Here is a 144,179-nt window from a genome sequence, read left to right as displayed (position 1 = left end):
ACTGTCTTTAGAATCAGAAATTGAAAATTTTTTTTCATTTTTTTGCCATTTTTACGTTAATCAATTTCGACGAAACTTTGCGCATGTATTGTAATTTAGACTGACAAAAGGTGTGTTCTAGATTTTCATTATAGGGTCGGACGAAATAGTTAAAAGTCGTGACCTTTTCATTTTCATTCGCAATCTTGAGCAACAGGAATTTTTCATTAATTTTGTACACTTGATTTAGTAATCTGATTCTTCCAACGTCACGCACAGACTGAAGTCGTTCGGTCCACTTTGAAAACAATTGTTCCTGTTTAAGGGGAGTGTGAATATTTTCGTTGCAGCTGTATTATTTCTTGATTGCAGTTGTGTCGGTGTCCGTAGTAGTCTGGACTCTCGTCGCAATTTCATTGGAACGGTACTTCGCTATTTGCAAAACGCTGGAATCAAGGCGCTGGCAAACCAAGTTCCACGCTTACAAAATGATCGCTATAGTGTGGATAGTTAGTCTTATATGGGGCACGCCTATGCTGATTGTCTCAAATCTGCAAAGTTTACGTGGAGGTATGAATTTGTTTCATCGCGGAAGTTTTAATATGTATATCCATGAAAATATATTTAGTTACGTAAAATTCAGATAAATATGAATCGTTATATCTTCAAACAATATCAGCTTCCGTGTTTTTTTAATTTTGTTTGTTTACTATAAATCTCCTGGTAATCTTTTGTCAGGGGAATTGATACTTGAGGAGAATACAGTTACCCCCTCTCCGTCATTACCAGGCTAGTCACGACGCAGTCGCAGACGCAACGCGAATTGGGTGCGCGCGTCGCGTTACGTGACCGATCCGTGGCGGAAGCGTCGGGATGCTTGCCACCAGAAAGTAGGGGAATAACGTCGTAGAAGGGGAAGGGTGGGGGACAAATCTTTTTTCCACGACAAATCCACGACAACAGTGTTCATATCAACTAATGCATTCACAGTTTGGTTAGCCATTTTCATCATGGACGCGTAAAACCCACGTTCAGTTTCTTTGACTGTGGACACTGGGTCCACGAATAACAATTAAAAAACGTAAGCGTTCGGTATTTCTCTCTTGTTTTTCAGGAAGACACAGATGTCGAGAAGAATGGCCGACTGTGGGCACCGAGCTCGCCGTCAATTTGTTTTTGGATGGAACCTTGCTGCTGATCCCTTTAATCATAATGAGCGTCGCCTACTGGTTAATCGGCGCAGAACTTTGGCGCGGATTACGAGAGGAAATACGACAAACATCCACCTGTCAACGGCGTCGTAAGTATATCGAAAATGTTTACGATCGTTTCCCACGACTCGGCACGAGCGTTACTGCCAAAGTTAGCTACCGAGCTCGTAACAGTGCCATAAGTCGTAAACCGTGAACATTAGAATCGGGTACTTGTACACTTTTGTTTCGTCATAGTGGGACAATATGCTTGAAAGTTGTCGCGGACATGTTTGGAATTTCTACTCGAGTTCAGGTGAAATATGTTTTCGATTTAAAAAATGCAATTTTCACTGTTGTTACTAGACTAGATGCCCGTGGGCACCAGTGTCGCCCACTCGGATGAGAGAAGGGAGCATGAATTGAGGGGAAAAAGTTACCCTCTCTCTGTCAGTACCAGAGGCGGAACGCGTCACGTGACCGGACCGCGGCGGAAGCGTGGGGAATAGTACGGTGGAAGGGGAAGTTAGAGTGGGGACTCAAGTCTTGATCTGGCAATACTGGTGGGCACAGCTACGGGCAAGTAACTTAGCGAAGTGGGGGTAGGCCGTGGCCATGGCTAGCCACGTAGCTGTGACAAGGCTTCGAGTAAGCCAGCCATTCTGTGTATGCCCAGGGCGAGAAAATCGCTGCCCGTACGGGCAGACAGCTCTGCACTAGACTGTTAATTAGTATACTTAAATTCAAATGTATTATATTAATCGCAAAATATACTTAACTTCAAATTATAAATTCAAAAATTAAATATAAATTATATCAATATACCTAAATTCAAATTCTTGCTCGCCAAACACTTTAACACGGTAATTCTCAAAATGATATTAACATTGAAGTAACGAGCAGTTACTGTCTCACATTGTCATGCAACTTGACGCAATTATGAGACGGAAACTGCGTTAAACTGTTAGAAACTCGGTGCTATAGGCAATGCTACTACCCGCCGCAGCATAACTTGTAGTCCGTTATAAACTATGATTTTTAGATAAATACACACTATGTTCGATCAACTCCCGTCGTTACAACGGACAATCCGAGAACGGAGACTAGAAACGCCAGATAATAAACTATTTCAATTTTTCATTGTTTGAGCGTCAATATTTTATCGACAATAACATTCAATCACTCTGAATTTAATCGTCGATGGTCGTGGATATTGCAACAACACCAACAAATACTACCGTATTATCGATCACGCCAAAATTAGTTTTCATTAAATCGATGCAGACGTGTTGTGCTTGACGCATACGACGATGTTCCTCGTCATTTCCGAATGAGATTTTTCCATTAAAAACTATTGCTCAATTCTCATTCAGTAAACGACTTCGCGACAAGTTCCGGCATGCGACTTGTAAAATTAAATTGCGGACTCGACCGGCGCATTTGGACCCAGCATTATTCTCGGTAGCCTGATCGAAGCAAATCCGTGTTACAGTCGAGAGTACTGAATCCAGTGGAACAGTCCGGAATTCATCGTACGGCAGGGGTGATGGACGACTCAGCACGATAGTTATCTTGAATGATCGCATCGCATCCTCGAAATTAAGGCGAGGATTTAAGGTGAGTAACTGCAGCCAAATATCGCCAGGCGATACGATTAAGTACTGTACAAATAAAACATAAAAATTTAGCTGTTACGCGTATACAAAATTGGCTCATTATATCAGTTAAGTAAACGAGAAGGCCATTTCAACCAATGCCGCAACAATTACACGAGCCATCAACGTCGTGAAATCTATACAGAGTTTAATTGCATGCTTACTAAATTTTCTACACTAAGATAGTAAAAAATTCTTCCCTCATTTGCTCTGAATTTCCACCATTTGCATGTTTCTCACGTAGTTCCTTATCTCATATCTTCTCGTGTGAGTTCGAAACTTACTTAATTCTGGTACATAACGTGACCTGAAAACATAATAACTTTATATAAAGAACGTATACTACCACAATTTATAAACATTTTCAAATTATCTGCTATTAGAACATTTCATGCTTAATCATTTTCAATGGGACTTTAAACCCCCGGATATTAAAACGACATCTGCTCTAATTTAATGGTCGCATCGAACGGTGATCCAGTGATTCACGTGCATTGACAACTTTGTGAAAACAAGCTACAAATTCCACGTTTAAGGGGTTATAGTGGTAATTTGAAAGAATCGACTTTAAAAGCCTCGTTGTTCGTGAACACTTTTATAAAAATTTCACGTAAATATTTGCGAAATTGCGGAAGTTATAGGACCGAATGTATACCTAAATCACAAGCTATAGGACCATCGTTGAAAACTTTAAAGCCGTTTATCTTGAAATTACATTTCTAAGAACTGTACGGTTTTTAGGGTACTTTTAAGAACACCGTGACTCTCGAACACATGAATATTTTTACTTCGAGTTATACCTGAAGGCATTAAATCTCATTTTTTATAGAAAGAATGTCAATAAGAATGAATATAAAATGATATAAAAATTTTCCTTTCATTTCAAATTTTCAAACACACGAGACAAAATTTTCCAGTTTGCAACTTTCACAATTTTTGTTTAAATTCGCCGATCGAGTTCCACTACCTAGCTTTTGATATATGTAAAAGGATTCATTCCAATTGCTTTCAAATAATTAGTATCTCTGAATTTCTGAGAATTATTTGTTACTCATAAATGTGTTCGCAAGTAACCAATTTTTTTGAAACTTTGTTTAATTGCTCGTGATTATCCCGAAGGATGTTCGAGCTTGTGATGTATATTTACACGCGATTTGTCGACAATAGGGATGTGCGGGCCGCCCGATTGTCGGGCGCCTGAATCGTCGGGTCGGGTCGCAGACAGTCGGGCGGGCTCGATTCGGGCCCGCGATACTTCATGACACATCGGGCTACCCGAGAGTTTCGGGCGGCCCGAGCGTTTCGGGCGGCCCGTGCATTTCGGGCTACCCGATAGTTTCGGGCTACCCGAGAGTTTCGGGCTGCCTGCTCGACTTCGTCGGGCGGGTTCGGAAAGAATCGGACAAGTTCGTGCGAGCGAGTTATTGCAATACCTGTGATTAAACTCTGCGTTCTTATGAAATACATAATGGTAATAATGATACTTCTTTCATAACTTAATTAACGTAATTTTTAATATACTTGGTTTTTTTATAATTACCGTAGGTATAATTGGCAAACATATGCATAATCTTTATTTGTATTAAATTTTGAAGTAATGCAAGTTACACGTGCAAAATTTAAGAGACAATATTTCTGGCATTCTGACGAATTTGTTCCTCCGAATGAATTTGCATATGTATCGATAATATCATCAAAATATCCTTACGAAGTTACATACACCTAGAATGTATGAGAATATGAAAATTATGACCATTTTTAAGGAGTAGTTTTCATTAACTGTTATTTAACTTACTTCATATCTTGTTATAAATATAACTTATTAATTAACTATCATTAACCTGACAGAAATTGTGCAACGCCTACTGACTGCGGCATATTCTTATGTAAGTCTCGTAGGACACTGCACAAAGATCCTTTGTTCAAGGATCTTTCCCCGAATCTGGTGTCGCCTTTCCGCTGAGTGTTGGCCTGCGATGCGTCAATTCCAATTGTCATTAAGTGGAGTACGGCTGGTCTCTTTCCCCGTTGGAAAATCCGTAACGAATTCTTAGGTCCAAACATGCCAATAAATAACCAAAAAATTACGGTGTCCCACTCGATCGTAGCACAGACCCTGACACGATGTCTAGAATTGTAGACAAATATAATATGATACATAATATATATTGAATGATGGGTGATATGTTTAATATAATATATACACGAATATAAATGTAAATATAGATATTATAATTTTAATATTAATACATTTACTTTAATTGTGATTTAACTTACTTTAAAAATTAACTTATCTTATTTAACTGAAAATGTGGGAAACTTAATTGTTCAACATTTTCTGTTATTAACCGCGACCGTGTTTGAGTTACTATATTTCCTGAAGGAGAGCATAAACGCTAACTCGTAACTTGCGTCGCGGGTACAGCTACATAACGTTGGGCGGCTAATGATAAAATTGGAGATCTTGTACAATGACGGCCCCACCACTCTACAATGTTAGTGTCTCTCAAGACAACGTTTTCATTAAAATAAACGTTAATTTCGCTACTTTTCTTGTTCACGAATGTTTCTGCGCCTTCCTCTCTGTTATTTAATGTTTTGTTGAAGAAATCTATTATTTTAAATTTTTTCTTACCTAATACAAAAATTAAAAGGTGAATAAAGGTGAATTTTGGAATTTATGGAATTAAAAATAAAAAATTATTCTTTTAGAATCTTACCGCTGATATTATTGTTGCTATTAATATTTTCTTGATTTCTTGAATTTGATCCGTTATATGTAGTGCAGAAATTTGTAAACTAGACTTTTCATGTATTGTATATTTTTTTTCTAGTGTTAAAATATTCCTATAAGTCGAGTATTGTATTCGATGTAACGCTTTTTTTAAATTGTTCCATTTTAATATTCAAATAAATATTTTAAATAACCTTTAATGCGTTGCAAACTTTGCTGCAAATATCTGTAGTGTAGATAGATTAGCCTTTTTGAACATTGCATATGATGTCGATGCATGCATATTGTATGGCCAGCACAAATTTCAGTTTAGGAGTTTAGGTTTACACTGCGGTCCACTCTAGACGATGACATTTTTAAGAATCTTTCTAATGGCTCTTTGACGAATTTATTGGTTTACATGTTTAGTATTCCCAGAATGTATCAGCTGACTTGTTTGGGAATGTTAGCCTGGCTGTAGCGCTCTCAATCTCAATGGCACTTGATTTGACGTAGCATAGGCCCACACATAGCGCTAGAGGCCCGATAATTTATAGATCCCTCAAAAAAAAAAAAAAAATACAAGGGAGTCAGTGTCATCCCCAGATTTTACGTATTTCGTTTGTGGGCGTTGCGTCATTTTAGAAACCGCCCTAAAATGTAATTATTGGCTAAAACCTCACCATTCTACATTTTGGTGGAGGAAATGTTCACCCCCGCGAGGTTTCGTTTTTCTTGTGACTTCGTTGGAAGATCAGTTGGAAATCAAAGTTCGAGCAATCAGTATTACTTCAGAATATCGTAGTGATGTGTGAAAGCCGTGCAAGCGAAGATATGGAAGTCGTGGTCGCAGGATGTAGTGACATGAATGATAGTGAAGCCGTGGAGACATATCGATCTAGTCGATCCAAAAGTGATGTCTGGCAGCATTTTTTAAAAATTGGTCGTGGAGAAGCACAATGTAATATTTGTGATAAGAAATTTAAATTAAAATACGGCAATACCAGCTCACTACTGCGCCATTTGAAAGCTGTGCATGGTAGTGTAATTCATTTGCCCACGACCACGCAAATCGAAACTGAATCTGTTAAAGATAAAAATATTGCATACTTCGACAAAAATTCAAGTAGATCGAAGCAACTTACAGAAGGAATTGCACAAATTATTGCATTGGATTTGCAACCGTACTCCATAGTGGACGACATTGGATTTCGGTCTTTTATTAATATCGTAGAACCGAGGTATGAAATTCCTTCACGGACCACGTTTTCACGGAGGATCATACCCAAAATGTATGAAGATTTACAATCAAAAATAAAAAACGAAATATCTACAGGTATATATTACATTTAATTTTTTAATATTTTTTCGTGATTGTCGTTCAAATTTGAATATGTTGTAGTCTTCAGTAAATGAATGAACGAATCTCATAAGATTTTTCGATATTTTAAAAATTGTTGACTTCACAGACGAGAAAAAATTGAGTTTTGAGAAGCTTATAGAGAACACATAAGAGTATCTACTAAAAATGTTGTCATTTGAAAAAATGTTTTGTAATTGACGAAATTAAAATTATTTGAAGTGAACACTGCACCGCAATATATAGCCTCGGCCGGCCGCACACAATGGGATGGACCGAGAAAGGTTGATAGGTCACTAAAGACTACAATATATTCAAATTTGAACAATATCCGAAACAGTACTTCAGAAAGTGTCCGATTTTTCGTGGTTGGACCCACGTTTTTATTTTCCAATACTATATTTTGTTAAATTTATATTAGCAATGACAGGCAACACGGTGTTTGCATTCACTACGGACGGCTGGACATCGCGGGGAGTGCAAAGTTTTTTATCATTAACAATACACTATATAACTCCAGATTTTCAATTTAAACATTATATGTTGAACCTGCATCATGTGCCTGAAAAGCATACGTACAAATACATACAAAACAGCATTTTAAAATGTATGCAAACATGGAGTATAGATATAGACAAACCGGCTTTTTTTACCACCGATAATGGGCGAAATATAGCAAAAGCAATAAATAGTTATAAGAATTGGACCAGGATACCATGCTTTGGACACTGTCTTCAGTTAGTCATAAAATCTGGAATGAAACACTTTCAAGAATACGAAGAAGTTAGAAAAAAATGTAAAGCAATTGTAACTTATTTTTCAAAATCGACAACAGCAAGAGAAAAATTTACGCAAATCCAAAAATCACTAGATCCCACCTCAACACCGCTCCAATTAATACAGGAAATAGACATAAGATGGAACTCTACGTATGGAATGTTTAAGAGGTTAATCTTATTACGTACACCGCTGAACATGATACTCTCCGAGGAACATATGCCCGATAATTTAAGCAGCCAGGAGTGGACATTTATAGAAGCATTAACCAACATCCTGGAACCAATGCATGATGCCACAGTGATTATGAGTGGAGAATTATATCCCACGATATCTCAATATTACCCAATGTACATTGCATTGATGCATGTATTGCAAGAAGCAGATCCCCCCGAAAATATCGTATGTATAGATATTAGCAACAAAGTGCGAAACGCATTAAAGGTAATTTAAATTATTTATTCGAATATCGGAATGAAACAATTTACGAAAAGAATTGAATCAAATACAATATTTGACTTACAGGAACGTATGGAACCCATTATAGAAAATGATTCTATATATACTTTCGCTATGTTATTGGATCCCCGCTTTAAGGATCAGCTTCTAACACCCAACAAAAGACATGAAACTCATGAAAAATTTTGTTTCCAAATTTCTGCAATACATAATAAACCAAATTCACAGAATCAAGAGAATATTAATATCAATAATAATACCAGCGGTAAGATTCTAAAATTATAATTTTTCATTTTTAATTAAATAAATTTCAAAATTCACAGTTATATTTTAATTTTTGAATTAGGTAAGACAAAATCTAAAATAATAGATTTCTTTAACAAAACATTGAACAACCAAGAGGAAAGAGTAGAATCATTTGCCAACAAAAAAAACAGCGAAATTAAAATTTATTTTAACGAAAACGTTGTCTCGAGAGACACCAACATTATAGAGTGTTGGGGCTGCCATCGCAAGAGATTCCCAATTTTATCATTAGCAGCCCAACATTACCTAGCTGTACCCGCGACGCAGGTTACGAGTGAGCGTTTATTTTCAACTTCTGGAAATATAGTAACTCAAACGTTGTCGCGGTTAGTGACAGAAAATGTTGAAAAGTTAAGTTTTCTACATTTTAATTTAAATAAAATAAGTTAATTTATAAAGTAAGTTAAATCACAATTAAAGTAAATGTATTAATATTAAAATTGTAATACTTATTTATATTCATGAATATATTATATTAAAGATATCGCACATGATTTAATATATATTATGTATTTTATATTATATTTAAAACCACATTATTTATTACTTATTTATTTTTACCACATTTGATTATTATGTATTATTTTTTAAGAACTTCTGATAGGTTAATGATAGTTAATTAATAAGTTATATTATTAATAAGTTTATATATTATATTATATGACAGTTAATTAATAAATTATATTATTAATAAGTTTATATATTACAACAAGATATTAAGTCAGTTATATTACAGTTAATAAAAACAGCACAAAATGTCAAAAATTGCCATAATTTACCTTATTTTCATACCTTCTAGGTGTATGTAACTTCGTAAGGATATTTTAATGATATTATCGATGCATATGCAAGTTTATTCGGAGGAACAAATTCGTCAGAATGCCAGAAATATTGTCTGTTAAATTTTTCACGTGTAACGTGCATTATTTCAAAATTTGATACAAATAAAGATTACGCATATGTTTGCCAATTATACCTACGGTAATTATAAAAAAGCCAAGTATATTAAAAATTACGAATTATTATGATTATGTATTTCATAAGAACGCAGAGTTGAATCTCAGGTATTGTGATAACTCGCTCGCTCGAACTTGTCCGATTCATCCCGAACCCGCCCGACGAAGTCGAGCGGGCAGCCCGAAACTCTCGGGTAGCCCGATGTGTCATGAAGTGTCGCGCGCCCGAATCGAGCCCGCCCGACTTTCTGCGACCCGACCCGAACCCGAATATCGGGCGGCCCGCACATGCCTAGTCGACAAAGGATGGGAGTTTTCCTCTTGTAAGAAAGGAGACCAAGTGTAACGAAACTAAAGCAGTGGACTGTATTTACAAGATTGATTTGAGCCGTAACCGAATACAAATGAATAGCGTACAGGAGAGCAGCTAGAAAACGTCGTTTTCCCTAGCGTGCTTGGAAGCCAATTGATTGGGAGGATCGAGCCAAGAACCCACGAAAGGGTAGATCCTCCCTCTGCTTCGGGATTTTCCTCCCTTCCCTGGATGACGAGAGATATCCCGGATTGGCCAAGACGAGGACCAATTGGGGGGTGGACGGTTGGAAAGTGGAAGATGGGACCGAGGAACATCCTGATGGCCCCAAGGCCATCCTGATGAACCAAGGACCATCAACCACTCACCACGGGTGAAGAGTTGTCAGAGCCTGGGAAAGACCCAGGGCGTCTGGCAATCGTCAAGTGCGAAACTAGAGAAGGGCAGGATGGGACTCCGGGCAGATTTATGGCATGGGCCTAGAAAACTATATACAAGTGCTACGTCCTGGGAACGGACACGAATGGGACATCAGCTAAAACGGTGACAAGGCCACTCCGTACCTAATTTCTAAAAATCCCCAAAGTCACGTTCCAAGAGCGTAAAGCAGTAACCATGCCATAACCAGATGTCCCAGGCTGGCCGCTACAAACTTAGTGAAGCAAAGTATTTCCATGCCTTTGGACCATAACTTTGCTGTCTCCATAGCAATCTGATAAACCCCGTCGGGGGCCGGAAATTATTCGGAACGGTACTTTGAGTAAAATTCATTATTTGTCAAACATAAACATAATAATTGATATGTATATTATGCCACAGGCCATATCGCTCATGGTTACTATGCTAGATCCTTTATATTTGCTCGCGATCGCTGCAGGCATAGCCTATAGGCTCACCGTTTGACCGTTTGCTCGCTTTTGTCGTGGACTTGCCTCATGATGTATGATCGATTAGTGTTTTCATCAGGTGTTAGTCTCACGTTAAACATAAATAACCTTTTGTTTCTGCACTGTCCATTTAACGAAAACCACCATTTTTCAGTCATTTTTATTTTTCATTGGCCCAAATTTTTCGGGAAATACTATTCACATGATTAAAAAGATTCTCTAATTTTCTAATCCCTCATTTTCTACTTCTCTAACCCCAAAAAATAATATTGAACAAAACACACACAAGGATTGTGGATCATTCAATAACAAATTTAACTACTCGAGCAGTTTCTCAAAATATTGATTCGTCAAAAAAATATGGATAATATTAATTATGCAGAATGATTGTTAAATTTCTTTTAAATTATTATTCGATGCTCGCGAAGATTTGTAAAATATCTTACTTTTTGTCCTTGCTAATGATTGTGCCGAGTACTACAGCAATAGTTAATTCTTTTTCTATACAGCTTTGCATTCCGAGATCGAGGATTTCTAAAATTCCGAACAGCAACTGTGAAGGGCCAGAGTTTCCTCTTGAAACAAGGACACAAATCAGGATCAACGGAAACAGCCATTTGACGAGAGGTGCAACCGGCACTATTAACGAGGAACAGCAGAGGTTGAGTTCTCCTTTTAGCAAACAACATGCAATACGTAGCAATTACACGGGCAAGAACATCCAGGCCAAGAAAAAGGTGCGTAATACCCAGATTAGGATGTTGTACATAGGTATACGCTCCGTGATAATGGAAATCAAGTTTTTCACAAATATCATGCTCGTCTCTTTCTCATTATACCGAGACACACTGTACACCTCCGACAAATAAACCGAATTCGTCTTCTTGATTTTGGGGGTGCCAATTACTGTGCTTGTATGAATTATGCTTATTTTTAAAGCATAATGAATATTAAAAATGAGATATATACCATTATTAACTGATTTTCATGGAAAAAATTTAATATCTCTTTTTTGATATTGATTATGTTTAAAAAAAATAATTAATATAGGCACAGTAGTTCGGTCCCTTACCCTATGCGAAAGTAACCCCACAAGTTCGAAAATGCAAGTCAACCGTAAAAGTCAAGGATTGAAATCAACCGTTACTGACGTATATTAATTTTTAAAGAAATTCTCTGCGAACTGTTCCCGTGGAATTTGCACGGAAGGAAAAGTTGTCTATCGAAACTGTTTTAAAAAGCGTTCCCGTGGAGCAGGTATTTTAGAGTCTGTATAATAAAAGTTCCGTGGAAACGAGTTATGCAGGAACTAACGAGTTAAGCTTTGAACCCGTGAATTATCTCCGTAAATACTGCAAATAAAGAACATTTAGCGTATAAACTTAACGGTAAAAATTGTTTAATATTATTCTTCTTGGCATTTCACTGTCGAAGAGCTTGATCAATAACATGTTACAATTAGAATAAATTACCCGAATAACTAGGCTTACCACCACCGAGTGGTAAAGGTTCGATATTAGTATGATGTTAATTTCAATATCTTAAGATCACTTTAAAATTACGGTTACAACGTCGGCATAAAACACAAACAAGAATACAAAGGGGAGTTGTGAGTTTTCGAAACTTTTGAAGTCGGGAGAACTTCTCGGGGCGTCGGAGTAGTAAATGGATTAAAAAGGTAGCTTTTAGCGGTTCAATTGATCGAAAGGAATGCACTTTCCCGATAACTCGAGAACGTCTGGATAACGGAGAACCCGCGAGTCGGGGGTTGCTGTTTCGTGGAGGGCTCGGCGGAACGTAACAGTCGATTGGCGAGTGTTCTAACGGCGTACATGAATTACAGGTGATCAGAATGCTGTTCGTAATTGTGCTGGAGTTCTTCATCTGTTGGACACCGCTGTACGTGATCAATACCTGGCACTTTTTCACCCCGTGTTGGTTTTGGGAAGCAAGGTATTTACTTATTTAGAAAGAATAAAAAAAAACACAGATATGATCATGAACGATATTTGATCGATGTTTCCTCTACTAAGGCTAGGCTTTTACTGAACGACTTCGGCAGCTCGTCGATACGTTGGAGAAAAATAAAACATCTGAATGGGACACGTCGGCGGACCAAAAAGAAGCGCGGCTCTGTCTTTGATTCGATACCTAAAGACACCGCGAGATACAATGTAACGAGATACATATACAACAGTTAATGGAACCGTATTATAGATATAATTTCTGTACAAATATCTATACTCCCACTCAGAAATTAATCTTTAAATACTTATAGAGAGAACATCGTTCATTTCCCTTTTATTATTATTATTCTTGGGCAATATACAAATGGTTCAACATTCGTTGCAATGGATTGAGGAAAACCCAAAAAAAACTCAATCAAACCATTATTATCGTTTAACAATTTCTTATCACTCGGGCTCCTCCAGTCCGATCTGCTTGCGCATATAATTGAACTTCACTGTTGGTATTGGTTTTGTGAAAATATCCCCTAGTTGTTCACCTGTAGGTATATATTTTAGTATTATTTCCTTTTGTTCAATCTTTTCTCGTGAAAAATGATACTTAACGTCGATGTGTTTCGATCGCTTATGATCTGTTGGATTATTTCCTATTGCTATACAACCGTTATTGTCCTCGAAAATAGTAATTGGTTCCTTTATGTCTATTTTTATACTCGACAACAAAGATTTTATCCAACTAGCTTCTTTAATCCCTTCATATAACGCCATATACTCAGCTTCAGTTGAGGAAGTTGCAACTGAGTTTTGTTTCCTTGTATTCCAACAGATCGTATTCGTTTCAAACATTTTAAAAATATATCCAGTCGTACTCTTCCTGTCGATTTCATTACCTGCCCAATCAGAGTCTACATAACCAGTCAATATAGTTTTGAAATCATTTCTTTTATAAATTAAACGGTATCTTAACGATCCTTTCACATATCTTAAGACCCTTTTTAGATTCTGCCAGAGTTCCTTATTATTTTTATTTTGATATCTGCTGAGCAAGTTCACAGCGAAACATAAATCAGGTCGCGTGCATAGCATAGCATACATTAAGCAGCCAATAAGGTTCCTACATGGTACATCAAAATATTCATCCGAATCTAAGGCTGTGTAGTCTAATTTTGCAGGCAATGGAGTACTTACACTATTACACTCACTCATTTTGTACTTTTGCAAAACATTCTGTAAATAGACGCTTTGATCTAGAGTGATTATATCGTCTTTTCTTTCAACGTTTATTCCTAGGAATAATCTCATTTCGTTCATATCTGTCATTGAAAACTTTCTTTTTAAATAATCTTTAAAGTTTTTTAATGTGCTTCTATCGTATGTAACTATTAAGAGATCGTCAACGTACAAAATGACATATATATTTTTACAAATATGATTCCTATCGAGGAAATATAAACAGCGATCTACAGAAGAGTTTTGAAAGCCATGGTTTTTGAGAGTGACTTCAAAAAGTTGAAACCAGCATCTGGCCGATTGTTTTAAGCCATATAATGCTTTATTCAACCTGCATACTTGATTTTCTTGCGCTTGAATACCTTCTGGTACACGCATATAAATCTCCTCTTTCAGTAGACCATTCAAAAAGGCTGTCTTAACGTCCATTTGGTGAATTAATAAATTATACTGATTTGCAAAGGCCAAAAGCATTCGAAAAGTTGCAATGCGAGCTACAGGCGCAAAGGTCTCATTATAGTCTAATAAATATTGTTGACTAAAACCTCTTGCAACCAATCTCGCTTTAAATTTGCATGGATTTCCGTTTTCATCCATTTTAATGCTAAAAACCCATTTGCAATCAACTATATTTTTATTATTTGGACGGGGAACTAGGTTCCACGTATTGTTATATATTAGGGAGTCGATTTCATCTTTTATCGCTTTCTCCCACTGAATCTTATCATCACGGTCTTTTATCTCACTATACGCTTTGGGAACTTCACAATTTGTTGCGAGTGCATAAGCATGATAATCATGCTCCTCATTATAATTTATATGAGGTTTGACTTTAATTCTTGCACTTCTTCGCGAACCACTTTCATTAGAGTCAATTTGAGCATTAGTGTTTTCGATATTCCTTTTATCAGACACTATTGTTTCGCTCCTTTGACTTTTGCTGATTTCTTTTTCTTCATCAGCTTCTTGTGATTTTATTGCTACGATACTTTCTTCTTTAAAGTTATTTGTGTTTACAAAAGGTCTTGAATTTTTAAAATTAATCTCATCAAAAATGACATCACGGGCTATCATGAATTTTCCTGTATTCGCGTTTAATATTTTATACCCGTTTTTCTCATAGCCTATAAATATCCCTTTAAACGATTTCTTATCAAATTTACTTTCTCTATTTTTGTCGTGCACGTAGACGGTGCTACCAAAAATTCTTAAACGATTTAATTTTGGTTTCCTATTATGCCATAGTTCAAAAGGAGTTTTATTCTCCGCGATGGCTTTACTTGGAGAAATATTAATTAAGTGGGCTGCTGTTAATATTGCCTCTCCCCATAGCTCTTTGTATAAAACAGCACCATGAATCATGGCGCGAGCTTTTTCTAATAGAGTTCTGTTCATTCGTTCTGCTATGGGATTTTGCTGAGGCGTATACGGAACTGTCAATTGATATTGAATACCCTTTTGCACACAAAAAGCTTTGGATTCATTTGATAAGTATTCTGTCCCATTATCGCAATTCAAATTTGCGATTTGTAAACTGAAGTGTGATTCAGATTTGGCTACAAAGTCTTGAAAAACTTTGAACACTTCAGATTTAAACGCGATGAGATAAACGACCGTGTAATGTGTAAATTCGTCAATGAATGTAACAAAATAACTTTTTTCGTCGATTGTTTTTGGTTTAATTGGTCCACATACATCAGAGTGGACAGTAAACAGAGGTCTAGTTATGTGACTCCTGTCCCTTCCTTTTGAGAAAGGCAGACGCGCTTGTTTTCCGTACACACAAGCTTCACATAAATCCTGTGTAGGATTAATTCTGTCTATTAATTTCTTACCAATGATTAAATCATTCTGTTTCATTTTAACGAATTTAGAACTCTCAATATGACCCAAACGTTCATGCCACAATTTGTATGTGTTTGGTACTACGATATTATTTGCATATGTTTTATCACACATAGTTTTATCAATAGTAAATGTTACACATATTAAATTTTGTGCTGACTTACCAGTGAGTATGGTCTTACCACCTTTCGTTACTGTAACTTTGCCAGTTTCGCTAAAAATGACTCTCATTCCGGCTTCCTGGATTCGGCGAACGGAAAGTAGGTTGTTTGGGACATCGGGTACGTATAATACATTCTCCAGAACTCCGGTAACTCTTAGATTTGTCGTTATTTTAATCGAACCAATCTTCGTTGCCGTGATAACTTCTCCTTTCTTTGCAATTGACACATGAATGGGCTTCTTCAATGTTGATAAAGTCACGAAAAAATCCATTTCATTAACCAAGTGATCTGTAGCACCTGAGTCCAATATAAAATCTATTTCAGCAGAATCATTTGATCTTTTATTATTTTTTATTTGAACTCCTGTCATAAACGCGAAGCTTTCACGCTCTCCTTGCACTTGAACGGTTTGAATTGTTCGCGGCCGCTCTTCAGCCGTAGAATTCCTTTTGTAATAGTAGCAGTCTTTCTTTTCGTGGTTTCTTCTGCCACAATAATCACATTTTTTATAATAGTTTTTGTTAAATCCTTTATTTTTAAAAGAACGACGTTGATGATTATTTTCATTTCTTTTAAAACTTGTCTTAAATTTTTTTATCTCTCTTTATCCTCTCATTATCCCTTTTTGTTTCTATATGCAATACTTTTGCACTTGTTTCACTTTTCTCGTTTCGTAGTTTCACTTCATAATCTAGCAATTTAATTTTCACAAATGCGAGGCTTAGATTTTCGTCTGATTGGGTTTGGATTGCGGTGACGAGTGGATCGTATGAATTTGGTAACGTTAATAACAATCTGGCTACTTTACTCATCTCGGACAGTGTTTCTCCCGCAGAGTGTAGTTCCACTATCATTTCGTCGAAAAGTATGAAATGTTTTGAAAGTGGTATATCTTCCTTAAATTTAAAACACAATAACTTCTTCTCGACAGCAAGTTGAGTTGCGAGGCTTTTTCTTTGGTATATCGCATCCAATTTGTTAATTATATCCCTAGCCGTATCTGTCTCCGTTGCGAAACATAACATTGAATCTGTTAAGTATTCAATAATTATTCCCGTAGCAATTCTCTCGCATCGCATCCAATCTTTTCCCGGGGTTTCTGGGCGATCCAAGTCCAAAACTTTCAGTGCATCCTCTTCTGCTATTAATGCCCGAATTCTGTGTTTCCAGACGCTATACTTTTCCCCATCGAAGGGGTTGATGTTTCGCTTTGTCTTCTTCGTGTCTGCACTCATTTTCACAGTATCACACGTCTCTTTCCCGTTCACTTTAAAACTTAAAATAACTTTAAAATTAGTTCAAATTAGTTTAAAGTAACTTTAAAATTACTTTAACTATGTGCCTGGGCCCATAACCTGTTGGTTTTGGGAAGCAAGGTATTTACTTATTTAGAAAGAATAAAAAAAAACACAGATATGATCATGAACGATATTTGATCGATGTTTCCTCTACTAAGGCTAGGCTTTTACTGAACGACTTCGGCAGCTCGTCGATACGTTGGAGAAAAATAAAACATCTGAATGGGACACGTCGGCGGACCAAAAAGAAGCGCGGCTCTGTCTTTGATTCGATACCTAAAGACACCGCGAGATACAATGTAACGAGATACATATACAACAGTTAATGGAACCGTATTATAGATATAATTTCTGTACAAATATCTATACCCCGCAATTGGTAGATTCTGTGGTCGGAAGCACGGGCATTAGCCTGGTCCAGTTACTCGCCTATGTTTCCAGCTGCTGCCATCTCATCACATACTATTTCATGCACAGAAAGTTCCGGCAAGCGTTCCTGGGCCTTTTTTTTTTTTTTTTTTTTTTTATCGTGAGGAAATGTTTTATACATACCCCGACTCCCTGGGGGAAGCCGGGGTTATGTGGGATTCTCCCCGGGGGGCGAGCCCCCGGAGACTACCCACTAAAACCTCACGCCCACCTAAGCTTCACGGGAGGTGCCTGGATCACGCGAGTACTCAACGGGACACCCCCCAGCTATCATCATACCCCGGGGGAGGGGTTAACCTCCCCCACTGCCTACGCTATAAGACCCCGGGCGGAGGGACCCGCCCGGTGTCCCCATCCCTGGAGCCTTCGGATTGAGCTTCCCGAGCCCCAGCTCGGTCCACCCACAGCTCCCGGAGTCTTCATGCCCCGCTCGGGGCCGGTATCCCGAAGGAACCAGCCCCGGCCGAGGCAGGAAGACGCCGCCACCGGAAGGAAGGGCCGTCGGAGGCGTGATCCGGCACGCCCCGACCCTTCCTCACCCAATACCCCCCACGGATCCCCCTCCCCAATCGGGGAGGGACGGACCGACACCCCCCCACACCGGGAAACTAACCCGGGGGGTGTCGGCCTATCACGGGGGGAGCTATGCCCCCCCCGGGGGCCCGGGTCAGCTCACACCCCGGGCCCCCGAGTTATCCGCCCCCAGTTGTGGGGGCATAACAGGGCGCGGGGAGACTCCCCGCGCCAGACCCCCTCCACCCCCCACCACCGGGGGCACACGTTGGCGCGGGGGAGAACCCCGCGCCCTCCCACCCCTCTCCGCCCCCCTCCTGGGGGGAAGCGTTCCTGGGCCTCTTCAACTGTCATCGTTGTTAGAGGTAATCGATAGGCGACTTCTAGCTTGTCTCTCAAGCTTTCGCTTCTGTCCTTGTCAAATAGAAATTTTCTTCTTTTTCCAATGATTTTAAGCTGTCAGAAATTACACGTACTCCAATTCTGCTAAACTTTCGACGGTTTTCTTCTACTCAGTTTTCTCATAAATGCGCAAAATCCGCCGGCGGACCGGAACAATTCGATAACTTCCTAACGAACAAGTTCAGGGCATAAGTATGTCGGTACTTTTATGTAGAGCACAAAAAACTGCGTCAAACGATCCAGTCGAAAACGTAGATATCCATTTTAAAAAATGGGGACTGTTGAATTTTTTAGACGCGTCGATGCACCGAAGTGCGTGAAGTTGTTTGCATGTTATACGACTTTCGATACCGTGTAACTTTGATATATAACAGTTCCTTCTATTTCCAATCGTTTAGGAGATACAGCCTGGTCCAGTTGCGTGAGACACCCTGTGTACGTTTCTAGTGTGTAGGAACTATTTAAACGGGATATTGTGAAACCGGTTTGGAAAGTGTTTCTTTAACATTCGATGGTATTTCGTACATGAGTTGTAACGGGAGCGTTTCTAACGCAAGCGTTTACTCGCGAAGGAAGGTTGGGTAGTACTGTCCTCTCCTGGATTTGCTCAGTCGCCAGGGTCGGCGAAAAGGACAGCGGTTGAAATAAACGGAAACGATTTATGAAAGAAAATAATGTAGACTTTATTTACGACGGTTGGCCCCCGGTGCTTTGGAGCAGGACGGAGTGTCCTGCTGGAGGATTCCGGTGAGACGACGGGCTGTAAGCAGCGCGAGGGGACGACACGTTAATGCACAAAACTTAACCCTACTCTTAACCCAGCTTAAACCTATCGTACGCGGGTAATAGAAATCGCGGGAGCGGAGCGCGAAGCGAGCAGGACTCGCTCTGGAATACGGACGGCGCGGCGGTACGTCCCGAACGGCGGATCGCAAAGTGAACAGGTCTCGCTTTCACGGCGGGAACGCGGAGCGGTGAATCGCGGAAACGGCGGAGCGCGAAGCGAACGGACTCGCTTTAAAACGGAGCGATCGGACTCGCTTATATGGCGGGAACGCGGAGCGACGAGAGTCGCGAAACGGCGGAGAATCATGAAAACGGCGGTTGGAAACGGCGGAGGGGCCCGGGATTCCGGATCTCCGGCTGGGCGGCAGGAACCACCGCGGCTCAGCGAGATCTTAGTGAATTCGTTTCCTGCGCTGGGTTGAGCTCGCGAATTGGCCTCGTATCCGGACCGGCGGGACGCCTAGCCCGTCGTCCTCTGTCAGACCGCGGTGTGGCTTGCTCGCACCCGGACGAACCCAGAGAACGGGCTCCCCGACACCGGCGTCGTTGCTCGTTCGCGGACGAACCCACAGGACGAGCTCCGAACGCGGCTGCGGCCGGACAAGGACTAAGCGGGCGATGCGCGAGGTTTGATCGCGGACCGGTGAGCGGATTTCGCAGGATTTCGGGAATCAGGAATCGGGCAGGGGGGAGAGGGCCGGAGGCGCGGCGCGTAGTAATGCTCGGAAGCACTAATCTCGCCCGACTGCTCACTCGAGACTCGCTCGCGGTATCGCTTTCGCTTGCACACGGACGATTCCTTGTACGCGTTCCACCGATACCAACGTGCTCACGCACACGCACGGACGAGACCGTAGGGTGCACGTTTACACGCGGCTGCGAGTGGTCTGGAGCTCGGAGATGATCCTCCACGAGCAGCTCCAAACCAACTCCGCTTCTGTCGTTTTTTTTTTTTTTAGACAGGATTAACCTGGAAATCTAATCTGAGGGTTTGGGTGTTGAAGGTGCAACGAGACACATACGTCTCGTTGCGAGCGAGTTTGCGACCAGGCCCGCACCAATCACCGACTAGGACCAGCCGCGCGCCAATCCGCGAAACCGGCCCGGGCGCGGACCAATTGACGTGCGCCGAAGGCTCGCGAACGAGCACACGAGGTCCGCGCTCGGGCTATAAAGATCGCGACGAAATCACCCGAGAGCCGAGTTGGTCTGGAGCAGCTCTCGGGCGAACACCCGAGCCCAGATCCTCTCGCAGCCGCGCGGAATCGTGCTAGCCTCGATCTACTATCGGGCGAACACGCCGAAGCGCTGGGACCGGTCGAGGCGTACGTGGGTTTACGTCCCATACGCCGAAACCGAGACCGCGAATAGGTTCTGGGAGGCAGTCGATCGACGGCCTGCTCTTTTCAGAGCACCGCAGCAGCGTGTGGAGCTCGTCTCACGGTACACTACCGGGGACGAGCGACCTCGCCGGTTTCGAGTCGTAGACCCTAGGTTTACGTCTGCGTCTACGTACTCGAGCCGCGGCCGCGCGGGGACGACAAACGGAGCGTTCCGCGAATCCCGCACCTCCTCTCCGCGCCCCGCGAGCCCAGCCGACGCAGGAAACGTCACCAATTCACGATCTCTTGCTGAGCCGCGGCCGTTACGACCATCTCGCCGAGGCGACCGCGCGACGAGAATCGTGGGGGTTCGGGACCGCGCCGAGAGCGCCCGATCGCCGTGCCGACGCCAAAGCAAGCCCGGCTCGCCCCGCGCTCCGCGCACCGCCGTACCGTACCGAGCCCGACTCCGGTTTTCTGTCGTCGTCCACCGACGGACGGCGCCCACCGCGATACTCCGGACCACCGAGACCAGTACCAGTACCGGAGACACCGACGCTCCGCGTGTAAAGTATTGTGGATGGTGAGTACCGTCGGGATAGGTTACGGGTATTAAAGGTGTACCGCTCGTGGTTCGACTAGAATTTTTATTCCGAGAGGGACGATACACCCGCGTAGCCCGCGTGTCCGCTCTCGACGAATTCTCTTACAGAACTAAACTTACGAACTAACCATTCGCTCGCTAACGCATCCTCACAACAATCCCTCTTTCTTCATTCTCACGGTCTGCATTCGCTCTTGACTAAACTAAACACACTCACCCTACGCGACACTCGACCCAGTCATCTAAACATCCACTCGACGCTCTCGCGCAGCATGCAACCCGATATTCATTCTTACAAACATACTTTCTTAAAACTAAACGCACGCAAACATCTCTTCGTTCAGAATTGCTGTGACACAAAGGCAACTTTCGTAACTCGGCTCTCTAATTCGCTGAACGCTAGTTCCGGTATTGTGTCCACATACTTTCATCGTCCGTCATAGCTCCATATTATGAAGTTTCCGCATTTTCGATATGTTAGTAATCAGAACTTCCCTGAAAGTTTGTTTGTAATTGATGTCTATCCACTCCTTGCCAAGAGAGTAATTCCGTCCATTTTACATCGGCACGAAATCTGAATATCAGGAGTAATAGTCCGGGGCTTGGAAAATAATTTTATACTGCGAATCGGCATGCAAATTCATTTCAAAAATTTCGTACGAGAACAAGAATGCAATTTTACTCTCAAGCAATTTTCATTACACAATCTCTAATCATTTTCTTTTTTATTAAACAGAAAAGAAAATGTGAAATTTCTACTAAGTACCATAAAGTTTTTCCGCCATTTCACATTTACAGTGTTGGACAATGAAATGAAATTGACGGAGTTTAAATGACTAGATCGTGTAATTCAAAATACCAGATTTTTGCGGAAAAAATGAAAATAATTTTCTTGGTTCAAGTAACTTTTTCTCATTCACATTTCTATGGTCGTTTTTGTTCGACTGTCATGATCTCCGATTGATAGAAATTCTACAACTCCGTTCCGTCAGCGCAGCGTGTAACAAATAAATTTTCAATGTCGATACTTCCGAGGAGATTTGTTCAAATCTAAATCCTTCAGGTTATGTACGTGTACATCGGCTGTTATACGACAGCTGGTATAGCGTTATTTTATTTTGACAACCGTTTTGGCAACAGTATATTTACTAGTATAAAATTTCAATACAAAGAGACGTACTGATGTTTTTATTTACATCTTTGTCAAACATTAACGGTACATTAATCATTTTAATCGTAAATTATTTTCTCCGTTTACAAATTTCCATTGACTTTAATTTAAATGTTTAGTTTAGTAGTATACTTTTCAATAACATAAATGATGCGATATACTACTGAACTACATTGTAACAACGGTAGGTATATTGATTACAATAATATTTCGATGAACAAAATTCGATTATCATATTAAACAAATTTATTAATTTTATTATTTACGTCTTCCCGTCAATTTCCGGTTGCACCATGATTTTTTATACATCCCAATGATTTTTTCATTGCAAAATATTTACTCAATTACGGCATATGCAACAACGTTCTGTTAAAAATCAGAATTTTCTAGATACTGGTCTAACATTAAATCAATTAAATGAAAATTGAAGAGATAACAATTTTCTTTAACATCCTAGATTTCCACTTTTATTTTCATTGATTTTACAGGAGAGAGCTTGGCTCGTGTCTTCTGTCGGCACGTGCCGATTTGATTTAAAAGCTGAGGAGACGTCACATGCACGATGTGTAGGAGCATTTTACGATGGTTGACCTCGATCTTTATCGTTGAGAGATTTATTGCCGGAAAATGTGCCATTCATTGACGGATTAATATATTCTCGCTTAAAACAAAGTTCACTGCTTCAAATGACAAACTTGCATTGTTCAAGGTCCACTGTTTCAAATAACAAACTTGTATTGTATAATTAGAAGCGCGCTCATGGTAGAAGCTGACCATAGCATCAAAATACCACATGGTGCCCTCCTGTTACGGAGACCTCTCCAGGTGCATTGTATAGTACACTCTACGCTTTATGATCCCAGAATAGTAGATTATTCATAACAACTTGTTGTACGTTCTGAAAGAGTGGAGGAAGTACAGCATACTCGGGAGACATAAAATAAAAATGTAATAACTATTACATCTAACCAACTTGAAGAGAAGCGATATATGCGTTCTGAGATAACAAAAGTCAACAGCTGTCGTAAATGCATCAAGGAAAGTCACTTCCTCTAAAAGATCTGCCTGGCGCAGAACACGTGCTTTATCAGTAGCTACGGATTTTAATTAGGTTTCCTAAAGATTTTACAAATGCTAGTTATCTCAATTTTGATCCACTGTTTGCATTTTCACAGCTGGACAGTTATCTGTGCGCAGTGACGCACGAAGTAATTTACATAACACTATAATACAATCTATGTTAAATATCTTCGGACATGTAACTTGCAATAGCTATTTTTAATAGATGTTTACGTTCGGCGAAAATAAATGATCGCACGGTGCAAAAGAGCATCGTTCAAAATTTCGTGGAAACAAATGCACTCGAGAGTGACAGAATCTATCGTGCGAATTGAGAGGATACGTATTCGATAGCCAAGATTGTTCATATTAAATTCAAACAGGAATATCTCCTGGAATTCAGCAGGCTCCCTTCAATATTTGCTCAAATACGTTGCTCAAATACTTGACTTCTTGATTTCAATCTGGGTTCCATATTTGTAGAGAAATTGGTGCCAATAATAATTGCTTGCTGGTTAAATTCACGACGGAAAAAGAAGATTCCGTAATTAACGGATTATACGATATCGAGTTGATTGCTTGATGGAAGAACGACGTACGGTAATGTTTAATAAAATAGAACGCTGTTCCAAATGACGTTTTTGTACGTCGTTGCAAGAGGGAAGCATCGATCTGGGAAAAAAATGAACGATGGATCGAGAAGATAAAGGATTCGAGCGTTAAAATGACTCCAAGTTTATGGTTGTGCTATTTTTGTTTTTTTTTTTTTTTATTTAACAAATTTATTGCCGTTTAAACGTTAGCAGCGCCCTCCACTCCGAAAGACTTTCCGTCCGGGCCTGGCGATTCCGGCCCTCGAGCTCCAACTCCTCCCCGCGCGTGAGTTCCACCCCCGGCGGGCGGCGGAAGGAGCGGGCGATGTGGTATAGCTTCGCCCGCTCCGCCGCCACCACAGTGAAGGGTGGAATCACGGCGAGGAGTCCCGCCGCCTCGGTGGAGATGGTGCGGTACCCCCATATGACCCGCAAGGCCAGCCGCCGCCGCACTCTTTCTAAGAGTTTGCGGCTGGGCGTGCTGGCCTCGAGCGAGCGGTGCCATACGGGGGTCCCATACAGGGCTATAGACCGCACCACCTCCGTATAGAGGCGGCGTACTTTCAAATCCGGCCCCCCCGACATTCGGCAGCAGCCGCGCCAATGCGGCTGCCGTCCTCTCTAGTCGGGGGGCGGGGCCTTGGCGAACCCTGGGCCTGTCTCAAGCACCCAGCCCCTAGATCCTCCCACCAAACCCCCGAAGTAGGGTTGAGACTTTAGCGTAGTGGGGAGAACCGAGCTTAGATTCTTTGTAACTCGTGTTCTCCCAGGCAGATCGCTCTAAGAAGTCAAACATTAGCAAAGTCACTTAGTGCTCTTCGACCCATACTTCGGACCGTGACTTGACTTCCTCTAGACGCTGTCTCACCTCATAGTCGAAATATAGTTTGTTTAAACCCATAGTTGCACCCCTAATTCATTTCCTTCCGATCAAGGAAGGTGGTCCTTCGTGCCTAGTAATCGTTAAATAGCGGACACCTCGTAGTGCTAACACAACAGACGTCCGACAGATCGAACAAGATCAACCGCGGATATGTAACAATATGATTATTAGTTTTTTCGTGAGTGAACGCGTAAAGGTCTTATGAAGGACAATTTCGTTTTTTTAAATGGAATTGTGTATTATAATTACATAATATAATGATGTATGTAGAAAATACACTAAAAAGGTATTAACCTGCTTATGTCGAGAAGTTATTCATTTAGGATATATTTCAGTTAAAATAATTAGAAGACAAAATAACTGTCATACCAACGTGTTTGCTTTTATTTATTGCAGAAAATTTTCGACATAACAACCATTTACAACACAGCACTTTTGAAATGTGTGTACAGTAAATATACCTCTGAAGATACCAAACCATTGTGATTCATATTTCTCGAAATCTTTGTATTCGAACTAGGTAATATGTTAAAATCTTAAATATTTGGGGAGAAGAAAATATGTAGGTACGCGTATTTTGTTAAATAAATAATTAAATTAGTTTGTATCTTATCGTCGTCAACGCGTTGATACTTTCTTTACTTCAGTACGAGAAATTCATTTCTAATATATTAGTAACAATATCAATTAGCTATACAATTTTATAGAAATCCTTTTCTTAGACTCTAATAAATCGTTTAACAAATCAAGGGGCTCCTGGGGGTGACCGCTGTCCACCGAGCGAGGACTGGGACGTGTGCGGAACAGCCTGTCAATTAACTTGCGAAAATCCTAAACCAAGAATTTGCACGCTGGTTGGTATTCGAAGCCTACAATTTCAGAAACGGGGACGTTGCATTCGTTGTATCATTTGTAATCGTGTATTTGTGTTTCAGGAATGCGTTACAGGCTGCCAATGCAAACCTGGTTTGCTGAGAAACGAATCGGGCCAGTGCGTGCCTAAAGAGTCGTGTCGAACGTAGAAGCTTTTAGATTTTTGTGGTTTTTCTCATTCAATGTTTTAGTACTTTAGGAATAATTTTCTCAGTTTGTAATAAATCGTTTAACAAATTCAACGGCCGATGAGGTTGACCGCTGTCCACCAAATGAAGATTGGAACGAGTGCGGTACAGCCTGTCCACCAAATGAAGATTGGAACGAGTGCGGTACAGCCTGTCCACCAAATGAAGATTGGAACGAGTGCGGTACAGCCTGTCCACCAAATGAAGATTGGAACGAGTGCGGTACAGCCTGTCCACCAAATGAAGATTGGAACGAGTGCGGTACAGCCTGTCCACCAAATGAAGATTGGAACGAGTGCGGTACAGCCTGTCCACCAAATGAAGATTGGAACGAGTGCGGTACAGCCTGTCCACCAAATGAAGATTGGAACGAGTGCGGTACAGCCCGTCCACCAAATGAAGATTGGAACGAGTGCGGTACAGCCTGTCCACCAAATGAAGATTGGAACGAGTGCGGTACAGCCTGTCCACCAAATGAAGATTGGAACGAGTGCGGTACAGCCTGTCCACCAAATGAAGATTGGAACGAGTGCGGTACAGCCTGTCCACCAAATGAAGATTGGAACGAGTGCGGTACAGCCTGTCCACCAAATGAAGATTGGAACGAGTGCGGTACAGCCTGTCCACCAAATGAAGATTGGAACGAGTGCGGTACAGCCTGTCCACCAAATGAAGATTGGAACGAGTGCGGTACAGCCTGTCCACCAAATGAAGATTGGAACGAGTGCGGTACAGCCTGTCCACCAAATGAAGATTGGAACGAGTGCGGTACAGCCTGTCCACCAAATGAAGATTGGAACGAGTGCGGTACAGCCTGTCCACCAAATGAAGATTGGAACGAGTGCGGTACAGCCTGTCCACCAAATGAAGATTGGAACGAGTGCGGTACAGCCTGTCCACCAAATGAAGATTGGAACGAGTGCGGTACAGCCTGTCCACCAAATGAAGATTGGAACGAGTGCGGTACAGCCTGTCCACCAAATGAAGATTGGAACGAGTGCGGTACAGCCCGTCCACCAAATGAAGATTGGAACGAGTGCGGTACAGCCTGTCCACCAAATGAAGATTGGAACGAGTGCGGCACAGCCTGTCCACCAAATGAAGATTGGAACGAGTGCGGTACAGCCTGTCCACCAAATGAAGATTGGAACGAGTGCGGTACAGCCTGTCCACCAACTTGCAAAAACCCTGGGCCAAAAATTTTCACGCTGGTTAGTATTGCAAGCCTACAATTTCAGAAACGAAGAAATTGCATTCGTTGCAGCATTTCTAATCGTCCGCTTCTACTTGTGTTTCAGGAATGCGTTACAGGCTGCCAATGCAAACCTGGTTTGCTGAGAAACGAATCGGGCCAGTGCGTGCCTAAAGAGTCGTGTCGAACGTAGAAGCTTTTAGATTTTTGTGGTTTTTCTCATTCAATGTTTTAGTACTTTAGGAATAATTTTCTCAGTTTGTAATAAATCGTTTAACAAATTCAAAGGCCGATGAGGTTGACCGCTGTCCACCAAATGAAGATTGGAACGAGTGCGGTACAGCTTGTCCACCAAATGAAGATTGGAACGAGTGCGGTACAGCCTGTCCACCAACTTGCAAAAACCCTGGGCCAAAAATTTTCACGCTGGTTAGTATTGCAAGCCTACAATTTCAGAAACGAAGAAATTGCATTCGTTGCAGCATTTCTAATCGTCCGCTTCTACTTGTGTTTCAGGAATGCGTTACAGGCTGCCAATGCAAACCTGGTTTGCTGAGAAACGAATCGGGCCAGTGCGTGCCTAAAGAGTCGTGTCGAACGTAGAAGCTTTTAGATTTTTGTGGTTTTTCTCATTCAATGTTTTAGTACTTTAGGAATAATTTTCTCAGTTTGTAATAAATCGTTTAACAAATTCAACGGCCGATGAGGTTGACCGCTGTCCACCAAATGAAGATTGGAACGAGTGCGGTACAGCCTGTCCACCAAATGAAGATTGGAACGAGTGCGGTACAGCCTGTCCACCAAATGAAGATTGGAACGAGTGCGGTACAGCCTGTCCACCAAATGAAGATTGGAACGAGTGCGGTACAGCCTGTCCACCAAATGAAGATTGGAACGAGTGCGGTACAGCCTGTCCACCAAATGAAGATTGGAACGAGTGCGGTACAGCCTGTCCACCAAATGAAGATTGGAACGAGTGCGGTACAGCCTGTCCACCAAATGAAGATTGGAACGAGTGCGGTACAGCCCGTCCACCAAATGAAGATTGGAACGAGTGCGGTACAGCCTGTCCACCAAATGAAGATTGGAACGAGTGCGGTACAGCCTGTCCACCAAATGAAGATTGGAACGAGTGCGGTACAGCCTGTCCACCAAATGAAGATTGGAACGAGTGCGGTACAGCCTGTCCACCAAATGAAGATTGGAACGAGTGCGGTACAGCCTGTCCACCAAATGAAGATTGGAACGAGTGCGGTACAGCCTGTCCACCAAATGAAGATTGGAACGAGTGCGGTACAGCCTGTCCACCAAATGAAGATTGGAACGAGTGCGGTACAGCCTGTCCACCAAATGAAGATTGGAACGAGTGCGGTACAGCCTGTCCACCAAATGAAGATTGGAACGAGTGCGGTACAGCCTGTCCACCAAATGAAGATTGGAACGAGTGCGGTACAGCCCGTCCACCAAATGAAGATTGGAACGAGTGCGGTACAGCCTGTCCACCAAATGAAGATTGGAACGAGTGCGGCACAGCCTGTCCACCAAATGAAGATTGGAACGAGTGCGGTACAGCCTGTCCACCAAATGAAGATTGGAACGAGTGCGGTACAGCCTGTCCACCAACTTGCAAAAACCCTGAGCCAAAAATTTTCACGCTGGTTAGTATTGCAAGCCTACAATTTCAGAAACGAAGAAATTGCATTCGTTGCAGCATTTCTAATCGTCCGCTTCTACTTGTGTTTCAGGAATGCGTTACAGGCTGCCAATGCAAACCTGGTTTGCTGAGAAACGAATCGGGCCAGTGCGTGCCTAAAGAGTCGTGTCGAACGTAGAAGCTTTTAGATTTTTGTGGTTTTTCTCATTCAATGTTTTAGTACTTTAGGAATAATTTTCTCAGTTTGTAATAAATCGTTTAACAAATTCAAAGGCCGATGAGGTTGACCGCTGTCCACCAAATGAAGATTGGAACGAGTGCGGTACAGCTTGTCCACCAAATGAAGATTGGAACGAGTGCGGTACAGCCTGTCCACCAACTTGCAAAAACCCTGGGCCAAAAATTTTCACGCTGGTTAGTATTGCAAGCCTACAATTTCAGAAACGAAGAAATTGCATTCGTTGCAGCATTTCTAATCGTCCGCTTCTACTTGTGTTTCAGGAATGCGTTACAGGCTGCCAATGCAAACCTGGTTTGCTGAGAAACGAATCGGGCCAGTGCGTGCCTAAAGAGTCGTGTCGAACGTAGAAGCTTTTAGATTTTTGTGGTTTTTCTCATTCAATGTTTTAGTACTTTAGGAATAATTTTCTCAGTTTGTAATAAATCGTTTAACAAATTCAACGGCCGATGAGGTTGACCGCTGTCCACCAAATGAAGATTGGAACGAGTGCGGTACAGCCTGTCCACCAAATGAAGATTGGAACGAGTGCGGTACAGCCTGTCCACCAAATGAAGATTGGAACGAGTGCGGTACAGCCTGTCCACCAAATGAAGATTGGAACGAGTGCGGTACAGCCTGTCCACCAAATGAAGATTGGAACGAGTGCGGTACAGCCTGTCCACCAAATGAAGATTGGAACGAGTGCGGTACAGCCTGTCCACCAAATGAAGATTGGAACGAGTGCGGTACAGCCTGTCCACCAAATGAAGATTGGAACGAGTGCGGTACAGCCTGTCCACCAAATGAAGATTGGAACGAGTGCGGTACAGCCTGTCCACCAAATGAAGATTGGAACGAGTGCGGTACAGCCTGTCCACCAAATGAAGATTGGAACGAGTGCGGTACAGCCTGTCCACCAAATGAAGATTGGAACGAGTGCGGTACAGCCCGTCCACCAAATGAAGATTGGAACGAGTGCGGTACAGCCTGTCCACCAAATGAAGATTGGAACGAGTGCGGTACAGCCTGTCCACCAAATGAAGATTGGAACGAGTGCGGTACAGCCTGTCCACCAAATGAAGATTGGAACGAGTGCGGTACAGCCTGTCCACCAAATGAAGATTGGAACGAGTGCGGTACAGCCTGTCCACCAAATGAAGATTGGAACGAGTGCGGTACAGCCCGTCCACCAAATGAAGATTGGAACGAGTGCGGTACAGCCTGACCACCAAATGAAGATTGGAACGAGTGCGGTACAGCCTGTCCACCAAATGAAGATTGGAACGAGTGCGGTACAGCCTGTCCACCAACTTGCAAAAACCCTGGGCCAAAAATTTTCACGCTGGTTAGTATTGCAAGCCTACAATTTCAGAAACGAAGAAATTGCATTCGTTGCAGCATTTCTAATCGTCCGCTTCTACTTGTGTTTCAGGAATGCGTTACAGGCTGCCAATGCAAACCTGGTTTGCTGAGAAACGAATCGGGCCAGTGCGTGCCTAAAGAGTCGTGTCGAACGTAGAAGCTTTTAGATTTTTGTGGTTTTTCTCATTCAATGTTTTAGTACTTTAGGAATAATTTTCTCAGTTTGTAATAAATCGTTTAACAAATTCAACGGCCGATGAGGTTGACCGCTGTCCACCAAATGAAGATTGGAACGAGTGCGGTACAGCCTGTCCACCAAATGAAGATTGGAACGAGTGCGGTACAGCCTGTCCACCAAATGAAGATTGGAACGAGTGCGGTACAGCCTGTCCACCAAATGAAGATTGGAACGAGTGCGGTACAGCCTGTCCACCAAATGAAGATTGGAACGAGTGCGGTACAGCCTGTCCACCAAATGAAGATTGGAACGAGTGCGGTACAGCCCGTCCACCAAATGAAGATTGGAACGAGTGCGGTACAGCCTGTCCACCAAATGAAGATTGGAACGAGTGCGGTACAGCCTGTCCACCAAATGAAGATTGGAACGAGTGCGGTACAGCCTGTCCACCAAATGAAGATTGGAACGAGTGCGGTACAGCCTGTCCACCAAATGAAGATTGGAACGAGTGCGGTACAGCCTGTCCACCAAATGAAGATTGGAACGAGTGCGGTACAGCCCGTCCACCAAATGAAGATTGGAACGAGTGCGGTACAGCCTGACCACCAAATGAAGATTGGAACGAGTGCGGTACAGCCTGTCCACCAAATGAAGATTGGAACGAGTGCGGTACAGCCTGTCCACCAACTTGCAAAAACCCTGGGCCAAAAATTTTCACGCTGGTTAGTATTGCAAGCCTACAATTTCAGAAACGAAGAAATTGCATTCGTTGCAGCATTTCTAATCGTCCGCTTCTACTTGTGTTTCAGGAATGCGTTACAGGCTGCCAATGCAAACCTGGTTTGCTGAGAAACGAATCGGGCCAGTGCGTGCCTAAAGAGTCGTGTCGAACGTAGAAGCTTTTAGATTTTTGTGGTTTTTCTCATTCAATGTTTTAGTACTTTAGGAATAATTTTCTCAGTTTGTAATAAATCGTTTAACAAATTCAACGGCCGATGAGGTTGACCGCTGTCCACCAAATGAAGATTGGAACGAGTGCGGTACAGCCTGTCCACCAAATGAAGATTGGAACGAGTGCGGTACAGCCTGTCCACCAAATGAAGATTGGAACGAGTGCGGTACAGCCTGTCCACCAAATGAAGATTGGAACGAGTGCGGTACAGCCTGTCCACCAAATGAAGATTGGAACGAGTGCGGTACAGCCTGTCCACCAAATGAAGATTGGAACGAGTGCGGTACAGCCTGTCCACCAAATGAAGATTGGAACGAGTGCGGTACAGCCTGTCCACCAAATGAAGATTGGAACGAGTGCGGTACAGCCTGTCCACCAAATGAAGATTGGAACGAGTGCGGTACAGCCTGTCCACCAAATGAAGATTGGAACGAGTGCGGTACAGCCTGTCCACCAAATGAAGATTGGAACGAGTGCGGTACAGCCTGTCCACCAAATGAAGATTGGAACGAGTGCGGTACAGCCTGTCCACCAAATGAAGATTGGAACGAGTGCGGTACAGCCCGTCCACCAAATGAAGATTGGAACGAGTGCGGTACAGCCTGTCCACCAAATGAAGATTGGAACGAGTGCGGTACAGCCTGTCCACCAAATGAAGATTGGAACGAGTGCGGTACAGCCTGTCCACCAAATGAAGATTGGAACGAGTGCGGTACAGCCTGTCCACCAAATGAAGATTGGAACGAGTGCGGTACAGCCTGTCCACCAAATGAAGATTGGAACGAGTGCGGTACAGCCTGTCCACCAAATGAAGATTGGAACGAGTGCGGTACAGCCTGTCCACCAACTTGCAAAAACCCTGGGCCAAAAATTTTCACGCTGGTTAGTATTGCAAGCCTACAATTTCAGAAACGAAGAAATTGCATTCGTTGCAGCATTTCTAATCGTCCGCTTCTACTTGTGTTTCAGGAATGCGTTACAGGCTGCCAATGCAAACCTGGTTTGCTGAGAAACGAATCGGGCCAGTGCGTGCCTAAAGAGTCGTGTCGAACGTAGAAGCTTTTAGATTTTTGTGGTTTTTCTCATTCAATGTTTTAGTACTTTAGGAATAATTTTCTCAGTTTGTAATAAATCGTTTAACAAATTCAACGGCCGATGAGGTTGACCGCTGTCCACCAAATGAAGATTGGAACGAGTGCGGTACAGCCTGTCCACCAAATGAAGATTGGAACGAGTGCGGTACAGCCTGTCCACCAAATGAAGATTGGAACGAGTGCGGTACAGCCTGTCCACCAAATGAAGATTGGAACGAGTGCGGTACAGCCTGTCCACCAAATGAAGATTGGAACGAGTGCGGTACAGCCTGTCCACCAAATGAAGATTGGAACGAGTGCGGTACAGCCTGTCCACCAAATGAAGATTGGAACGAGTGCGGTACAGCCTGTCCACCAAATGAAGATTGGAACGAGTGCGGTACAGCCTGTCCACCAAATGAAGATTGGAACGAGTGCGGTACAGCCTGTCCACCAAATGAAGATTGGAACGAGTGCGGTACAGCCTGTCCACCAAATGAAGATTGGAACGAGTGCGGTACAGCCTGTCCACCAAATGAAGATTGGAACGAGTGCGGTACAGCCTGTCCACCAAATGAAGATTGGAACGAGTGCGGTACAGCCTGTCCACCAAATGAAGATTGGAACGAGTGCGGTACAGCCTGTCCACCAAATGAAGATTGGAACGAGTGCGGTACAGCCTGTCCACCAAATGAAGATTGGAACGAGTGCGGTACAGCCTGTCCACCAAATGAAGATTGGAACGAGTGCGGTACAGCCTGTCCACCAAATGAAGATTGGAACGAGTGCGGTACAGCCTGTCCACCAAATGAAGATTGGAACGAGTGCGGTACAGCCTGTCCACCAAATGAAGATTGGAACGAGTGCGGTACAGCCTGTCCACCAAATGAAGATTGGAACGAGTGCGGTACAGCCTGTCCACCAAATGAAGATTGGAACGAGTGCGGTACAGCCTGTCCACCAAATGAAGATTGGAACGAGTGCGGTACAGCCTGTCCACCAACTTGCAAAAACCCTGGGCCAAAAATTTTCACGCTGGTTAGTATTGCAAGCCTACAATTTCAGAAACGAAGAAATTGCATTCGTTGCAGCATTTCTAATCGTCCGCTTCTACTTGTGTTTCAGGAATGCGTTACAGGCTGCCAATGCAAACCTGGTTTGCTGAGAAACGAATCGGGCCAGTGCGTGCCTAAAGAGTCGTGTCGAACGTAGAAGCTTTTAGATTTTTGTGGTTTTTCTCATTCAATGTTTTAGTACTTTAGGAATAATTTTCTCAGTTTGTAATAAATCGTTTAACAAATTCAAAGGCCGATGAGGTTGACCGCTGTCCACCAAATGAAGATTGGAACGAGTGCGGTACAGCTTGTCCACCAAATGAAGATTGGAACGAGTGCGGTACAGCCTGTCCACCAACTTGCAAAAACCCTGGGCCAAAAATTTTCACGCTGGTTAGTATTGCAAGCCTACAATTTCAGAAACGAAGAAATTGCATTCGTTGCAGCATTTCTAATCGTCCGCTTCTACTTGTGTTTCAGGAATGCGTTACAGGCTGCCAATGCAAACCTGGTTTGCTGAGAAACGAATCGGGCCAGTGCGTGCCTAAAGAGTCGTGTCGAACGTAGAAGCTTTTAGATTTTTGTGGTTTTTCTCATTCAATGTTTTAGTACTTTAGGAATAATTTTCTCAGTTTGTAATAAATCGTTTAACAAATTCAACGGCCGATGAGGTTGACCGCTGTCCACCAAATGAAGATTGGAACGAGTGCGGTACAGCCTGTCCACCAAATGAAGATTGGAACGAGTGCGGTACAGCCTGTCCACCAAATGAAGATTGGAACGAGTGCGGTACAGCCTGTCCACCAAATGAAGATTGGAACGAGTGCGGTACAGCCTGTCCACCAAATGAAGATTGGAACGAGTGCGGTACAGCCTGTCCACCAAATGAAGATTGGAACGAGTGCGGTACAGCCTGTCCACCAAATGAAGATTGGAACGAGTGCGGTACAGCCTGTCCACCAAATGAAGATTGGAACGAGTGCGGTACAGCCTGTCCACCAAATGAAGATTGGAACGAGTGCGGTACAGCCTGTCCACCAAATGAAGATTGGAACGAGTGCGGTACAGCCTGTCCACCAAATGAAGATTGGAACGAGTGCGGTACAGCCTGTCCACCAAATGAAGATTGGAACGAGTGCGGTACAGCCTGTCCACCAAATGAAGATTGGAACGAGTGCGGTACAGCCTGTCCACCAAATGAAGATTGGAACGAGTGCGGTACAGCCTGTCCACCAAATGAAGATTGGAACGAGTGCGGTACAGCCTGTCCACCAAATGAAGATTGGAACGAGTGCGGTACAGCCTGTCCACCAAATGAAGATTGGAACGAGTGCGGTACAGCCTGTCCACCAAATGAAGATTGGAACGAGTGCGGTACAGCCTGTCCACCAAATGAAGATTGGAACGAGTGCGGTACAGCCTGTCCACCAAATGAAGATTGGAACGAGTGCGGTACAGCCTGTCCACCAAATGAAGATTGGAACGAGTGCGGTACAGCCTGTCCACCAAATGAAGATTGGAACGAGTGCGGTACAGCCTGTCCACCAACTTGCAAAAACCCTGGGCCAAAAATTTTCACGCTGGTTAGTATTGCAAGCCTACAATTTCAGAAACGAAGAAATTGCATTCGTTGCAGCATTTCTAATCGTCCGCTTCTACTTGTGTTTCAGGAATGCGTTACAGGCTGCCAATGCAAACCTGGTTTGCTGAGAAACGAATCGGGCCAGTGCGTGCCTAAAGAGTCGTGTCGAACGTAGAAGCTTTTAGATTTTTGTGGTTTTTCTCATTCAATGTTTTAGTACTTTAGGAATAATTTTCTCAGTTTGTAATAAATCGTTTAACAAATTCAACGGCCGATGAGGTTGACCGCTGTCCACCAAATGAAGATTGGAACGAGTGCGGTACAGCCTGTCCACCAAATGAAGATTGGAACGAGTGCGGTACAGCCTGTCCACCAAATGAAGATTGGAACGAGTGCGGTACAGCCTGTCCACCAAATGAAGATTGGAACGAGTGCGGTACAGCCTGTCCACCAAATGAAGATTGGAACGAGTGCGGTACAGCCTGTCCACCAAATGAAGATTGGAACGAGTGCGGTACTGCCTGTCCACCAAATGAAGATTGGAACGAGTGCGGTACAGCCTGTCCACCAAATGATGATTGGAACGAGTGCGGTACAGCCTGTCCACCAAATGAAGATTGGAACGAGTGCGGTACAGCCTGTCCACCAAATGAAGATTGGAACGAGTGCGGTACAGCCTGTCCACCAAATGAAGATTGGAACGAGTGCGGTACAGCCTGTCCACCAAATGAAGATTGGAACGAGTGCGGTACAGCCTGTCCACCAAATGAAGATTGGAACGAGTGCGGTACAGCCTGTCCACCAAATGAAGATTGGAACGAGTGCGGTACAGCCTGTCCACCAAATGAAGATTGGAACGAGTGCGGTACAGCCTGTCCACCAAATGAAGATTGGAACGAGTGCGGTACAGCCTGTCCACCAAATGAAGATTGGAACGAGTGCGGTACAGCCTGTCCACCAAATGAAGATTGGAACGAGTGCGGTACAGCCTGTCCACCAAATGAAGATTGGAACGAGTGCGGTACAGCCTGTCCACCAAATGAAGATTGGAACGAGTGCGGTACAGCCTGTCCACCAAATGAAGATTGGAACGAGTGCGGTACAGCCTGTCCACCAAATGAAGATTGGAACGAGTGCGGTACAGCCTGTCCACCAACTTGCAAAAACCCTGGGCCAAAAATTTTCACGCTGGTTAGTATTGCAAGCCTACAATTTCAGAAACGAAGAAATTGCATTCGTTGCAGCATTTCTAATCGTCCGCTTCTACTTGTGTTTCAGGAATGCGTTACAGGCTGCCAATGCAAACCTGGTTTGCTGAGAAACGAATCGGGCCAGTGCGTGCCTAAAGAGTCGTGTCGAACGTAGAAGCTTTTAGATTTTTGTGGTTTTTCTCATTCAATGTTTTAGTACTTTAGGAATAATTTTCTCAGTTTGTAATAAATCGTTTAACAAATTCAAAGGCCGATGAGGTTGACCGCTGTCCACCAAATGAAGATTGGAACGAGTGCGGTACAGCTTGTCCACCAAATGAAGATTGGAACGAGTGCGGTACAGCCTGTCCACCAACTTGCAAAAACCCTGGGCCAAAAATTTTCACGCTGGTTAGTATTGCAAGCCTACAATTTCAGAAACGAAGAAATTGCATTCGTTGCAGCATTTCTAATCGTCCGCTTCTACTTGTGTTTCAGGAATGCGTTACAGGCTGCCAATGCAAACCTGGTTTGCTGAGAAACGAATCGGGCCAGTGCGTGCCTAAAGAGTCGTGTCGAACGTAGAAGCTTTTAGATTTTTGTGGTTTTTCTCATTCAATGTTTTAGTACTTTAGGAATAATTTTCTCAGTTTGTAATAAATCGTTTAACAAATTCAACGGCCGATGAGGTTGACCGCTGTCCACCAAATGAAGATTGGAACGAGTGCGGTACAGCCTGTCCACCAAATGAAGATTGGAACGAGTGCGGTACAGCCTGTCCACCAAATGAAGATTGGAACGAGTGCGGTACAGCCTGTCCACCAAATGAAGATTGGAACGAGTGCGGTACAGCCTGTCCACCAAATGAAGATTGGAACGAGTGCGGTACAGCCTGTCCACCAAATGAAGATTGGAACGAGTGCGGTACAGCCTGTCCACCAAATGAAGATTGGAACGAGTGCGGTACAGCCTGTCCACCAAATGAAGATTGGAACGAGTGCGGTACAGCCTGTCCACCAAATGAAGATTGGAACGAGTGCGGTACAGCCTGTCCACCAAATGAAGATTGGAACGAGTGCGGTACAGCCTGTCCACCAAATGAAGATTGGAACGAGTGCGGTACAGCCTGTCCACCAAATGAAGATTGGAACGAGTGCGGTACAGCCTGTCCACCAAATGAAGATTGGAACGAGTGCGGTACAGCCTGTCCACCAAATGAAGATTGGAACGAGTGCGGTACAGCCTGTCCACCAAATGAAGATTGGAACGAGTGCGGTACAGCCTGTCCACCAACTTGCAAAAACCCTGGGCCAAAAATTTTCACGCTGGTTAGTATTGCAAGCCTACAATTTCAGAAACGAAGAAATTGCATTCGTTGCAGCATTTCTAATCGTCCGCTTCTATTTGTTTTTCAGGAATGCGTTACAGGCTGCCAATGCAAACCTGGTTTGCTGAGAAACGAATCGGGCCAGTGCGTGCCTAAAGAGTCGTGTCGAACGTAGATGCTTTTAGATTTTTGTGGTTTTTCTCATTCAATGTTTTAGTACTTTAGGAATAATTTTCTCAGTTTGTAATAAATCGTTTAACAAATTCAACGGCCGATGAGGTTGACCGCTGTCCACCAAATGAAGATTGGAACGAGTGCGGTACAGCCTGTCCACCAACTTGCAAAAACCCTGGGCCAAAAATTTTCACGCTGGTTAGTATTGCAAGCCTACAATTTCAGAAACGAAGAAATTGCATTCGTTGCAGCATTTCTAATCGTCCGCTTCTACTTGTGTTTCAGGAATGCGTTACAGGCTGCCAATGCAAACCTGGTTTGCTGAGAAACGAATCGGGCCAGTGCGTGCCTAAAGAGTCGTGTCGAACGTAGAAGCTTTTAGATTTTTGTGGTTTTTCTCATTCAATGTTTTAGTACTTTAGGAATAATTTTCTCAGTTTGTAATAAATCGTTTAACAAATTCAACGGCCGATGAGGTTGACCGCTGTCCACCAAATGAAGATTGGAACGAGTGCGGTACAGCCTCTCCACCAACTTGCAAAAACCCTGAGCCAAAAATTTTCACGCTGGTTAGTATTGCAAGCCTACAATTTCAGAAACGAAGAAATTGCATTCTGTTCGGTCCCACCGAGATTTATCTTTAGATTTAGTCAATCGTCGCGAGGCAACAGCTGCGTAGAATTAAAGCTGAAAGCCATAAATAATGCCCTTCTCCGATTTCTCGCCATCCTTCGAAAACTAGAAGAATGCTAATTCTCGAGTGGCCGTACGCACGGTCCTCGAGGGTTTTTTAGCTGATGGCATTGGAAAGTGGCCGTAAAGTTCAATCCGGGAAATCCTCGCTCCGCGTACCACCCGCAATGTACCGGAGGTCTCGGATTCGAACAAGGCGGGCCTTATGGCCCGCTCAAGCGTCGACCAGGCCAAGAGCGCAACCCCTCTTGTGCCACACGTGCGCGTGCCCCTTAACCGTCGTCACCGGACCCAAGTTTAGGGGCAATAAATTCGCCGCGAGCCACTTAGGCTAAATACTCGGGCTGTTCCGGGGTCCTGCAATTCGTTTTTTTTTTCCAACTTTCCTGGTTTGACTTGTGGGTGGAGACTTCCTCCTCCACCGGTGAGGGTTGTCCGGAAGATTCTTCCCCTTCAGGTCAGCCAGCGAATGAGAATGACTTTTCCCCCAAATTGGGATGATTTCTCGGCACCAGCGAGGTGACCAGCGAGCGGACCCCGGGACAGAAGTTAGACTCGCACAGACTCGCATAGACTCGAAAAGAAGTTAGACTCGCATAGACTCGAACAGAAGTTAGATTCGAACAGACAGACTCGAACAGAGGTTAGTCTCGAACAGAGGTTAGACTCGAACCGAAGTTAGACTCGTTACTCGGAGACTCGCATAGAAGTGAGACTACATTCGTCACTCGTTAGAAAGACTAGACTCGTTACTCGGAGAACACAGAAGTTCGACTAGACTTCATTAGTTACTCGATCAGACAAACTCTTTACTCGGAAATTCTTCCTATTTCTTGTACCGCGAGAGTCTACTGGCTCCGTGAAACAGTTGCCCAAAGTTAATTCCGCAGGCAACAATTGTTATTTGTTACGTTATAATAAAAACATATTTAACCCGAACGAAACAATTCACATTCGTTGCAGCATTTCTAATCGTCCGCTTCTACTTGTGTTTCAGGAATGCGTTACAGGCTGCCAATGCAAACCTGGTTTGCTGAGAAACGAATCGGGCCAGTGCGTGCCTAAAGAGTCGTGTCGAACGTAGATGCTTTTAGATTTTTGTGGTTTTTCTCATTGAATGTTTTGGTACTTTAGGAATAATTTTCTCAGTTTGTAATAAATCGTTTAACAAATTCAACGGCCGATGAGGTTGACCGCTGTCCACCAAATGAAGATTGGAACGAGTGCGGTACAGCCTGTCCACCAAATGAAGATTGGAACGAGTGCGGTACAGCCTGTCCACCAAATGAAGATTGGAACGAGTGCGGTACAGCCTGTCCACCAAATGAAGATTGGAACGAGTGCGGTACAGCCTGTCCACCAACTTGCAAAAACCCTGGGCCAAAAATTTTCACGCTGGTTAGTATTGCAAGCCTACAATTTCAGAAACGAAGAAGTTGCATTCGTTGCAGCATTTCTAATCGTCCGCTTCTACTTGTGTATCAGGAAAATTATTCCTAAAGTACTAAATCATTGAATGAGAAAAACCACAAAAATCTAAAAGCTTCTACGTTCGACACGACTCTTTAGGCACGCACTGGCCCGATTCGTTTCTCAGCAAACCAGGTTTGCATTGGCAGCCTGTAACGCATTCCTGAAACACAAGTAGAAGCGGACGATTAGAAATGCTGCAACGAATGCAATTTCTTCGTTTCTGAAATTGTAGGCTTGCAATACTAACCAGCGTGAAAATTTTTGGCCCAGGGTTTTTGCAAGTTGGTGGACAGGCTGTACCGCACTCGTTCCAATCTTCATTTGGTGGACAGGCTGTACCGCACTCGTTCCAATCTTCATTTGGTGGACAGCGGTCAACCTCATCGGCCGTTGAATTTGTTAAACGATTTATTACAAACTGAGAAAATTATTCCTAAAGTACTAAAACATTGAATGAGAAAAACCACAAAAATCTAAAAGCATCTACGTTCGACACGACTCTTTAGGCACGCACTGGCCCGATTCGTTTCTCAGCAAACCAGGTTTGCATTGGCAGCCTGTAACGCATTCCTGAAAAACAAATAGAAGCGGACGATTAGAAATGCTGCAACGAATGCAATTTCTTCGTTTCTGAAATTGTAGGCTTGCAATACTAACCAGCGTGAAAATTTTTGGCCCAGGGTTTTTGCAAGTTGGTGGACAGGCTGTACCGCACTCGTTCCAATCTTCATTTGGTGGACAGGCTGTACCGCACTCGTTCCAATCTTCATTTGGTGGACAGCGGTCAACCTCATCGTCCGTTGAATTTGTTAAACGATTTATTACAAACTGAGAAAATTATTCCTAAAGTACTAAAACATTCAATGAGAAAAACCACAAAAATCTAAAAGCTTCTACGTTCGACACGACTCTTTAGGCACGCACTGGCCCGATTCGTTTCTCAGCAAACCAGGTTTGCATTGGCAGCCTGTAACGCATTCCTGAAACACAAGTAGAAGCGGACGATTAGAAATGCTGCAACGAATGCAATTTCTTCGTTTCTGAAATTGTAGGCTTGCAATACTAACCAGCGTGAAAATTTTTGGCCCAGGGTTTTTGCAAGTTGGTGGACAGGCTGTACCGCACTCGTTCCAATCTTCATTTGGTGGACAGCGGTCAACCTCATCGGCCGTTGAATTTGTTAAACGATTTATTACAAACTGAGAAAATTATTCCTAAAGTACTAAAACATTGAATGAGAAAAACCACAAAAATCTAAAAGCTTCTACGTTCGACACGACTCTTTAGGCACGCACTGGCCCGATTCGTTTCTCAGCAAACCAGGTTTGCATTGGCAGCCTGTAACAGAGTTGGGCAAAAATTTATTTTAAAATTTCGAATAGAAATAAATGAAATCTATTTTTTATTCGAACTCGTTTCTCTCGGATACATATTCACCGCAGTCTATCCGTCGGATACTTTTCACGATTTTCATTTGTCGTCCGTGGGTCATCCGAATTGCGGAGCAACGGCTATGCGTATCCGACGCCTCTAGCGGCGAGATTTTTTATTTGAGAGAATGTATCCGAAGATACAGCTGATGAGTTGGAAAGTATCTTTGATTTTTATTCGATAGTTTTTAGCAGCGCCCCCATGTATTCGACGGTCAATTTCGTCAGATACTCGCAACTCAGAATGTATCTTAGATTTTCGACGTACGATTTTTGCGTGGCCCAGAGATTTATTCGGATGGTCGATGTAGGGAAGATGATTTATTCGATTTTTTATTCGAGACGAGCATGAGGAATAAATGAAAATCAAATGTATCTTTTATTCGAAATTGTATTCGAAGTTCGGATAAAAGACCGAGCGACGTTGCCAAGTCATAATACTTACGTTGTAATATGCAAGTACGTACTATGGTATAGTGACTCCCATTAATATTCAAACACTATTTATTAATTAAACGATTGTTTAAACCAATGAATTTGTATCATTTAAACGAATTTTTAAACACATACATGTTCATTATTTAAACGATTGTTTAAGCAAATAGATTTGTATTATTTAAACAGATGTTTACATAGGTAAATGTTTATTATTTAAATGACTGTTTAATAAATGAATTTTTATTATTTAATCAGATCTTTCAACCGATACATTTTTATTACTTAAACGATTGTTTAAACAAATAAATTTTTATTATTGAAACAAATGTTTAAACCAATACATTTTTATTATTTAAACAATTGTTTAAACAAATAAAATTTTATTATTTAAACAATTATTTAAACAAATACATTTTTATTACTTAAACGGTTGTTTAAACAAATAAATTTTTATTATTTAAACAATTGTTTAAACAAATAAATTTTTATTATTGAAACAAATGTTTAAACCAATACATTTTTATTACTTACACGGTTGTTTAAACAAATAAATTTTTATTATTGAAACAAATGTTTAAACCAATACATTTTTATTATTTAAACAATTGTTTAAACAAATAAATTTTTATTATTGAAACAAATGTTTAAACCAGTACATTTTTATTACTTAAAATATTGTTTAAACAAACACATTTTTATTACTTAAACAATTTACGTCACCTTTTGCAATGAGTAAAAGTCTTTATAATAAAAGGAAATGTCATTGGGTTTCACCATCGGTACTCTGCTGGATATTAAGGTATTAAGACAATTTTATAAAGAACTCTTTAGATTATGTATTATGTACAGGTATACGTACATAGGCATTGCATGCTATGGCATTTTTCTGTCTACGGTTCTGAATTACCGACTCTGTAGAACATGCAGAAATTTAGAATCAAAGACATCGATGATTTAAATTATCTGGAACAGTACTAAATAAATAACAAGTTAACCATTGAAACAGTGAATTAAAAAATTATTACTGAAAATATATATTTATGACGACAATTATCAGTGGATAGGCATAATTTTTTAACGAAGTTTACTGCAAATTTCATGCTGATATCTCTTACGGTTCAACATTTATTGTAAAATGTCACGAAATTTCTCGACCCAGCACGGTGTCCGGCCGTCCAAGGCTGTGTATCGCGATGCAGCATTCGCTTCAGATAATTTTAATTTCGTTAATTTTAAAATGTTCATCTTTTTAAAAAATAGGTCTGTAAAGAGGACACGTGGGGCTATATCCTCATTTTTTTGCAAATTTTTAAAAAGTTCCCTTCTATGAAAAGATTGCATTTGTTGAAAACAACGCACACCTTCGGCCAAAAAGAAAGTAACACATGTTTCGTTCTTCTACTCTCGGAATCATTCAGCAGGGATCGACGTCTGACGTTGCACACATATACATATGTATATCGTCGCCTGTGATTGCACATATATATGCATATATTTGTAGCCGCTTCGACTGCGGCGAACGTAGATAGAAAAGGACAGCATGCAAACACGGCCGCGTGGCCGAAGGCGCTAGAAAAAGGCAGCACAACCCGATGATATTATTATTCGATTTGTACCGTGTTTGGGCTTATTTTGTTCAGGAAAACATTTTCAATCGGTAGGTAATGATATCATTATGGTAACGTTAATAAGAAATAATATTAGGTATAGTTGGTAAACGCCAATACGCTACTGGTTACAATGTTGCCTCTGATACTGAATCACGACCCTATGGAGCGTCGCGTCATGTGCCGCCTGGAGACAACAATGTAAGCGTTTCACCATCACTTATTAATAACAATAAAATGTGTGTTACAATTCATAATTCTGCCATGGGAACATTATTAATCGATTGCAAATAGTTTGCTGATGAAAACAAGTCTAAACACGTCACAAATCTGATAAGTTAGACGGTGCCAGTATTGAAACGTTTCCTTCGAAGTTTATCAACGAATTTTATTTCACTAGCTGACCGTTCCATTTCGATAGAGTCCGCTGCCGTACCAGAGCATGTTCTACAGAGTCGGTAATTCAGAACCGTAGACAGAAAAATGCCATAGCATGCAATGCCTACATATGTACGTGTACCTGTACATAATACATAATCTAAAGAGTTCTTTATAAAATTGTCTTAATAACTTAACATCCAGCAGAGTACCAATGGTGAAACCCAATGACATTTCCTTTTCTTATAAATAGTTTTACTCACTGCAAAACGTGACGTAAATTGTTTAAGTAATAAAAATGTGTTTGTTTAAACAATCCTTTAAGTAATAAAAATGTACTGGTTTAAACATTTGTTTCAATAATACAAATGTACTGGTTCAAACATTTGTTTTAATAATAAAAATGTATTTGTTTAAACAATTGTTTAAATAATAAAAATTTAATTGTGAAAACTAGCGTTTAACTAGTAAAAATGTACTGGTGTAAACATTTGTTTCAATAATAAAAATTTATTTGTTTAAACAATTGTTTAAATAATAAAAATTTATTTGTGTAAACTAGCGTTTAACTAGTAAAAATGTACTGGTGTAAACATTTGTTTCAATAATAAAAATTTATTTGTTTAAACAATTGTTTAAATAATACAAATTTATTTGTGTAAGCTAGCGTTTAACTAGTAAAAATGTACTGGTGTAAACATTTGTTTCAATAATAAAAATTGATTTGTTTAAACAATTGTTTAAATAATACAAATTTATTTGTGTAAGCTAGCGTTTAACTAGTAAAAATGTACTGGTGTAAACATTTGTTTCAATAACAAAAATTTATTTGTTCAAACAATTGTTTAAATAATCAAAATTTATTTATGTAAACAAGCGTTAAAAGTTTAAACGATAAAAAGTGTTCGATTGTTAATGGTAGTCACTGTACCGTGGTACGTATTTACGTATTATGGCTTGGCAACGTCGGATAAAAAAGTCGGCCATCCGACCATCGAATACAATTTCGAATAAAAGATACATTTCATTTTCATCTCTGCCAAATACTCGTCCCGAATAAATCCTCAAATAAATCGTCTGGCCACATCGAGCTTCGGATATCGAATAAAAGTTACGAATAAATTTCGCCGCGACATCTGCCTTCGAATACATTCTGAAATTAATTTTTATTCGACGCCTAAAATCGTTCGGATGGTCGGCGGACGCCGAGTATCTACAAATAAATCCGTCGAATAAATGGGGGCGTTGCAATCGACCATCCGAATAAATCCTGACGTAGCCAGAAAATCATCCGGAGGCACGTCGAATACAAATCTCGAAACCAGACGCTCGTCGAATAAAGATACAAATAACTGCTCGCGATTCATCCGACTTCGAATAGAAACAAAAGAACAGAGAATTTGTATCCGAAGGCGCTTCAAATAAATTTTTCATCGGATACTGCCCAACTCTGCAACCGGGTATCGCGGTGGGGCTCGCTAGCACCCGATGACGTACTGCCAAGCGTCTTGGCGCGCTCGCGGATGGAAATGATGGGAATGTCTACGGATGACGATAGTAATAACTTATAATTAACTTATCTTCTACCTTAACCTATGATGCGTCGCGGCCGGCGCCATCAACCACACGTCGGTCGCCCGACGTGACAAGGAATAGATTCGGGATAAAATCGTTTGTTCTTTGTGACTGCAAGACGGGTTATATTCAAGACTTTATTGTTTATACGGGGGCTGGTACCACTATAGGGACCGAACATAAGGACTATGGTAAATCAGGAACTATTGTAATGTCCCTCCTAGAACCATATCTAGGTAAAGGTCACACCCTTTACGTCGACAATTGGTACGCGAGCCCCGCATTATCTGATGAATTGCATAAAAATTGTACAAATGCGTGTGGCACTGTAAAAAAAAAGAGGAGAAAAGGAATGCCGAAAATGAACGAAAAATTAAAAAGAGGAGAAGCGTGCTTTCGCTCGGCTGAAAATATGTTAGCCATAAAATGGCAGGATAAAAAAGAGGTTTTTATGCTTTCTACAATACATAAGGAAGACTTTGTGGATGTTCCAAAACGCTACAGTGCACAAGAAATTGTACAGAAACCATCTTGTGTACATGCCTATAATAAATTGCTGGGTGCTGTAGTCAGGATCGACATGGTCATCAGCACTATAAATTGTACCCAAAAAACAACGAAGTGGTACAAAAAATATTTCTTTCATATGATTGAAATGTGTTTATGGAATTCATATTGCCTATACAAATTGGAAACCGGTAAAACAATATCAATTGCAAAATTTCAACTGAAATTAATCGATCAAATTTTAAAGAAATTTTGGGGAAAAGCAAGCCGTCATGTAACTATGTGTAGCAATCGGGAGTAGTAATTTATAAGCTGCAACTCGCGCCGAGAAGTCAAATGACATTGCAGACTAGCAGTTGGGGGATTTTATGAAACCCATTTTTCGCAAGACACTCCTTGAATCAATCCTGACATCCCGAAATTTGTATTAATTTAAAAAAAGGAAACGCTCCGTTACAAGTGAAACATTAACCCGGAAATAGGCTACGAAATTTGCAAGAATCTCTTAAACTTAAAGTATTATGAAACAATCATGCTGTTACAATCATCCGTTAATTGTAACGCCTAAATGACAATCGCTTTGAAAAACACGAACAACCCATTTCTTCCATTCGCCGATAAAGAAAAATTAACAGATATTATCGATCAGCTGTTGAAAGAAAATATTATTCGTCCAAGCAGTTCGCCTTACGCAAGTCAAATAGTATTAGTTGTCACGTGCGTAACAGATTTGGCGACCCGAGGGGCCAGAAAAAGGCTCGCATCTGGTCGAGTCCTTGGTCAAACCTCATAAAACAATTTTCAAAAAATTGCAGGACGGTTGGGGACGTGTACGATCAAAAAACCATAAACCCAAAATCTTTGTAACACCCAAAATATAATAAACCTCCTACTCCCAACGTCCCACACAGACCACACCCACTGCCATATCTACGCCAATCAGAGAAACATACACTCGTCCCCACAAAACGTAGACACAACCAATAGAAATGTAACCCAAAAAAACTTAGTAGCTAAGTTCAAACTGGCACTCACTCGAGATCCGAATTCCGAACCGCCAACACGACTTCGTACAATTCCGATTTTAATAAACAGTTCTAACCCTTAGCGCTCGAATGGCGACTGTAAGGCACCACTAAAAATTGCTGTATTATTTTTTAAAATATGTTTTACATTATTAAGTTTGTTTCAATTTAATAAATTACTAAACATTTCAGTATTGTACGAGTAAATTGCACCATTTTCGTATGTATAACATGAAAAAAATATATTGAAGGGTGTTTGGGATTGGCTGCGCGTGGCGTCAGATCTCGAACGCGAGATCCACCGCGCCGCCCCGCTATTGGCAGGTGCTATTGTCGCCGCGAGATCGACGGTCGATCGATGACGAGTCGTGCCATAGGCTGTCACCGCCGGATCGATTATCGACGCCGCTATTAGAATTCTAATTGGCCCGGGTTCAAATTCCGCCAAATCATCATTCCGGCGGTGATAGAAAACCGCTCGCGACTCGTCGACGATCAGATCGTTAGTTCATCTCCCAACGTCAACATCGCGAAATAGTTCTCTCAAAATCGTTAAATAGTAGCTCAGACGTCGCGCGTCGTGGGACCGGTCTAGCTACATCAATTCGGTTTCGGGATTCTCTCCTCAGCCCAGCTGAGAATAATCATAATTCTCTCGGTTTCATACATTTATTGTAACCTGAAGTCCAACCGGTGGGCTTCACATTGTACATATTCTTTGTAAAATTACTCAGTGTAAGTGACGTCCGTTCGACGGTAGAATAAAGTGCTCGTCCCGTACAGCATAATTTATTTTCCGTCCCAATCCGTAACAAAGGGAAATATTCTAGGTCGGAAGAAATGTTTCGTTTTGGAGTTAAAATAGCTTCGAGTGCAAAGGGTTAATAGTTAATCCGGTTCGCGTTCCACTACCCGAGTCCCGATCCCGGGTAAATTCCTTCAGTGGTTTGACCCAAAAGTAAAGACAAATATATCACGTCGCGATCGGTCCGTAAATCGGTACATCGCACAGTGCGGACAAACAGCCTGGTTTCGGCACTTCTCGTAGTTTGGTTATTAATGTATATATAGAGGAAATTTTTTACAGATAATTATATTTACCAATATAGTTAATAATTTTAACAAAAGAAAAAAAATTTTTTTTTTAAATTTATTATTAAAAATTACCAATTTTAATTTTAAAAACTAACAAGTTTAGAACAAAATTAATAATAAATGGACCATATGTAAAATTAACAATAATAAACTTAAACAAATTATAATACTAGTAAATAAAATTAATAAACTTAAGAAAACGCTATTCGCTACTCGAGTCATTCTCAGTACTTTGATTCCGATCCAAAATCGTTGACTCTCGTGATCTTGCTCATTTCTTATTAAGAACTGATCAATTTCAGTAAAATTGCAAGATTTGCTTTTTGTTGTAGTTTCTCGATATCTTGAAATAAGCGAATCGGATGTGAGTAAAAGATAATTGAATAAGTCGGAGTTCGTGTCCTGTCTGTCCTGGTTTTTCGTGTATAATTCAGACGATATTTTCTGATTTCTTTGTGTCCCGCTTCTAATGCCTCCTCAGACAGAAGTCCCATTGGCACATCAAAATGATTAATAATGTCACACCCATGAATTAAAACTTTATGTATGGTTATAGGCATGTAGTACCAATTGTATTTTTCTATGTATAAATCTAATTATATATCATATCAAACATATATTAAAAATAAATTAAGAATACATAAAAATGATTGATATATAATTATTGCAAAATTTTATTATGCATAGAAATGATTATTATATTAATGATTATTATTAACAATTTCCATCCTAATACGCATGTTTTGCAAAAGAAATGTATTTCATATCGTGATATACACGAATATTGAACTTTTCCAGTAAATTCCCCACTGTAACTGTGCGCGAACAAATGGCAAAATTTTTTACAAAAATCCAAATTTGTTTACAAATGTATACTTATTGTTAATTATTCAAAGAAAATGAAATTTAACAATATAACTAATACATTTAAAAAGAAAATAACAAATTTTCCACGATAGGTCCTAAAGGAAAGATATGGACACTCCTTAAAAGGTTTATAAAATTAAGAGTCACAAAAAGTGGCAGACAAAACTATGAAATTCTTAAACTATAATAAGTAATGTATCCGAATAATCGCACGTTTTTTCATTTTCATTGCCGTTTTTGTTTTATGTTAATTTGAAGTTTTATATGCAATTAACAAATAAAACCACCCTTGAAAATTTGTGCAAAAAATAAATCTACTTTATTAAATGTAAAAAGAATGCATGTTCCTTGGTAAGCACTTTCCATTACACAGAATTTTTATTGCAGACTCATTTACAGTTAATGTAATATTTTTCGATTTTTGGCACTTTAGAGAGTGCCTCCAAGGCCAAATTTTTTTACAAAAATCTAAATTTGGTCACTAATGCATATGTAATGGCAATTAGTCACAAAAAATTAAATTTAACAATAAAATTAATGAATTGAAAAAAAGAAAACAATTTTTATGCATAAAAATAATTGTTAAATGATTTTTAAATGAATAATAATATGGATTTCCGGCTAATATGCAGTTCTGCCAAAGGAAATTTTGGTACGTCGTCAAATAAACATGTAGTGAGATGTGCCGAGTTGTCCGCACTGTGCATCGTCGCGAACGTAACATAGTACATAAGAAAAATGGTGAATTACGAGTATGCGTGGATTATCGCGAATTGAATAAGATCACCATTACAGATAATTTTCCGACGCCATTGATACACGATCACCGTGATCGACTGCGAGATAGAAATTATTTCAGTAGCTCGATTTAAGGAATAGTTTTCACCGCGTTAAAGTAGGAGAATCATCGGTAAGATATACGTCCTATAAAATGCTATTTGGTTTTACGAACGGACCCCTCGAGCGAGCTGGTCGAGGATATAAACATCTCTTCTCTATTGTTGACGGATTTACGAGATTTATTCAATTGTATCCGTGTAAATGAACTATAACCGACGAAGCGATAAAACACTGAAAAGATTAGTTTAGGTCGTACGGTAAACGCACGCGATTAATGAGCGCTCGCTGTACTTGGTTTACTGGCGTGCAATTTTCTGACTTTATGCGCGAAAAATCCATTGATCATTTGTTAATTGCAGATGGCACGCCACGCGCCAATGGACAAGTCGAACGCTTCAACAGAACAATAACATCGATACTAGCGAAATTATCCGAGCATCCTAATAAGTGGGACCAAGTTCTCGATTTAGTAGAATACTCATTGAATAACACGATTTCTTGATCGATTGGGGATACGCCCAGCAGATTATTGTTTGGTGTAAAGTCCACGACAACATTCGCCCCGTGTTAGAGTCTCAAATTGAGAAGGATTCAGATCTTGAAACCGTTAGAAATGATGCGGTAGCCTGTATAAAACATTGTCAACGGGAAAACAAGCTAATTATAACGGAAAAAGGAAGCCCACGTCTTTGTATAGGGAAGAAGATTGCGTGGTAATACGGAATTATGGCACTACTCTAGGAGTAAATAAGAAATTGCTTGCTAAATTTAAAGGGCCTTACGCCGTAAAAAAAAAAAAACATGATTCGACCGATACATGGTAGCCGATTGAGAAGGATTTCAAGTCACACAATTGCCGTATACTGGTTCCGTGAGTGCCGAATATATGAAGTCCTGGACCCGTGCTCGATCGGTTACATAGAAACCATTTCATTAATATTAATTAATAGGTCCCCTCGTATCTCCGACAATAGCCAACCATGTGAGTGGATGTGGATCGATAGCATAAGCCGCGGACGGGACTAAAACGGTTTGCCGTACGAGGGGCGAGACGAAAGCACGTGGCACCCCTGCACCGGTGGTGTGCGCTACACAAAAGATACATCGATGGGGGAAGCGTTTTGCCTGGGGCAGACGTATCTCCCCATCACTGGTCAATACTAGCTATGGGCAGGATAGGGGCCGCCGAGAACGTCTCTTTCGTACAGCTCCCATCTTCGTCGCGCTTCGGTGCCATTTGCCTCCATCACTATGTGCCATGTGCGCTGGTTATGCCGCTGCACAAAAGAGACGTTGGCGGGAGAAGCGTTTTGCCTGCAGCATGCATCCGCGCCTATCGCTGGTCTATACCGTGGTCCAGTTTATGGTCAGAATGGCCGAGCTATGGGTAATAACGCTTTCTAGAGATTGCGTTGAGCGTGTGCGTGATGTCATTGCAAACAGTTTCGGCCGAGCAGTGGAAAAATAAGCGACGAGTAATTAAAAGCGACGATCAATTAAAAAAAGAAAACGCGTTGTTACTGCGTAACGGGAAAAATAGTTTGATGCGGGAGCTCGAGAAAGAAAGTCATACGAAATATGTATTTCCAACCTTGTAATTTACGATCTAATAAGATTTGTGTTTGAATTCCTATTTTCTATATTAGAGAAATCAATATTAATTCTTTCCTTAAATAAAACTCCTTCATTTTAGTATTTTTCTAGCAACTCCGACTAATTGAAATTTTCACAAAATTTTTCTACGCCATGTAGTAAACCAATTCTCAAAAACAAAAATCCAAGTCGTACAGTCCGATATTAAAATAGTTATCGTTTTTAACCCCTTGCAGTACGATTTATTTTATGGTTACAGAGATTAGAACTCTTTTGTGATTCATCATTTCCTAGAAAAGAAAAGAAAATTTCTGTGTATTGTATGCATTTTACTAATTTTTCTATCCGTGCCTGTATTGAAAATTTGAAGACTGCATTTGATAAATACATATGTGTCACTTACAGGATGTTCCAAAAATGTACTTCCTCGAAAGGGATGATTCCTGAGGTCATTTCGAGCAACTTTTTCCTTTACGAAAAGGAACTTTATCCATTACGGTTCCAACTCCGCCAACACCAACACCATGCTCTGCTGTATCCGCGCTTTGATTGGCTCGCGTTATTCGTTAATAAATTTTTAACGGAGCCGAGGAGAACAGTTTTGGAAAGATAATAGTTGCTTCAAATGACCTTGGGAATCTCCTCTTTCAAGGAAGTACATTTTGGTACACCCTGTATATTCTGCAATGATTATACATCGACGACGAAATAATCTGTTCGAGATCCCTATAACGAGTCTGACTCGATGTAAGTAGTGCAAGAGATTAAGAGTATCCGAATATTAATGAGAGTCGTTGAATGTGAAGATTATAACCCTCAAAGCAGAAGTCGGCGAAAAGAGTACATTTCGGTTCGCGCGTAACTGCGCGTGGCGCGTTAAGGCGACACCCGTATCAATAGGATTCCACATTACGCATGAAGTACTATGTATTGACAATCTCGCGACGAAAAGTTTCAGAACCGTAACCCGGGCCCAGAGGGCCCGGATGCATTTTCTTCAATCAACATCCTCTGCTGCCGCGACTTGGGGACACCCGCTTTGCCTGAATCATTGGAAATCTCCCCGAGGAGGAACGATAAGGATCCCGAGCCCGGGCCAAGCAACGCGGAAGCGCCGACGAGGGATCAAGGGTACCCAGAAGAAAACAGGCTTAACGTCCCGCGTTGGACATTCCCGGTCGCGGAAACGCGGTCGTTAGGGAAATCGGGAGATGAGGTGGACAGGGGCCCTCCCGTTGAGGTGCGTCCCTGCGTAGCCACAATAGAGCACGCGACAGCGATTGGGGGAAGAAAGGATAAGGAGAGTGGGGGACGCCTCACATCCGCGACCTCGAGCCCCCCAAAACTTCGCGTGGTGGCTCGAGTGGCGTTTGAGGCGGGTCCGATCGTGTTATAGTTTCCTTTGTGTGCCGCTCGAACGGCTTTTTCGCGCTTATAGCATGACATTTCTCTGGTGAGAGCGACAAGCAAGAGTTTTCGCGATGCCCGCGCTATTTCGTGCCGAGAGTATCTTATCGTACGGGTAGTACACAGTCTGGAAAGTCCGACGAATTTCTGTAAAATCGCGTATACCATCGGAAACCGGTAGAGAAATCCGAGGACCGCGTTCCCTCGCTCGTCCAGTCAGCGAAATATCGATTTCCACGCGGAAAGATAGAGAGGCGGGTCTTCCGAAAAACGCGAGCGTGCCGGTTATCTGCCGTGTTCGTCGAATCCTGTAACGACGTGCTTCGCTCGAATGATTCGCTGCCGGCTCGTTAATCGGCCTCTCAACGAATTTGCTAATAAACATCTTCGATCTTCGGAAAGCTGTTTCACATTCTTTGAGAGGTCCCTTCCCGCCGAGGGGAACGTCCCGTCCGATCCCACGTAGAATCCTGCACCCTTTCCGAGCTAATCCAGCCTTTGCGATCGTGCCCTCGGAGACTTCCAATTAGATTCCACGATTTCGTGTGACATCCCTCCTTTGGAGGCCCGGAAAAATAAGCGACGTGATAATATAAAGGATATTGGATCTGACGTTCTTGCTGAATAGCGAATCTCGAGGAATATTTAAATTTCATTTATCCCTTACATGAAAGAGTTTTGATGACCGAAAAGTGCCAGCATCACATTGCTTTCCGTATCCCCCAATTTCCACCATAATAAATTTTCCACGAGCATCTGCAACAGCTTGTAGAACAATTGAAAAGAATGGTTGTAATTATAATACATTGTCCTTGGACATTTCAAGCGTATGTGTTTCCCATCAATTGCACCAATTACGTTTGGAAAATTCCAAATGTTTCAAAATCACTTGCGGTACTCAAAAATCGTTTAAAGTTGGTGATTTCATATGAATGGGCTGCAGACATTCCCATAATGCAACAATTAAGAATCGGCGGCGATGATGGGGCAGCTGCTACATCTCGTCCGATAACGCAACATGGAATAACACCGCGTGTGACTGCGTCGATGGTGACGGAGATGCTAAATTATTTCGATGGCAATGTCGAAACATACGAAATGTGGGAAAAACAAGTGCGTTTACTGAAACAATGAGGCTGGTTATTTCGTCGCGTTTGAAAGGAAAAGCGTGCGAGTGGTTCCACTCAAAACCCGAATGCATCGCGATGAAGGTCGAGGAGACCATTGTTAGAGGCGTTCGAGGGGGTGTCGTCGTATGGGAAATTCTTGTCAACGACGTATGAATTATATGCGAGGGCTAAAGAAAATTCGTTTCAACCGCGGATGGCAGAAGAGAGGATATTTCGACCATGGAGGACCGAGGAGAAGATGTTTCAACCACCGTGGGAAGAAGAAAGGAAGAGAGACATAAGAGAGGCATCCGCCGTCGGTGCCACGACAGCATCCCCACACAATCCATGTTCGAAGTAGAGAAAAGAATATTGTTCATCTGAGTTGTAATGTTTAGAAGTAATGGTTCAAACTATAATCTAATTTAACGATGGAACGATGAAAATCAGCTTCACAAATCAATTTTAGCATACTTAAATTATATCTTATATCTTATAAGTGATTACAAGTCAAAACTCCGGAGAACAAGTTTAAAATGATTAGAATTCATTGGTTGCAAGGTGTGTTCGAAAGCTGGTGGAAATAGTGGAAAATTGGAAAAGTTGAAATATACGTATAACATTTGGTTCGCAAGCATCTACGGTTGTAAATCTTAGTACGCTAACGGTGTACAAGGTTCAGCATGTGCTGCATTCGGCTGGCTTAAAAATTACGAAAGTGCTGGGTACAATCGGAAGGATTTTTGATTTATTATCGATTTATTATCGATTTATACCTGGCCTTGGTCGCGTGCTTGTCGCGTCGTACGTAAGGTCTTACGACGCAACCCAAAAAAAAACCATTTTAATGTCGCCATTCTTTCAGTGCCACCATTTTTGGGGAGTCTATCGTTAGATCTGCCTATGCTCATCTCCGCCGCGCCCGCAGACCCAGTATCTTGGCTTCGACGTCACACGCTACATAGTATATGTGACCGCTGTAGCCAATATCTCGACTATAGCCGAAAGTACGTGTGAAACGAGGCCTGTCCCTTGCACTCTGATCCAATCGGCCGCGCATTCGTACCTATGCTCTGACCAACGAGACCGAGGCAGTGAAGCACCCAACGTGCGTCCTTTGCTAATCGTCTTGCAAGGGTAACTTCAACTCTGTCGCACTCGAGCGCCTATGTTTACGTCTACTGTCTCGTCTCATTGGACAAGATATAGATACGCCATCGCATTCCTGCCTGGGAACCTTGCATCTAATCATCTTTAAGTCATTATGGACAAGAATTCAGAAGTTTTCCATGTACATTTTTTCGTGTCGTAAGACAAAACGATGCAATTTATGTGGAATTAATTCTTCTTATTCTACAAATTATCATGTGATTGAGTCCTGAGGATTTCTTCCACTTTCACTTGGACCACAACATATTTCAATGTCATCAAAATTCGAGACATAGTCCCCCAAAAATGATCGAATTCACAAGGCATGATCCCCTTCCTAACGTGGATACTTCCTTAAAAAAAACAACTATTCTCGTTTTTACAATATATGTACAATTTAGGTTAATATATAAGGATGTGTGATGCTGTTTCACGAAGAGGCAGGAACGGTTCCTATTTCCATAATGTTGTAGAGGAGGGATACCGATAGTTTACCTAAGGAGCTGTAGAGCCCCGAGAAACCTTTTTTTTTTGTGCCACGCACAGCAGGGAACTGTCAACGCGGTCTCGAAAGGGCATCTGGTAATGATCAGCCGCTTGCTCAGCCGACGGGCAACGGCGGCCGGTGGGATTGCTCTAACGCCGGGACGACGGCGCCCGTTTTACGACAGATAATCGGCAACACGGCATTTGGACCTACAGTCCTTACGTAAAACCCTCCGGTCCCGGCAAGTATGAAGAGACCCTTAGGCAGAGTTTCGTCTTAGGGTTTCAATAGCGCCCGGGCGGAAAGTCCTAGATCTCTCGTTAAGTAGTTGTAATTTGTTTTAAACATTAACTCGTCTTGCCGAGCGCGTTGTGCTCGTAGTTTTAGTTCAGTATCAGTTTTACGGTAGCTCGTTAGCCCCGCGGTATCGTTATTCGCGTGGCGGAGTGTTTAACGAGTTAACCGTTTTAATTTTAGCTTTTAGATACATTACTCAACGGCATATTGTATTCTCTCTTTGCGAGTTATTTCCACCGTTGTATTGTGTGGAGAGAGATATTGTATTGGTGAGTGGTTTTCGTTGTGTTTTTATATTGTTTATATTCATGTGTGATATATTGCTAAACTGTTGCCTTGCCGGTCCCTATACAGCCGTGCGGGTTATGCTAACCGATTTCACTCGATTGTTTTCTCTCCGCATTTGCGTAAATATATTCATACATAGTTCGTTCATCTACTCGAACCCATAGTTTGTCATTCAAATCCTCCTGTTCCTTTATGCTTGAACCGTCGGGAGAGCAGCGGAACAGTGGGTAGTAAATCTGGACGATTAGAGAGATCCCGCTCTCTCGGTTTAGGCTTATGCCCTTCCGGGAGTTCGCGTAGTCGTCACACTGGTGACCGAAAAATGTATTTAGTTATTTATGTTGATGATGGGCTTTTAGCAGCTACGCAGAATTTCTTAATATATCAATTCTTTACTGAATTAGCGAAGGAATTTAAAATAACTACCACAAAAGAAGTAACGAATTTCTTAGGCGGAGAAATTGTCAGATTAAAGGATGGTTCTATATTTGTACACCAGACAAAATATATTGAAAGCATTTTACAAAAATTTAATTTAAACGAAGCAAATAGTGTCTGTTCTCCAATGGAGGCAAGTTGGGATGCAGGTAATTCAGAAGGAAACAATTGTAAAGCGCCCTATAGGGAGGCCGTAGGTAGCCTTATGTATCTTCAAGTATTTAGCCGGCCCGATATAAGCTATGCCGTAAACATTGCTTCGAGAGCTCTAGAAAAACCAAGCGAAGGACATTGGCTACTCGTCAAGCGAATAATGAGGTACCTCAAGGGTACGTTAGACTTAGGATTATTTTATACTAAAGGCGGTAATTTTAAGGTATATAGTGACGCAGATTATGCGGGAGACAAGGAGACGCGTAAATCAAGGTCGGGTATCGTATGTCAATACGCGAATGCAGCCATCTCATGGCAGAGTAAGAGACAGCAATGTGTATCATTGTCTACGACAGAAGCTGAGTATGTTAGCGCAGCATCAGCCGTTAAAGAGATTGTGTGGCTAAAGAAATTGTTCAGTGAATGTGAAATTAATGTACAATACACGTTATTAGTAGATAATACGAGTGCGATCAAATTAATCAAAAATCCAGAGTTTCACCAGAGAAGTAAACATATCGATGTAAAATATCATTTCATACGTGATCTACATAATAAAAGCGAAATTGACGTAGAATATGTTAAGAATATGTTAAGACCGATAAGCAGTTAGCTGACATTTTTACGAAAGCACTATGTAAATCGCGATTCATGCATTTAGTAAAGGAATTAGGACTGTTCGGTGCCGTCGCCGCAACAGACGCGGTCGTCAAGCGACACCACGACGACGATGAGCACCACTGCTCTCGCCGACTCCGCGGAACAATAGACCACGGGGACCTCCAGCGAAGACGACTGTTTAGGTCACGTTTTTTGGAAACCTCCACCAAAGGAGAATCGACGCTCGATACTCGTCGCGAGGTCGATCGCTCTCTCGCTTTCCGGATCGTGAATCGTTCACACCTTCGTTTTTCGTATCCCGAGCAATCGGTAGAGTGTCGGCCGTTCGTGAAATTAACCGCTCGTTTAACATTGTACCGGCGATCCTAAGATTATTGTTACGCGAGTGCTTGGTGTCCGCCAAGTCTCGCGATCAGACGATATCAAAATAAACCTGGTCATTTTTCGCACCACCCAGTGACTTTTTTCATATCCACGTGGCACCCATCTCGCCGTCTCCTCACTCAACTCCACCAGCCTCCACGAAACACATGTTAATTCGTCTTTCGAGGCCTCCCGAGAGGCCAAGGTGTTCCTACCGCAGGCGCGGAAAAACTAATAAAAAGACTACCGCAAAACCAACGGTGAGTCGTCTCATTTTCTGTTCCGACCAGGCCCAGCCCAAAACTCGGTTCACATATTCCAGTGTGAGTATTCCGGCGGTCACGTCCGGCGGTTCGCCGATAAACGCCTAAACAAGGACCATTAGTATTATCACACGGGAAAACAAAATAAAATCGAAATATACGTGACAAGCCGACGCGGTTAAAAATACGCCGACTTATCTTCCTGCAAGACACGCAGATGAAGACCAGATTACAAATTAGACGCAAAAGAGGAAAATATCAAATTACGCCGAACCATAAGAAAAGACGACGACTTCATCTTGGCAACACACAGCTGACGAAGCAAGAAACATCGAGAAGATCGGGAAGCAGAAACGCCTAAATCAGCACTTCAAGAAAACAAAGGACCGCCCACACTATAAAAAGGAAACCAGGTCTTCAATTCGGATTCACTCAGTTCAAAATCAGTGCTACTGCTCAGTTCCGTTGACAGACCCTTGTACCACACACGCGTCGCGCCGGCAGTAAGATAGTGTCGCCGAATTTCGAAACCCCGTTGCGTGAAGTGTCCGCGTGTGTCCCAGCGTCCAGCGGCTACAACCAGCGAGCGCCCAAAAACTCCACAACCACGACTTGCGAGCGCCTACCAACGACTCGGTAATTTAAACGTACTATTAAGCGAACTGTTTATAAGTGCTCTAGCTTATGCGCTATGAGAATTCATCCTTGTATAATCTGATTCAGAACCAGACTCTAAATAAACCAAACCTTTGCCGTTTTTATATAAAATTTAAGGTACAATTTATTTAACCAGCCCTCAATCTCCCGAACCAAAGCCGGTGAACGCAGGTAGGTTCAAAACTGCGCCTTATCCCCGGAAAACTATAAACAGCCCCATCTGGGACGTAACAATTAATTCATATTTAAAAACACGAAGGCAGAATTTGAAGTCTTCAAATAGGGTAGAAGTCTTCAAATAGGGTAGAAGTCTTCAAATAGGCTACTCTTCAAGTAGGGTAGGGAAAATGCCGTCCTAGTCTTGCGTAAGCCGTCGGAAGAAGAACTACTAATCTGCGAATTTAATTCAAAATTCAAGATTTTGGTCTACGGGCTGTAGCGGACGAAAGCGGAGCTATTCTACGCGATGAAGGTACGTAACTTTTTGGGTTTTATACAAACTTTTTCTTCGATAAGACTTTGGACCCCTCCCCTATCGGAGGGGTCCAATTGAGTCTTTTCGAAATGTGAGGGGTACAATTGAATTTACAGTAAAACGCCATAAAAACCATCATTTGTACCACCTTCGGAAATGCGTCTGCCGAAAAAACGGTTGGGCATTTTATGAACACGGAATAAACTTCGGGACGTCCAAAATTGTTTTATTGCCGTAACCGTCAACTACCTGCGCTGACGAATCGGGCAATTCCCAGCGTTAGTCCACCCCCACAAGGAGCGTCTTCCAAAAAATATTCCGCCAATCGAATTTCGAGAAATCAACCCCCCGCCAGGAAAGAAGAGACTCTCGAAAACCGGCAAAGCAACAACATCTAGCGTCTAACTCGCTGTCCGATACATTATGCAAGATTCTCGAGGAATGGGGTGGTTGATTTTAAATAACGCTTTACTGATTATATTAGTATATTTCAGCTAGTAGGTAAACGCTCGCTCTCTTAAAACGCACCGTAATATACTTTCTTTCTGATTGACTGCGACTACCCCTCTCGTCGAACTTCCACGCCTTATATACTCTTTCACCTTCTTGCATTCGTCTCGCTTGCACTCTGTCTCTCGCATCTGTCACGGCCCGATAAGACCAGGACAACAACCCTCGCAACACGTCACCAGGCCCAAGTTCACGACCCACTCAACGCCCAACACTTTGACCCATTGGACAGTCTCAAACCTTCGTACCTCAATGATTACGACAGGACGTGCAAATATGCAAGTAATGAAATATGTAATTGTACGTAAATTGTACGTAAATAGACTGCCGGTCGCGCACGTGCTCATGGTTCGGCGGTCGAGAGCAGAGAGAGCTCGGCGATCAGGCGGCAGCGGTCAACACGTTACAAAACAAAAAAATACCGCACGCGGTTCAGGTGTCTTACGTGCGGGCACTTTGAAAATCTTAACACGTACCTTCCGCGGAGCATTTCGCCGTCCGTCGGAACCGAAACCACACCACGACAGTCGCATTGTAATTGCGCCGACCATCCGCGCGCCGCGAAGTTCTCGTCTCGGCGAGAACATTAACCCGTGCCGATCTACCGCACGCGCGCGGCAGATTTTATCGTACGACTACCACGCGCTGCGATCCCTCCATCGATTCGCCAATCTTGTACAAAGAGCGAGGGTGCGGCCATGTGGCCGCGTACCTTCTAACATCTGACAGGGAATAAATCTTTTAGAGCCCATTTCGTATTGTGATGCTTTCAACCTGCGCGACCTGCCCTGCCGTGAGGGCTGTCCCCGCTATTTCCGTGTCCGAAGCCCAGGCAGGTGGATGGTGGATTATGCGCGTATGCGAGACTTTAATGATCGCAAAAATCAATCTGCCGGCTTTAGCTGGGCAGATGAGGTCAATGTAAGAGATCGTTATGAGGCTGCGGTCGGTGCAGGCAAAAGAGTAACTCCTAGCCGCCAGCAACATAACAAATCTCGTTCCGACCGTTGGAAGGAGGGAGCTGGAACACCAGCAAATAAACAACCCTCTTCTAGAGATGCCGAGTCCGTGGTGGACTTGAAGATGTTCCGGGCACAGAAACAAACGCCTGAAGTAGTCGAGGACTTGTACTCCGTGGGGTCAATGGGGCCACTGACGCCCATCACCCAGCAGTAGGGTCACAATCTTGACTATTCGACATTTCCGCTCCTTGTTGAGCGGACATTTCGAGACTTACTCACCGTTGACGAACGGTTGACACACACGATGCCGTTTTGTGCATTCTTGCATTATTGCAACACGTTGCTTAATGCAACTATTATTGACGTCTCCCAAAACGAAGACCGAGAGGGAGCCCTATATGGAGAAGGAGATGTAAGGCGATATCTTGACTACATGGTACCTAGTCAGATTGGAGAATACTTCTCCCTTATATCACATGTCACCACGATTGCTGGTGACCACGTCCGAGTTAACATTCCGGACGTTGCTATTCCGCGGAGGGGGAACCATGCTGGCACGTTTGTACCAGTAACTGCACAAAACCATAATGCATATGAGTGCTATGTCGCCCCGATGGTTACGCGAAGAAGAGTGGAAGCCACTCTTGATAGGAATAGGAACTGGCGTCCATTGCCCGAAAACCTGATGGGCTTGGAAATGGTTCCAACATCGAACTTCCTAGGATACGGACCAATTGAAGATCTTAGTCCGGAAGGAAGGAATGTTCTTACGGGGGTATATTTTCCGCCCGCAACCGCCGACACTTTGGAGGGACGCCTCCAATTCTCCCGGGAATTGATGACCCGAGTTAGCCATGTTATGCGTAACATGGAAGAAAAATATAAGATGACGTCGGCCATGACGAAAAAGAAGGTTGTGCCAGGTCTTGTTGGCTATCGGGAGGTGACACAACCTACTGAGAGCACTGAAGACTTGGCGAATGTTAATGCGGCCGTCTTGACGTGCAATAACGTCGGTTCTTCCATCGTACAGATGATGCAGAACCATGGAATAAAGAGGAAGCGATCTAGAGTCGCTCCTGGACTATGCGCATTGAGTGTGGAGCACACGCCTCTTGATGGGTGGATGAACACCATCAATGCTAATTTTGATTGCAGTGGAGATTTCTCCTGCACGCGATATCGCGATGATCCGGGACTACGTTCAGCCCGATTCATCGCCATCGCACCAGATGGAAACCGGTCATACGAAATTGACCGATGGATCATCCGTAACTTCAGAAAGGCAGGTGGATGGTGTTGTAGCGCGTCTGAATCCGTGGTGGATTCTATGGGATTGGAAACATTTGGAAACACTTGGAATCATTGGAAACAAGAGTAGTAAAACTAACGTAATACTACGCATCGATAGCTCAGATTCAGAGCCAACGTGTAGTGCTTACTTCAAGGGGGTAAGAATGTAAGTAACAAAGGACATCTTTTCAATTATAATTTACGAGCCAGGGCTGCGAGCAACGCGAGAGGCCGGCGAGGGGTTGTTACCCCAGGAATATGGTTTCAATTTGTTAGTTAGGTACGCGGACGCACCCAATGCGAGATCGGGGAGCCGCTAGGATAGTTGACGTCGAGGACGCACCTGATGCGAAATCAGGGAACATCTGGGAGGTTGGAGTCAAACGCAGACGCACCTGATGCGAGACCAGGGAGCTGCTGGGATACGGAAGAACCCAATGCGAAACCAGGGATCCGCTAGGATAGTATAATTTTCGTGGACGCACCCAATGCGAGATCGGGGAGCCACTAGGTTGGAGAAATCTTCGTTGAATTGAATCTAAGATTAGTAAGCCTCGTAACTTATATATAATTTAATTGATACAATCCGAGCGGTAAGATTGTATCATGTGGGAACGTTCAATTATTAGATTAGGATATCAGGCAATAATCAAAGACTATCTTGACAAAACATTCCAGAAGGGGATGTTTTGAAGATTTCCATATTAGGAAATCGTACGGTGCTGTTACTGAATCATGCTTCGTGCCAGCTGCGTCCAGCCGGAGTACAGTCATTAAACAAGGGGCCTGTTGGGACGCTTTTCGTTCTCAGAAAAGAGATTAGAACTTCTAATCGAAATGAACGTGGAGAAACGTCTCCATACGTAACAAGTTTCATCAAAATCGGATTTTCGCATCTGAATATGTTCCCTTGTTAGACGGGAAAAAGAATTGAATGTCCATCCTGAATCGCGCGTATGCGCAAAAGGGAGGCAAGCTTGCCTGTCATGAGAAACTTGTGGAGAGGGGAGGTGCGTGGTGAGCACCCACGCAGGGATCCTGTCGTGTTCTGGTAGCGTCGCGATGCCTCTGATCGGCATTCCCGCGTAGACGCAAAGTCGTGGTGCCCGGCGTCGTCGAGCAGTCAACCGTAATTCGTTCGGAGTCTCGTCAGATCAAGAGGACCTCGGGAATAAGAGGGAGCCTTCCCTGGAGACCTTTTCGGAGCCATTTTGGGAGCCTTTTCGGGAGCCTTTTCGACACCTTTGGGGACCTTTTTCTCGGTGCCAACAGGTGAGCCGACTCCGTTTGCGAAAAACGCCGGATCCGCTCACGGAACCGTTCCGCGACCGCCAATTTTCTGCCAGTTTCCGCAAACAATCCGATCCCCATTCGTCGTGAAAACGAGTTTTCTCGGTTGTACGGCAGGCTGTATGGTCGTCGGCACGGATTTCGTCGCGCGGTTCCACGGTCGCAGGAAATTATAGCCTCCCGAGCGATTTTAGAGGCGTCCCAGTGAGAAGTGATTGTGTTTAGATTTTCGCGGCATTGTAGGATACGGAGTGTGCGATTTTTTCGGTAGATATCTCTGGGGGACCTTCCTTGAATTTTTGCACGGTTTCATTCGGCTCTGGAAAATTTTTTCTGGCAAGACCTTCGACGAGTTCGAATTTTTGATGACGATTTTTGTTAGAAACACAAGAATACATGCGATTTTATGGTTTCGCTGCATTGTGTTGGACGTTTAATAATTTTTAGAATTTTTATACAATTTTATAAACTTCTCAGAAAGACTTTCGAGTGGGTCGAAAATATTTGTTCATTTTGGGTTTGATAGGCGGTCTAACGATTTTTGTTAGAACGATTGTACAAGGAAATTTGCAATTTTGGGACAGATATGTTCTCTGAATTGTGTTTGACGTTTTCCGGTCATTTTTAGAATTTTTAGTTTTATTAGTTAATGAAAAATATTTTTTTGTAACACCGTTGAGTTAGAAATATTTGTTCATTTCGGTCTAACGATTTTTATAATAGCTGGGTTCTATGTTTTGTCGGTTGCTTAATGTTTTATCGCGATTAAAATGTTTTATGAAATGCAACGTAGTTTCTTCGTGAAATATTGAAACAGTTGAGCAGATGAAAGTAGTGGAATGCAATACCGTCTATTATCACTGCAGATAAGAATGTGTATAAAATTAATTGGACTATCTTTGAGTAAACTGCGAGATGGTGGACTTCACATATCCGTGACACTGGTAGCGAACGTGTTAAATTAACGTTCTGTTGTCAAACCCGTGGGAAATTTCAAGAAAGATCGCTTGCAACGCGAGGAACGTGCACCCGTACGAAACATATGGAGTCGAAGGGTTTTATTTTGTGAAACGTCACAGAGTCTGTAGGCTTTTGACTGTCAAAAAAAGTGAGAACAACACGATTCTTCAAAAATGTGATCCACTCATTGTCAGTTTTTCGTTTGCAATCTGTTACCAGTAAAAAGGATTAGGATAATGCCTGAACAGTGCATTTCCGATCCTTACGCGTTACTTTACTTCCATGAAATATAATCGTTAAATCAGATTATCAAAATTTTCATAGAACGAAAAAAAAAAAAAATGTATCATTTCTCGTTAGCCTCATAAATCTTGACAGTGTCAGTTTCACGATTGTATGTAATATTGCAACGAGCCTTCCCTGGAGACCTTTTCGGAGCCATTTTGGGAGCCTTTTCGGGAGCCTTTTCGACACCTTAGAGTACGGAGTTAATCAAAATGGCCTCTGAAATAAATTATTTATTATTCAATGGCCAAACGCTCACACAAACGGCGTACAAAATTTATGCGGCAGTATTGGCAGAGAGATTAAGAGAGGAGGTAGAGGGAAAAGACTATTACCGGATAGTCAGGCAGGCTTTAGAAACGGTATGGGGTGCATTGATAACTGTTTCGGCGTCGACCGACGGTCGGAGCAGCCTGCTGCCGGGACCACTCAGATTTGAGCGCGCAAACGAATCCACAGGATGGGTCAATGAGAGGTTGAGACAGAGAGAGAGAGAGAGAGAGAGAGAGAGAGAGAGAGAGAGAGCGAGGATTAAAGGTGGAACTGCACTTTTAATAGAGTACTCGCAATTACAATGCGCCGTGAGAGGCGCGAGCCGGCGGACGAGCGGAGATCTTGCGCGAGCCAACTTCTGCCGTCGGATCGCGAAGCGGAGATCTTGAACGACACGAAACACGTGCCGTCGCGAGGCGGAAATCTTCGACGCGGACGACGGAAATCTTGGCGCGAAGCATAAGGCTCGTAACGCGGCGCGAAAGAGCGCGAGAAAAATACAAACGAGTATTTTGAGAGCGCGAGAGATCAGCGAACGGGCGCGAGAACTATTAGCGTACGATTAGAATACACCGTGACGATTGACGAAAGTTACAAGAGCGATGCGAGAGGCGAACATGAAGAGAGCGAGAAGGCACGCGCAGGTGCCTTAAATAACAAGGACCATCGAATGTGGACCACCGTGATTGGTGCTCCCGAATCGGATAATCCTTGTTTGTCTCGATTTGAAGGATTCAAGCGTTGGAATTCGGTCAATGAGAGCGACACGCGTTCTTGCCGCGTGTTGACATACGAGACAAAAACCGTATGAAACAGCGGTCGCCCGCCAAGACAATAGCCGCCGAATTCCAACGCTTGAATCCTGAACAATTTAGAAATATTCCTAAAAAATTCCTCCTGGAACATCAAATAATCGTAACTTCCGCACGATTCACTCTTGGTAATTCTGAAGGTTGATATTTAAACTTAAATTGTGGCGAAAGGGTCTCGAAGGGTCTCATGATTTTTTGCACAAAGTCAGATCAATATTACACCTTGCCAAAACGATGAGTTCCAGACCGAAATCTATTAAAGGATTTGTTGTATGCTTCCATAAATAAAAAATAGGCAGAAAACAGAGATTTTCGATTAGCCCATATTACTTAATGTTAACATCTTTTTATAAAAAATTTTTTGCCAAATAAGCGTTGTACCTGTGGCAATCTCTCCACAAATTTTCAAACAAATTCGTTGGATAGTTTCGTTTTCACAGATTTTTTGCCGCTTTTTGGCCATTTGGCACCGCGGCGCTGCTCTGTATGGAGCGGTTTATGACAGATCATTACTATTGAGCTGGAAGTCGGCACAGTCGGTCAACATCTGTTTACTGTAAAGTAATTTGTAGACCCCGACCTCTTCGACGAATGTAAAAATGCTACCCCCAGCAATTAAAAAGCCCGAGCAAGGCCAGGTTGTACCTGTTCCCACAGCGACCCTCGGCTCTTACCCGAAAATAATATTTCGGATCGCGCTTTTTACCCCCACGCAAAGGACAATTCCGAGGTTTCTTCATGACAGAAGTTCGCCGCAGGAGACACAGCTAGTTTCGACTGCAGAGCAGGACACGTCAAAACACGGTTTCAGTATGCAGGACGAAAAATTAATAGAGTGTGTGAGGTGTAGAGAGTTTCTCTATAATTTAAAACACCCGAGGTACATGTATACTACGTACAAGAATATCGCATGGAGGGAGATAGGAGAGGAATTAAATCAACCAGGTCAGTATTCTCAGCATTTTAATAACAATTTTATTTATACTCCTTATTCATACTATTATCTATACAACTTCATTTTCTGTTAGTTTATACATTCGTGACGGTCATTCCACGCGAAATAACAGTACCTTTTGAAGCGCAGTTACGGATTTTGTTCACACTTCAATATGTTACAATCTTTAGTGAGCTGTGAATGGATCTCAAATGTTTTATTAGTATTTTTAAAATTGTTGATGAACGTTGTTGAACAAAATCGATCCGAAACTGTGCTTCAAAAGGTACTCCGTTGTCAGTAAAACAATGATAGAAGGGTAATTAATAAATATTTCTGTTTGCAGCTAACACGTGCAAAAGCAGGTGGTTTAATATCCGGGACTCGTTCCGGAGGTATCGCTCCCGCAGCAACGCGACGCGGAGCGGACAGGCGGCAGACACCCCGCCGCTAAAAAAGCAAAAATACGGGCATCTATTGGAGTTCCTAACTCCATACTTTCAAGAGAGAGAAATGATGTCGAGTCTTCAGGCGGGGGTCGAGGCGGGCAGCAGCAGCCAGTCAACGGAGGACACGTCCCATTGTGCTGTCGCCATGAATTTGGACGGAGAAGAAGAAGAGATGGAGCCTCCGCGGAAGAAACGGAGGCAGCAGGCGGATTTTTCAGATATTGCCCAATCGATGGACGAATCTAACGTAGTACTTAAGAACCTACTGCAACAGCCGCCACAAAGTGATATAGACTTGTTTTTGAAAAGCATGGCAATAACATTAAATAAGTTAGATGACAAATCAAAAATTATAGCAAAAAAGAAAATTTTGAAAATAGTGATGGCTTTGGAGGAAAAGCGTTTAGAATCTAGCTTAGATTAAGTAAAATTAGTTTTAATAATGCGTTAGATTAGTTATTTCTGTTAATTTTCGTTTAGTTATAAGTTTTTAGTTATAAGTTTAGTTATAAGTTTAGTTATATGTTCAATGTAAATATAGTTATAATAAATGTTAATATTAATGCCAAAAAACTGTAAAATCACTTAACTAATAACGCTCAAATTCCTTAACAAAGTATTCCCCATCTATTACCACGAGGGACTCTGAAATGTTCTAGTTAACAGCTTTTGAAATAAATAATGACGAATTGTTTCACCGCACAGATTGTCAGATGATATTCTTTCTTTTTCGTTAGCGTGGTAATAAATTGTTATTTCGTTTGTTATAACGTTCAAATTCCTTAACAAGATCTATTACCACGAGGAACTCAGAAAAGTTCTGGTTGATAGTTTTTTAAATAAATACAGCATGTTCATTCTGTCTTCGTACTGCTACGCTACGAGCCGGCCGGCTAGCCTGCGAACATTCTCGTCGAGAATGCTAGCCGGCTAGCCGGCCGGCTCTAGCATTGGGCAGCGAACCCCTGGGGTTCTGGTAGCAGAGGACACGCTGTGCCTTTGTTCCGAGCCTCTCGAACCCTCTCTAATAGCTGTCCCGGACCCCAAAATGCTTATAAACGGGGAAAAAACGGCCGGTCGGCCGGCCGGTGAGATGTGCATCGACCTTAATGCGTTTCCGGGCCTAGACCTTTCGGATAAGGTACTCCTACCGGTGGAGTGTATTGCGAAGATTGCGACGTATTTACAATTTCAGGATAGAGTAGCACTAGAATTAGTCTCGACAAGGTGGCGAGAGGGGACCTTAGCGTCGTATGGTAAAATTAAGCGTCTCGATGTGACTGATTGGCGTTGGCCGCATGGGTGGAACGGTAAGACGGTTACTATGGGCGCATTACATTGGTTATTACGTAGAACAGCAAACCATATAACAACGATAGTGGTAGATGATGAGAGTATTTCAAAACTTCTACAACCACAAATAATAGTTATAGCAATAAAAACTTGCCCGAACCTTACATATTTAGATTTTACAGCAGCGACCATAAGGCCAACGTCACTTAGGAACCTTGTCGAAGGGGCAAACCAAGTGGTACATATAGCGTTTGGAAAGTCACAACCACCGATAGAGCCAGAACTAGCCCAGGTGCTCGAAAAAGCTAAAAATTTAGAGACATTTGAATTAACAAAAACTGTATTAAGTGGGAAAGCATTACATTACTTAAATCCAAACTTGAAACATTTTAAAATAGACAAGTGTGTAGGAATATCAGTACAATATTTAATCGATATACTAGGAAGGTTACAAGCCTTAGACTCTTTGGACTTAATATTACAACAAACACTGACCGACGATACTATATTGAGTACTTTAGCCAATAATAGAAACCTACAACAAACGCTAAGAACTCTAAGAATCCACGCGCTGACCTTCGGCGTGGCCCAGTTAAACCAAGATGAGGAGGATGACCAGCTCCAAATAGGACGAGGGGACTTTGTGGAAATAGAACTGGGACCAGTAGATCAGGCCCTACCGATAATCCGGGATTACCGTCGAATCACGCATCTCTCACTGACATTTTGTGGATGGGTGACAGGCACTACGGTACAAGAAATAAGTGCGAATCTCACACAGATCGAACACCTAGATCTAAGTGGTTGCACAAATATCAGAGGAGAGTCGTCCCTCGACACATTATCTAACTTGGATAAGTTAGCGGTCCTGGAATTGAACAACATGTATCCAGAAATGCCAGGGTATGCGTTGGGGTCATTGTGTGGATTAAGAGAAATACACTGTAGGTCAAATCCATCAATACATAGCGAGCATATTTGCAGTATAATTAGGAATTGCCCACAAATACAGGTAGTAGATGTGGAAGGATGTGCGAGAATAGACAAAGCAGTGTTAATGTGCGCATACAATACCGTTAGATTAACGGATAGAACACAGATATTGCATATATATATATATATATATATATATATATATATATATATATATATATATATATATATATAGCAGATACTACAGTTAGTAGATACACTAAATATAAAAAGAATTCGCGCATACAAGTCTTTTTCGACCGCCGTTTCGAGCCATTGTTTTGTTAGTCTGGGTTCCGATTAAGCGCAAAACGTATATTAGCCGTGTTAACATCATCGGGGACGACGATGGCTTTAAGGAGGGAGGACTGTTACGTTCCGAACAATTATTATTAGTTCTGAAACCATTTTGGCTTTATCCGTCGGTAGCACTGTGGTTGATAATTCTTGTAATTGTGGGATTTCCCTAATTGATCACAGTGTGGTCTTTGACGTTGTATAGCATTCTAGATTATTCCGCGTTAAATGTGTTTATGTAATGAATACCCTTCTTGGAATCAACGCCGTCTGGAAAATATTTAGTCTTAGTATAGCAAGGCGACTTTCTATAAGTATTTAGATGAGACAAAGGGAGAGATAGCGACGCCCCGCTCGTCGCCTTGTTTAGTATTAAGCGACCTCGTCAGTCGGGCCGTAACATAAGGCGTGTTGCACCAACGGTCGGGGGAGAGGCTGGCTTATGTGGTGTTGAGTATGGGAGCGTGAGGGTGTTCGGTAATTCTTTGCAATTGTGGGGCCACCCTAACCGAACGCACCGAGCGTCGTCTCAGGTATGTTGACCGTTGAAGGTTTTCCTTTGTTTACACGAGCTACGCCGTTCGGCGACCGTTGGTGTAGGCATGGGTATGTGAGAGAGAAAGAAGTCGCAAGAGTGAGAGAGGAATGCGTGACGCGCGTGATTGGGCTGTCTAACTGAGACCCAAATTTTATTGGCTAGGCGCGTAGAGAGGGGAGCTGGCCAGCGGGCCGAGCTAACCGAAACGCGGCACGGAGCGATCTTTCTTCGATGTACAAGCGCGAGGTGCGTGTCGTCGAATCCGTGAGATCCGTGTTAGGCAGAGTTTCGTCTTAGGGTTTCAATAGCGCCCGGGCGGAAAGTCCTAGATCTCTCGTTAAATAGTTGTAATTTGTTTTAAACATTAACTCGTCTTGCCAAGCCCGTTGTGCTCGTAGTTTTAGTTCAGTATCAGTTTTACAGTAGCTCGTTAGCCCCGCGGTATCGTTATTCGCGTGGCGGAGTGTTTAACGAGTTAACCGTTTTAATTTTAGCTTTTAGATACATTACTCAACGGCATATTGTATTCTCTCTTTGCGGGTTATTTCCACCGTTGTATTGTGTGGAGAGAGATATTGTATTGGTGAGTGGTTTTCGTTATGTTTTTATATTGTTTATATTCATGTGTGATATATTGCTAAACTGTTGCCTTGCCGGTCCCTATACAGCCGTGCGGGTTATGTTAACCGATTTCACTCGATTGTTTTCTCTCCGCATTTGCGTAAATATATTCATACGTAGTTCGTTCATCTACTCGAACCCATAGCTTGTCATTCAAATCCTCCTGTTCCTTCATGCTTTAACCGTCGGGAGAGCAGCGGAACAGTGGGTAGTAAATCTGGACGATTAGAGAGATCCCGCTCTCTCGGTTTAGGCTTATGCCCTTCCGGGAGTTCGCGTAGTCGTCACAGATGGAAAAGGTCGATAAAAATTTAAAATCGGAAAAGTCGGGTTCATTACAGTTATGGCATGAGCGTTTGTGTCAGCAAAATGAAAGGCACGTGAAAAGTTTTTTGCAAAACGTGGGTATAAATGTGAATGTTTCGAATGACGATGATATGTGTGAAGGCTGTACTTACGGAAAGCAACACAGGTTAAGTTTTCACGAGAATGTAGAACGCGCTAAAAAACCTCGCGAAATTATACATGCTGATGATTGTGGGCCTGGGTCTTATAAGCGTCAGGGACTTATATCATGGTATAACCCTGACGCACCAAACCCTCCTTCACGTGGTAGGACCTGGACACCTTCGGGTGACTAACGGGGCTCTGGTAAGAGAGCTCCTGCGTGAGTTGTCGCTCTGCGACAACCGCGGCTCTCTCATAAAGAGAGTTCTTGCGGAGTCATCGCTTCGCGATGACCGCGGCTCTCAGAGAGCCCATGCGAGAGTTATCGCTTGCGATAACCGCGGCTCTCACCCGGAAGACTCCCGCGACGACCCACCGGATACATCCGGTGGTATGGTGCAGAACGGGAGAAACGGGGGCTTACCTTAACCGGTCGGCCCAACGGGGAGGCGAACCCCTTGAACAAACCCTTAACCTTCTAAGCTGAAGATCGCGGTGAAAGAGGTCCCGTGTCTGACACGTGGCGGTCGGTGGGTCCACCGGCCATTAGCGACTAACTTCAGGACACCAGGCGAAATCCTGACAGTAATAGCCTTCTCCCCGGAAAGGGCGTAACCCGGGGAGTGACTTTCTTTCGTCCCAACTCGTGGGAACAAATATGTATGAGCCAAAATCTAAAAACAAATCGAAGAAAGCAGGTGGAGCATAGAAAAATGAAGTTGGAGGAAAGGCGAAGGCCGAAAAAGAAACGACCCAGACAGAAAGGGACATAGCTACTGTCTGGGATGACGAATCGGACGAGTACACAGATGATTCGTATTCGGACCTAGGTCCAGAGGACTATAAATGGGATTTTCCCAACAACAGAAAGAGAAAGAACAAACGCTCAAGTGACTCGTGCAACGAGTCACATAAGAAACACTAAATGCAGAGGAACTCCTTAGAAGGTTGCTTAGGGGACTTAGCAAGCCCGAACAAAAAACAGGCGAAGAGCTCCTGAACTCCCTACTTAGGGAGCAGCAGGAAGCGGAGACAGAAGCCAGAGAGTTCAGGCTTGAACTCCACAGGGATAACACAGCACTAAGGGAAAAATTAGACGCACAAAAGGAGCAGAGCCCCGTGCAAGACAGACTAATAGAAAAGATAACAGAAAAGCTAAATGAGCTTTCTGTAAAAATAGACAACCTAATGTCCGAGAAGAGTCGTGCTCAAGAGGCCCCGTCCTCCAAGCCGCTCTTCTACTCAGACATCATAAAGGCAAACCGAGCAACTAAGCAGCTAGCTAAAAGGACCCCGGTTACAAAGTCCAAGCCAGCTGCAGCCACTTACCCTGTAAAGGGCAGTAAAATTAAAAATAGCGATGAGACCAAAAAGGTGCTGTCGGATTGCATAAATCCGACAGAAGAAAAGATACGAATCCGGAACCTGAGGAAACTCGGGAACTCCGGCATTCTCATAGAGACCGAAACAGCTGAGGACCTTGAGGAAGTCCTCAGCAATGAGAAATTACTCAAACAAGTGGACATTGGTCCCCTCCCCAAGAGGAGACCAAAAATTATAATATTTGGAATCCCCTCGGAGACATCTGAGGCGGATATAAAGAAGGCAAACAAGAACCAGAATCTGGAACTTGACTCAGAGGAAAAATTGGAAGAGGAGTTTAAACTCCTCTCCAAGACAGGAAAAAAGGACTGTCAAACCATCAATTGGGTGGCGGAGGTATCAACAAAGACCCGGAAAACCCTGCTGGACAGGAACCGGGTCTTCATAGGGTTCCAAGCCTACGGGCTGAAAGATTATATCGCTGCAACTAGGTGCTTCAAATGCCAGTCATTTGGGCACGTTGCAAAGCATTGCAGAGCGAAAACGGATACGTGCGGGCACTGCGGCAAAGACGGGCATACTTATGACAAATGCCCGTCGAAACAAGAGAAGCCTACTTGCATTAACTGCAAGAGAGCAGGCAGACCAGCCAATCATGGGCTGAGAGATAAGAGCTGTGCGGCGTTTAAACACGCCATGGAACTATGCCTTAGTCGGACAGACTTCGGCACATAAGGGAAACAGGCAAAAAATAACCCTGACGATCCTTCGCAGGTAATACCTCAACAACTGAGTATTGGGGATCGTAGGGTGAAATAGTCATGAGAACGGCTGCCACACCGTTCACGAAACCTGCTAGAGACCGAGCGCTAAGCTGGTAACTCCGCCTCCTCGTGGCCCCCGCTGGTAACGCTCCTGGGTCGGCGCAAGCCGATTCGGTAGCGGTTAAGCGAGTTACTTCCCGTATGGGACGGTCTACCTTTCTAATGATCCTTAAGTGGTGAACGAGGAGTTTTTCCAATGCCCAGTCCACAACACCTACGGACTGTTTCCTTTGCAACTGATGGAGTTAGGGGTAGAGAGCCAAACATGAACGGCTGACTTTTCCGGTATGGGGAGAATCCCCGAGGTACGGAACAAGAGTCGTTGGGTAGAAAGTTATATTTTGTAATTTTTAAGGACGATTTTTCGAGATTTAGAACAATTTATTTTATTCGCCATAAATCGGAAGTAATCGATAAACTAAAAATATATTGTAATGAGATTGAAAATCAATTCAATAAGAATATAAAAGTGTTTCACACAGATGGTGGAAAGGAATTTAAAAATAGAGAGGTCAACAATTTTTTTGGACAATAAAGGGATCAAACATACGGTAAATGTTCCATATACACCTGAGCAAAATGGTATCGCGGAGCGCGAAAATCGTATTGTAGTAGAAGCAGCAAGATCAATGATTTATTCTAAGTCGGGAATGTCTTTGTCTTTGTGGGCTGAAGCAATGAACACCGCCGTGTTCGTAATTAATAGAACAGGTCCGACTAAAGAAGGGAATAAAACTCCTTACGAGTTATGGTATGGAAAAGTCGCGAATATTGACAATTTAAAAGTTTTTGGGACTGAGTGCTTTGTTCGCGTACCTGTAGAGAAAAGGAAAAAGTTGGATAAGAAGGCGTTAAAACGGTTTCTTGTTGGATATATCGAGAATTGCAAAGGTTATCGTATTCTGGTTCCGGGCTTGAGAGATGTAATTCTAAGTCGCGATGTTATGTTTAAATTAGAAAAGGTATGTTCGAATGAAGTGACTGTTAGTAACTCAAAAGGAAATAATGAGGCTACTAATTCAGTTGAAGATAATCAGGACAGTATAGACAATAGTACTGAGGAAGAAGGGAGATTAACAGGGGCCTTGCACTCTTTAAAAGACACTGAAGAGAACGTAAGAGAATTACGCGATAGACGACGTATTAAGCGTACTGAATTTTATGGGTGCCCGATTACATTTGTGGCAGAAGCGTTGCCTGAAAATTATAGTGATGCAATTAATTCTAAAGAAAAGGATCAGTGGATGAAAGCGATGCAAGACGAGATTAACTCTTTGCATGAAAATAAGACGTGGATACTCGTAGAAAAACCGGAAAAGCAAACGGTTATTAGTAGTAGGTGGGTTTATGTAAAGAAATTTAATGAAGATAGTAGAATACGTTTCAAAGCGCGATTAGTTATTAAAGGTTATTCACAAAAGGAAGGGATAGACTACAAAGAGACATTTAGCCCTGTTGCACGTTTTGATACAGTTCGATTTTTGTTAAGTATTGTTCGAGATTCGAACGGTAACGACTTGGTTTAATTTCTGTTTGAGACCAATCTATAAATAGCCCGTTATTGTTCTTGTCTCGTACATGTGTCGTCGTCGTCGATGCGATCGCTTCTGTTTCGTCCTTCCTTTGTATCGCTCCTGCTCCGTCCTTCGTTCGTCTCTCTCCTGTTGTTTCCCCAAATTTCAAACTACCCGTTTCTTCATGATAAACCGATCGCTCCGACAGAGACAACGATTTCTCGTATGTTCATTCTACCGTACGCTCTCAGCGGACTCGCGTCTAGTTCACGCTCTATACTCGCCGATTGAGTTACGTTTTCGCAGCCGCCTCGCACGAATTCAATCGCGAGTCTCGTTCGTTCACGAACATACGAACGTCCGCTTTCTTCTCGCTTATCGATTAAAGTTCATATAATTGATACTCGGTATTCTGGCAATAATCTTCTTCCATCCGCGTCGCGAATCGCATCTTCTCGCGTGCAAGATCTCCGCTCTTCCGCGGTCAAGATTCTCCGACGCGCCGCGTGCAAGATTTCCGTGACCGTCGTCCTCCGTGTTCGTCCGAGCGTCAATGTACCGAGAGTTGTGTCTTTTAATAAATTACCGTTCATCCAGCGCACCTTTTGTGTCTTGCGAAGTCCGTTCGTTCCCTCCGGAACTTCGTCCATCTTTCCGGTGCTCTCATTCCGCGTCCACCGCTGGACGGTCCCGGCAATCGGCACTTCCCCGAACAAGTATTGTAGCTCATAATGGATTATATCTTGGACAGTTTGACATAAAAACGGCATTTTTATATGGGGATTTAGAAGAGAATATTTTTATGATGCAACCGGAAGGGTTTAATGATGGGACAGCGAGGGTTTGTAAACTATTAAAGAGTCTTTACGGGTTAAAACAAGCTCCAAGGTGTTGGACTGAACACTTTTCAGGTTTTGTAAGAAGGTTTGGGTTTCATCAAAGCTCAGCCGACCCTTGTTTTTATATTTATGATGCTGGTGACCGAAAAATGTATTTAGTTATTTATGTCGATGATGGGCTTTTAGCAGCTACGCAGAATTTCTTAATAGATCAATTCTTTACTGAATTAGCGAAGGAATTTAAAATAACAACCACAAAAGAAGTAACGAATTTCTTAGGCGGAGAAATTGTCAGATTAAAGGATGGTTCTATGTTTGTACACCAGACAAAATATATTGAAAGCATTTTACAAAAATTTAGTTTAAACGAAGCAAATAGTGTCTGTACTCCAATGGAGGCAAGTTGGGATGCAGGTAATTCAGAAGGAAACAATTGTAAAGCGCCCTATAGGGAGGCCGTAGGTAGCCTTATGTATCTTCAAGTGTTTAGCCGGCCCGATATAAGCTATGCCGTAAACATTGCTTCGAGAGCTCTAGAAAAACCAAGCGAAGGACATTGGCTACTCGTTAAGCGAATAATGAGGTACCTCAAGGGTACGTTAGACTTAGGATTATTTTATACTAAAGGCGGTAATTTTAAGGTATATAGTGACGCAGATTATGCGGGAGACAAGGAGACGCGTAAATCAAGGTCGGGTATCGTATGTCAATACGCGAATGCAGCCATCTCATGGCAGAGTAAGAGACAGCAATGTGTATCATTGTCTACGACAGAAGCTGAGTATGTTAGCGCAGCATCAGCCGTTAAAGAGATTGTGTGGCTAAAGAAATTGTTCGGTGAATGTGAAATTAATGTACAATACACGTTATTAGTAGATAATATGAGTGCGATCAAATTAATCAAAAATCCAGAGTTTCACCAGAGAAGTAAACATATCGATGTAAAATATCATTTCATACGTGATCTACATAATAAAAGCGAAATTGACGTAGAATATGTTAAGACCGATAAGCAGTTAGCTGACATTTTTACGAAAGCACTATGCAAACCGCGATTCATGCATTTAGTAAAGGAATTAGGACTGTTCGGTGCCGTCGCCGCAACAGACGCGGTAGTCATGGGACACCACGACGACGATGAGCACCACTGCTCTCGCCGACTCCGCGGAACAATAGACCACGGGGACCTCCAGCGAAGACGACTGTTTATGTCACGTTTTTTGGAAACCCCCACCAAAGGAGAATCGACGCTCGATACTCGTCGCGAGGTCGATCGCTCTCTCGCTTTCCGGATCGTGAATCGTTCACACCTCCGTTTTTCGTATCCCGAGCAATCGGTAGAGTGTCGGCCGTTCGTGAAATTAACCGCTCGTTTAACAATATACCGGCGATCCTAAGATTATTGTTACGCGAGTGCTTGGTGCCCGCCAAGTCTCGCGATCAGACGATATCAAAATAAACCTGGTCATTTTTCGCACCACCCAGTGACTTTTTTCATATCCACGTGGCACCCATCTCGCCGTCTCCTCACTCAGCTCCACCAGCCTCCACGAAACATACTGGTCCTTCGAGCCGGATCGTGAGGAGAATCCGTCCACGTCGTGAGGAAATTCACTTCGAGCCCTTGAAAAAGACCAGGCCAGAGCAAGTCGCACGTGGACTCTCCGCCGGAGCAGAGCACGCCATTGTGTGGTTACGCAATCAGAGCGCACCACTTCGCTGTGACGCAATGGACACCCTGGAAGCATTACTTGCTCAGCAGATGCAACTCATCGGCTCAATCCAACGAGCTCTCCGCAATTTTAAAAAGCTTGGGCAAGCAAAAATGACCGTAGCGGTCACACGCTAGCGGCTCGCAAACCTGCAGGACAACTTCGCCAAGGCCCAAGAATTGGACGGAGCCATCGTGGCTCAAGCAAGCGACTCCATCAAAAAGACCCATCCGTATTTCACCGAGGATCAGTTCTGCATTGGGGAAGACGCCTTCAACGAAGCCGCCGATTTCATGACCGAGGTACTCGGAACTACCACCGGTGAGTCATCTGCCTCCAGTAAATCTGTTGCCGATCTTCCTTACCGACCGGTGTCGCGCCTTCCGAAATTACAGTTACCGACGTTCGACGGATGTATGTCCCAATGGGAACAATTCCGCGATAATTTCAAATCGATGGTATTTAACGACCCCACGCTTAGCGATGTAGACAGAATGCAGTATTTGTTAACATGCCTCAAAGGCGATGCAAGTAAAGCGATCAGCCGTCTCGCGATTACGAATAATAACTTCAGCGTCGCGTGGGACATACTCGTGAAAAGATGCGAGCATAAAAGTCGTCTCGTTTCACTACACCTTCAAACACTGTTCGACCTGCCGAAAGTTACAGTAGAAACTTCCAAAAACCTTTGCTGCCTTCGGAACAACGCGAATATGGCAATCGAGTCGCTTCGAAACCTCGGTCGCCCAGTCGAACACTGGGACGACATCTTTATATTTTGCGTCACCACCAAAATGTCGAAATCGTTGCGAAAAGAGTGGAGACTCACGCTCGGCGAGAGTCGGGAGTGCCCATCATATGCTAAGCTAGATACATTTCTCGGCTAACAAATCGACGCGCTCGACGATGCGAAGGTCCGGTACCGTCGAAGTAAATAAACAGGTGCCGCGACCGTTATGTAACCGTTTAAATTCGAAGTCGACTACCTCGCACACCGCTGCGCCAAGTACCATAACATGCCCGGCATGTCGGTCCAATCATTTATTGCATCAATGCGACCAATTTCGGAATCAAACCCCTTCGGAGCGATACAAGCTCGTTCGAGCAAACAACCGGTGCATCAATTGTTTCAGCGCCACTCACTCGGTGAAAGACTGTAAAAGCACGCGTTCTGGTAAGCAATGCCAGAAAAAACATCATACCATGTTGCATTTTCCAACCAGCGACGCACCCGCGTCGCCCTCGGTCTCTCTGCTCGCGGCGTCCGACAATCCCGTTGACCAGCCAATCGAGGCAGAGGTACCGTCTCACTGCCTGACAAACGCGGCAGCCCGAACTATGACCGTTCTTCTTGCTACCGCGTATGTGCGAGTTTATTCGAAATCGGGCAATTTCGTGCAGGCTCGAGCGCTCTTGGATCAAGGTTCGGCTATATCGGTAATTTCAGAAAATCTAGTTCAGCTGTTACGATTACCGAAATTACGAAGATCGATTCGCATACAGGGCATCGGAACTGCTTATACGTATTGTCGTCACGCTGTCTCACTTACCATCACCCCCCCCCCTCCAGCACAGCTCCTGCCTTCCCCACTACCGCGCTTGTGTTCCCATCGTTGACTCAGTACAAGCCGAAACAAGCCAATTCGCCGTGTCATTATACACACCTTTCGGGACTCGATTTAGCTGACAATGACCCCATGAGTTCAAATCCGATCGACGTTTTGATCGGCGCAGATCTATACGGATCACTCATCCTCGACGGTATTCGAAAGGGTGCGGGCAACGAACCTGTTGCCCAAAACACAGCCTTAGGTTGGATCATATCGGGACCAGTCGCCAACACTACGTCTTCCAACTTCGCTTCCATCCATATTTCCCACGGAACGGTGCATGAGACGTTCGGTGCATGAAATTGAGGAGATTCCTCGGACGTCCAGTCCCAGTCCCGAAGATATTCAGTGCGAAGAACACTTCGCATCAACGCATTTTCGTACGCCGGAGGGCAGATATGTTGTCCGTCTTCCTTTCAAGGACACTTCGTCCACACCACTCGGAGCCTCGCGGTCCTCCGCTCTTTCTCACTTGTTGTTCTCAGAACGCCGTCTCAAACGAAACCCAATTCAGGCAGCGGAGTACATACGCTTTCTCCTAGAATATGAATCCCTAGGTCACATGGAAAAGGTGACATCCACCGACGAGCAATCGTCTCCGACGTACTTCATCCCGCATCACGGGGTTGCGCGAACGGACAGTACCACAATCCGTCTCCGTGTAGTGTTTAACGCGTCCTGTCGCACTTCGACGGGCATCTCCCTAAACGATCTGTTGTTAACAGGACCGAAGCTACAAACCGACCTAACGTCAGTCATTTCATTGTGGCGGCAAAGTAGATTCGTCTTCACGGCCGACATTGAAAAAATGTATCGCCAGATTCTAATGGACCCGCGAGATCGGGATTATCAACGAATTCTGTGGCGTGCCAATCCGTCTGACCAAGTACAAGAATACCGCCTCAGTACGGTCACCTACGGGACCGCCTCGGCCCCATTTCAAGCCCAACGGGTTATCCAGCAGCTGGTTGAGGACGAAGGCGCTTCGTTCCCTCTAGCTGTCCCCGTGCTACGGTACCAAATTTATGTCGATGCCTGCATCTTTGGAGCCGACGATATTCAGCTAGCGCGGCAAACGCGCGATCAGCTCATCAACCTCGTACAAAAAGGAGGGTTCCGTCTCCGCAAGTGGGCAAGCAATCGGTCAGTTCTCCTCTCAGATTTGGATCAGTCCGACCATGGACTCGCGTGCGCGAAAGAATTCAAGAGCGACGAATACCTAAAGATCTTGGGGATCACGTGGTGCCCCGAGAGCGACCACTTCAAGTTTCGACTGTCCTTACAAAGCCACTCCAAATCGACCAAACGCGGTCTCTTATCCCTTATAGCGAAACTGTTCGATCCACTAGGGTGGGCTGCGCCAGTAGTCATCACGGCCAAGATTATCATTCAACAGCTGTGGAACTTGAAATGCGACTGGGACGACCCCCTCCCAGTCGAATTCCACACTCAGTGGGAACGATACCGTTCACTCCTCCACCACTTGGAGCTGGCTCAGATTCCGCGCTGGACGGGACAAACAGCAGACACCGTTCACGTCCAACTTCACGGCTTCTCCGACGCGTCCTCGGTCGCTTATGCAGCGGTACTTTACCTCCGTGTTATTTCTTTCGATGGCTCGGTCACCGTCTCCCTGCTGATGGCGAAATCAAAGGTCGCGCCAGTCAAAACCTGTTGCTGTCAAATCCCGTGGCATTTCAGCGCCAGAGTTAGTCTCCCACCCTTTGTGGTGGACCGGTCCGCAGTGGCTGCGGCTCGCTCCTGAATTTTGGCCAAACCAACCGAAAATCGAAGAGGCAAACATCCCCGAAAAAACCAGGGTTCAAGTCCCAATTCTCTCATCCACCACGCTCGCGCCCTGGGACCTCCAGACTCGATATTCCTCGTGGAAAAAACTCCTTCGGGTGACCGCCTATATTATCCGGTTCGCGGAGGCCACGCGCCATAAACCCATCACCTTATCGCTCGCGGCAAAGCGCCCAGAGCACGTCAGACCAGAACTCTCGTTGCACCCGGCCGAAATCCAAACCGCCAGGTACTACTGGTACAAAACAATTCAACGGGCATGCTTTCCCGACGAGTTGTCCAAGCTCTTCGCGAAGAAGCCATTAACGAGTTCCAGCCCGTTGTCCAAATTAAACCCTTACCTCGACTCGAGCGAGTTGATCCGGATAAGGGGCAGGCTGCGACACTCCAATATTCCAGAATCGATGAAACATCCTATAGTCCTCCGCTCTCACCCACTTCTGGCCCTCATAATCTTGCACCATCACCTGGAAACGCTTCATGGGGGTCCCTCAATCACCCTTGCCTCCCTTCGTGAAGACTTGTGGATACTACGAGCCCGAACGACGGTAAGGTCGATCCTGCATCGGTGCGTCCGATACACCCGAGAAGCTGCCAAAGTTCCGACCGAACTCATGGGGGACTTGCCAAGCATGCGCGTCAACCCTGAATCGCGAGCGTTCACCCACACCGGCGTCGATTATGCAGGACCCATATCGGTACGAATATCGTCGGGGCGCGGTCACAAAGCGCATAAGGCATACATCGCCGTGTTCATCTGCATGACCACGAAAGCGGTCCATCTGGAACTGGTCTCAGACTACAGCTCGCAGGCGTTTATAAGCGCCTTCCACCGTTTCATCGCGCGTCGAGGTTTGCCCCAAATCATGTATTCCGACAACGGAACCACCTTCCAGGGCGCGGATCGCGAGTTAACCAAGGCATATAGCGATGCGATCCGCCAATCAACATTCCTTAACGAAATCGCCGCCAACAGAGTAGCATGGCATTTCTTACCCCCAGCAGCGCCGCACTTTGGCGGCTTGTGGGAGAGTATACCACCTAAAAAGGTGCATCGGCGCGCACACTCTAACGTTCGAGGAGATGGCCACGCTGCTCTGTAGGATCAAGGTTTGTTTAAACTCGCGACCCTTGGGTGCCGTCTTCGAGGTGCTCGACGATTACGCCGTGTTAACACCCGGACACTTCTTAATCGGAGCACCTATCCTGAGCCACCCCGAACCGAGCGTACTCGAGCTGCGAGAGAACCGACTTTCTCGTTGGCAACTTGTACAGCGCCTATCGGAAGGTTTTTGGAAGTCGTGGTCGCGAGATTACTTGCATACCCTACAACAAAGACCAAAATGGCGTGTCGCGCAGCGATTGGCCAAGCGCGGCCAAACAGTATTGCTGCGCAATCCGGGCAAGGACGGACTTACCCGAGTCGTAACAGTAAGGACCCAGGCGTCCGAATTCAAAAGACCGCTAAACAAACTTTGTTTCCTGCCGATCGAGATTAACGCGGAAACGCAACCCGCCATGGCGGGCGGAACGCCCACTCTTTAAGTAACGCCCACTCTTTAAGAACGCCCGATTTAAGTACGCGCCGCGACCGATGCCACAGTAGCCGATCAGTGACATTGTCCGATTCAGACCAAAAGCTCCGTCTTCGCCCACCGCGAAACCCTGACACGCAATCTTGTCGAATGTACGCATTAGAGGCGGGCGGTATGTTCGGTGCCGTCGCCGCAACAGAGACGGTCGTCAAGACACCACAACGACGATGAGCACCACTGCTCTCGCCGACTCCGCGGAACAATAGACCACGGGGCTGTTTAGGTCACGTTTTTTGGAAACCCCCACCAAATGAGAATCGACGCTCGATACTCGTCGCGAGGTCGATCGCTCTCTCGCTTTCCGGATCGTGAATCGTTCACACCTTCGTTTTTCGTATCCCGAGCAATCGGTAGAGTGTCGGCCGTTCGTGAAATTAACCGCTCGTTTAACATTATACCGGCGATCCTAAGATTATTGTTACGCGAGTGCTTGGTGCCCGCCAAGTCTCGCGATCAGACGATATCAAAATAAACCTGGTCATTTTTCGCACCACCCAGTGACTTTTTTCATATCCACGTGGCACCCATCTCGCCGTCTCCTCACTCAACTCCACCAGCCTTCACGAAACACATGTTAATTCGTCTTTCGAGGCCTCCCGAGAGGCCAAGGTGTTCCTACCGCAGGCGCGGAAAAACTAATAAAAAGACTACCGCAAAACCAACGGTGAGTCGTCTCATTTTCTGTTCCGACCAGGCCCAGCCCAAAACTCGGTTCACATATTCCAGTGTGAGTATTCCGGCGGTCACGTCCGGCGGTTCGCCGATAAACGACTAAACAAGGACCATTAGTATTATCACACGGGAAAACAAAATAAAATCGAAATATACGTGACAAGCCGACGCGGTTAAAAATACGCCGACTTATCTTCCTGCAAGACACGCAGTTGAAGACCAGATTACAAATTAGACGCAAAAGAGGAAAATATCAAATTACGCCGAACCATAAGAAAAGACGACGACTTCATCTTGGCAACACACAGCTGACGAAGCAAGAAACATCGAGAAGATCGGGAAGCAGAAACGCCTAAATCAGCACTTCAAGAAAACAAAGGACCGCCCACACTATAAAAAGGAAACCAGCTCTTCAATTCGGATTCACTCAGTTCAAAATCAGTGCTACTGCTCAGTTCCGTTGACAGACCCTTGTATCACACACGCGTCGCGCCGGCAGTAAGATAGTGTCGCCGAATTTCGAAACCCCGTTGCGTGAAGTGTCCGCGTGTGTCCCAGCGTCCAGCGGCCACAACCAGCGAGCGCCCAAAAACCCCACAACCACGACTTGCGAGCGCCTACCAACGACTCGGTAATTTAAACGTACTATTAAGCGAACTGTTTATAAGTGCTCTAGCTTATGCGCTATGAGAATTCATCCTTGTATAATCTGATTCAGAACTAGACTCTAAATAAACCAAACCTTTGCCGTTTTTATATAAAATTTAAGGTACAATTTATTTAACCAGCCCTCAATCTCCCGAACCAAAGCCGGTGAACGCAGGTAGGTTCAAAACTGCGCCTTATCCCCGGAAAACTATAAACAGCCCCATCTGGGACGTAACAATTAATTCATATTTAAAAACACGAAGGCAGAATTTGAAGTCTTCAAATAGGCTACTCTTCAAGTAGGGTAGGGAAAATGCCGTCCTAGTCTTGCGTAAGCCGTCGGAAAAAGAACTACTAATCTGCGAATTTAATTCAAAATTCAAGATTTTGGTCTACGGTCTGTAGCGGACGAAAGCGGAGCTATTCTACGCGATGAAGGTACGTAACTTTTTGGGTTTTATGCAAACTTTTCATTTCGATAAGACTTTGGACCCCTCCCCTATCGGTCTTTTCGAAATGTGAGGGGTACAATTGAATTTACAGTAAAACGCCATAAAAACCATCATTTGTACCACCTTCGGAAATGCGTCTGCCGAAAAAACGGTTGGGCATTTTATGAACACGGAATAAACTTCGGGACGTCCAAAATTGTTTTATTGCCGTAACCGTCAACTACCTGCGCTGACGAATCGGGCAATTCCCAGCGTTAGTCCACCCCCACAAGGAGCGTCTTCGAAAAAATATTCCGCCAATCGAATTTCGAGAAATCAACCCCCCGCCAACGCTCGGTTCACATGCCGACCAGGAAAGAAGAGACTCTCGAAAACCGGCAAAGCAACAACATCTAGCGTCTAACTCAACAACCTGTAGCATACTTTCTGACCAGTAATGCAGTAAAAATTAGCGATTTATCATCCTTATTGGATGAAATAATAGAAGCAATTTTCAGCACGGGATTAAAAGTACGTGCTGCTGTTTCTGATCAAAATGCCAGTAATCGAAGTGCTATTAAATATAGAATTTCTGTAGCCCGTCCATATTTCATGCCTGGAAATCAAAAAATGTACACGACCTTTCATATACCGCATATTTTTAAATCTATAAGATATCAACTTTTGAGATATGATATTATGTTTGACGATCATAAAATTGCATCGTGGAAAGACGTACGTTCGTTATGGAAATTGGAAGGTGATAAAGCAACGAGAGCTGCTTGCAAATTAACGGAGAAACACGTTTATCCAAATAACTTTGAAAAAATGAAATGTCGTTTAGCTCTGCAAGTATTTAGTCGCAGAGTTTCAGCAGCTCTTTTAACTGCGGGAACGGTGGGGGGAATTCAAAGTCAAACAGTAATGCATACTGCTGAATTTTTCAAAATTCTTAATGATAGTTTTGATTACTTAAACAGCCGGAGTTGCAACGATTCGAATCCAGATAGATGTAAATTGTCGGAAATTCGATTAAATTCACAAAATAATTTAACTGCATTATTAGAAAGATGTCCCAAATGGCGCACCATTAAAACTAATGGTCAGAATATACCACCATGTTTCGAAGGCTTGGAAATTTCTGTGAAAGCAATTTTGCAATTATGGGAAGATCTCAAGTGCGATGGAATTAATTTTTTGTGTAACGTCTAGAGTGAATCAAGACCCATTGGAAAATTTATTTTCAATGATGCGCACTTATGGTGGAATTTATAATCAAAACCCGTCTGCAAAAGCTTTTCGCTTATCATTGCAAAAAAAAATATTGTATTAAATTTATCAAAACCGGCTCAATCTGCCAATTGTTTATATGATGAGGACGAAACATTACTTCCAAGCTCGAAATATGATGCTACATCTAATGTTGCACTAATATCGACAAATACAAGTCGTGAATGTGAAATTGATCAAGAAACGTTTATTGATGTCGAAGAAGTTGTCATTGATGCGTCATATATAATTGATAAAACATTAGAAGTCACTGCGGTTGAATATTTTGCAGGATTTGTGGCCATGAAATGGGTTACAAAATCTGGTTGCGAACAATGTTCGATCTCATTAATTAGCGAAAATCACGAATTCCTGGACGCTACAGATACATAAGGGACAACGCGCTGATCCCCACTCCAGTGCATACCAATCAGCATGCATTCTAGGTGTCCCCTTAGGCATCGAAGCTATGGTTCTGTAACAGTTATTTCTCGATTCTGTATTTTGGTTCTAGTTTCGGTTATATTTCGATTCTGTTATTTTGTTCGGCCATATATCAGAATATACAATGTATGCAAGCAAATGAATCATCGACGATCGACAATCGTATTTATGTAAGTAATCGTTTAAGTAATAAATACTAATAAATAATTATTGAAATAAGACAGTTTTGTTCCGTTATAAGGCAACGGTGTTTGTTCCAAACTAAGGAAATCGTTATCCCCTCCCGCCGCTTAGTGTCGTTACACGAGGGTATGTTACATTTTATCGTTTTAAACGAAAGATACAGTCTTCCTTCCACGAGTGATAAAATTGTATCCCCACTACTATGGGGGAATTTCGATTATACTTACTTATTTAAGAAGCAACGAATGTTTAAAACGCAAAGAAGAACAGCGTGTGGAAAGAAGGAGATGCACAGAGTCGTAGCAGTCGACATAGATACAAAACTTTCTTTTTTTCCTTTTTTTTTTTTCTAGAAATTTTAATACCATATTTAGATGATTTTTCTGATTAAAATGTGTCTAAACACGGCATAGTTTGGAATTTTTTTACTTTTGTACTAATTCATAGTAGCTCCTCTTTAATCTTTATCTCGGGGTTTTCATCGCTCAGCTGTCGTAGTGGTCGACTTCGTGTTCTTCAGTACTGATGAAAAACATGTATGATGGATTCTTGAAAAGAAGCAGAGAAGACACAAATTTCCTATTCACGAAACGAACATTGGTGCCGTTTCTCGAGACAGAATATATCAAAACATCTTTGCGGTCGATATTCTTCCGATACCGTTTACTGCCAGAAGGAGAAGGACAACTTTATGATCTTGCGCTACCTCTCCCCTCTTGCTGACTCTCCATCTTGCTCCTCTCTCGACTCACAGGAGAACAAAGTCAAGCCAAATACAAGATGTACATATGCAGCAGAATGAGAGGGCATGTTACACTTGTACCACTGCTCGGCCGACCACTTTATAGTTATAGTCGCTACATTCGAGCCTCTCGCAAAGTCAAGCCGTATAGGTAGTGTGATCCAAGAAACGGCAGAAGCCGTTCTGATCCATCTCCGTTTCTTCAACAAAACTGTATTATGTTTTTGTAAGTTTTGTTTATCAAGTAAAATATTTCCAAGGCCTCCAAATGTAATTGTAGAGAGCATGCCAACGCCCGTTCGTGTTCAAGCTGAACACGCTGTTTTTGAGTATACATTTCCACTCGCACCAACATCTTTCTTCTTCATATCTTGCTGTACTGGTCTCCGCAATTCGTTAACTTCTCTCTAATCTTCATCTTAACTTCTCTGTAATCTTCATCTTCGTTTTCATTTTCCTTACAGTTGTTTTGTGACAACAGTAAAACTGTGCATTACAGGATGATCAATTAGTAATGCATCAGGTTCCATTAAACCATCAATTCAATCAATGTGATGAGGCTTCCACTGTTGCAGAAGTGGTCAATGTAAACATAATGTTTTAAAGGTCTAGTGAATGACCTACACCGCCGACAGCGGTCAAAATTCGCTACCACTATCCCGACAGTGATCACTGTTAGCATCCGAATCCCCTTCGACAATTCCAAGAGTGATCAATGAACAAGACATTGTAATTTCTTTTCAGATTTATGAGATTTATATGGTTGAAAAGAGACCAAGCTCGATAGAGTTTTAATGATATTTACTTGTATTCTAGCGAGCTATGGTCACTCATTAAATAAGTATACAACATCAAAATTATGCCGTGATTACACTCATTTTAATCAACTCCTCTTTGTAGTCACCGCGCTATCCTTCTCTATCGTCGGCAAACTTCAAATAACGTAGTAAATACCTACGTCCTATACGATCATTGATACAGTTTTCTTTCGAAATAAGACGACGATGCTTTTTCGCAAGAAGAAAATGTTTATCCCCTCTCTTTCTTTTGAAGTTGTCTGCTCGACACCGGCCAGAACGAGAGGGTATGCCATATGCTATCGTTTTTGCAACGAAAGATATGACTGCTCGGCCAACCACTTTGTAGTTTGCCGCCACATTCAAACCGCTGGCACATTCTCCTTACTCACTCGCGGCCCGCTCAAGAACAAACCGAAGCGACATAGATACCGTTATTCATAATAGGTCAAAAGTCGTACCGAGCCATCGACTTATAGCAAAAGAAAACTGTACTCCAGAGCCCGGAGGTTTTATCACTTTCGGAGGGAATACTGTATTGCTACACGGCTGACAACTGTATGGTCTGCAACTACCTCTCGCCTCTCTCATTCTCCGTGTTCACTCTCGGGCGACTCCATAACAAAGTCAAGTCGCATAGGTAACCTGATCTGAAATACGGCGAAAGCAGATCCCGAGCTTTCGCCCTATATAGGAACGAAACGATAAATATACAAGTGAGTTTTTACAATTGTGTTCACGATGTTGACATCTACAACATATTAAAAAATCATCGAAATAGGTGAGGTGAGGTGGTACAGATATCAATAGTTGACCGATCTCGTCGAACAGTTTTGTGTTTTGTCAGCATACGCTAACCTTTCATCGTGGTATTTTAGGGTCGCACTGACGATGATTTAGTTGCTTGCACACATTGTATACTCTACGTTCTATCACAGAACCGAATTATAAATGAAACTGGAACCAAAAAATAACAGTTATAGGATCGATATAATATTGGTACTTAAGAACCATAACCGTAACCGATATAAGCCAGAACCGTTGTCCTCATAACAGATAGTATTGAAACTTCGCACACTTATAGATCTCGTTCTCCTGTTCACGAATATATACCATGTCACGTCCGGTGGTTCGACCGTCAATGAATAAACCCTCAGACAAAGAATTATTATGAACTATTATGCTGTGACGTGGCACATTTATTCACGTCCCTCCTGTAAGAGCGCGCGAGCGCACGATTTGCCACAAGGGGTAGCAGGGCAGCGACGACGTCGATGGAATTCGACGATCGCGACGCAATCTGACGATCAGCGGCCACGGTCCGCGGCGCAGTTCGCCTAGACAATCAATAACGTTAACATGTACGGGCGAGAATAAATAAAGTTTCGTTGAAATAAAGTTTCGCGATTACACTCCGATCAAAGATCGAAAGACCGGGCCGCCCTTTGGCAGCACCGCCGCGATAACGGCTGTCGTGATCGCTCTCCCTGGGCACATCCGAGATCCCAGATTGGAGATTAAAGGTCAATGCATATCTGGCAGGCCCGGCCAGCCGGCTCAAAATTACAACCCTGGTTTTGGTCCTAGCGTTTACTAGCGGCAACCGTGTCAGACTTTGGAACCGAATTTCTTCTCTGGCCTCTCGGCCCTTTCCAGATGGCCTTTCGAGAGCGCGTTGACAGTTCCCTGCTGTGCGTGGCACAAAAAAAAAAATGTTTTTAAGGGCTCCACAGCTCCTTAGGTAAACTATCCGTATCTCTCCTTTATAACACCATGGAAATAGGTAACGTTCCTGGCATTTAGTGAAACAGCATCGCACATCCTTATATGTATTTTATCATACGTAAATTATACATATAAAATTCTTCTTAAATAATTTATCATGTTATACGCAAATGTAATTTCTTAATGAAAATATATTAGAAACATCTTTGTTCTGGAAATTCTTCCACCGATTATAGAGTGTAAAAAATTTTTTTAAGATATGGTCGTATTCTACGATTCTTCCTGTTTGAAATTCCGTTTTTTAATTCGCGGAGCATCAAAAACTGCAAATATTGGGTACTTGAAACTGTTATAAAAATATATTAGATTGGAGGGAAAGTTCTGTCGTATTTTAAAGAAAACATTTGAATCAATTTATAAAAATACGTGTTTAATATTATTCAATGATATAATTTCCATTATTTGTAAGGACTTGTTGCCATCTTTCAGGTAACCTGTGCATTCTTGTTTCCCAATGACTCAATAGATACTATTTTTACTAAGAAATTCCCGTGTGATTAACTCCATATTGGATGTAAGCTGTGTGTTGCGACGGCAACACCGAAGGTCGTACCGTACCGTTCCTCCAGGCGACAAAGGGACATACCTGAAGGGGATGTCCCATTAAAAACACGTGCGAAGTAGGTATAAACGACCGAAAAAATTAGTTTACGACCACCGCAATTCGACAATCTTGACCCCGACAGATGGACAGCACATGCGACCAAACTAACGAACGAAACACAGTAATAAATCACGCCATTGACGAACGAAGACAAAACCAGGAATCCCTGACAGTCTCCCACTCCCATCAACTCAAAACTCCTCCCAATGCACCCACGTCCAATTACAAAACACTATATTTTCCCACCTAAATCCAAAATCATCCAATCACGAAAAAACCGAACTGACGATAGACAGGACACGACAAGACAGAGCAGATACAAATCGAACAGGCAGACGGACGAGACGAACTCTCCGAAATAAACATATATCGCGAACCACCAAGTACCATTTAAGAAATCTCGAAACGAACAGTTGTAACGCGAACCATCGTACCTGTAGAGACTGGTTCGATAACACGCAGTAGGAAAGTCGCTTGGGATGTATACACGGTGTTTATTATTTCGGTGATGATACAACGTTTGACAGGAGTGGTCCTGAACGGCAGCGAGCAACCAACTGAACTCGGTAGGCTTTTTGGCGCTATTTATAACAGTCTAACCGCGCAGAGGAAGGTACCAGGTATGTCCATACCGAGGTCACGCCGGTGTCTCGCGAAAAACCCTGGTACCCTTCGGTATACAAGAGGGAGCGGTGTGGCGGCAGCCGGGCCGCTACATACCATAGAGGAATAAAGTTATTATACCAAACAGTGTACAACCTATTCCTCACCAAGGTGCTCAATATTATACCGGGTGGTTCACGACAAACAGGCCACCTAAATAGCTCCGTTAGGATTAGAGATAGAAGAAAATGTTAGAGAGAAAAGTTGTACTGTTAAAGGGGGCAAATATGGTGATATAAAAAAATGTTCCTATTGTAGCCGTTTTCAAGGTCTTTTGAAGGTCATCGATGATTTTCAAATAGCACCACATATTTTTAACTTCACAGTGTTGTAGCTGATGTCAAGACGAGTTCAATGATGTGGTACACTATGACCTTCAAATGACCTTGGACTCATTAATAGATATAGTTTGACTACTCTGTTTGATCAACGGAAATTTAATTCCTTCAGTCATTAGGTCTCATAACACGTATTCCGTTAACGGAAGGTGATCTCTAAGCGTACACAAACTAGATTATCAACAAACTACTGGTATGTATGTATGCCGAGTCAGTTATGGTCATCGAATTATTGCGAGTGTATCAGTTCATCGATAACCGTTTAGCGATGCGTTACTCAAACGAACACAAGACCGATCTTATTTCCATTTATTACGAAAGTCGTCAATGTCTTCGAGAAGCTGTTCGTCTTTACAAAGACCGATTTCCTGATCGCAGATGTCCATCTCGTTCTACCTATTCAAATTTAGTTAAAAAGTTCCGTGAATTAGGCAGTGTAGAAAATAAAAGACCTGTGAAAGTGAGAAGTGTAACAAATGAAGCAAATGCAGTCAATGTTCTTGGTGCAGTAAATGTAAATCATGCAAGTATCATGCGAATATTTCGATTACACAAATTCCATCCATATCACATATGGCTCCACCAAGAACTTCATGGAAGAGATTTCGAAAATCGCGTAAATTTTTGTGAGTGGGGTTTGAGGCAAATTAGAAATGATAGCCGATTTTTTAGTAACGTATTATTTACTGATGAGGCTTCCTTCACAAATCATGGTGAAGTTAATTTAAGAAATATGCATTACTGGAGTAATGCGAATCCACGATGGTTACGACAAGTGGATAAACAACGACCCTGGACTATCAACGTTTGGTGTGGAATTTTGAATAATAAAATAATTGGACCCTTTTTTATTCCCGGCACATTAAACACAACTAGATACCTTACGTTTTTAGAAGAAACATTGCCCATATTTGTAGAAGATATTCCTTTAGAAATTCGTCAAGTAATGTGGTACCAACACGATGGCTGTCCTGCTCATTCTTCACGTATCGTAAAAGAATTTCTGAACAATAAATTTCCAAATCGCTGGAAAGCACGTAATGGACACATACTATGGCCAGCTCGTTCCCCCGATCTAACTCCTCTTGATTTTTTTTTTGTGGGGAACACTCAAAGATGATGTATATCGTGATCAACCGACTACACCAGAGAACATGCAAGAAAGAATAATTAGATCTTGTAGATCAATCCCAATAGAAACAATTGAAAGTACAATTGATTGCCTTGTAAAACGTTTAAATGTTTGTGTTATTGCTCAAGGTCATAATTTCGAACATTTAATTTAGTTCAAATAAAATGATTGCACACTTTGAAGTTATCATTGTGTGCGTGTGTGTGTGTGCTTTATCATAAATTTTCTAGTTCAAGGTCATTTGAAGGTCATAGTGTACCACATCATTGAACTCGTCTTGACATCAGCTACAACACTGTGAAGTTAAAAATATGTGGTGCTATTTGAAAATCATCGATGACCTTCAAAAGACCTTGAAAACGACTACAATAGGAACATTTTTTTATATCACCATATTTGCCCCCTTTAACAGTACAACTTTTCTCTCTAACATTTTCTTCTATCTCTAATCCTAACGGAGCTATTTAGGTGGCCTGTTTGTCGTGAACCACCCGGTATACTACATATTGAGAGAAGGCATCGGGAAACCATTAATCGCTGCCTTCGTATACACTGTGGATTATAGGAGTGGGCTAAGATATGAAACTGTTACCGCCCACTACTACACGATTGTAGGGGGTGTCAAGACGCCATTTCGTATGGGTTCGAAGTGATGACATTGTATTGATGCGAAGCTTAGAAGAAGGTTCCCCGGCAGGACTGCGGTGACGTATCTAGATACGAATGCGCGGCCGATTGGTTCAGAGTGGAAGAGGCAGGCCTTGTTTCACACGCATTTTCGGCTGAATTCGAAATAATGGCTACAGCGGTCACACATACTGTGTAGCGTGACGGCCATCGGCCTCAAAAATTGGGCCAACAGCCGCGGCAGAGATGGGGATAGGCATACCTACGATAGACTCGGTTTGTTTAGGTACCGTCCCCCGGCGCTGCTCTGTATGGAGCGGTTTATGACGGATTATTACTATTGAGCTGGAACGTGTAACGACTAGATGACTCAGGACCGATGACACATTGTATAACAAACAAGCAGCCACCGATCGCCCCTGTACCTTGCCCTTAGCAGATAGTACCCGATGACTGTATCCACCCACCCCCAAAAACCAGCGCATCCATAGCGATAAGAAATAGTACTTAAACCGGAGAACCCCCAATAAAGAACCAGAATATTCGTGTCAGTCTTACACTAAATTCTGTGTCTCTTTTATTTTAAACCCCTATTCGACCGAGTATCTACGGAACGCGATCGCTAGGCGGTATCTTTGTTGAAGTTACGTTTTTCCCCGTAACATTTTGGCGATCCTGCCAGGATATACACAAGAGGACGACTGGAAAACTCGGGAGACAACCGGATCCACGGAACCTGTTGAAAGCTGAGGGACAAGTCCAGAAGGTCGTCACGATTTGTATAACGGACCAAAGAAGGGAAAAATCAGGATGTCCAATCCTCTCGAAGAAGCCATCGTGGCGTTCACGAAATCTATCCAAACCTTGACCACGCAACAGGAAAAAATTACGCAAAATATTGCGATACTGGCAACTGAAAACGACAAAAGAAGACAGGAAACACTGCCATTTCATAAAGTATTAAAACCACTGCTTGCGGACGACGAGACTACAGCTACGTATGGTGACATCGCTGCAGGCAACCCTACGCGGGACATCCCGCAGAGGAAAGGGAAATGGACAAAGGAGACGGATCATTTAAGAACCACTTCCGACTACCGGGTACATCTGGACAAAACTCCGGCCAGGTTAGCAACAATACGGAGCCCAGGTATGACGAGCATCGTTTTAAAAGGGCCAAAGACCTGGTCGACACCATAAAACCTCTCAAAGGACGGGATGACTCCGGGGTTGAGGATTTTATACGACTGGTTAAGCGCGCTAGATCTCGTTGCTACGAACCGGATGTTTTACTTGACATAATACTTACTACTAAAATCATCGATCAAGCGGAAAGAAGCATACGGCATTTAGAAATTAATAGTTACGACAAATTATACGACGCGTTGCGAACATACGTGTTCCCAAGTGTTCCGCCAGACGCCGCGAGAGATAATTTGTATAATATAATTCAGGGAAAGACGGAAGGCGTGATGAATTATACTCTTCGCTTTAGACAGCAGTTAAATGAATATCGGTACGCGACACAAAACGAGCATTCGCGCCCTACGACGAGGCAAGTTGCTCTTAGCATTTTAGATAAGGAAGCCGTTAGAACATATGTTAGGAACTTGCGTTATGAGCTTGCCGTCCTCGTGTATCCAAATAAACCGAGTAATATTTCGGAAGCACAAGGCTACGCCTTAGAAGCCGAAATGTGGGAGCGAGACTCCAGAAATAGACGCGGAATCGGTAGACCGACAACCGATAGGACATGGACCGGACAAACAGAACGGCCTGTTAATCCTAGACCGACAACGCGACCGTTTGAAAAACCAGTAGGAAGCAATCCATTTAGACAGAACACACCGATAAAATGTAACCGATGCGGGAAGATAGGGCACTACGCGAATCAGTGCCAAAATTTTAACATACCACCTCAACAGAAGCCGCCTCCGCGAATAAAACTTACTTTGCAACCGCGAATTACCAACACTAGATTACAGTCAGGAAAATTGCGATAGAATAGAGCCGGGTGTAAGAAGCGCGAGCGATCGTCCAACTGTCGTACATTTTTGTAAAACCGCGCGGGCTTCGTTTCCATCGCTGCCGGGCCTTCCCGGCAGCCGCCTGTAACAACCGGACTAAATAAATGTTCGTTCCAAGCCCATACCCGTGTTCGCTTTTCTCATGAGAAACCTTTCCGCCGCGGGAAACGTCCCGTATTCCCTCCGCGTAGAATCCTGGCCCAGGCTGTCGCTATTCAGAACCTAGCGCGGCTCTCGTAGGTTCGGTGTTATAATTCGCGTCTCGCGTTCGTTACGAATTGTTCGTGTGACACTTGCGAGTGTCTGGCGCCCGTTTCAAGTCTCGAACCTTGTAAGATCCGTCGGGAAAATCGAGCCTACGAGATACCGTTTGTCACGGGTGGACCACGTATCGCGCGGCCGAGCGTGGCCCGGCCTCACTCAAAATCTCAAAATCCTCAAAATCAGGGCAACGTGACAATGCAAACCCAGTGATGTCACGCGAGGAGAAATAAATAGAATTAAGATACACGTTAAAAATTCTACGCAGTTAGGTAGCGCGCAAAACGACTCCAACTTATCTTCCTGCAAGACACGCAGCAAAGATCAGTTACACCCTGAGAACGAACAGAAAGGGTGTCCAATTATGCCAAATTGCAAGAAGGGATGCCGACTTCATGGTAGGTGTTCGGTCCCACACAGACCGAACGTGAGTTATAATAAACACGGTCGGCTGCGATAGCCAAAACACTTTAGGCGAAGCGACGGTCCCAAGATTTGGAGTGTCATCGGACACCACTTGGAGACCTCCGTGAACGAGCCCATTGAAGGGGCAATACACAAACATTTAATTTTCCAGACCATCTTTCCCATATCTCTCACACCTAATCCATTCAGATCATCTAAACACAATTCCACCAAATCGCATCCCCACTCCGACGACCAAATGCACCACCCTGTTACGAGCCAGGGCTGCGAGCAACGCGAGAGGCCGGCGAGGGGTTGTTACCCCAGGAATATGGTTTCAATTTGTTAGTTAACCGCTAGGATAGTTGACGTCGAGGACGCACCTGATGCGAAATCAGGGAACCTCTGGGAGGTTGGAGTCAAACGCAGACGCACCCGATGCGAAACCGAGGAGCTACTAGGAGGATGAAACTTCGTGAACGCACCCAATGCGGAATCGGGGAGTCACTAGGAGAGACACGCGGCGAACCCGATTAAAGGAAGGTGGATAACTCACAGACGCACCTGATGCGAGACCAGGGAGCTACTAGGATACGGAAGAACCCAATGCGAAATCGGGGATCCGCTAGGATAGTATAGTTTTCGTGGACGCACCCAATGCGAAACCGGGGAGCCACTAGGTTGGAGAAATCTTCGTTGAATTGAATCTAAGATTAGTAAGCCTCGTAACTTATATATAATTTACTTGATACAATCCGAGCGGTAAGATTGTATCATGTGGGAACGTTCAATTATTAGATTAGGATATCAGGCAATAATTAAAGGTTGTAGATTACGCGAGTTAACAAACAAGACAAATATATTCTGATTTCGAATAGTTAAAAGTGTAATTGTTTGTGTCGCGAGTGGATGTAGTAAGTGTACAATTAGAGAAATTGTTACCTAATGATGCACGGTGTTGACGCACTGGCAATGCGGGGTTAGATAGCGATTGTTGAATGCCAAATAGAATATATACCGAACTGACGGAATCTATAAGGTTACGAATTGATTCGAAAGGGACTTCAACCCGATCTCACTAGACTTGATGCGACGTGACTGCACGAGTACTGAACCGCGTCTGAATCTTGACTGAACCGCTTCTCGACTAACCAAAGAGAATGAAAATGCATGGGTTTATATACCCTAAAAATGAGAGGGGAATGTATCTGTTTTATTTTACGGTCGCATACTCGTATTTGTCGTTTCTAGTGAGTTTAAGGTTTGCAGCTGAATCTTTTGTTTATAGGGGTAAAACGAAGAGTTAGCCAGGATGTTTCCTATCAAAGACTATCTTGACAAAACATTCCAGAAGGGGATGTTTTGAAGATTTCCATATTAGGAAATCGTACGGTGCTGTTACTGAATCATGCTTCGTGCCAGCTGCGTCCAGTCGGAGTACAATCATTAAACAAGGGGCCTGTTGGGACGCTTTTCGTTCTCAGAAAAGAGATTAGAACTTCTAATCGAAATGAACGTGGAGAAACGTCTCCATACGTAACAACCCATTAACCAATAGAAGAAGAGCCCGAGTTGACTTTATAGACGACACGACACCGAACCGCAGAAAGCTAAGATACCTCGAAGAAAACACAAATCGATCGCGTCTAGAAAACTCGTTGTACGCGTCATACCTCGCCAACTGACTTGTAAATGTTAAGTTAAAATATATTGAAGTGTTGTTCCAAAACGTCGAGTTTCATTTCAACTAGACGTAGCTACCCCGTAACTCCGTCAAGGCCCGAATATCGTCCGCGAGCAAGCGAAACGGGATTTACGACCCCGCGAAGTCCGACAGGCGGACTGACGACACTTTCGGACGCCTCAGTAGGAGTGTCGACACACTAGCCAGAAGACATCAAGAAGGTAAAAAGATGCAAGGTAGAGACTCCTGAGCCAGCATCTTTGAAAAACAAAGGACTGTCCATCTTATGAAAAGGGGGAACCAACTCCTCAAACTCAGTTCATTCCGTCATAAAAGTTTCATCCAGTGAGTTACGTTTTGTCAAAGTTCATTCAGTTCTCCCAGATATAAACAATAGTAGTCCAGTTCGGTTTTTAGTTTAAAGTTCCGCGAAGTGCTTGCAGTGCCCAACGACTCCTGTACTTGGCGAGTGAATACGAAGCGACTCCCAGCGACTACTACTACTATTGCGAATCATCCGAAGCGACTCCCAGCGACTACTATTTTTGCGAACAAATCCGAAGCGACTCCCACAGACTCGGTAATACTAATATTATTGTTATTATTGTCATAAACGAAGTACTAGTAAGCACTCTAGTATACGCGCTATATAATCCCTATTTGTAAAATCAAATTTGCAATCTCTGATTCAGAACCTCACTTTGAATAAATCAATAATTTTGTTAGTTTCGAAATAAGGGTACAAATTTATTTAAACGTGCCTCAATTTCCCGAACCGTAGCCAGTGTATGCAGGTACGTTCGAAACTGCGTCCTATCCCCTAAAAATCATAATGCGTCCCACTCGGGACGTAACACCATTATAGGGGCAGAAGTTTCAACGCAGTTTAAACAGGACAAAGTTTGCGTTTGTCTGTGTGTGAGGTCGTCCCCTACCGGTATGATCTTTGGGTTTCTCTGTTGATGGATGTACTTGTGAGTGTGTGTGTTGGTGTCCGGACGTTAGCTATGAAATTTCGTACAGCTGAGGCGTTCGGCAGTTACGATTTGTACGAGTCTTGAAACGCGTCGATAGATCGGTCGGCTTATCGACCAAAACTCTCAACAGGTTATGAGCCCAGGACGATAAATCCTGTATCGAAAGAAAATAATTTCAAAAAGCGCGGAAGAGTGATCAGTGAATAGGCTTGAAGAGGTTCTAAGATGACGGTTTGTGGTGTGACGTGGCAAAGTTGTCCAAATACATATAATGTATGCCCAACAAAACAAGAGAAACCTACCTGCATAAATTGCAGGAGAGTAGGAAAGCCAGCCAACCATGGGCTAAAGGATAAGAGTTGTCCGGCGTACAAACACGCCATAGAACTGTGCCTCAGTAGGACGGACTTTGGCAACGAGTAACAAGACATAAATAAGAGAAAGAGATAGCCTTATAGGCAAAATCAACCCTGACGATCCATCGCAGGTAATGCCCAGGTATTCGAGATCGTAGGGTTTAATAGGCAAGTACGGCTATCACACCGTCGCCGCAACCTGCTACAAACCGAGCGCTAAGCTTGTAACTCCGCCTCCTCGTGGCCCCCGCTGGTAACGCTCCTGAGTCGGCGCAAGCTGATTCGGTAGCGGCTAAGCGAGTTACTTCCCGTATGGGACGGTCTACCCTTGTGATGATCCTTAAGTGGTGAACGAGGGGTTTTTCCGAGTCCCGTCCACAACACCTACGGACCCACCCTTTGTAGTGATGGAGTTGGGAAGTTTAGGCCAGGCATCTGGTCGACTTTTCCGGTATGGGGGAATACCCCGAGGTACGGAACTCCCCTCACGGGGAGTGGTCAATACTACATGGGAGGCTAGATGAAGAAAGCGATAGACGAGCCGCCGCGAAATGAGGTATTCTTGTCTTGGCCGTAGTTGGGAATAGCCCGTGTAACTACTGCGTGAAAAATAGTGACGGAATGCCGAGAGACAGCCGTCTGAGCCGAGATTCCTACCATATAGCCGCTGCCAGCACGTTCTTGCCGTTGGTAAGTGCCAGTTAAATCCGCAATGAAAATTTAAAATATGTGTCTTGTACATCTATGTTAGTGATAGACACATTGAAAATAAACCCGATAAACACACTCCGAGACAAATTGGACAATTAGATTTCATTAGCCAATTCGCCACCAACATTCAACATATATCCGGACGCTACGATGTGGTCGCGAATACGTTGTCCAGAACTGCAACGGTGGATAAGGGCACTGATTTCGATGAGCTAGCGACAGACCAGGCAAGTTGACTCAAAGTTGCAGACGCATATTGCCAACAACGTCAGTCTGAAGCTAAAAAACAGACGACCCACGATTACACCATCACTACATAGGCACCGACGAGATATTTAAAAAGACTGCCAGCCTTACGGGAGAATATGTCGCTCGAAAAATACTGTAAGGATATTGGCGCCACTAGCGCAAATTCCCTAGACTCGCGTCTAGTGTTAGTCTCGACGAGGTTGGCATCTCCGACCTCGAGCGATGGAAACCGAGAGGGAACACAATCTAGCTCTCTCGATTGCCAACCGCCGATCGAGTTTTGAATGCTCGATCGGCCATCTTTACATTTTGTTAAATATACAGTGTTACGGCACCGACGAGATATATATAAAGACTGCCAGCCCCCGTGTTAAACTGCGAGTCTCAAAGTGGGTCCCAGCCAGTGATATGTATACACTATGGATTCGAGATACCGTGTAACGAATTGAAGCGGCTTTACATGCAAGCGCCGCCACTTATACACCGGTGTACTACATCCCCCCCCCCCCCGTACTCCTCTTCGCCCCCGCGATGCTCAACACTTGCGAGGGAATCAGCTTAGATGGCACCACGTTCACGGCACATCACGTGATTAAACGTGATTGGACAAGACTGATGTTCGAATCTTTGCTGCTATTGGACACTACTATTGCCGGCAAAACCACTGCTGTATGAATGTGTTTGAACGGATGGTCTGGAATCATCTCGAATTGAGTTGTCAACTGTTGTCAATTTGTGTCAATTGTTTGATTGTTGTTGCCTGTGGGCCACGCGGACCGTTGCTGATCTTCAACAATCTTCAAAACCAGATTTTCCAAGCCTCTTTTATATTATATATAACTTCTTTATATTATAGAAAATTCGATTAATAAGCTCAGGAAATATTGAAAAAATACTTTGCTCAGTGTCAAATCAATTTTAAAAATAATTTTTCAAAATTGAGGGACACTTAGTGAACTTATTTTTGAGCTTATTTTTCGAATTTTACTTTGTACATTAATTATAACATTTTTTAAAGTTTGTTTTAGAATAGTGAGGTGCAGAGGAGTGCAGCAGCAAGTGCAAAAAGTGGATGAAGACATAAGATACATGAAGTATAAATAAAAGTATGATAAATTGCAAGGAAACTATTATGGCCAGCTTAGTAGCTGTATGTGAATCTGATCATGCTTTGTTTTATTGCAGTTAGGGAGCAGTTTGTTTTATAGCGTGGTTTGGCGTGTTACGTATGGAGACGTTTCTCCACGTTCATTTCGATTAGAAGTTCTAATCTCTTTTCTGAGAACGAAAAGCGTCCCAACAGGCCCCTTGTTTAATAATTGTACTCCGGCTGGACGCAGCTGGCACGAAGCATGATTCAGTAACAGCACCGTACGATTTCCTAATATGGAAATCTTCAAAACATCCCCTTCTGGAATGTATTGTCAAGATAGTCTTTGATAGGAAACATCCTGGCTAACCCTTCGTTTTACCCCTATAAACAAAAGATCCAGCTGCAAACCTTAAACTCACTAGAAACGACAAATACGAGTATGCGACCGTAAAATAAAACAGATACATTCCCCTCTCATTTTTAGGGTATATAAACCCATGCATTTTCATCCTCTTTGGTTAGTCGAGAAGCGGTTCAGAAGTGATTCGGTCGCGGTATAGTAATCGTGCAGTCACGTCGCGTTACACGCGTAAGAGTCAGTTCTAGTGAGATCGGGTAAAAGTCCCTTTCGAATCAAACGTAACCTTATAGAATCCGTTAGTTCGTGTATATTCTATTTGGCTTTCAACAATCGCTCTCCGACCCCGCATTGCCAGTGCGTCAACACCGTGCATCACTAGGTAACAATTTCTCTAATTGTACACTTACCACATTCACTCGCGACACAGACAATTACACTTGTAACTATTCCAATTCAGAATAAATTGTCTTGTTTGTTAACTCGCGTAATCTACAACCCTTAATTATTGCCTAATATCCTAATCTAATAATTGAACGTTCCCACATGATACAATCTTACCGCTCGGATTGTATCAATTAAATTATATATAAGTTACGAGGCTTACTAATCCTAATTCAAATCAACAAAGATTTCAATATTAACTAATAATAGAAACCATATTCAAGGAGTAATAACCCCCTCGTCGGCCTCTCGCGTTGCTCGCAGCCCTGGCTCGTAACAAAACTGGTGACAGCGGTGGGATACATTCAATTATTTTATGATCGCTTTAATTTTTGGTTTTTACAAGTTAAATTACTCGTAACTGAGTATCGACAATATACTAGTTTTCGCTAGTCACGTCGTAATATTATAAGCAATATACTAGTTTTCGCTAGTTACGCTTTTATTAAAAAATTATATACTAGTTTTCGCTAGTTACGTTTTAAAAGATGCTGAACGGAATAGCAAATACTTCTAACGCTGACATAATGAACTTGACGGTATCACTTGCAAATTCTATGTCGCTGTTGACGCAAAGGACATGTTTACAAAACGTTACTTCGACAATTCCGACTTTTAATGGGGAAGACCCACCCTTGTCTCGTTTCGCGCAGACTATAGAGGACGGGTTAACGTTGATTCCTGAGGGTACGGAAACCGAGTATCTAGCAATTGTTCTTACTAAACTCGTCGGGCCAGCACGTAGAAGCACATTAGAGCACAAGTTTACGACTGCAAAAGCATTAATTCAGCACTTAAAGAAAAGATTCGCGCCTGGCAAAAGTTTGTCATATTTCCAAGTAGAAATCGCGAAGTTACGTATCCGCGAAGGTGAGAGCCTACGACAATACATCGATAGGACAAGCCACCTAGTCTATTGTACGCGCGGAGCCATTAAGGAGAAATACGAGGTCCACGCTGAAGAATTCATCAAGGAAATGGAGAAGGACGTTCTGGAAAACTTCATCGATGGATTACCGGATCGTATTGCCTTGAAGGTGTCGGCTCTCCTAAAAGATACAGAAAATCTGGAGGAAGCTTACGACGCTGTGCTGCAAATAGATAAAAAACTAAGAAATCGAAGACAATCGCCTCGGAATGAATCACCATCAAGGTGGTCCCGCCGAGAATCTTTCGACCAAGATCCTCGTTATCGCGAACGTGAAGTGTCGTATCCTCTATCTCCGAGCAGATATGATCGACACAGAGATCGACGCACGAGACCATCTGGTTTTGAGGAGGAAAGAGAAGAACGCGCTTCTGCCTGGACCTTGCGTCACAGGAGCCCCTCACACTCCCCCTCCAATCGCTCCGAGTCATCAATGGGAGATGACGGAGAAAAACGGTATACGATTCTAAAGGGTACCGATAAAAATCGCATGTCAAACATGTATTGTTGGCATTGCGGAACTTCCGGGCACGACGGGAAATTCTGCAGGAATCGTCCCCGTAGCCCGCGATTCCGACGAGATTCGCGAGATTCGCGAGATTCGTCCGTGGAATCAAAGAAATTTTTAAACTACGATCGCGCTCACCGTACAGGCGACACGATGAGCGAAAAGAAAGAAGATCGCCCAAGATCCGTCCGCTTCGAAGAGAAACCCTCATCAAGGAAGCACCTGCACCACGGATAAAAATTACGATCCCAGAACTGGAATCAGGAACGGGAGAATTTTTAATTGACGATGGAGCGTCCGTAAATTTGGTAGTCCTCGACTCTCTAGAAAGAACAGCAGAGATTTCACGAGAGGAAATCGAAATAACTGGACTCACCACAACCCCGATTTTCACCGTAGGGACGGCAATTCTCCATATCCATGAAGCCCCAGCAATATTTTACGTAGTAAAACACCTTGCCATAGAAGCAGATGGACTAATCGGAAGCCCATTCCTAAAACAAGAACAGGCTGAGATTTCCTATTACCATGGAACACTGGTATTAAAGAACAAACCTATCAGGCCTATTCGATTTTCAAATTATTTAGAAGCACCAGAAAAAACAACTAAACACCGCATTCCAGCAAGAACCTCACAACAAATCGCTATTCACATAGCTAATCCGAAGATCAAGGAAGGCTACTTGCCTCGCATAAGAACACATGACCAATTGTACGTAGGAGAAGCAGCTGTCATAAACGATCAAGGAAGGTGTCATGTTATGGCAACCAACACCAGCGAAGAAGACCTGGATATAGAAATAGAACCACAAATTTTGGAACCCTATGACATTGTAAACACTTCGGACGAAGACATCTACTCAGAGGTACAAGGTCATGCTAATTTCAACAACAGAGAAGATAGGGCACAGGGAATCTCCCAAATGTTAAATCTCAAGCACTTGAACAAAGAGGAACTGTGCAGCATCACTGCTCTGATAAAGGAGTTTCCCGACCGATTTTATCTCCCCGGAGATAAGCTAGGGAAGGCCTCCGATTTCAAACATTCCATACACACGACCGACGAAATTCCAATAAACACAAGACAATATCGCTATCCTCCGATACATCAACATGAGATAAAAAAGCAGATAGACGCATTACTATCCGAAGGAATAATAACTCCGTCGAAATCCCCATGTAATTCACCTTTGTGGATTGTACCTAAGAAACCGGATGCACAGGGAAACAAACGTTGGCGTATGGTCATAGACTTCCGTGCGCTTAATGATAAAACAATTTCTGATAAATACCCGCTACCACAGATTACAGAAATATTAGATCGTCTCGGTGGAGCTAAGTACTTCTCCGTTTTCGATCTCGCAAATGGTTTTCACCAAATAGAGATGGACCCGAAAGATAGGCAGAAAACAGCCTTTACCACACCAAACGGACATTATGAATTTTCACGAATGCCGTTTGGTTTAAAAAATGCACCACCCACCTTCCAACGCCTCATGGATCAAGTACTAACTGGACTCCAAGGAACGGACGTGTTCGTTTACCTGGATGACATTGTGGTTTACGCATCATCACTACATGAACACAAAGTTAAAGTCAGGAAATTATTCAATCGCTTACGAGAACATGGCTTAACCCTCCAGACTAATAAATGTGAATTTTTACGGAAAGAAGTTACTTACCTTGGACACATTATTTCAAGACAAGGAGTAAAACCTGACCCCAGAAAATTAAAAGCCGTCAAGGATTTTCCAACACCCACCAATCAGAAGAATATACAACAATTTTTGGGATTAATAGGATACTACAGACGATTCATATCAGATTTCACCACTAAAGCAAAACCGTTGATTAGCCTCTTGGGAAAAGGAATAAAATTCAAATGGACAGAAGAACAGGAAAACAGCTTTAAACAATTACGTGAAGAACTTTGCCAAGAACCTATTTTACAATACCCCGACTTCAGCAAACCATTCATCGTTACAACGGATGCATCAGAACATGCCATTGGAGCCGTGCTTAGTCAAGGCGAGATTGGAAATGATCTACCGATTGCTTACGCATCGCGCAGCCTCAATAAAGCAGAGAAAAATTACTCAGCTACAGAAAAAGAATGTTTAGCCATGGTTTACGCTGTTCAATATTTCAGACCATATGTTTACGGAACCAAATTCACTCTTGTGACAGATCACAGACCTCTAGTTTGGCTACATTCTGTAAAAGATCCAACATCGAGACTCATGAAGTGGAAATTAAGACTTCTGGAGTACGATTATCAGGTTATCCATAAATCCGGAAAAACGAATAAGAACGCAGATGCTCTTTCACGCAACCCTACCATTTCTTGTTTACCACTTATTCCACGTGAACTTCGAGATCCCGATTTTAAGACCCAACTACCGAAGACACATGAAGACAGACCGGATTCAATTGGACAACGTATCAGACGATTACGTCGAGACCGAGAAAAACGGCCGAAATATCAGGAAACAAGCAGTTCAGATGAAAGAGAAGAGCCCGCTCTTGGAAAAGTGCGACACTCTCCCATAATAAACAAAAATCGGTCCCTTCCGAGCCTATCTAGAGAAGTGTTGATGCCAGATGAAGACCAGGATACCACACACCAGTTTTTACCCGCAGCAAACTCCACAGAAATTTTTTCTACAGATAAGAACCAAAGCTTATCTGATGATTTAATTTCGTTTGAAGAACCGCTCGAAAATACAGTTATTGAAAATACAAACAATTTGCAAGTGGATCCACCTAATATACTGCAGGAACAATCAGACAGAACAGATGGAATTTTACAACCCACCATAATCCGGCTACCCACAAGCGAAACATGTGCAAGGCACTTACCTGACCGTACAGCAGACCCTTACCCATTCTTTGATACCGCTACCGACAGTTCTCCTACCGAAACTGACCTGGAAGCGCCGCCAGAACCAAAACAAAAGATTATCGTTTCTTCAAACACCCTCACAGCAAAAGAAGACAATTACGTGCATTTTATATCAGCCGACTGCAATTTAATAACTCCCATCGGAAAATTACTCTTGGACACCGAATTAATAAACAAACAGGAATTTCTAGCTGCAGGACCAAAGAAGGGACAAGTTGTAATTTCAAACAACGGATTATTTAAAACATTCAGCATAATAATTTCCGACAATTTTTATGATAAACCAAATAGAATGGACATAGTCAACGGATTGAAAACTCTCCAACCAGCTTTAAAAGAAAACAAGATCGAATCTTTTCGAATATCAGCCACCGGAGATTTGCATAAATTGCCACTCAACGAATTTTTCAATACATTGGAAGAGACCTTCACAGAGCAAATTCCTCAAATCACAATATGCAATTGCATTATCACCACACCTTCTGCGGAAAATAGACAAGAGATTATTCACGAAGCACACGATAGTTTAATCGGAGGACATAAAGGAGTCACAAAAACCTACAATCGTATTCGAGCAAGATTTCATTGGCCACACATGCGCAATGAAATTCAAGATTACATCCGAAAATGCAAAAGTTGCCAGGAACAAAAATTAGTCCGTGTAAAAACCCGTCAGCCTATGCTGATCACCGACACACCTTTGGACGCATTTGATAAAATTTCTCTGGATACCGTTGGACCATTACCAGTCACACCAGGAGGCAATCGATACATTCTTACTATGCAGGATAATTTAACCAAATACTGTATTGCAGTAGCAATACCCAACATCCGAGCGACTACCATTGCCGATGCTTTCGCAAGGCATTTCATCGCAGTTTACGGAACACCTCGAGCCATATTAACAGACAAAGGAACCAGTTTTATCGGAAGCCTCATGAAAAACTTATCTGAAATTTTCAAAATCAAACAGATCACTACTTCAGGATACCGACCGCAAACCAATGGATCATTAGAACGAAGTCACATCGTACTCACGGAATATCTCAAGCATTACATGGATAATTACGAGGACTGGGATTTGCTAATTCCTTTTGCAATGTTCTCTTACAATACCTCAGTTCATGAAGCCACCAATTTTACACCATACGAATTAATTTTTGGTAAACAAGCTCGGGAACCAACCTCATTTCCTACTGGTACGAACTTGAAAACGTATGGAGACTATTTAGCAGAGTTAATAACCAATATAGTCCGAATACGTAATTTGGCTGCAAACGATCTTAATAAAGCAAAAGCTCGCTCAAAAAACTACTACGATTGCAAGGCAAACCCTGCCACATTTAAAGTAGATGATTTCGTTTACGTACTCTTGGAACCTCGTACTAGCAAATTCGATCCCCATTACATTGGACCGTACAGAATATTAGACGTGACAGACTTGAATAATGTTGTATTACAAACACCAAACAAAACAATAACTAAACATCAAAATAAATTAAAACACGCTTATTTTGAACCAACAGCCGGGAATGACCATGATTCTCTTTTGCGTACTCCTGCTGCCACTGACAATGGGTCAACACCCGGGAAATAAAGACTCAACAATAGAGATATTACAACAAAACACTGGTTTATTCTTTGAGAAATTGTCGGACATCCGGATCTATCAAACACAATGGCGCCTAGTAACTTCGCTTGACGTCAACAAATATCTACAACACGCACCACCTGTACAACAATTGATTTCCATAATCGACCAGCTCTGCAAAAGGCACGAAGCCACCAAATGTCTCAACGAAGACCTCGGACCTCGATTGATAAAGAAGGAAGAAAACACTCGTTATTATCGGAATTTGATAAAATCCGCAATGGGCGACCACCCATACCTCAATACAAAATCACCCCGACGTAATGCACCATTTGGATTCATCGGAACAGTCAGCAACATCCTCTTTGGAACCTTGACTCAGGAAGACGCAGATTATTATAATCACGAATTGAATAAAATATACAAAAACGAACATGAAATCACGGAGATAATAGCAAGGCAAACCCATATTATAAAAGGAGAGTTCTCTACGGTGCATACAAGATTATTGAATTTAACAAATGGAATGTCGAAACTTATGAAAATAGTTTCCGAACATTCCAAACAACTATATGAAACGCAATCAGAAATAGACAGGCTGCGATTCGAGGGTGTTATAAGGGAATCTTTGTTCGAAATCGAAAGAGGTTTAGACGACTACAGCACCAACTTGCTACTGTTAATAGATGCAATATTATTGGCGAAACAGGGGATTTTACATCCAGCAATCTTCTCACCCCAACAGTTACTGAATTCCGCCTTGAAAATCAAACAAACCTCGTCGCACGAGTTTCCTTTCTCGCCCGAGGAATTACTGACTGAACAGCTTGAAAGAATTACCAAGCTAAACATAGTTTTCACGAAAGGCAGGATAGTCTTCGAGCTCACCGTACCATTGCTAGACCACCAAATATTCAATTTCTACAAGATCTACCCCTGTCCATCCATGCAACCATTGGGACCCAAGATGATGATGTCGTATATAAAACCACGCTTTACATACATTGCAGTATCATCCGACGAACAACAGTATTTCCTGCCAACCGAAGATTACCTAAGGAGTTGCCGTTCCCACCATAGGCAATTATTAGGACCATCTACCCTGCCCATATATCAAACAAACCAACATACAACCTGCGAAACCACCCTACTGTTGAACCCCGCCACAATAGACTGGAGTACCTGCAACATCAAGGTGACCGCTTACCTGCAGCCTCACTGGCGAGCTCTAAACACACCAGCCACATGGTTATACTTTATGCCAGAAGAAAAGAAAGCCCAAATTTACTGCAGAGGGAAAAAGGCAACCATAAGGACATTTCAAAAGACAGGAATTTTTAAATTGGAAGCAGGCTGTCAGACGACCATAAACTCCATGCAGCTTAAATCATTGGACATCGTCGAAACCACAGGAAACATAATATATTACCCGACAATATCTTACAACTTGTCATCCTTACTGCCAGAAATAACTGAGCCTCACATCAGAGTAATCGAATCGAACATATCAAATGGAGAACCCTCCAGTAACCATTGGGAGCAACTTCCAGCAGCTATATCCCTCAGTGCAATAGAACAAGAGGTGAAGACAATTACAACACAGCGGGAAGTAACAAAACACCAACAATTTTCAACCTTTTCCACCATAGCAGTGATGACGACATTCCTACTCTTTGTTGCCTTAATCATCATCAAATTCCGAATATTTCGGAAACAACCAAATAGTGTCCAAGAACAAAAAGAAACAAACGAGATAGAGGAAGAACAAACACAGGCCTCGCATGCAGATGTCAAACCCTCTGCGTCGATCTTCTAAGGAGCAGGACCTACCCCCACCCTTCAGCAAGAGAGATAAGAGCATCCAGCCCTATATAAGCAGAACACCGATCCCTAGCAGCACATAGTCTCAGAACCAATGAGCCAGAACGCATCCACGCAAACTGAACCATCGGAAGGACGATCTAGTATCGCGATTCAGACGGGACAAAGCGGGTGCTGGGAAAAACCCAATAGAACGGGAAAAATCCTCACTGCTCGACAAGGAACAAGGAAAGTTAAGGAAACTACAGCTCACACCCAAACCGACCAACGGAAGCGACCGTACCACAGCATCGAACTATTCGAAGTCACCGACCGAAACATCCGAGACTGGACCCCGGGAGAACCATGCCGGAAAAAGGGAGCAGCCTAAAACTCATCGGTTCCCGTAAGGTGGAAGCTTCTTTCCGCTGCATCGTCCGCGAGGTCGAAGACCAGACAACCGTCTGGATCACAGCGGAGGAACACCCAGAGGAAGTGGTGGACTTCTTCAGGGCCTTTGCCAACCACATGGCACAACGGCACCACCTATGCATACCGGTGCTGGCAGCGATCAAGCCGGGTCTACTCGTGGCCGTGCGGGATGGTCCCGTCTGGCTGAGGGGCGAAGTGAGGGAGGTCGACGAACGAGCCGTCTCCATCTTTTTGGGCGACCGTGGTACCATCACGGTTCGGGAGATCACCCAACTCTGGATTCTCCCGCCACGTTTCCGGACCTTGCCCTGGCAGGCAGTAAGAATGGTGCTGAGGGGCGTCCGCCCCCGTAACAACAGAGCCATCCACCGGATCAGCACCATCTCCAGGCTGGTAATGAGGGACCGAAGAGGCTACGCTAGCGGAGTGACCGTCACTAGTAGTGGCCACGCCGAGGGTCACCTCCTGTTGGACCGTCTACCGGATCAACCCCCACTGGATGTTGCGGAACACTGGATTCAAATGGGCTACGCAGTCGAGACCACAACCAACCCTGAACGACACCTCCAACAGTAGAAGACCACATATATTATAAATATAAGTACACTACATACTACACTACACTACACTACACCCGGCATTTTTCTTTACCATAGCTCTCAGGACGTTTTTCTTTCTCAGATCGAAAGCATCACACGAACCGCGATGTTTCATTTAAGGGGGGAGATGTTACGTATGGAGACGTTTCTCCACGTTTATTTCGATTAGAAGTTCTAATCTCTTTTTCTGAGAACGAAAAGCGTCCCAACAGGCCCCTTGTTTAATAATTGTACTCCGGCTGGACGCAGCTGGCACGAAGCATGATTCAGTAACAGCACCGTACGATTTCCTAATATGGAAATCTTCAAAACATCCCCTTCTGGAATGTATTGTCAAGATAGTCTTTGATAGGAAACATCCTGGCTAACCCTTCGTTTTACCCCTATAAACAAAAGATCCAGCTGCAAACCTTAAACTCACTAGAAACGACAAATACGAGTATGCGACCGTAAAATAAAACAGATACATTCCCCTCTCATTTTTAGGGTATATAAACCCATGCATTTTCATCCTCTTTGGTTAGTCGAGAAGCGGTTCAGAAGTGATTCGGTCGCGGTATAGTAATCGTGCAGTCACGTCGCGTTACACGCGTAAGAGTCAGTTCTAGTGAGATCGGGTAAAAGTCCCTTTCGAATCAAACGTAACCTTATAGAATCCGTTAGTTCGTGTATATTCTATTTGGCTTTCAACAATCGCTCTCCGACCCCGCATTGCCAGTGCGTCAACACCGTGCATCACTAGGTAACAATTTCTCTAATTGTACACTTACCACATTCACTCGCGACACAGACAATTACACTTGTAACTATTCCAATTCAGAATAAATTGTCTTGTTTGTTAACTCGCGTAATCTACAACCCTTAATTATTGCCTAATATCCTAATCTAATAATTGAACGTTCCCACATGATACAATCTTACCGCTCGGATTGTATCAATTAAATTATATATAAGTTACGAGGCTTACTAATCCTAATTCAAATCAACAAAGATTTCAATATTAACTAATAATAGAAACCATATTCAAGGAGTAATAACCCCCTCGTCGGCCTCTCGCGTTGCTCGCAGCCCTGGCTCGTAACAGGCGTGTCCTGTGAGCTCCTTTTTTTATATTTATTGAACTTTCGGAGTTAGCAGGTATGTATTGAATATTAAAAATAGAAGTATGATAAATTGCAAGGAAACTATTATGGCCAGCTTAGTAGCTGTATCTGAATCTGATCATGCTTTGTTTTTATTGCAGTTATGAGTAAATGCTTAGTTTGCGGAAAGTTAAGTTAACAATAACACAAATGTGTCACTACACAAGTATGTAAAGATTACATAATCTCTGTTCAATTTAGTAGTTAAATTCATTTATTTTATTACACAATTCTTTTTGTTTACTGTTTTTTTAATTCTCACATGATTTTGCATAGATTTCCTCGAAATGAAGCCTCATGTAAACAGTGGGTCAAAGAAATAGGTCGGGAAGGATGGATGCCTACAGACAGTAGTTTCATCTGTTCTGATCATTTTCCTGAAAACAGCATCACGGAATGCTATAGCAGGAAACGCTTAAAGCCTGGAAGTATACCCACGATTTTACCGAAAAAGTCAAGATGTGAACCACAGGCGAATATCTTAAGGGAAAGTAATGATAGAGGTAAGACACTTTGTCTTTGTTAATAAAGGGTTGCAAAGCATATGATATATACTTGTTTCCTTTCAGATAATAATGATGTTCTGGCAACTTTTGCAACAACAGAAGAAGTCCCAGAACCGATTATGGTTGTAGAATGCAATCATTCTCCTACAACCAGCAACCAGACACGTAAGTTGAAATAAGTTTCAAATATACAGAGTATCCCATTTTAATCTATTGTTTGGGATTGGCTGCGGGTGACGACAGATCTCGCACGCGAGATCCACCGCGCCGCCCCACTATTGGCGGGTGCTCGTGTCGCCGCGAGATCGACGGTCGATCGACGGCGAGTCGTGCCATAGGCTGTCGCCGCCGGATCGATTATCGATGCCGCTAATAGAATTCTAATTGGCCCGGGTTCAAATTCCGCAAATCATCATTCCGGCGGTGATAGAAAACCGCTCGCGACTCGTCAACGTTCAGATCGTCTGTTCATCTCCAACCGTTAACATTGCGAAATAGTTCTCTCTACAAATCGTTAATTAGTAGCTCAGACGTCGCGCGTCGTGGGACCGGTCTGGCTACATCAATTCGGTTTCGGGATTCTCCGCAGCTCAGCTGAGAATAAACATAATTTCCTTCTGTTTCATACATTTATTGTGATCTGAAGTCCAACCGGGCAGTTGGCTTCACCGTGTACATATTCTTTGTAAAGTACTTAAGTGACGATCCGCTAGACGGTAATAAAGTGCTCGTCTCGTACAGCATAGTTTATTTTCCGTTCCAATCCGTAACATCTATAAATGAAATTATCTCTTCCAATTTTTCTTATTCATAAAGCAAAAACTTACTTTAACATATTAAAACTGGCATATAATGTTACTATTTGAGGATTAATATCTGTCTACAGTACTGAACAATATTTCCCATTGCAGTTGGTAAAGATTTCTCTTCACCATGCACATCAAAGACTGCAAATGTAAGGGAGAAGTGTCAAATTTGCAACACTACGTGACAAAATACAACACGATCATTGTTACCACAATACACCACGAAGTACGATGAAGAAATTAGATCATATGCAAAGAAGATTGCAGTCCATAACGCAGGAGAATAGAAGACTCAAGCAGCAGGTCAGAAGTCTGAAAGAAAAGGTACACTCTTTACGAGATGTGATACAAGGGTTAAAGGAAAACAGACTTCTGCCTGCTAGTGCGTATTATTGCCTTTCTGCTAATGCCGATGCTTCATTAGAATTATTCAACCGCATGCTCAAAAATAGGAAAAACGTAGGCAAACTCACGCGAGACAAATACCCCCCAGCACTGCGCGCGTTTGCTTTGACTGTACACTTTTATTCACCGAAAGCGTATTCGTATATAACGAAAACTTTCAATTTAGCGCCTCCGCACGCAGACGTCCTCAGAACCTGGTACAGTAGTGTAAATGCAGAACCAGGTTTTACTGAGGAATCTTTTGCAACATTAAAAGAAAAATCTGGCGAACTAAAAGAAAAAGGGCAAAGACTGCTTTGTGCTGTGATATTTGATGAGATGGGCATAAAAAAAGGATGTCAGAGGGGTCGCGATGGGACAATGCGGGGTCATGTAGATTTAGGTGTCGGTATAAGTGGTGGGGATGACCTTCTAGAGGCCAAAAATGCCCTCGTAATAATGGTTGTGGCGCTTGGCCAAAATTGGAAACTTCCAATCGGCTATTTTTTAATTACAACGTTGAACGCCGAAACTAAAGCCAACTTATTGCGAGAGGCATTCATTCGCCTACAGAAATCGGGCGTGACTGTGTGCAGTTTAACGTTAGACGGCCCATGTGCTCATTTTGCCACAGTGGAAAATTTAGGTGCTCGAATGCATGTAAATACGAGAATGACAGAGCATGAAAATATTTATGAAATATTTAAAGTTCATTTCGCACATCCTGTGCCTGGCGAGCCAGACATTAATGTGTTACGTTCCGAACAATTATTATTAGTTTCTAAAACCATTTTGGCTTTGTCCGTCGGTAGCACTGTGATTGATAATTCTTGTAATTGCGGGATTTCCCTAATTGATCACAGTGTGGCCTTTGACGTTGTATAGCATTCTAGATTATTCCGCGTTAAATGTATTTATGTAACGAATACCCTTCTTGGAATCAACGCCGTCCGGAAACGTTGCTATGTTTAAGTATTTAGATTAGGATAAAGGCAGAGGTAACGATGCCCGCTCGTCACCTGGTTAGTATTAAGCGACCTCGTCAGTCGGACCATAACATAAGGCGAATATACCAACGGTCGAGGAGAGGCTGGCTTGCGTGGTGTAGAATATAGGAACGTAAGGGTGTTCGGTAATTCATTGCAATTGTGGGGTCACCCTAACCGGACACACCAAACGTTCGGCTCAGGTATGTTGAGCGTTCAAGGATCTCTTTGTTTACACGGGCTATGCCGCTCGACGACCGTTGGCGAAGCGTACGAAGGAAAGAGAGGAATGCGTAACGCGCGTGATTGGGCCGTCGAACTGAGACCCAAATTTAATTGGTTAGGTGCGTAGAGAGGGGAGCTGGCCAGCGGGCCGAGCTAGCCGAAACGCGACGAGGAATGTTCCTTCTTCGATGTACAAGCGCGAGGTGCGTATCGAAGTTGTCCGTGAGATCCGTTCAGGCAGAGTTCGTACCAGGTTTTGATTTCACCCGGGCGAAAGTCCTTGATCTTTCGTAAATTAGTTTAGTTAATCTTAGATTCAGCTCGTTTTGCCGAGCCTCAGTGCTCGTAGTTTAAGTCTCGGAAATAATATCTTGTAGTAAATTCATTAGCCCCGCGACGGTGATAATCGCGTGACGCGGTGTGTAACATCAGGTTTTCATCCTGTTAGTTTCAGGTGAATTCAGCAGCGACCAAATATATTTCTCTCTTTCTGTAACACGTTTCAATCACAAACATATTGTGTTAAGAGAAAGAGACTGTGATTGGTGAGTGTGTATTCCGTTACCATATTTTGTTGCTATTTATTCAGATACCGATTGTTATTTATTTATATCTTGTTTGTTTCCTATTTTTATCCCGCTTGTTATTTTATTATATATGTATCTATATATTTTACACCAAAGGGAATATACTATTGTTAAAGTGCGGTCGTTAATCGGGCTAATTTATCTGTGATATTCTTATGTTGTATTTTATTCAAGTTGTAATATTGCTGTTTGTTCGATCGTGGCCTTGCCGGTTCTTTACAGCCGTGCGGGTGGTAATAGCTGTGCGCTCGATTGTTTCTCTTTGTTTTGCGTGAATATATACATTTATACATGGTTTGTTAACTATTCGAACCCATAGTCTTTATTTGAAGCCTCCTGTTCCTTTAATGCTTTGCTCGTCGGGGAAGCAGTGTTACAGAGGGGTGTAATTCTAAGACGACTAGAGAGATCCCGCGCTCTCGGTTTAGGATTGTGTCCTTCCGAGAGGCCGCGTAGTCGTCACAAATGTAATATTTGATGCATGTCATATGTTAAAGAACATTAGAAATTGTTTAGGCGAATACGTAGTCCTCTTTGATGGAGAAGGAAAGAAAATCGAGTGGCGGTATATACAAGCACTTGCTTTACTGCAACAGAAGGAAGGTCTACGTTTGGGTAATCGTCTTCTAACAAAACATATTGAATACCGGAAAATGGTAATGAAAGTGGCCTTAGCTGCGCAAACACCGAGTTCAAGCGTGGCCGAGAGCATTGAGTTTTGTTGGAACGTGCTTCAAATTCCGGAATTTGAAGGTGGTGGAGCAACAGCACGTTTTTTACGCTGCATCGATACAATATTTGATTTTTTTAACGTGAGTTGAGCGTCCACGTTTAATCGCGGAAATTCAATATTTATCTAAAATTAGAGATAAAAATGGAACTTCCATATTCCTCTACAGGCGAAAAGCGGGATTCATTAGCCTTTTTACCGCAGTTTTATCTATTTTTAATATATACGACATGTTTATCAAACCAAATGAATCGCAAATGAAATATTTATTATCTTATAAGACGAGCCAAGATCATTTGGAACTCTCTTTTTGCGCTGTTAGAGGCAGAAGTGGGTGGTGCCCAAATCCAACAGCTTCGCAGTTTGTTTCCGCGTACAAGCGACTGCTTGTGCGGCATGACATTTCAATTAATACAGGAAACGTGAGGGCATTAGACAATACTAAAATATTAAATGTATCAAGCGAATCGAAAAAAATACGTGCAATAATAGATAGGTACGGTGTAAATGTTTATGACCAGGTACATAATTTGAAAATACGAGAAAAGTACGGGCTCAGTGAACATGTACAACATACTGATTACTTCCCCGAAATGACCGAATTTTTAAATTTCACATGGGCACAGTCTCCAAATCTAAGTGAATTTTCCCAGCAAGTAATTGGGTATATGGCTGGCTGGGTTATTTTATCTTTAAAAAAACACACAAAAATTAGTTGCATTGAATGTTTACTTGCGTGTGAGGAAATAGATAAAAGCAACATTTCTGTACATAAACAAGATCCCACGGCATATATTAAAGCAATTACGCGTAATTTTTTAATTATACCACCGCCGAGTGTTGTAAAAATTTGTATGACTACAGAATCCCTTTTTCGAAGAGCATGCAACATAAATTCCGGGAAACCTCCCGTAGAGCATAATTTCCCTGCTGTTTTAGCCGCTAAAGCTTTCGAAAAAATAACAGAAGATACTCACATTTTTCATGAATTAGAACAACACAATTTAGAAATGTTAAGCGCCGAAGAATTCGTTAGTCATTCAAATAAACTGATTAAAACCGTAGCTGCATGTTACATAGAGCTACGTATGTACGCGGAAACAAAAAAGTATGCTTTAGCTGAAACTGGAACAAATATGCGACATTATTTAACGCGTTCTATAGTTTGGGCCCACCAGTAAAGCTTTGTAAACAATATTATAATGTATTGTAAATAATCGTATGTCGCAATACGTATGTATTGCTGCTATGTATGCATGATTACTTGCATGTATTATTTTGAGATTTTGCTTAGTTTTGAAGCTGTCAAATTTACTTTTCTGTATGTGGAAGAAAGAATAAATGTGAAAAGTTTAAAATAAATTAAGATTCCTCTTTATTTAACAGATTTCTGATCTACATTCTGTAATCACCAATAATGTCAGTGTGGACGAATAGTACTGAATCATGGCTCCCTACTAACTTATAATTGCATGGATCACAAAGATTCACAAACGTTCATGATCGGACATAAAAGAATAACATTGAATACATTCTGTTTAATTGTACGCATATTTATACTTTATATATTATTATAACATATAATTGTACATAAAAGAAATCTATATCATATGTATTACTTGTTTTTAAAGTAATTAATAAATGTATTTCAGTATTATTATGAATCTAATTTCATTTACTGCTTCTCGTAAAACGTAATAAATACATACCTCCACTTCCTTTATCTATAATAGTGAAGTAAATGATAATAATGTTTAGAAACATTTTTAAAATTACTATTCACTTTTATATTATATTTATATATTTATTTCATTATTTTCATGAATATCATTTTTTGCAACCAGTTTTTTTTTTAATTTTAACGTTCATACAAGTAGTTCGTATTATTCTGCTATATTAATACGCCTCCCTTGTAAATTCAATCTTTCAAACTTCGCGCTAGTTTCGTTAGTACACCGGTGTATAACTGGCGCCGCTGGCATGTAAAGCCAGTATCAATTCGTTACAACTTCTGTCAAAGAGGAATGAGAGTGCTCACGCCCGGGGTTTCGGCGTTCCCACTTTCGTGACATCGCCGCTTTAGCATGGCAAAGAACCGGTCAGTCTTTTAGCATAGCACAGAACCGGTCAGTCTTTCCTGGAACAGAACCGGTCCACCCACGAGATATATATAAAGACTGCCAGCCTTACGGGAGAATGTGTCGCTCGAAAAATGCGTGTGGGGAAATGGCGTACCGATGTACGTATTGGTGTGTTCCGACGGTCCTCCACGGATGTGGGGACCAGGAACGTAGATCTCGTAACGAACGAGAGATTGCGGTCACCAGTGGCCGGAAGCCACACGTCCTCTCGCGAGAACGCTCGGAATAAATGTCCCGACGAACTGCGCCCAAGATGGACGCGTCACGTGGTCGCGGCAAGGAGGAACTAGGTTATGCGCGTGAGGCCCACTCCTCACGAGTAATGAACACGTCGGGTAGCAACCGAAATAACGAGGTTTATAGAACAAACTCCGAAGGAGAGCTCGCGACACCCGAGAACGAATCCAAATTCCTGAATTCCGACGGGGATTCCGTGGTTCTGTGACGGGTCCTCGGTCTTTGACAACCAGACGACGCGAGTCAGGATTCCGGGGCTTGCATTCGCACGAATTTACTCGCGTCACCTGACGTCGCCGAATTTTTCTCCGCGTTCCGGCGTTTCCCCTATCGTCCGGGGAACGAGAGAAAGCCGAGTGCAATCGATGCGAACGGCTCTCTCCCAAGATAGATGTGAACGAAAAACGCGAATTTTCATTTTGCATGTGGTCGCGACGTGTCGCAGGATCTGCTTCCGTCGTAGCCTCGGCGAAACAGTCGCGTTCGCAGTTAGGTTACCGAGAGAGAGAGAGCGACTCTCTCGCACACGCAGTCCGAGAGAATGCAATCGAATATAATCGATCGACGGGGCCGAGCCTGTCGTTAACAATCGCTCGCGGAGAATGATACAACATTCTATTTAACGTCTGGACGACCAGATTCAAGGTTAGCCGGGTCAAAGGGAGGAGCGTTATTGGGCAACATTTTTTCCCGTAGCCAGCGACGAACAGACGAGAACAGCATTTCGTTTCTCCAGCGAATCCGGAAACGGGAATACGCGTTCGCGGAAGATTTTCCGCGCGTGCGGTCGCCACGGCAGACTCTGGCGTCCACGGTCTAGTCCCGTGCGTGTGCCATAGATTTCGGTCGTGTTTCCGGACGATTTCGGTGTAGCGCGCACGCTAAGGGCAGTTTTGTCCATCTTAATCGGCTAGGCCCTTTAATCGAGTCCGAGAATATTTTCATATTTTGATATCAAAATAAAGACGGCTTTGTCTGCTCGCTGCTTTCGACGCAAATGCGCGAGATGCAGCGGTTCTCATCCAGCGGTTTTTAATTCGAAACGAATTCCGCGCGCGAAAATCGCGTTATTTCCGAACCGAGGAAAATTGAGGGGGGGGGGGGGTTGTGAGTTTCTCGTGATTTCACCGTGAAAAAGCGGAACAGGTTTACGGCGCGGTTCCGACTTTCTACCCGGCGAATCCGCCGACTACAATGACCATTTCGATCATTCGATAAAAGATAAGACCATTCAATGCTCTCAGACACGCACAGGAAACTTGGACAGAGATTACCCTCTTCAACGGCTACCTACAGGCGTACCGAAAGGCGGACAAATCGAAGGCGGACGTTCCGTATTTTAAAGCTGACTCCATGGATAGGATGGAGGACGCGTACCTCGAGGGCTGGGCCTACCTACGGGACGCGGTCGCACGCCTGCGACCCCCGATGACCCCCCCTCAGGCAAATTCATCGTTAGCGTTTCCTGCACCTCCGGTAAACAGCGTCGCACACATAAGATTACCACGGGTCGAACTACCGAAATTCGACAGCGAATACGCGTCGTGGAAGTCGTTCGAATCGCGCTTCAGCTCCGCGATAATAAAAAACGAAACATTGTCGGATGCGTTGTCGGAAACGCTGTCAGCCGAAACAGCAGCTTCCCTCCCCCGCAGGATCGTCGAGTTTCTCCCGGCAAAAGTCGACCGCGTACGTAGTTGAAGAAATACGTCCCTCCGCTCTATGCTTCTTATGCAAGGAAGCAAATTCACCTCGGGATTGCAGCACGTTCCGAAAGCTTCCCCCCCCCCCCCTTGCTCGGTTCGAAACGATAAAAACACAGCATGTGTGCATTAACTGTCTAAGCGCCGATCATACCGTGTCGAATTGTCCGAGCACGAATGTTTGTCGACAATGTGGCGGGAAACACCACACGTTATTGCATCGAGGGGAACAGCGGGCCCCCAGCAGACCCAAATCAAATGGCCATTTCAGCCAAGCTGTCCCATACAAGCCACCGAGGGCAGAATCGTCTGACCTTGCGCAGGGACCCCCTACGCTCGCGTCATCTGGCCAGACAGTGCGACCCTCGGTCCGTGAAGGAACATGCGAGAATGTCGCGACCCACTTCGCCGAAGCCGGCCCGAACGGCGGAACAACCGTCCTGCTAGCGACCGCGATAGTAACCGTTTTCGCGCCGAACGGCCAGTCGCGATTGGCTCGCGCGCTCCTCGACCAAGGCTCTCAATCTTCGTTCGTCTCCACGAACCTAGTGCAACAATTGCGATTGCATAAAATCCGAACGCCCATCTCGGTGACGGGCCTCGGCGGCGAGCACACGAGTCGCGTCGATTATAGTGTGCAACTGCGCGTAGGAACTTCCCCGAAGTCTTCGTCTGTCTTTTCTACCCGCGCGTTTATAGTACCGAATATCTCCCAGTATGTACCGCCGCCGATCGACGTTGACCTTTACCAAGAGCTGTCGAACCTTACGCTGGCTGATCCCACCCCCGCCTCGAAGCAACGCATCGAGCTGTTGCTCGGAGCGGACGTATTCGCCCAGGTTATCCGTCCAGGTATCCGGAATACGCGGAACAATGGACCGGTAGCACAAAATACCGTCTTCGGATGGATCTTATCTGGACGCACCAACCCTGCAGACGCCCCCACCTTCGCGATCACCTCGCATCACGGAGTAACCGTGGATCCACTGGAGCGCGCGTTGTCTCGATTTTGGGAAACGGAAGCAGTCCCCGAATCGCGTACTTTTACTCCGCTAGAGAACGAATGCGAGCGACATTTCCGGTCGACATATTCGCGGGACACTATCGGTCGATTCATCGTGCGACTGCCGTTTTCAAAACCGCTCCCCGACGACTTTCTCGGCGATTCCCTCCGAGGAGCATCTACGCCCCTTAAGCGTTTGACCCTTAAACTACGCGATGACGAAAGGGTCAACCGACAGTATACGCAGTTCATTCGCGAATACGAATCATTCGGGCATATGACGCGCCTCCACCGCATTGACAGTTTACGGACGTATATTCCGCATCGCGCCGTTCTGCGGGAGGACAGCATGACGACTAAACTTCGAGTCGTATTTAACGCGTCACACCGTACATCGAGTGGTTATTCGCTTAACGATATTCTCCATACCGGACCGAAGCTGCAACTGGACATTTCACGAATATTGTTAGAATGGCGCCTCCACAAATTTGTACTCGTCGCGGATATCGAGAAAATGTTCCGCCAGATCTTCGTCCACCCACAAGATCGTAAGTACCAATGTGTCTTGTGACTAGACACGCGCACGAATGAAAGTTTAAATTTTTAGATTTTTCAACATATCCTCATAAAATTGTGACGAGCGAATGGAGGGGATTTTCCTGATGAAAATGAGGTCAAATTCGAGTGTAATCGAACAAGTTTCACTGATACGTAATGTTACGATAAAAATTACGATCTCATTAAAGACAGTCCAAATGATGTCGTGTTTGGACTCATTTTGATCGGGATAAGCTGTACAACTCATTCGTATTAACAATATTGTTCTGATTAAAAACATAAAAGCATAAATTGCCAATAATGCTTTTACGAGGTCTTTGAACACGACACCCGTCGATGACCGTGATGCGCCTTCGGAGCCGGCTTAACCCTTTGCGGTCCTATGTCGAGTGTGACTCGACATCGCTTTTCGCTCTGACACGTCCTATGTCGAGTGTGACTCGACATCGCTTTTCGTTTTGACGCGTCTTATGTCGAGTGTGGCTCGACATCGCTTTGTGTTCTGCCGCATCGTATGTCGAGCGTTGCTGGACATCGCTTTGTGTTCTGCCGCGTCCTGTATCAAGTTTCACACGAATATGTCTCAATTTTAATCTAAATGAGATAAGATAAGAGCTACAGTGTAGCAAATCTGAAATAGGCCATGCGTCTTGAACTTAAGAGCTTAGCTTTAGTCTTTTCAAACCCACCGTGGCGTACAGTTCGAAATCATAGCACAACTATGGCTAAACGACAGAGTCGTTTTATTTTATACATATATCTACTAATTCATAAGTACGTTACGTTAGTAAGGTCATAAATGTTTTCCAAAGTAAACGCTACCAAGCGAATAAGTGACTGGTGAAATCTGTGCGGACTGGCTGGTACGCACCGGCTGGCACGCACTTGCGAATCCAGCGCGGACCTGCTGGAACGAAACGGTGGAGAGCGCTCAGTCCGCAAAGGGTTAAGCGAAATGTAACCATTTACATATGAAATGCTTCCTTTACCAACATCTCTGGTCTCACAAGGAGAGGCCACGTCCTTCGGGTCACCGATTCGGTTGAAACTTTGCACACTTATAGATCTCGTTCTCCTCTTTACGAATATATACCATTATAGGGGCAGATACCCAATACTTTTCAAGATATTGATGATTGAAGTTTCATTATTTCCCATGTAATGTCGTATTTTTTCTAGCTTACAACAAGAGTCGATATGGCGCGACGGTAGCGTGCCAAGTTTTCAGCCGGACGACCAGGGTTCAGATCCTGCCGACTAACGCATTTTTTTTAAATTTCATTATGTTTTATCATTGCATATTTATATTATTAATTTCAAACGATTAAATTTCACGCATAAAATTGCATTTTGAATTACAAATAACATGTATTTATTTACTAACAACAGGATTATTTACTATTGTTATATATTAAATAATAATTAATAGTAATTAAATAGTAATAGTAATTTATATATTAAATATATATATTAAATTTTAAGAACTCTTTATAAATATCTTGTGTTAACTTTCCGGATTTCGAACAAGTTACTATTACGTTTGTGTGAGTAGTTCATCTACCTTTTTTTAAACAAGTGCGGTCTTTACTCCCTTATATGTTATTGTCCTTTCGAACGTTGATTGATACTGACATCCTGTCTGATCCGTGTTGATTATATAATTTAAATGGAATTGCGAAATACGAAATACATGTTATTTGTAATTCAAAATGCAATTTTATGCGTGAAATTTAATCGTTTGAAATTAATAATATAAATATGCAATGATAAAACATAATGAAATTTTTAAAAAAATGCGTTAGTCGGCAGGATTTGAACCCTGGTCGTCCGGCAGAAAACTTGGCACGCTACCGTTGCGCCACATCGACTCTTGTTATAGGATAGAAAAAATACGACATTACATGGGAAATAATGAAACTTCAATCATCAATATCTCGAAAAGTATTGGGTATCTGCCCCTATAATGGTATATATTCGTAAAGAGGAGAACGAGATCTATAAGTGTGCAAAGTTTCAACCGAATCGGTGACCCGAAGGACGTGGCCTCTCCTTGTAAGTTCCAAGAAGGCACACTGATCCCATGGTAAGAGTGACGCGCATTACAGATAGAAAAATTAGAAGATTAAATCAACATCCTATTGAAACAAAGGACTGTCCATCCTATAAAAGGGAACCAATATAACAAAGATCAATCATTCTGTCATAGAGTTCGGTCCAGTTCATTCCGTTACAAAGTTTTGAAAGTTTGTCACGCAATAAAACAACAGTTCTGTTTTAAATAAATCACGGGTTTCTGGCGTAAAGTGCGGTGAAGTGCTTTTTAATTAAAAAGGGTGCCAAGTGACCCTCCTACAAGCAAAGCGACTCCGACTTTCCGACTTGCGAGCGAATTGAAATACCAGCGCCCTAACTTGCGAGGAATCCAGAAAAGCGGCGACTTTCGCGAAAGCGAAATATTTGTAAGCTATCTAGTTTATGCACTAACTATTATACATATAATCTCTATTTGTAAAATCATATTTAAAATATCTGATTCAGCACATCATTTTGAATAAATCAATAATTTTGTTGTTTTTTGAAAATAAGAATATTTAAATAATCCTCAATTTCCCGAACCGTAGCCGGTGTATGCAGGTAGGTTCGAAACTGCGTCCTATCCTCTTAAAATCGTAATTCATCCCACTTGGGACGTAACACTATCAAAGCTTGCAAAGGAGTATCTTTGTGTTATGGCAACATCTGTTCCTTCCGAAAGAGTATTCTCAAAGACTGGCGAAATAATTAGTAAAAAAAAAAAGAAATAGATTAAAAGACAATATAGTGAATAAAATATTGCTTCTTAATATGTACAAAATAAATCCTTTATTATGTCTATTTCGTATATTTTCGTTTTATCTACGTTTTTTTCTTGCCGAAATGTTCCAGTATTTCCACTCGCGGCATTTCTATACTCATGTCAGGTCGGAACTCACAGTCAAATTTAAAGCATCGAGATATTTGAAGGAATCATTTGGCAATCGATACATATAGTACAGAAACAGCTTATAGTGATCATGAAAAAATTACTTCTGTGAATTTGATTGCAAAGTGGAAGAACATTGACCCCTTCGACTCGATACTTTCACAGGGTGTATTAAAGAAAGTTTGTTGTGCATTGTAGGCATTAACGAAAGAACCCTCCCCCGCCCTAAAGAACAAAGTCCGTCATTCAAAATAGGCAAAATTTTTCATCAAAATAGACAGTTTTTTGCAAATATCTCGGAAAATAAAGATACCGCAGTACTGTGCGGACTAATGGCCTGTTTTTGGGCACTTCTCGTAATTTGGTTATTAATGTGTATATATACACACATATATATATATATATATATATATATATATATATATATATATATATATATATATAAAGCGCTAAAACTCAAGGAACGTAAAGAATATATTTCGCAGAAGTTATAAGGGAATAGCAATCCCTAAGACCCGTATCCTATAAATTCCAAATTCAAGAAAACAAAATCTATTCAAATTAAAACATTGATAAAGAAATAATGAGGAAATACCTGCAAAATTACTTCTTAACCGTTGAAAAGGAAACATGAGACCCTGGGGTGACCGAGGAACCAGTGCGTGAGGTAAAGAGCGAACCAGCATCGCATCCGTTGGCCAACCTCACCCATTTGAAAACACTGGAAATAAATAATAACATGTATCACTCAATGAATACATATATAGAAACAACTTATAGTGATCATGAATAAATAACTTCTGTGAATTTGATTGCAAAGTGAAAAAACATTGACCACTTCGACTCAATAATTTCATACCTCCCTTCATATATTAATGTATATATATATAAGGCGCTAAAACTCATGGAACGTAAAGAATATATTTCGCAGAAGTTATAAGGGAATAGCAATCCCTAAGACCCGTATCCTATAAATTCCAAATTCAAGAAAACAAAATCTATTCAAATTAAAACATTGATAAAGAAATAATGAGGAAATACCTGCAAAATTACTTCTTAACCGTTGAAAACGAAACATGAGGCCCTGGGGTGACCGAGGAACCAGTGCGTGAGGTAAAGAGCGAACCAGCACTGCATCCGTTGGCGAACCTCACCCATTTGAAAACACTGAAAATAAATAATAACATGTATCACTCAATGAATACATATATAGAAACAACTTATAGTGATCATGAATAAATAACTTCTGTGAATTTGATTGCAAAGTGAAAAAACATTGACCACTTCGACTCAATAATTTCATACCTCCCTTCATATATTAATGTATATATATATAAGGCGCTAAAACTCATGGAACGTAAAGAATATATTTCGCAGAAGTTATAAGGGAATAGCAATCCCTAAGACCCGTATCCTATAAATTCCAAATTCAAGAAAACAAAATCTATTCAAATTAAAACATTGATAAAGAAATAATGAGGAAATACCTGCAAAATTACTTCTTAACCGTTGAAAACGAAACATGAGGCCCTGGGGTGACCGAGGAACCAGTGCGTGAGGTAAAGAGCGAACCAGCACTGCATCCGTTGGCGAACCTCACCCATTTGAAAACACTGAAAATAAATAATAACATGTATCACTCAATGAATACATATATAGAAACAACTTATAGTGATCATGAATAAATAACTTCTGTGAATTTGATTGCAAAGTGAAAAAACATTGACCACTTCGACTCAATAATTTCATACCTCCCTTCATATATTAATGTATATATATATAAGGCGCTAAAACTCATGGAACGTAAAGAATATATTTCGCAGAAGTTATAAGGGAATAGCAATCCCTAAGACCCGTATCCTATAAATTCCAAATTCAAGAAAACAAAATCTATTCAAATTAAAACATTGATAAAGAAATAATGAGGAAATACCTGCAAAACTACTTCTTAACCGTTGAAAACGAAACATGAGACCCTGGGGTGACCGAGGAACCAGTGCGTGAGGTAAAGAGCGAACCAGCATTGCATCCGTTGGCCAACCTCACCCATTTGAAAACACTGGAAATAAATAATAACATGTATCACTCAATGAATACATATATAGAAACAACTTATAGTGATCATGAATAAATAACTTCTGTGAATTTGATTGCAAAGTGAAAAAACATTGACCACTTCGACTCAATAATTTCATACCTCCCTTCATATATTAATGTATATATATATAAGGCGCTAAAACTCATGGAACGTAAAGAATATATTTCGCAGAAGTTATAAGGGAATAGCAATCCCTAAGACTCGGATCCTATAAATTCCAAATTCAAGAAAACAAAATCTATTCAAATTAAAACATTGATAAAGAAATAATGAGGAAATACCTGCAAAACTACTTCTTAACCGTTGAAAACGAAACATGAGACCCTGGGGTGACCGAGGAACCAGTGCGTGAGGTAAAGAGCGAACCAGCATTGCATCCGTTGGCCAACCTCACCCATTTGAAAACACTGAAAATAAATAATAACATGTATCACTCAATGAATACATATATAGAAACAACTTATAGTGATCATGAATAAATAACTTCTGTGAATTTGATTGCAAAGTGAAAAAACATTGACCACTTCGACTCAATAATTTCATACCTCCCTTCATATATTAATGTATATATATATAAGGCGCTAAAACTCATGGAACGTAAAGAATATATTTCGCAGAAGTTATAAGGGAATAGCAATCCCTAAGACTCGTATCCTATAAATTCCAAATTCAAGAAAACAAAATCTATTCAAATTAAAACATTGATAAAGAAATAATGAGGAAATACCTGCAAAACTACTTCTTAACCGTTGAAAACGAAACATGAGACCCTGGGGTGACCGAGGAACCAGTGCGTGAGGTAAAGAGCGAACCAGCATTGCATCCGTTGGCCAACCTCACCCATTTGAAAACACTGAAAATAAATAAGAACATGTATCACTCAATGAATACATATATAGAAACAACTTATAGTGATCATGAATAAATAACTTCTGTGAATTTCATTGCAAAGTGAAAAAACATTGACCACTTTGACTCAATAATTTCATACCTCCCTTCATATATTAATGTATATATATATAAGGCGCTAAAACTCATGGAACGTAAAGAATATATTTCGCAGAAGTTATAAGGGAATAGCAATCCCTAAGACCCGTATCCTATAAATTCCAAATTCAAGAAAACAAAATCTATTCAAATTAAAACATTGATAAAGAAATAATGAGGAAATACCTGCAAAACTACTTCTTAACCGTTGAAAACGAAACATGAGACCCTGGGGTGACCGAGGAACGAGTGCGTGAGGTAAAGAGCGAACCAGCATTGCATCCGTTGGCCAACCTCACCCATTTGAAAACACTGGAAATAAATAATAACATGTATCACTCAATGAATACATATATAGAAACAACTTATAGTGATCATGAATAAATAACTTCTGTGAATTTGATTGCAAAGTGAAAAAACATTGACCACTTCGACTCAATAATTTCATACCTCCCTTCATATATTAATGTATATATATATAAGGCGCTAAAACTCATGGAACGTAAAGAATATATTTCGCAGAAGTTATAAGGGAATAGCAATCCCTAAGACTCGTATCCTATAAATTCCAAATTCAAGAAAACAAAATCTATTCAAATTAAAACATTGATAAAGAAATAATGAGGAAATACCTGCAAAACTACTTCTTAACCGTTGAAAACGAAACATGAGACCCTGGGGTGACCGAGGAACCAGTGCGTGAGGTAAAGAGCGAACCAGCATTGCATCCGTTGGCCAACCTCACCCATTTGAAAACACTGAAAATAAATAATAACATGTATCACTCAATGAATACATATATAGAAACAACTTATAGTGATCATGAATAAATAACTTCTGTGAATTTGATTGCAAAGTGAAAAAACATTGACCACTTCGACTCAATAATTTCATACCTCCCTTCATATATTAATGTATATATATATAAGGCGCTAAAACTCATGGAACGTAAAGAATATATTTCGCAGAAGTTATAAGGGAATAGCAATCCCTAAGACTCGTATCCTATAAATTCCAAATTCAAGAAAACAAAATCTATTCAAATTAAAACATTGATAAAGAAATAATGAGGAAATATCTGCAAAACTACTTCTTAACCGTTGAAAACGAAACATGAGACCCTGGGGTGACCGAGGAACCAGTGCGCGAGGTAAAGAGCGAACCAGCATTGCATCCGTTGGCCAACCTCACCCATTTGAAAACACTGAAAATAAATAAGAACATGTATCACTCAATGAATACATATATAGAAACAACTTATAGTGATCATGAATAAATAACTTCTGTGAATTTCATTGCAAAGTGAAAAAACATTGACCACTTTGACTCAATAATTTCATACCTCCCTTCATATATTAATGTATATATATATAAGGCGCTAAAACTCATGGAACGTAAAGAATATATTTCGCAGAAGTTATAAGGGAATAGCAATCCCTAAGACCCGTATCCTATAAATTCCAAATTCAAGAAAACAAAATCTATTCAAATTAAAACATTGATAAAGAAATAATGAGGAAATACCTGCAAAATTACTTCTTAACCGTTGAAAACGAAACATGAGGCCCTGGGGTGACCGAGGAACCAGTGCGTGAGGTAAAGAGCGAACCAGCACTGCATCCGTTGGCGAACCTCACCCATTTGAAAACACTGAAAATAAATAATAACATGTATCACTCAATGAATACATATATAGAAACAACTTATAGTGATCATGAATAAATAACTTCTGTGAATTTGATTGCAAAGTGAAAAAACATTGACCACTTCGACTCAATAATTTCATACCTCCCTTCATATATTAATGTATATATATATAAGGCGCTAAAACTCATGGAACGTAAAGAATATATTTCGCAGAAGTTATAAGGGGATAGCAATCCCTAAGACTCGTATCCTATAAATTCCAAATTCAAGAAAACAAAATCTATTCAAATTAAAACATTGATAAAGAAATAATGAGGAAATACCTGCAAAACTACTTCTTAACCGTTGAAAACGAAACATGAGACCCTGGGTTGACCGAGGAACCAGTGCGTGAGGTAAAGAGCGAACCAGCATTGCATCCGTTGGCCAACCTCACCCATTTGAAAACACTGAAAATAAATAATAACATGTATCACTCAATGAATACATATATAGAAACAACTTATAGTGATCATGAATAAATAACTTCTGTGAATTTGATTGCAAAGTGAAAAAACATTGACCACTTCGACTCAATAATTTCATACCTCCCTTCATATATTAATGTATATATATATATAAGGCGCTAAAACTCATGGAACGTAAAGAATATATTTCGCAGAAGTTATAAGGGAATAGCAATCCCTAAGACTCGTATCCTATAAATTCCAAATTCAAGAAAACAAAATCTATTCAAATTAAAACATTGATAAAGAAATAATGAGGAAATACCTGCAAAACTACTTCTTAACCGTTGAAAACGAAACATGAGACCCTGGGGTGACCGAGGAACCAGTGCGTGAGGTAAAGAGCGAACCAGCATTGCATCCGTTGGCCAACCTCACCCATTTGAAAACACTGGAAATAAATAATAACATGTATCACTCAATAAATACATATATAGAAACAACTTATAGTGATCATGAATAAATAACTTCTGTGAATTTGATTGCAAAGTGAAAAAACATTGACCACTTCGACTCAATAATTTCATACCTCCCTTCATATATTAATGTATATATATATATAAGGCGCTAAAACTCATGGAACGTAAAGAATATATTTCGCAGAAGTTATAAGGGAATAGCAATCCCTAAGACTCGGATCCTATAAATTCCAAATTCAAGAAAACAAAATCTATTCAAATTAAAACATTGATAAAGAAATAATGAGGAAATACCTGCAAAACTACTTCTTAACCGTTGAAAACGAAACATGAGACCCTGGGGTGACCGAGGAACCAGTGCGTGAGGTAAAGAGCGAACCAGCATTGCATCCGTTGGCCAACCTCACCCATTTGAAAACACTGAAAATAAATAATAACATGTATCACTCAATGAATACATATATAGAAACAACTTATAGTGATCATGAATAAATAACTTCTGTGAATTTGATTGCAAAGTGAAAAAACATTGACCACTTCGACTCAATAATTTCATACCTCCCTTCATATATTAATGTATATATATATAAGGCGCTAAAACTCATGGAACGTAAAGAATATATTTCGCAGAAGTTATAAGGGAATAGCAATCCCTAAGACTCGTATCCTATAAATTCCAAATTCAAGAAAACAAAATCTATTCAAATTAAAACATTGATAAAGAAATAATGAGGAAATACCTGCAAAACTACTTCTTAACCGTTGAAAACGAAACATGAGACCCTGGGGTGACCGAGGAACCAGTGCGTGAGGTAAAGAGCGAACCAGCATTGCATCCGTTGGCCAACCTCACCCATTTGAAAACACTGAAAATAAATAAGAACATGTATCACTCAATGAATACATATATAGAAACAACTTATAGTGATCATGAATAAATAACTTCTGTGAATTTCATTGCAAAGTGAAAAAACATTGACCACTTTGACTCAATAATTTCATACCTCCCTTCATATATTAATGTATATATATATAAGGCGCTAAAACTCATGGAACGTAAAGAATATATTTCGCAGAAGTTATAAGGGAATAGCAATCCCTAAGACCCGTATCCTATAAATTCCAAATTCAAGAAAACAAAATCTATTCAAATTAAAACATTGATAAAGAAATAATGAGGAAATACCTGCAAAACTACTTCTTAACCGTTGAAAACGAAACATGAGACCCTGGGGTGACCGACGAACGAGTGCGTGAGGTAAAGAGCGAACCAGCATTGCATCCGTTGGCCAACCTCACCCATTTGAAAACACTGGAAATAAATAATAACATGTATCACTCAATGAATACATATATAGAAACAACTTATAGTGATCATGAATAAATAACTTCTGTGAATTTGATTGCAAAGTGAAAAAACATTGACCACTTCGACTCAATAATTTCATACCTCCCTTCATATATTAATGTATATATATATAAGGCGCTAAAACTCATGGAACGTAAAGAATATATTTCGCAGAAGTTATAAGGGAATAGCAATCCCTAAGACTCGTATCCTATAAATTCCAAATTCAAGAAAACAAAATCTATTCAAATTAAAACATTGATAAAGAAATAATGAGGAAATACCTGCAAAACTACTTCTTAACCGTTGAAAACGAAACATGAGACCCTGGGGTGACCGAGGAACCAGTGCGTGAGGTAAAGAGCGAACCAGCACTGCATCCGTTGGCGAACCTCACCCATTTGAAAACACTGAAAATAAATAATAACATGTATCACTCAATGAATACATATATAGAAACAACTTATAGTGATCATGAATAAATAACTTCTGTGAATTTGATTGCAAAGTGAAAAAACATTGACCACTTCGACTCAATAATTTCATACCTCCCTTCATATATTAATGTATATATATATAAGGCGCTAAAACTCATGGAACGTAAAGAATATATTTCGCAGAAGTTATAAGGGGATAGCAATCCCTAAGACTCGTATCCTATAAATTCCAAATTCAAGAAAACAAAATCTATTCAAATTAAAACATTGATAAAGAAATAATGAGGAAATACCTGCAAAACTACTTCTTAACCGTTGAAAACGAAACATGAAACCCTGGGTTGACCGAGGAACCAGTGCGTGAGGTAAAGAGCGAACCAGCATTGCATCCGTTGGCCAACCTCACCCATTTGAAAACACTGAAAATAAATAATAACATGTATCACTCAATGAATACATATATAGAAACAACTTATAGTGATCATGAATAAATAACTTCTGTGAATTTGATTGCAAAGTGAAAAAACATTGACCACTTCGACTCAATAATTTCATACCTCCCTTCATATATTAATGTATATATATATATAAGGCGCTAAAACTCATGGAACGTAAAGAATATATTTCGCAGAAGTTATAAGGGAATAGCAATCCCTAAGACTCGTATCCTATAAATTCCAAATTCAAGAAAACAAAATCTATTCAAATTAAAACATTGATAAAGAAATAATGAGGAAATACCTGCAAAACTACTTCTTAACCGTTGAAAACGAAACATGAGACCCTGGGGTGACCGAGGAACCAGTGCGTGAGGTAAAGAGCGAACCAGCATTGCATCCGTTGGCCAACCTCACCCATTTGAAAACACTGGAAATAAATAATAACATGTATCACTCAATGAATACATATATAGAAACAACTTATAGTGATCATGAATAAATAACTTCTGTGAATTTGATTGCAAAGTGAAAAAACATTGACCACTTCGACTCAATAATTTCATACCTCCCTTCATATATTAATGTATATATATATAAGGCGCTAAAACTCATGGAACGTAAAGAATATATTTCGCAGAAGTTATAAGGGAATAGCAATCCCTAAGACTCGGATCCTATAAATTCCAAATTCAAGAAAACAAAATCTATTCAAATTAAAACATTGATAAAGAAATAATGAGGAAATACCTGCAAAACTACTTCTTAACCGTTGAAAACGAAACATGAGACCCTGGGGTGACCGAGGAACCAGTGCGTGAGGTAAAGAGCGAACCAGCATTGCATCCGTTGGCCAACCTCACCCATTTGAAAACACTGAAAATAAATAATAACATGTATCACTCAATGAATACATATATAGAAACAACTTATAGTGATCATGAATAAATAACTTCTGTGAATTTGATTGCAAAGTGAAAAAACATTGACCACTTCGACTCAATAATTTCATACCTCCCTTCATATATTAATGTATATATATATAAGGCGCTAAAACTCATGGAACGTAAAGAATATATTTCGCAGAAGTTATAAGGGAATAGCAATCCCTAAGACTCGTATCCTATAAATTCCAAATTCAAGAAAACAAAATCTATTCAAATTAAAACATTGATAAAGAAATAATGAGGAAATACCTGCAAAACTACTTCTTAACCGTTGAAAACGAAACATGAGACCCTGGGGTGACCGAGGAACCAGTGCGTGAGGTAAAGAGCGAACCAGCATTGCATCCGTTGGCCAACCTCACCCATTTGAAAACACTGAAAATAAATAAGAACATGTATCACTCAATGAATACATATATAGAAACAACTTATAGTGATCATGAATAAATAACTTCTGTGAATTTCATTGCAAAGTGAAAAAACATTGACCACTTTGACTCAATAATTTCATACCTCCCTTCATATATTAATGTATATATATATAAGGCGCTAAAACTCATGGAACGTAAAGAATATATTTCGCAGAAGTTATAAGGGAATAGCAATCCCTAAGACCCGTATCCTATAAATTCCAAATTCAAGAAAACAAAATCTATTCAAATTAAAACATTGATAAAGAAATAATGAGGAAATACCTGCAAAACTACTTCTTAACCGTTGAAAACGAAACATGAGACCCTGGGGTGACCGACGAACGAGTGCGTGAGGTAAAGAGCGAACCAGCATTGCATCCGTTGGCCAACCTCACCCATTTGAAAACACTGGAAATAAATAATAACATGTATCACTCAATGAATACATATATAGAAACAACTTATAGTGATCATGAATAAATAACTTCTGTGAATTTGATTGCAAAGTGAAAAAACATTGACCACTTCGACTCAATAATTTCATACCTCCCTTCATATATTAATGTATATATATATAAGGCGCTAAAACTCATGGAACGTAAAGAATATATTTCGCAGAAGTTATAAGGGAATAGCAATCCCTAAGACTCGTATCCTATAAATTCCAAATTCAAGAAAACAAAATCTATTCAAATTAAAACATTGATAAAGAAATAATGAGGAAATACCTGCAAAACTACTTCTTAACCGTTGAAAACGAAACATGAGACCCTGGGGTGACCGAGGAACCAGTGCGTGAGGTAAAGAGCGAACCAGCATTGCATCCGTTGGCCAACCTCACCCATTTGAAAACACTGAAAATAAATAATAACATGTATCACTCAATGAATACATATATAGAAACAACTTATAGTGATCATGAATAAATAACTTCTGTGAATTTGATTGCAAAGTGAAAAAACATTGACCACTTCGACTCAATAATTTCATACCTCCCTTCATATATTAATGTATATATATATAAGGCGCTAAAACTCATGGAACGTAAAGAATATATTTCGCAGAAGTTATAAGGGAATAGCAATCCCTAAGACTCGTATCCTATAAATTCCAAATTCAAGAAAACAAAATCTATTCAAATTAAAACATTGATAAAGAAATAATGAGGAAATATCTGCAAAACTACTTCTTAACCGTTGAAAACGAAACATGAGACCCTGGGGTGACCGAGGAACCAGTGCGCGAGGTAAAGAGCGAACCAGCATTGCATCCGTTGGCCAACCTCACCCATTTGAAAACACTGAAAATAAATAAGAACATGTATCACTCAATGAATACATATATAGAAACAACTTATAGTGATCATGAATAAATAACTTCTGTGAATTTCATTGCAAAGTGAAAAAACATTGACCACTTTGACTCAATAATTTCATACCTCCCTTCATATATTAATGTATATATATATAAGGCGCTAAAACTCATGGAACGTAAAGAATATATTTCGCAGAAGTTATAAGGGAATAGCAATCCCTAAGACCCGTATCCTATAAATTCCAAATTCAAGAAAACAAAATCTATTCAAATTAAAACATTGATAAAGAAATAATGAGGAAATACCTGCAAAATTACTTCTTAACCGTTGAAAACGAAACATGAGGCCCTGGGGTGACCGAGGAACCAGTGCGTGAGGTAAAGAGCGAACCAGCACTGCATCCGTTGGCGAACCTCACCCATTTGAAAACACTGAAAATAAATAATAACATGTATCACTCAATGAATACATATATAGAAACAACTTATAGTGATCATGAATAAATAACTTCTGTGAATTTGATTGCAAAGTGAAAAAACATTGACCACTTCGACTCAATAATTTCATACCTCCCTTCATATATTAATGTATATATATATAAGGCGCTAAAACTCATGGAACGTAAAGAATATATTTCGCAGAAGTTATAAGGGGATAGCAATCCCTAAGACTCGTATCCTATAAATTCCAAATTCAAGAAAACAAAATCTATTCAAATTAAAACATTGATAAAGAAATAATGAGGAAATACCTGCAAAACTACTTCTTAACCGTTGAAAACGAAACATGAGACCCTGGGTTGACCGAGGAACCAGTGCGTGAGGTAAAGAGCGAACCAGCATTGCATCCGTTGGCCAACCTCACCCATTTGAAAACACTGAAAATAAATAATAACATGTATCACTCAATGAATACATATATAGAAACAACTTATAGTGATCATGAATAAATAACTTCTGTGAATTTGATTGCAAAGTGAAAAAACATTGACCACTTCGACTCAATAATTTCATACCTCCCTTCATATATTAATGTATATATATATATAAGGCGCTAAAACTCATGGAACGTAAAGAATATATTTCGCAGAAGTTATAAGGGAATAGCAATCCCTAAGACTCGTATCCTATAAATTCCAAATTCAAGAAAACAAAATCTATTCAAATTAAAACATTGATAAAGAAATAATGAGGAAATACCTGCAAAACTACTTCTTAACCGTTGAAAACGAAACATGAGACCCTGGGGTGACCGAGGAACCAGTGCGTGAGGTAAAGAGCGAACCAGCATTGCATCCGTTGGCCAACCTCACCCATTTGAAAACACTGGAAATAAATAATAACATGTATCACTCAATGAATACATATATAGAAACAACTTATAGTGATCATGAATAAATAACTTCTGTGAATTTGATTGCAAAGTGAAAAAACATTGACCACTTCGACTCAATAATTTCATACCTCCCTTCATATATTAATGTATATATATATATAAGGCGCTAAAACTCATGGAACGTAAAGAATATATTTCGCAGAAGTTATAAGGGAATAGCAATCCCTAAGACTCGGATCCTATAAATTCCAAATTCAAGAAAACAAAATCTATTCAAATTAAAACATTGATAAAGAAATAATGAGGAAATACCTGCAAAACTACTTCTTAACCGTTGAAAACGAAACATGAGACCCTGGGGTGACCGAGGAACCAGTGCGTGAGGTAAAGAGCGAACCAGCATTGCATCCGTTGGCCAACCTCACCCATTTGAAAACACTGAAAATAAATAATAACATGTATCACTCAATGAATACATATATAGAAACAACTTATAGTGATCATGAATAAATAACTTCTGTGAATTTGATTGCAAAGTGAAAAAACATTGACCACTTCGACTCAATAATTTCATACCTCCCTTCATATATTAATGTATATATATATAAGGCGCTAAAACTCATGGAACGTAAAGAATATATTTCGCAGAAGTTATAAGGGAATAGCAATCCCTAAGACTCGTATCCTATAAATTCCAAATTCAAGAAAACAAAATCTATTCAAATTAAAACATTGATAAAGAAATAATGAGGAAATACCTGCAAAACTACTTCTTAACCGTTGAAAACGAAACATGAGACCCTGGGGTGACCGAGGAACCAGTGCGTGAGGTAAAGAGCGAACCAGCATTGCATCCGTTGGCCAACCTCACCCATTTGAAAACACTGAAAATAAATAAGAACATGTATCACTCAATGAATACATATATAGAAACAACTTATAGTGATCATGAATAAATAACTTCTGTGAATTTCATTGCAAAGTGAAAAAACATTGACCACTTTGACTCAATAATTTCATACCTCCCTTCATATATTAATGTATATATATATAAGGCGCTAAAACTCATGGAACGTAAAGAATATATTTCGCAGAAGTTATAAGGGAATAGCAATCCCTAAGACCCGTATCCTATAAATTCCAAATTCAAGAAAACAAAATCTATTCAAATTAAAACATTGATAAAGAAATAATGAGGAAATACCTGCAAAACTACTTCTTAACCGTTGAAAACGAAACATGAGACCCTGGGGTGACCGACGAACGAGTGCGTGAGGTAAAGAGCGAACCAGCATTGCATCCGTTGGCCAACCTCACCCATTTGAAAACACTGGAAATAAATAATAACATGTATCACTCAATGAATACATATATAGAAACAACTTATAGTGATCATGAATAAATAACTTCTGTGAATTTGATTGCAAAGTGAAAAAACATTGACCACTTCGACTCAATAATTTCATACCTCCCTTCATATATTAATGTATATATATATAAGGCGCTAAAACTCATGGAACGTAAAGAATATATTTCGCAGAAGTTATAAGGGAATAGCAATCCCTAAGACTCGTATCCTATAAATTCCAAATTCAAGAAAACAAAATCTATTCAAATTAAAACATTGATAAAGAAATAATGAGGAAATACCTGCAAAACTACTTCTTAACCGTTGAAAACGAAACATGAGACCCTGGGGTGACCGAGGAACCAGTGCGTGAGGTAAAGAGCGAACCAGCATTGCATCCGTTGGCCAACCTCACCCATTTGAAAACACTGAAAATAAATAATAACATGTATCACTCAATGAATACATATATAGAAACAACTTATAGTGATCATGAATAAATAACTTCTGTGAATTTGATTGCAAAGTGAAAAAACATTGACCACTTCGACTCAATAATTTCATACCTCCCTTCATATATTAATGTATATATATATAAGGCGCTAAAACTCATGGAACGTAAAGAATATATTTCGCAGAAGTTATAAGGGAATAGCAATCCCTAAGACTCGTATCCTATAAATTCCAAATTCAAGAAAACAAAATCTATTCAAATTAAAACATTGATAAAGAAATAATGAGGAAATACCTGCAAAACTACTTCTTAACCGTTGAAAACAAAACATGAGACCCTGGGGTGACCGAGGAACCAGTGCGCGAGGTAAAGAGCGAACCAGCATTGCATCCGTTGGCCAACCTCACCCATTTGAAAACACTGAAAATAAATAAGAACATGTATCACTCAATGAATACATATATAGAAACAACTTATAGTGATCATGAATAAATAACTTCTGTGAATTTGATTGCAAAGTGAAAAAACATTGACCACTTCGACTCAATAATTTCATACCTCCCTTCATATATTAATGTATATATATATAAGGCGCTAAAACTCATGGAACGTAAAGAATATATTTCGCAGAAGTTATAAGGGAATAGCAATCCCTAAGACTCGTATTCTATAAATTCCAAATTCAAGAAAACAAAATCTATTCAAATTAAAACATTGATAAAGAAATAATGAGGAAATACCTGCAAAACTACTTCTTAACCGTTGAAAACAAAACATGAGACCCTGGGGTGACCGAGGAACCAGTGCGTGAGGTAAAGAGCGAACCAGCATTGCATCCGTTGGCCAACCTCACCCATTTGAAAACACTGAAAATAAATAATAACATGTATCACTCAATGAATACATATATAGAAACAACTTATAGTGATCATGAATAAATAACTTCTGCGAATTTGATTGCAAAGTGGAAGAACATTGACCCCATCGACTCGATACTTTCATAGGGTGTATTAACGAAAGTTTGTTGTGCATTGTAGGTATTAACGAAAGAACCCTCCCCCACCCTAAAGAACAAATTCGGTCATTCAAAATAGGCAGAATTTTTCATCAAAATAGACAGTTTTTTTCGAATATCTCGGAAAATAAAGAGACCGCCGCACAGTGCGGACAAATGGCCTGTTTTCGGGCACTCCTCGTAATTTGGTTATTAATGTATAAATATATATCGGAAATTGTTTACAGAAAATTAAATTTACCAATATAATTAATAAATTTAACAAAGAATTTATTTTTAAAAACATTCAATGTAAACAAAATTAGCAAACTTAACAAATCGCTATTCGCTATAAACAATTTCGATCTATCCTTACATTCTTATTACTTTTCCAATAGGTGTAAAACATATATTAAAAACAAATTAAGAATACATAAAAATGATTGATATATAATTTTTACAAAATTGTATTATGCATAAAAATGATTATTATATGATTATTCATGTCAATTTTCATCCTAATATAAATTTTTTGCAAAAGAAATATATTTTATATGGTGATATACACTAACATTGAATTTTGCACAGTAAATTTTGAATCTAACTCAAGACTAACTCAAACCTACCTCGAAAACTAATCCAAATGTAGTCCAAACCAAACCCGATAATACGTACTTACACCCGGCACGTCGAGAAATGGCGTTAGTAGCGAGGTAGGTCGACACAAAAAAACGCGACGTCCGCGACGCGACTTTCAGGGGAAAACAACCGAAGAAATCGATCGCCGCGACGCACTTCGTTGTGACAACGGCCGCCGAAGGGCACAAACACCGTGATATATCTGTAGAAATAGTCGCGCGATCGTACCATGCTGACACATACGCACCCCTCGGACGTACACATACAGGCAAAATTCAATGTAGTAGTAACTCCAGTTTTTCGCGAATATTTCATAAATTAATGCTGAACAGCGGTTATATGTATAGGAGAAAGTTCAGAATATTGAGTTTTACAGTATATTTAAATTTTATCAAAATCGGTGCGGCGCGGGGGCATCTCCTGGGCACTCGGGTAGCCGGGTAAATAACATATATTAAATAAATAAGATGACATTTGCGCCAAAAACGACAACATTTCGTGTGCAGCATGTAAAAAAGGACTAGAATAATCTATGTCATATTTCGAAAAGAGCGGTTCGGGGTGGGGTTGTCCAAAAGTCTTATTAACCCTTAGCACTCGAATGATGACTGTAATGCACCACTAAAAATTGTTGTATCATTATTCAAAATATTTTTTACATTATCAAATTTGTTTGTATTTAATAAATTACTAAACATTCGGTATTGTACGAGTAAGTTGCACTATTTTCGTATATATAACATGAAAAAAAAATATATAGGAGGGCAATATTCTAGGTCGGAAGAAATGTTTCATTTTGGAATTAAAATAGCTTCGAGTGCAAAGGGTTAAACAACATTTTTATATAAAACTTAAAAAGTTACATACCTTCATCGCGTAGATCGGGTTCGACGGTTCGACGGCTTCGGCAAGACTAACTCGCAAGCTCCGTCAGCCGGATGACCTGACTACTTCAGTGGGGGGATTTTCGTCGGGGTTTTTGCGCATGCGCGTCCGGCGCAGTAATGTATCTATATTGTGACGACAGTAGTGGGGTACTATTATTGGCAGGAAAAACTGGAAGTGTCCAGGACGTGACGACGAAACAAGCGTGTTACATATTTTTGATAAATTATTATTACCATTTGATTGGCATACACATGTTATACATTCATTTTTCATAATCAAATCATTTTGCGAAATTATACGGGATGACTAAAGTACCCCATTTTAGCCAAAATTGTACTTTACTCATGCTACAATCGTCGCGCCTGCGTCAACAAATCCGATCAATATCCCATCACTAGACCAACAAGGAAGCGAATCATCCACCAATATCTCCTTCTTTTTCCTGCATACGATCATGTCCCTGCGCAGACCAGGACCTTACAGAAGTGGCCCCTTACCTAGGCGGATTGCAATTTCCAGGAAGACCGTCATGGACCCAGATTTAATTGAATATTTGTGTTTTAATGTTTTGATGGTCGCCGATTACGAAATTGAACGCAAAATTTAAAAAAACAAAATGGCAGATCCAATATGGCGAACGTGTACGTTAAGAAATTGTTCGTTCTGTTAAAAAATTAGTATTCTAAGGTTTTCGGGATCGCCGGTTACAGATCCGCACTCAAAATTAAAAAAAATGGCGGTCGTGTATTTGCAAAAATTATTTGATTTCCGCAAAAATTTGAAATATAACGTTTTGAGGTCTCTGATTGTGGACGTAAATTTTGAAATTAAAAAATATCACTGATTCAAATTTTTTTAATCACAAGGAAAACTTTCCTTGTAAAACGAATTTCGGTATCGCACGATGCTGAAAAATTACATTAAAAAAACATAAGTCGTGTCTCTGAGAGTAAAACTGTCGCGATTTACTCTCGAGAGAAAAATTCGTCAGTGTTTTATTTTGCAAGATAGGAATAGCACTCTCCGATAGCATTAGAGAGCTCAAACGGCCACGCACCCTTAAGGGGGCCGGCATGGTTTGAAATCCATATACGTATGCAAGGGTCAAAATCTAGACAAACTGCCGCTTCAATATTGCAATGAGCAGTTTAGAAGTGGTCAATTGTGTTTCCTAAAAGTCCAATCTACGTCTGTATAGAGTCCAAATTGCGAATTTCTACCTCATCGTGGAGTAATTTGTAATATTCGGCAGAAAATTCGAATTCTGAAGCAAGTATGACGTCACAAGATGGCTGCCGCTAAGAGATTCTCTTAATTTCGAGAGATTTAGTGTTCGTATCGAAAAAAGGCTCTATACAGACGTAGCAAAGACATGTACAAACACGGTGGTATGCATTTTTAATTGATTACTTACGTATTGAAGACGTAAAATGTCTAGAAAAAAAAGGCACAGCGTAACATAGCGTGACAGTCAAGGCCAAATGCCTGCCGGCCCCCGAATTAAAAATGTCTTGTAACTATGCGAATCCCCTTTCTGATGCAGCTACCTGAATCCCCTGTCTCGTTCCCTTTATTGTTACCAAGCAGAATGGCGGCTAGCATCGAACGATACCCCTATTACCTTTATATGAAGCAGATTATGTACAGGGTGTATAAATAGTAACGGTCATCCGTCCTAGGGATGAATCTACATCTCTCGATCGGTGGACGTTTGTAAGAGAAACTTGCCGTAAAATTGTTTATAACGAAGAAACTTGTTGTTACAGTTTCTTTTTTACATTGACACCTTCTGCTTATCGAGAAGAAAAAAAAAGATTGAAAGGAACAATATGTCGCAAACAAATAGTTATAGAGATAGAAGCTGTTAAAGTTTTTGCAAAATTGGATTGTGTGGAGTTTACACATATAGGAAATATGAAAGTGATTACTAGGTGACATTCTAACAAAATATCAGAATTTAAAATTACTTTGGAAATTATTGCGATATTTATAAAATAATGATTCTTAAACAAAAAATATTCTGTAATAATTATAGAATAAAAAAAAACAGAATAAATACAATCTACAAGTACTGACAAAATTCAATCTGTAACGCGACGGGGAAACAATAAAGCGTCAAGACCCCTCGTCACACCCCCCCCCCCCGATGTAACAGAAGAATTGCGCCGAGGCAGCGTGGCCGGCGGTTCAAGGGGAACCGCGGGGTCTGGAACCTTCTAGACCCCTAGTAACGCGTTATTGATAAAGATAGCAACGAGTCCATATAAATATCGGTAGATTACCGCGGAGTAGCCATTCTTGCTGCACCTGTAGGAGAGGACGAGGTAAGACCACGGCCGCCTACAGGATGGGAGAGTACGAAGCAATGCTATCGGACGCCCAGCAGCAGGGCTGCACCTGTGGGAGAGGACGAGTCAGACCACGGCCGCCCACAGGACGGGAGAGTACGAAGCAATGCTATCGGACGCCCAGCAGCCCAGGAGAGGACAGGGGTTGCACCTGGACGCCTCTCTGGATACATGGGAGAGGACGGCCATGAAGGCCGGCCGCCCGCCGAGAGGAAAGAACAGGGTAGCTTCCTGGCCGCCTGAGAGTAGGGACGCCTGGTTCCTCTGTACGTTTCGGAGAGGACGGCCACGAAGGCCGGCCGCCGATCGGACATGAGAAAACAGGCGAAACCGCGTCGTCATCGTATTCCCAGAGGGAGAGTACGGTTGAAATAAACCGGACGCCCGATGGTGGTATCGCGTATTATATACAATCTTTTCCTAAAATTAATCGTTGCTAGCTTTGTCTCTCACTCTTTAGAAAGAATCTATTTTATAACAAAACCTATCTCCTCATCCTTTGTAATAACGTGTTTGGAAAATATATCCTATGTCTCCAGATATTCCGACTCCTGTCATTCCGCAACCACCGCAATCATTTACGTTACAAATCGTTCTTATCGAGATCCTTAGTAGAAAACGCTGTTTTTTTCTTCGTCAACCGATTTCGATGAAATTTTCAGTATGCGTATCAGTAACATTGATGTACTTGAATAATGATGCAGAATAAAACAATTACGCTGCACAAGAATGTGCTGTGAAAACATGGAATGGCACGGTAGGAGCCGCTTGCTTCCCCTACCAAATCTCTTTCGCGCAGCTCGCATCTTCACCGGGCTGCGGTGCCCCTTCGTCTTTTCCCTCGTACTGTTATGCGAGACTACCAGACTTATCTATTCTCTATAGATAAGTCAGACAAATAGATGAGTCAGAACTCACGGGCTTTCTCATCTACTAGACTAAGGCAAATTACTCACGGTACAGAGATTTCATGTTAAAGTCCAACCCTGCGAAAACTCCGACCTCCACGTCATTCCCTATCTCTAAGGGCTAGTGTCATCCATCCCCACCAAACTTCCATAGTTGTACTCTTATATAAGGCCCTGCAAAAGGGCGCGGACACGGAGACAGAGAGAGAAGAAGCTACAAGTAGCCCGTCAGTCGACTCGTTTGTTACAAAGTTATTCGTCGTGTACAAAATCGCTTGTATTCTTGCTTGGCGACCTATTCCCAAATAAACCTAAGTTGTGCTGGAAGAGTTTGGAGTTTATTCGAGGATACTCTTCATCTACCCCTTCCTGCGGCATAACAGAGGACTAATTCTTGGTGGCAGCGGTGGGATAGGCCGCAATTCAGCAAGAAGACCGAGATCAACAAGGCGACAAGACGAAATCTGGAAGGATATAAGACGATTATGAAAATTCTATTCGGGTAAGTGAATGCCTTTTCACACATATTGGAACCCGAAATCAGAAATTCACACCGAAAGTGATAGCAGCGAGTCGTTACATAGTTTTATTCATAAAACTCTCGAGAAAATGAGTCGACCCGCGAGCCCTGTTAGAAGCAGCCTTGAACAACAAATGGCTGAACTACTGAGAAAATGTCTTAAATTAATGACTCTCTGCGAAGAGCAACGGAAAGAAATCGACGAACTACGACATGGGGAAACTTCAGTACCACTAGATCCTGTAAACGTTAGAATCAGAGATGATGAAAGTGACAGCTCCTTTCGGTCAACG

The 144,179-nt window shown here is 42.0% G+C and overlaps 2 protein-coding genes and 2 long non-coding RNA genes across 5 annotated transcripts in view; 2 read left to right on the top strand and 2 right to left on the bottom strand.

Moving 5' to 3' along the window:
- Positions 1–53,302: 53,302 nt before the first annotated feature.
- On the bottom strand, positions 53,303–140,125 carry LOC143363183 (uncharacterized). The gene is made up of 3 exons (XR_013083764.1): positions 140,090–140,125; positions 53,477–53,574; positions 53,303–53,366 (listed from the first exon to the last, which is right to left on the bottom strand). It is a non-coding gene; the product is annotated as an uncharacterized LOC143363183 (long non-coding RNA).
- Positions 111,289–112,600, top strand: LOC143363209 (THAP domain-containing protein 1-like). Of its 2 annotated transcripts, none has more exons than XM_076803809.1 (3): positions 111,289–111,498; positions 111,640–111,741; positions 112,488–112,600. In XM_076803809.1, exons 1-3 carry the CDS (start codon positions 111,333–111,335, stop codon positions 112,565–112,567), a joined length of 348 nt encoding a protein of 115 aa, XP_076659924.1. In that variant the 5' UTR covers positions 111,289–111,332; the 3' UTR covers positions 112,568–112,600. The 2 variants fall into 2 exon arrangements, with proteins under 2 accessions (XP_076659924.1, XP_076659923.1); XM_076803808.1 differs by having other exon boundaries at positions 111,289–111,573.
- On the bottom strand, positions 112,360–117,259 carry LOC143363210 (uncharacterized). Its single transcript, XR_013083769.1, has 3 exons — positions 116,843–117,259; positions 112,593–113,049; positions 112,360–112,523 (listed from the first exon to the last, which is right to left on the bottom strand). It is a non-coding gene; the product is annotated as an uncharacterized LOC143363210 (long non-coding RNA).
- A 1,666-nt stretch (positions 140,126–141,791) lies between the features above and the next one.
- LOC143363198 (uncharacterized) overlaps positions 141,792–144,179 on the top strand; it is an 8,274-nt gene continuing 5,886 nt past the window's right edge. Inside the window, exons 1-2 of the mRNA XM_076803795.1 lie at positions 141,792–141,823; positions 143,782–143,868. Coding sequence (XP_076659910.1) covers positions 141,792–141,823; positions 143,782–143,868 — 119 coding nt within the window. The remainder of the gene's footprint in view (positions 141,824–143,781; positions 143,869–144,179) is intronic.

This window comes from Halictus rubicundus, unplaced genomic scaffold, assembly GCF_050948215.1.
Source record: "Halictus rubicundus isolate RS-2024b unplaced genomic scaffold, iyHalRubi1_principal scaffold0027, whole genome shotgun sequence".
Lineage (NCBI taxonomy): Eukaryota > Metazoa > Arthropoda > Insecta > Hymenoptera > Halictidae > Halictus > Halictus rubicundus.
The sequence above is the reverse complement of the archived record's forward strand: the minus strand, read 5'-3'. Positions and strand labels throughout refer to the sequence as shown.

Excerpts from the sequence above, each read along its gene's own strand:
- LOC143363209 (XM_076803808.1), top strand. The coding sequence starts at position 111,333 with ATGATTTTGCATAGATTTCCTCGAAATGAAGCCTCATGTAAACAGTGG. Across the intron at positions 111,574-111,639 it reads AAGGGAAAGTAATGATAGAG|ATAATAATGATGTTCTGGCA; the intron begins GTAAGACACTTT and ends GTTTCCTTTCAG. Across the intron at positions 111,742-112,487 it reads TACAACCAGCAACCAGACAC|TTGGTAAAGATTTCTCTTCA; the intron begins GTAAGTTGAAAT and ends TTCCCATTGCAG.